This window comes from Bufo gargarizans, chromosome 2, assembly GCF_014858855.1.
Source record: "Bufo gargarizans isolate SCDJY-AF-19 chromosome 2, ASM1485885v1, whole genome shotgun sequence".
NCBI classification, from domain to species: Eukaryota; Metazoa; Chordata; class Amphibia; order Anura; family Bufonidae; genus Bufo; species Bufo gargarizans.
This window is the reverse complement of record NC_058081.1, coordinates 443,054,277-443,182,093: the sequence shown is the minus strand read 5'-3', so window position 1 is coordinate 443,182,093 and position 127,817 is coordinate 443,054,277. Positions and strand designations below refer to the sequence as shown.

Below are 127,817 nucleotides of genomic sequence, written 5' to 3'. Positions count from 1 at the left end.
CTAAGTGAGCACTTCCTGTCAGTCCGGCCGGGTACAGGAAACAAAAGCTCCTGTACCGCGGATCGAACAGAGCTCGGCCACGCTACACTAACAGCACACAGCAGGCGCAGGCAGGCTCAGCCACTCAGGCGGCGCAGAATGAGGGGCGCCGCCAGCCGCCCGAAGTTTTTTTTTTTTAAACCGCAACGTGCGCCCCCTGCTGAATACAGGGGAGGGGGAGATGGAGGGGGCGGGGGCCCGCCCGCCCCGTGGGAAAACATAAGTGCCGCCATATTACATTGCGGGCTGTCGGCCGCCCGGCGCCCCTGTTGCTATGGCGCCCTGTGCGGCCGCACAGCCCGCACACCCCAAAGGCCGGCCCTGCCTGCAGCTACGGCACCCGCTACACTCATGGAGGAGGCGCCATCTTTATATACCCGAATGCAGATTTTTTTTTTTTACATTAAATGATCGGGAAGAGGTTAAAGGCTAACTAACCTATTAAACTACTTTATATAAAAATATTCTAAATTCTCAGAAACAAATTTTTGTAATATACTTTATTTATCAATTTTACTGTTTCAATGAATAACTAGGCACCTGAAGTTCAGGCGTCTATAACCCTTTGGAATGCATACACACCACTGACATGTATGCGGTGTAGATTCAAAAATTCTGCTGGAATTGGGGCCTCCTGCATATCCTTACGCATCACTGCTCCAGTCTGTGCCTGCTCTACTCTCCTCAGCTAAATCCTAGCATAGCACATCCATACTTGCAGAATTTCCTGTACTGATGTGTTATACCAGGATTTAGCTGAGAGGAGTGTGTACAGGCAGGAGCAGTAATGTGTGCTGCTGTCTGTACAGAGTTTGCTGTGGCCCCTTTTCCAACAGTACTGTTGAATCCATACACGACATACATTTCAGCGGTGTATGAGTGTACGGATTCTAAATAGACACCTGAACTTCAAATTACTATTTTTGCAGTAAAATTGATGAATTAAGTATACAGAAAAAATTTGTTTCCTGTAATTTAGATTTTTTTTAAAATAAACTTGTCTAAAAGGTTAGTTAGAATTGAAGATGTTAACACCGCTGCAGGGTGCCAGGACCTCTGCTTGGCTCCCTGCCTTGTCACATGGTGCCTTCTCTATGATATAGTTGGAAATAATGTCCATATGCCACCTTCGTCATCCCTCAGGAGACTGGCAACGGGCTAATCCTCTCCTGAGAAGCACTGTCCAGTTGGCGGCATCGGATTCTCGGCAGGTAAGTATGCTTTACAAGGGGTGCGTGGACATATTTTTAAACAGGGGGCACATTGTGGGTGCCATATTAAATCAGGGGACACAGTAAGGAGACCATATTAAATTAGAAACACATTTCTGCTTCTCCCTAAAGCTGTGTAGAGGCAGCAATGATGATAACAGCAGTTCCAGAGTTTCTCTCTAAAAACTTTACAATTTTCCTAAATTGACTACAGATGCGTAAGTCTCTCAAAAATTTGATAGGTGCCAGAGGCTACAATCCATCTGCATGCAGCAAAGTTATCCAAAGTTATCTTCACCATCTCTGCACATGTACTCAGCAGGTCCTACACTTTCTGTGGGTATCTTTCCTGCTACTAATCATAGAAGAATGGAGAACTTTTGGAGCAGGTCTCACACTGCACAGGTAGGAGAGGGCTCCTGGGTGCTCTGGCCAGACTCACTGGATCATGCAATCCGGACTACACTAGCATCTCCCTCAGACTGGGCTTTGCAGAAAATAGATTGAGTGTTACTTGGGAAGATTGCAAAAAGGATTTAGAGAGAGACTCAGGAAGGACTACTTACCATCATTACATTCAAACTTTGGGAGAGACTTCTTGTGTCTTATAACTGCACCTATGGCTTGCATCCGTACTACAACCTCCATCATCTACTCAGTAAAAAGAGACTTTCTCTTGTTATTGGCCTGGTCTTTGGCCAGGTCTATGACTCCACCAGTCATCCGCCGGTCTCCATTACCTGCCCTACTGCCTTTTACCCATCTACCTAACATCAAGGGCACCCCAGCCACCACCAGGCTGAAGGACCCAAAAGTCCAGGGTGTGCCCCAAGAGAAGAAAGGGTGTGTACTCCCAACACTGCACATGTGGCCCAAACAGAGAGGGATTAGCCACCGTGCATGTGCACTTGGCAGCTGCAGGCATCTGTGTTGGTCCCATGTTCATATGTGCCCACATTGCTAACAGCGGAAAAAAACACTGACACAAGTCCTGAACTTGGATCTTTGTGTCTACAGTATGAAAGGGACATGGACATATGAATTTGCCCAACTAGGGTAACTACAAATCTTCGTAATCCCCGAATTACTTTGATGACTGATTAAAATTTTAAAATGAAATTCAGTGTTTAAAAACAACATTTCATGGTTGAATTTAAATTAAACATTATTTCATACTACAAAGCGACCAGACCCCACTGATCTATCTCATGGATAGCGGATACATTTAATGGTTGTAATACCTTTTTAAATGTATTTTTTTAAACCTCACCTGAAATTCTCCTTTAAATGTTCGTTGTATTTTTTGTAACACACATATTAGATAATATATTAGTATTGGACCTAGTTTTTGGGGTAATCTGTGCCCGAAAAAGTTGCAAAAGGTGACGTGCTAAAATGTGCAACTTTTTTTTGCTATTTTCCAAATTTGAAAAATGATGACAAAACCGCGCATGGTCTCCAGGGGGATATCGTTTTAAATAAATGTTCTTTAGCCATAACTGCTGTAATTTAAAGGGAATCTGTCAGGGACCTCTGTATTAAACTGTTTTCCTAGACACATAGCTATGGTTCACCTGTTGATCTGAGGCTCCGTTCTCGAGTTATGATACTTTTTCTCAATATGCAAATTAGGCCTTTGATGCAATTAAGGCGTCACCATTGCTTTTGTTGCACCCAAGCAATAGCAAAGGAGAGGTGATGTGTCCTCTATAATACCGTAGTTTTGCAATAAGTAACTTTTTATGGTTGTATTTCTACCTCTCCTCATTACCATGTGCTTTGGGATCATGTTGACAGGATATCCTGTCAAATGATAATGAGGGTTTTCCTGCACATTTGATTGTGATGAGGAAAGACTGGAACAAAATTATGAGATTTACAATAACAATGATCTGCACAAGCTCCTTCAGCTTCAAAAACATCATGAATATTTTATTTATTATGAACATTAGAAAAAAGTCCTAAATTTTTATGGACTAATAATATAGAGATGTAAAAATGTAATATCTAAGTAACAATTAACCATGGGCCCCATAATAATACTTGTAATGCGGCCCCATACAACTGCAACCACTTTCAGGACATGCAAAGCCTCTGAGTACAGGCTGAAACTGCTGTAACACTGCCATGCCCCATTGACTATAATGGGATGCAGCGGGGATCCGGCCTGTTTCCGGCATTAGTGCCGAGATTCAGGTGGAAAAATACTGTTGAAAGCTGAATTTTATGGTCTGCCGAATCCCAGCACTAATGCAGAAGCAGGCCGGATCCCCGCTCTGTCACATTATAGTCAATGGCAGGTGCGTTGCTAGGTCAAAACATTTGGGGCCTGGGCCCCTGATGTTTTATCCCAGGCCCCGAATGTACTGCCTGCCTGTTAGATATAACTGTATTGGCGTCCTCAGGACGGCAATACAATTGAATCTAATGCACTGCAAGAGCTGAAGGACCTGTGATGACATTATAGATCATGTGATCAGTTCTAAATGTAGTAGCTGAAAAGGACCTGGAATGATGTCACCATCATGTGACCAGTGCAGGAGAGGACGGCTCAGCAGTGAAGAGGAGTCTTGGAAAGAGGCTGAAGTCATGTCTGCTACATGAGGAGAGGTAAGTAAAGATTACTCAGTGTAAGAGGCAGAGCAATGTTGGAAGTTGTAGTTATTCAACTGGTACTGTATGTTAGGGCTGAAGGGAGGGAAGTTATTTACATGGGACTGTGAGGTGGAGTGATGTTAATTACATGTGACTGAAATTTGGAAGTGGCTGGGGTAGAGTGATGTTATTTACATGGGACTGTATGTTGAAGGCAGCTGTGGGAGGGATTGATATTATTTACATGGGATTGAATGTTAAGGGGTAATGTTATTTACATGGGACTGCATGTTGGAGTTGGCTGGAGAGGGGGTGATTTTTTTACATGGGACTGTATGTTGAAGGTGTCTGGGGAGGGAGTGATGTTATTTATATGAGATTGAATATTGAGGAGGTGATGTTATTTACATGGGACTGTATGTTGAAGGTTGCTGGGGAGGGGGTGATGTTATTTACATGGGATTGAATGTTGGAGGTGGCTGGAGAGAGGGTGATTTTATTTACATGGGACTGTATGTTGAAGGCGGCTAGGGAGTGGGTAATGTTACTTACATGGGACTGTATATTGGAAGAGGCAGGAGAGATGGTGTGATGGTATTTACATGGGACTATATGGCGGAGGTGCTGAGGAATTATCATTTCTGAGGACACTAAACGGAGGAATATAACTACAGGGGGCAATGCAGGCGGCATTATAAATACTTGGAGAGCTTCAGGGCGAGCATTATCACAGTAGGGGGCAGTATAAATACTGGGGGCACTGTGGGGGCATTTTAAATCCAAGGGACATTAGACGTTCTTATTACTACTGGGGGCTCTATAGGAGGGACTTATAGATCTGCCTTATTTCTACTAAGAGCACTATGGAGGGCCTTATTACTACTGAAAGTCTGTAGAGAGTTTTACCACTGGGGGAATAATAGGGGGCCTTATTTCTACTGGGGGCTCTGCGTGGGCATTATTAATACTAGAAGGCTCTTCTACTAATGGAGGCACTCTTGTGGAGCATTATCACTGTTGGGTCCAGTAGGGGGCAGTATTACTAATGAGAGCATTCTAGAAGGGAATTACTATTGGTGAGACTATGAGGAGTACTGTTACTATGGGGGCACTCATTTTTCTTCAGGATAGTATTTGGGGGTACAGAAAAGTAAGGAAGATAAGTTGTCTGTGAGTCACACTCTGCAGAGATGAGTCGGCTGAGAGAAGTGTCCAGACCGAATGGAGAAGATGATGACAGAGAAGATCTACATGAGAGGAGACGTCACCTGGGAAGCCCTGGATGTGAGAGGTATGTGCTGCTGTATAGCAAGTACAGCAAAATCTCATCAGTGCTAGTGTTTGCAGGGGGTGGATGCGGTTGTTTATCTTAGAGAATTGAGTCATATGCATTGGTGCTTGGGCCCCGGATCTTTTGAGACCCTAGCAACGGCCCTGGTCAATGGGCTCCAACAGGGAAAGGCACTATCTGGCTATGCTGGATGCAATGAACTCCGGCAGACTTTTCCTCTACAGGAACAGCCTGCCGAAACTGTTTGCCGCTAGTGTGAGAATAGCCTTAGACTGTGCAGAGACAAACCTCCAACTGGTAACACCCTGTTGGGCCTTTAATGCAGACTGCTGGCAATTCATTTATCAACTTCTGGAAGGAATAAAAGAGGAATTGCACAAGACAGAGTCATAAAAACAGAAGATCTAGAATTATTATTGCACTGGGAATGCAATTAGTTACTATAACAGACATGCCAGGATTAATTATTATAGACATTTATGACATATTGATTGGATTTAAATGAGGAGGAAAAATAGCTCATGAGTAAGGATCGTACTTTGGTATCCGAAATGATAATAATGTTTAAACAGTTATTATCATGTCTGAGATGGCAGGTAACAGACGCAGAGGGGAGGGAAGAGGAGTATCCTTCCACTAGGGAGAGGGAGGAGTGGTGACCCCTAGCTCACCTGGCACTGGCTGCCCTGACGTCCCTAGATGGGCTGCTAACCCTTACGCCAATCACGTGCCTCATCCCTGGCTTACCCTGAAATAATCCCTAGGTAGTGAATTGGGTGGTAGGAGCACTAGTCCTCACCACTGAGACCTAGGGTAACAACAGGGAAAGGACAAACAACACAAACACGATCAACAATCCCCCGAAGGGAGACAACAACAACAGGAGACAACAACAGGAGTGAACCGGAGATCCAATAGCTCCAGTTCCAACAGCAACTCTAACTCCACCAGAGGTCAGAATAGAAGATCTGGAAAGATGGTCTATATCTGGCAACAAGGGAAGCAGAAAGGGAAAATATATAGTAGCTAGAAGTGGCTGACAGAACAGCTGAAAGGAAAAGCTACAGATTCCTAAATGGGACAAAAAGGATTGTAAACCTAAGCAGGAAAATCCAGACCGGAATCCATTCTCACCATTAAGTCATGGAGCGATCCCTTGAGAAACTGAGCGTGTAGCCACCCGCTGCCACCTTCTGACCCCAGGCACAACAGAGTCAGCAAAAGGATCTGTATGTTCTCCCCGTGTTTGTGTGGGTTTCCTCCGGGTACTCCGGTTTCCTCCCACATTTCAAAGACATACTGATAGGGAACTTAGATTGTGATTTCCATTGGGGACATCGTGATGCTAATGTCTGTAAAGCACTGCGGAATATAGTACCGCTATATAAGTGAGTATAATAAATAAATAAAATAGTACAGTCGTGGCCAAAAGTTTTGAGAATTATATAAATATTTGAAATTGGAAAAGTTGTTGCTTAAGTTTTTATAATAGCAATTTGCATATACTCCAGAATGTTATGAAGAGTGATCAGATGAATTGCATAGTCCTTCTTTGCCATGAAAATTAACTTAATGCCAAAAAAATACTTCCCACTGCATTTCATTGCTGTCATTAAAGGACCTGCTGAGATCATTTCAGTAATCGTCTTGTTAACTCAGGTGAGAATGTTGACGAGCACAAGGCTGGAGATCATTATGTCAGGCTGATTTGGTTAAAATGGCAGACTTGACCTGTTAAAAGGAGGGTGATGCTTGAAATCATTGTTCTTCTACTATTAACCATGGTGACCTGCAAAGAAACGTGTGCAGCCATGATTGAGTTGCATATAAATGGCTTCACAGGCAAGGATATTGTGGCTACTAAGATTGCACCTCAATCAACAATTTATAGGATCATCAAGAACTTCAAGGAAAGAGGTTCAATTCTTGTTAAGAAGGCTTCAGGGTGTCCAAGAAAGTCCAGCAAGCGCCAGGATAGTCTCCTAAAAAGGATTCAGCTGCGGGATCGGAGTGCCACCAGTGCAGAGCTTGCTCAGGAATGGCAGCAGGCAGGTGTGAGTGCATCTGCACGCACAGTAAGGCGAAGACTTTTGGAAGATGGCCTGGTGTCAAGAAGGGCAGCAAAGAAGCCACTTCTCTCCAAAAAAAACATCTTCTGCAGAAAATATGGTGAATGGACTGCTGAGGACTGGGGCAAAGTCATATTCTCCGATGAAGCCTCTTTCCGATTGTTTGGGGCATCAGGAAAAAGGCTTGTCCGGAGAAGAAAAGGTGAGCGCTACCATCAGTCCTGTGTCATGCCAACAGTAAAGCATCCTTAGACCATTTATGTGTGGGGTTGCTTCTCATCCAAGGGAGTGGGCTCGCTCACAATTTTGTCCAAAAACACAGCCATGAATAAAGAATGGTACCAAAACACCCTCCAACAGCAACTTCTTCCAACAACAGTTTGGTGAAGAACAATGCATTTTCCAGCACAATGGAGCACCATGCCATAAGGCAAAAGTGATAACCAAGTGGCTCGGAGACCAAAATGTTGACATTTTAGGTCCATGGCCTGGAAACTCCCCAGATCTGAATCCCATTGAGAACTTGTGGTCAATCCTCAAGAGGCGGGTGGACAAACAAAAACCCACTAATTCTGACAAACTCCAAGAAGTGATTATGAAAGAATGGGTTGCTATCAGACAGGAATTGGCCCAAAAGTTGATTGAGAGCATGCCAAGTCGAATTGCAGAGGTCCTAAAAAAGAAGGGCCAACACTGCAAATACTGACTCTTTGCATAAATGTCATGTAATTGTCGCTAAAAGCCTTTGAAACGTATGAAGTGTGTGTAATTATATTTCACTACATCACAGAAACAACTGAAACAAAGATATAAAAGCAGTTTAGCAGCAAACTTTGTGAAAACTAATATTTGTGTCATTCTCAAAACTTTTGGCCACAACTGTATATATAAGTCTAATTTAGACTCTATTTTTAACTGTTTCTGTGGGGATTCTAACTCACAACCATCTACATTAAAGGCAAGAACCTTAACCACTGGGCTATAGAGCATAAAGTCATTGCTGAAAAATCTCATAGAATTTTCTTTTGTATTGATATGCAAATACAGCAGAAGTATCATTTTACATATATTTTTTAGTAATTCTATAAAAAATGTATGGCACAAAATAAATATGTACTTACTAAAAAAAAATATATAAAATTATACCTCTGATGTATATGAATGCATAATTCAGGGGAAACTTCTACTCAGGTTTTTAGACATAATATATTTGCAATATTTTATTATGGAGCTCTATAGCTCAGTGGTTAAGGTTCTTACCTTTAATGTAGAAGGTTGTGAGTTTGAATCCCCACAGAAACATTTTAAAATATAGAGGCTAAATAAAATAAAAAAAATGTAATTCTCTTTATTTTATCCATCAATAAAAATATAAGAAGAAACCAAGATAACAACAAAAAAAAAAATTGTTCTTCTAACATAATTAAACTGCCTAGTTATCATCAGTAAATGCATATTCCCTTGCCCTGCCTTCCCGCCCACCCCATTAGTCTCTTTATCTCAGGAGCTGTCTCTATAAAAATAAGGCAATACCGGAAGAGTCTTCAGGGGACCCCATCCCCACCCTCTGGTCACTAAGAAACAAATTAAAGTGAAATCCAGTTAACCCAGACCTCAAGATATCGTGTTAGTTAATGATTTTCCATAGATTTGACCTTTTCATAAATTTTTTATATTTTTCATTAAGCCCCATTTTCTAGAGATAATGACTCTAGCAATCATTAATCCCTTCAACCATATAGTTATAATCTGCTTGCTAAGTTTATCAAGAGGGGGAAGACCCAGAATTGCGAATTCGATTCTGAATGCTAAGTAGCGATAGACTTAACAATAGGGCAACTCCATATTACATGCAGAAAACCAGCTTGTTCATGTTGACATTTTAAACACTTATAGCCTTTGTAAATAGGGTCTTTGTAAATCCTGGAGAGCAAAGGGGGCGAATAATATAGTCTATGAACGATATTAAATTGTATTAACCTGTGGTTACCGGAAACTGAGGCCCTTTTTATGTTCTTATGAATTACATCCCATTTAATTGCCTGACTATTCCCTAACTCCGAAAACCACCGATGCTCACTCCTAAATCTAGTAACCTTACTTTAACCTTTCCTTATTCTCTTATATATATGTGTAATAGTGGGCCGAATTTCCCGGCACTTAATACAGAAGTCCACCAAATCGTGGTCCTCAATCGAAAAAAAAATCTTTATTCTTAGTGAGAGCAAACGCGTGCTGTATTTGTGCATATCTAAATTTTAATAGTATATCTACCTCCAAATTTAAATCAGTACATAATTTCTAAATTGATTTTATTGAGAAAAAAAATGGAGCAAAACGTAAAATATGATCAAATAACATTTGTATTAACCCACACCAACCTTTTTAACTTATGTAAACAGTATGTTTTGATGGGAAAGGTGGCAACTCTAGCAGCACCCCCGCTCAGGACATCTATAGGCCTGCTCACTGCAGCAAGCTAAGCCTCATCAGGACTCTCTTCATAAAATTTTTCATTGCAATATTCTGACCCCCATTACTTTTTTTAAAGTTATGTCTACGGAGATGTGTGGGGGCTCATTTTTGTGAGGGACGATCTGACAATTTTTAACAGTACCATTAACAGTACCATTTTGGGATGTGTATGACTTGATCACTTTTTATTCAATTTTCTTGGGAGATAAAGTGATGAAAAAAAATCTGCCTTTTTTTATTTTTCACCATATGGGCAAACTTTTTAAAATATTTAAATAGTATGGGCATTTTCGCATGTGGTGATGCTCATACTGCTATATTTTTGTTTCTTTTTCTTTTGGGGAATGAGGTGATTTTAATTTTTACGTTTCTTTAATATTTTCAAAACTTCTTTTTTTTTTTTTTTTACTTTTTGTTAAGTCCCCCAAGTGGACACAACTTACAATCATCAGATGTAAATTGCTCCATTATTCTGTATAGAAATCACAGTATCACAGTTCAGTGCTGCCATCTAGTGGCCTGATCTGGGATATACTAACAATGGGCCTGGAAGCCTAGTACAGGCTGCGGCTTATTTGTAGAACATGGTGCTTTCCCCAATCTTTGCTGGGGGAAAGAGCGCCTGAAGAGGAATCCAGTTTTAACACTCTTATGCCGTTAGTGAGGGGAACTCATTGCTGTGAGGGGAGGGGACATGTGGCGTATTCTGGGGCCATGAGGGTGAAGAACTGTGTGAGGAACTTTATGGGGTGTAAATCTGTGAGGGAGAAACGGAATTGACAGAATATAACTGTGTTGTTAGTACGTTATTACAAGATTTGGGGCCCCACTTTTGATTTTGCCCAGGGTCACATTTTGTCTAAAACCGGCCCTGGAAGCAGGGCTGAGGTAACGAGGCATAAACTAGGACAGGGAGACCAGAGGCAGGCTGAAAGTCTGTCTCTGCATCATACAGAGTGTTGAATGCTGAAAAACAATTCTTTTTAGTGGAGACTTTACATACAGTTTTCCCCAGTGCTGCAAGACCAAAGTGCTATCCACTGAATCCCTGTATGTTACTGCCTGTACTATAATATGCAATAATGTAGACCCTATAATATAAGTGCAGCAAGGATTATGATCAGATTTATATAGTCAGCAATAAAGCAGCCAGAGACAACATATCCCTGCTGTTACCTTAGCGGTGACATTTCCTTCCTCTTTATCCTAGTATGCAGGAAGGTCTACTCTGCATTTCCCTTAGATATTCAAAGAATGTGAATTGAATAATGGGTGTATAGCTTAATTTGTAAATGATAAAAACATAAGTGAGCTCTGCTTTAGACACAAAGGAGGAAATCTCCTGGCTCAAGACATTTCCTTTTTCTTAGTTAAGCTGCTAGTTCATAATTAATTTGATAGCATGAATACCAAGATCAGCTTTGGAACATAAAAACAGCCATACAGTGTATAGGGCGTAACTACCATAGCGGCAGACCATGCGACTGCTATGGGTCCCAGGGCAAGAGGCAGCCCAGTCTTAGTTGGGATTATCTCCTCTTCTACTGGAGGTGAAAACTTGGTCAGGACTCTACCCTCTAGTCTAAAGAAACAACTTTTAGCAAATGAGGCAGTGGAAAATGGCCCAAGGGTCATTGGAAGAGGTTTAGGCAGAAACCCTTCTGTCCTGTGTGGGGGGCCTGGTATGATCCTTGCTATGGGGCCCTTACTTCTCTATGTATGCCACTGCCATACACATTAGTCTAAAGTTGATAGAAACAGATTATTTAAACAAAAATGAAACAAATGATCATTTTAGCTGACAGATGACAGACCATTATTATTTAAGAGGTTCCCTGTGTTTAAAATTTGTCTGATAGTCAGACTCAAGATCCTTTGTTCAAAGAAAGTTTGTTAGTGAACGAAAGATCTTCCTTTGAAAGAAGGCTCCTAGAAAGATCTTTTGCCCAGTGCCCGGTTTCATTGAACATGTATGACTAGTTTGAATAGCTGTAACGTCCAACATGGACTAAAATGTCCATTCCATGTCTGGAAAATGACTGTTTACCAGATGATTGTTCAACCATCAACCAACTTCTCTCTAATGTGTTTGGCCACCTTAATTGTTATGTCGGTTTTATAAGTGCTAAAGAGTCTCTCCATTCTTCAGCATTTTACTGAGTGTTGAAGTCACTTGTGTGTAACAAGTCAGATAGGCATGGTGATGGGCAGTGACAGGGCACATGTCAGGGGCTGGTGTAGTGACAAGAGTCAGGCTTGACTCTATGTTACACAAAGGGGACGTTCACACTGCGGCTTTGTAGAATTTTGGCACGGACGAACAGAGGAGGGACCCGACCTTTCTCTGTGCAGCCGTGGCTTTAGGCCGCCACTCTGTGATCCTCCCACTGACTTCCATTGGGATGTATGAAAGGCAGAGAGAGGATGTGGCTGTCAGTGAAATTTTAGCAAGGCTTTATGCACCAATATTCCTCTTAGAAAGCTGCCTTGTGAACATCCCCAAAAGTGTCTTCAGCCCTCAGTAAAAAGACTGAAGACAGACTCTCCTTAGCAAAGCACTAAGAAGACTCTTTGCACCCTGTTCTCTAGAACAAAGAAACATCTTTCCCTAATGAAGTATATAAAATAAAATGTTTAGCACCCCTGCCCCTATAGCATATTAAAAATAAACTGGAACAACAATTAAAATTGAATAAGAGGCTCCTGATGCCAGATCTGTATCGGGTCCCTCCCAGGATCCATTAATAAAGACATACCTCCCAATTTTTGAAAAGATTAAGGAGGGACAACATCAGTAGCATAGGGCACTGCTTAAATTTTTTTTACTCTAAGCCATGCCTGTACCCCCATCAATGCCCAATCCTGCCCTCACATAGTATGATGCCGCCAAGTGCTAACATTCAGTATGAGTCCCTATTTAAGTGCCCCCACATAGTATGAGGCTCCTGTAAGTGTCCCCAACAGTTTAAGACCCACATAAGTGCCCCCACTTAGCATACCTCCTAACTGTCCCAGATCCTGCTGGACAGTCCCAGATTTCAGCGGCCATCCGTCTGCTCTCTGCTCCATCATTCCTCCCCCTGTCTGCACTCCACACTGCAGGTCTGGGCAGGGGGTGGGGCGGGCCAGGAACTCTGTGTATTATCCTGCTGCTGGCGAAAGAGGTGAATATGGGGAGTTTATATTTTATTTTTTGGGGGGCCGGCCAGGAACTCTGTGTATTATCCTGCTGCTGGGGAATGAGGTGAGTATGGGGAGTTTATATTTTTATTTTCTTATGCCTGTGAAGGGGGCACAGCTGGGCATATTACATTACTGTGAGGGGGCACAGCTGGGCATATTACTGTGAGGGGGCACAGCTGGGCATATTACTGTGAGGGGGCACAGCTGGGCATGTTACTGTTAGGGGGCACAGCTGGGCATATTACATTACTGTGAGGGGGCACAGCTGGGCATATTACTGTGAGGGGGCACAGCTGGGCATGTTACTGTTAGGGGGCACAGCTTGGCATATTACTGTGAGGGGGCACATCTGGGCATATTACTGTGAGGGGGCACATCTGGGCATATTACTGTGAGGGGGCACAATCCTAGGCATATTACATTACTGTGAGGGGGCACAGCTGTGCATTTTACTGTGAGGGGGCACAGCTTGCATATTACTGTGAGGGGGCACAGCTGGGCATATTACTGTGAGGGGGCACAGCTGGGCATGTTACTGTTAGGGGGCACAGCTGGGCATGTTACATTACTGTGAGGGGGCACAGCTGGGCATATTACTGTGAGGGGGCACAGCTGGGCATATTACTGTGAGGGGGCACGTTACTGTTAGGGGGCACAGCTTGCATATTACTGTGAGGGGGCACATCTGGGCATATTACTGTGAGGGGGCACAATCCTAGGCATATTACATTACTGTGAGGGGGCACAGCTGTGCATATTACTGTGAGGGGGCACATCTGGGCATATTACTGTGAGGGGGCACAATCCTAGGCATATTACATTACTGTGAGGGGCCACAGCTGGGCATATTACTGTGAGGGGCACAGTTGGGCATATTACCGTGAGGGGGCACAGCTGGGCATATTACTATGAGGGAGCACAGCTAAGCATAGTACTTTACTGTGAGGGGGCACAGCTGGACATAATACTTTACTGTGAGGGGGCACAGCTGGGCATATTAATGTGAGGGGTCACAGCTGGGCATATTACTGTGAGGGAGCACAGAACTGGTGATATTACTGTGAGGGGGAACAGCTCAGCATATTACTATGAAGGGGCACAGCTGAGCATATTACTGTCAGGGGGCACAGCTGAGCATACTACTGTGAGGGTGCACAGAACTGGGCATGTTACTGTGAGGGTGCACAGCTGGGCATGTTACTGTGAGGGCACACAGCTGGGCATGTTACTGTGAGGGCGCACAGCTGGGCATGTTACTGTGAGGGCGCACAGCTGGGCATGTTACTGTGAGGGGGCACATTACTAGTATTACTGTGAGGGGGCACAGCTGGGCATATTACTGTGAGGGGGGACATTACTTTTTTTTTTTTTTCCCAAAAAATTTATTGGGAAAATTTCAAAGCATTGACAGCAAATTTTTTTACAACCCCTCAATTCTTAGTGACCCAACCAAGTGTAGATAAATATAAATATAGTCAGTTCATCTTTTGGTTGCATTTAGAAAAAACCCTCCCCTCCCTCCCCCCTAATCTGTGGTGCGTCAAAGTAGGACCCCCATAAACAACCCAACATAACCTCAGTTAGTCAATCTTCCAGCCACCCCATATCCTATTCCACTGGTCCTCAACTTCCCTCCATTTATATATAATTTTCTCGTAGTTTTTTACCTTATCGGTTAAATTTATCCATATATTTATATCTGGAGTGGATCGGGCAAACCAGGTCCGACTGATCAGAACTCTAGCCAACATCAATATTCTGCTCAGAAAGATCTTTTGATACTTGTGATTTTTTAATTTGGAAAAGTCGTTAAGCACGAATACATGTGGTTCAAAAGGAATTCGAATTTTTAGTTTATGGATAATACAATTATTAATGCTATTCCAGTATTTTACAAGTTCTGGACAAGTCCAAATCATGTGGAGGAAGTCTGCTCCTACAATATCACATTTGGGGCAGTTGGACGTGGCTCTCAACCCGCATTTATTCATCCATAGGGGGGTAATGTATAGTCTATGGGAAATGTAAAATTGTATTAGGACATGGTTAAAGTTCTGGGATACTGAAGTCAGATTCCCAAAAATATTCTCCCACCCTTCTACTCGCAAATGCGGGCAGTCCGCTTCCCATGCTTTTTGTCCTGGTGATTGTGTATCGCTAAACCGTGCCTTAATTAATAACTTATATATATTGGAAATCTTAGTTCTAAGAGGTGTACCCCCTACCCAATCATTCAGAAAAGATAAATTATCTATATCCAGCAGACGTTTATCGTCCAAACTGGATAGTACAGATCGCAATTGAAAATACCTAAACCATGAGAGATTTCTTATATTATGTGTCATTTCTGTAAAAGATTTAATTTCTCTATCTTTAACTACCTGTGAAATATATAATATTTTATTCTTCTGCCAAAATGTGTCAGCTGCAATATCATCTAACCTTTGTAAATAGAAATTATGCCAAAGAGGCGTAAATGTGAGTGAACCCCTAACCTTCAACCATGTCCTAGTTGTACCCCACACTTTCAGAAGTAAATTTATAGTCTCTTTATAGCCTTGCTCGTAGCTCTTCAAAAGCCCGGATTCCAACAAGGTAAAAATATTGTTATGAGCGTGGCTAGTTACCAACTTCCCCAGCAGTGCACTGTCCTCTGATTCATAGCACCTCAATAGCTGGGCTGCAATAAAGTACCCTTTAAAGTAGGGGAGATTTAAACCCCCCCACTCCACTGATTTATACAAATATTCCAGCTTAATTCGCACTCGCTTTCTTCCCCATATTAAATCATTAATTATTCTTTCTATGAGTTTAAAATGTTTGTCTTGTATCCAAATAGGTGTATTCCTGAGCACGTAAAGAAATTGTGGTAATATCACCATTTTAACTAGTGAAACTCGATCAGCTCTGGATAGGGGAAGTTTCAGCCAGATTCCTATTTTAGCTCTGATCTTTACCATTATGGGGATCAGATTGAGTTGTACAAAATTTTCAACCCGAGGCGATATAGTCAAACCCAAGTATTGAATAGTATCAACGATATCCAACTGTGTAGCAGGAACCTCCTTTTGTGGCAGGGGATCTATTGGGAGCAGACCAGTTTTTGCCCAGTTTATTCGGAGACCAGATGCCTCACCAAATGCGTTAACCATTTGAATAATCCTAGGAAGAATGGTTTCCGTATGGTCTATAAAAAACAGGACATCATCTGCATATAATGAGATGCGGTCCTGTATTCCTAGGGTACCAAATCCTTTAATCTGGTCATCCTGCCTGATGGCCAACGCAGGAGGCTCGATATAAATATCGAATAACAGGGGAGATAGTGGGCAACCCTGTCGGGTGCCTCTGTTTAAATCAATACTACTACTCAGAATTCCATTGAGACTCAGTTTTGCCCTTGGGGATCTATACAGCAACCTAAGAATACGTATACATTTTTCCCCAAAGCCCATCTTAGCAAGAACCTTCCAGAGGAAGCGCCACTCCACCCTGTCAAAGGCCTTAGAGGGGGGGGGGACATTACTAATGATATTACTGTGAGGGGGCACAGCTGTGCATATTATTGTGAGGGGGCACAGCTGGAAATACTACTGTGAGGGGGCACGTATCTGGGCATAACTACTGTGAGGGGCACATATCTGGGCACAACTACTGTGAAGAAGGCACAAATGCTGGCATAACTACTGTGTGGTGGCATAAAGGGAGAATAATTACTATGTGGGGGCATTTAGGGGACTGGGTGGGATTAGGTGTTGCCATGGTATAGTTGAGACTGATCAGGCTTACTGTGAATGACAATACACTGCAGTACACAACAAAAAAAATCTAACCTCTTCATATATCCGCACATATAATTGCTTAATAAATAAAAAACAATAAATGAGTTTGGTATCACCGTGTCTGTAATGACCTTATCTATAAAAGGATCACTTATTTTTCCCGCACGGTGAAAGCTACAAAAAAATAAAAAAAAATATAAAAAAAAAATATGATGGAATTTAAATTTTGCCCACCGCACTTGCCACAAAATAGTAAAAAAAAGTGATCAAAAGAGTCATATACACACCAAAATAGTACCAATCAAACCTTCATCTTATTCTGCAAAAAATTAGCTGCATCCTAAGACAATCTCCCAAAAAATAAAAAAGATATGGCTTTCAGAATATGGAGACACTAAAACTTGATTTTTATTTTCCAAAAATGCTCTTATTGTGTAAAACCAAATTATATTTAAAAATGTGAAGTAATAGACTCTATGAAAATGTTGCGGTGACTTACACATGCGTGCGCATATGCACGTATGTGTATACAGGTGAATTTACACGTGCGTGCGCATATGCACGTATTATACAAGTGAATTACTTGAATACACATCAATATAATTGATAGCATGAATGTGATATACGTAGCTATATATTTAATCTAATTTTATAATATATATATAAGCGATTTACCTGCACCATTGATTTGAGAAGACAAATGTACGTCATTTCCGATCTAGAACTAATTAATTTAACCGACACCTGATCAAGGTATTTAAAAGCCAGTCATTCCCATGGGCAGTTCAGCCACTGATGAAGGAGTCGTTGTTAACTCCGAAACATGTTTGGTAACTTCCCCATGGAATAAAGCACTACACCGGAGGACTTTAAAGCGCTAAAGAAGAAAAGGATCGCTGATTTCTTAACTTGAAAAAAGTCAAGGCAAGCCGTATATCTGTCTGTCTGGAGAGTCGGCCTCGTGGCAAAGTCCACCTTCGTGAAGCATTTACAGCTAGAAGCTATACAGCACCGACTGATCTCCAAGTACAGCACGGCTATAAGAATAACATCAAGGATCCCAAAACCGCATCACTCTTACTTCGCTGCAATTTGTACAAGTAAGCATCTACCACACGTGGGACGCCACCTGTGATTGACTAAAGCCGACAATACTACGCCACGATTGTGAGTATAACTGTTCCGGCTCTTTTTTGTACTCTTGAACAGCAAGAGTGTATCGAAGTATAACAACTACTGAGTCGCTACAGCTGCAGTGACCATTGAAAAAGCCCTCAAACAAAAGGACTCTAGAAACAGGTATAGCCCCAATTTCACCTTTGGGGCATTGATTAAGTGACAAGTATCCATCTGGAAGGACATTATTTTTACCATACAACCATCCAATAATTATTTTTATTTATTTATTGGATTTGAATGTATTCAATGGTATTTTAGGTAATGAATGTCTTTTAGTAAACATATGTATTTTATTTTAACATTTTAGGAGAGTTACATTTTATATTTTATGTAAGTCTACTTAGCAGTGTATGTCACTAATAAAACATTTATATAATTATCTGTGTGGTACCGAGTACTGGTGTGCCCTACCATTCTTTGTTCTAATTTTATTACTATTTTTGAGGATTGGGTGAATCCTTATTTGGTAGGTGCACCCATCTCCATTCTTGAACTTGCAGGTGAGCCCTCTCTAACTACTTGTATACTGACTATTGACTATCACCCATTGAGAGTGAGCTCCCTGCAGTTCATAGAATGGATATTTGGAGCCACATGGAGAACAAACGCTTAAAAGTGGAAGCTTTTATGTTTGAAAAAGATGATGATGGACAGATAGGTATATCTAATGAGAAATCGACAGCAGAGATATTTAGGGAATTAGAAACTTTATTACAAAAGCAGCTACGACAAAGATGGGAAATTAGAGCCCTCAGACAATATATTGTACAAGGAATAATACCAAATGGACTGTTGTTATCCAAAACTCCAGCACACGATCTGTATAGTACAGATTTTGAAAAAGAATGGGACGATTTCCTATATACACAATCCATTGTATTAATGGAAATGGTTATAAAGAGGAGATCCCAAATATTGGAGCAACTAACAGCCCAGATTGAAGAACTAAAAATAATTATGACAAATCTACCAAAAAATGATGAATATAAATTATGGCAGGAAAGAATTTGCAAAAATATAGATAAAATTGAGTACGATATAATTTCTAAGAAAAGTAAAAAAATTTGGAATGCCAAAAATGCAAAAAAAGAGCTTAAAAAACAGATACAAAAAAAGACTGTTAGTCAATCTACTAAACCAGCTGTAGAAAGAGATCCAATCTACAATTTAGATCAAGGAGAGTTTAACATACCTACCTCCAATAGATATGAAGTATTTACTGAAAACCATTTTTTAGATCAGACTCCGCCACATCACAAAGTAAGATCACGACAACAGACACCAAGACGATCATCACCACACTCACATTTGACACCAATAGAATCCCCAACACATCGGTACAATTTGAGGCACAGGAATATGAACCCGGAGCGTCAATATTACAAACCTTATCAACAACACAAATCCCGACCACCAGTACGACACGAAGAACACCAGAATATCCAAAGACAAAAACACAACCCACAACGTCACGAAAAAAGCCACTACGTAGAGGATGTAGAAAGAAGAAACTACAATCGTCGATACAATTAGATGATGCAAATTCCATCGTTAATTTAAGTACGACTCCCCTCACTCCTTCACAAATAAAATTATTAAATAAAGGATTGAAATTTGCACCATCTAATCAATTAAACAAGTTTGATACAATGATTGGTATAGAAAAATACATTAGAAAATTATGTTTAAAGAAATATTTCATCAAAAACCCTATATTAAATGGAGATATCCCAAGAGATGGACGAAAATATGTACATACAGACGTGAAAAATAAGTCGGTCAAATATCCACGCCAAGAAATCAGTGAAGAGATGACTGCCTTTAGACAAGCTGTAGAATTTGATATTAGAAAAATAAAAATAAATAAAAGTAGAGATAATAATCTATCAAAAGTAGAAATACAGGCTATTAAACAATTACAAAAGGATCAACAAATAATTATACGCCCAGCAGATAAAGGGGGAGCAATAGTGGTATGGGATAAAGATAACTATAATAAGGAATGTATAAGACAGCTGTCCGATATAATTACGTATAAACGGTTACGCACTGACCCTACTATAGAATACTATAAACAACTAGTAACATTATGTGAACAAGGTCAAAAATCGGGCATCTTATCCCAACAGGAATTCCATTATATTACTAATAGCCAATGCAGATTGCCAGTTTTCTATTGCATCCCCAAACTGCATAAGGACCCTATAAATCCTCCTGGACGCCCAATAATTTCGGGTATAGGTTCGTTGACAGCAAATCTGTCTCATTATATAGACAGATTATTACAACCAGCAGTCAAAACAATTAAATCATATATAAAAGATACCACTTCAATAATTGATATAATTGAGAAGATGGAATATAGCTCTGGATGGATTATAGGAACATTGGATGTACAGTCCCTGTACACGGTTATAAACCATAAACAAGGAATAAAAGCTATGGGACAGCAATTACAACAAAATACCCAGATACCTATAGAACAGATTGAATACCTGCAAATAGTTACCCAGTATATTTTAGACCACAATTACTTTTGGTTTGATTCTGATATATACTTGCAGGTGTGTGGTACTGCAATGGGCACCAGGTTTGCCCCCAGCTACGCCAATCTATTTATGGCGAACTGGGAACAAGAAGTCATCGACCCTAAGCTGGGGACAGACCTGGTGCTCTGGAAGAGGTATATTGATGACGTCCTCTTTATATGGAAAAGGGATCAGGAATCATTGGACAAATTTTTAGAAGATATAAATAAAAATAATTACAACTTACGGTTTGCAGGAAAAACCAGCCAAGAAATGGTAGAATTTCTAGACCTAGAAATTAAAATAGAGGAGTCCAAATTAATTTGCAATACATTTCGAAAACCAACAGCAAAAAATGGATATATCCTGTATAATAGCTGCCATTTGCCACAATGGCTTTTAAATGTACCTATAGGACAATTTAGAAGAATTAGACGAAATTGCTCAAAATTGGAAACTTTTGAAAAAGAGGCTGGTGACATGAAAAAACAGTTTCTAGAGAAACAATACCCCACAGAAATTTTGGAAACAGCATTGAACAAGGTTAGACAATTAGATCGAAAATCCTTCTTTAATACAAAAACAAAAGAAAAGAATGATGAAAACATAAGAATAATTGTCCCGTTCAATACCCAACATAAAAAAGTGAAATATATACTTAACAAACATTGGCATTTTTTAAATAAGGACAAAATAATAGGCCAATTAATTCCAGAATTCCCACAAGTCATTTTCACCAAAGCGCCCAATTTAGCACTTATGGTAGCACCAACTATCCCAAAAATTAGTAAAAATAAGACTGATTCATCCATACAGAAATGGACCAATACTGCAGGCTTTTTCCGATGTGGAAAATGTAAGGGATGTAAAAATACTACGTTCCCCAAAAAAACATTGGTAGTGAAATCAACAACAAATAACCATCAACACACCATTAAAGATTTCCTTTCATGCAATACCAATAGTGTCATCTATGTCATACAATGTCCCTGTAAGAGACAATATGTGGGAAGGACAAAGAGGCAATTAAAAGTCCGCATAGCGGAACATATTTCCAACATAAAGAAGGGGTACGTAAAACACACATTGTCAAACCATTTTAAACTTGTGCATAATCAGGATCCCAGGGGTCTTGTTTTCTCGGCTCTGGAGAAAATAGAAACAGATTGGAGGGGTGGGGATCATATTAAGAAAATGTCAAGGATTGAATCAAGATTCATCTTTGACTTGAATACCCTATTACCAGCAGGATTAAATGCTGAAATTGAAATATATGGATTTCTGTAGCCGTCCCTTTTTTTGGGGGGGGAGTTCTTGACCAGGGAGAGACCCGTAAGTATTCAGATCCTCCGGGTCTTCCCCTGGTGACGAACTCCCCCTCTAGTATTATCTACAAACATTGAAATATATTATCATCTACAAACATTGAAATTTATAAAGTTCCCCTGCTTGCAAATATGGAATAGAATTAACGGGAATTACCTATCTGTTCCATCTAATTTTAGTGATAGCTGCTGATAATATATGCATTTTATATATTTTATATATACATATTTTTATAATTTTATATAAATTTTTTTATATTCTAATACAACTTGTTATATATTCATATATCTTTATGTATTGCTTGAATTCATTTTGTATGTTGACTTTGCATTTGAGCACCAAATGTAATTATCGATGTGGGACTGAGGTGGACACAATGTCAAAGGAAACATAAAAACGCACTGAAACCGCAACACATATAAAATTGTTCCACTTAATAGCATAAATATTATATATATTTTCACATTGTCTATTTATTCACTTACTACATTACCTCTTTTGGTGGAAAAGATGGTGTAAAATACCGTCTATGTGAAGTAATAGACTCTATGAAAATGTTGCGGTGACTTACACATGCGTGCGCATATGCACGTATGTGTATACAGGTGAATTTACACGTGCGTGCGCATATGCACGTATTATACAAGTGAATTACTTGAATACACATCAATATAATTGATAGCATGAATGTGATATACGTAGCTATATATTTAATCTAATTTTATAATATATATATAAGCGATTTACCTGCACCATTGATTTGAGAAGACAAATGTACGTCATTTCCGATCTAGAACTAATTAATTTAACCGACACCTGATCAAGGTATTTAAAAGCCAGTCATTCCCATGGGCAGTTCAGCCACTGATGAAGGAGTCGTTGTTAACTCCGAAACATGTTTGGTAACTTCCCCATGGAATAAAGCACTACACCGGAGGACTTTAAAGCGCTAAAGAAGAAAAGGATCGCTGATTTCTTAACTTGAAAAAAGTCAAGGCAAGCCGTATATCTGTCTGTCTGGAGAGTCGGCCTCGTGGCAAAGTCCACCTTCGTGAAGCATTTACAGCTAGAAGCTATACAGCACCGACTGATCTCCAAGTACAGCACGGCTATAAGAATAACATCAAGGATCCCAAAACCGCATCACTCTTACTTCGCTGCAATTTGTACAAGTAAGCATCTACCACACGTGGGACGCCACCTGTGATTGACTAAAGCCGACAATACTACGCCACGATTGTGAGTATAACTGTTCCGGCTCTTTTTTGTACTCTTGAACAGCAAGAGTGTATCGAAGTATAACAACTACTGAGTCGCTACAGCTGCAGTGACCATTGAAAAAGCCCTCAAACAAAAGGACTCTAGAAACAGGTATAGCCCCAATTTCACCTTTGGGGCATTGATTAAGTGACAAGTATCCATCTGGAAGGACATTATTTTTACCATACAACCATCCAATAATTATTTTTATTTATTTATTGGATTTGAATGTATTCAATGGTATTTTAGGTAATGAATGTCTTTTAGTAAACATATGTATTTTATTTTAACATTTTAGGAGAGTTACATTTTATATTTTATGTAAGTCTACTTAGCAGTGTATGTCACTAATAAAACATTTATATAATTATCTGTGTGGTACCGAGTACTGGTGTGCCCTACCATTCTTTGTTCTATATTTAAAAATAAAACTGACATATTAGTTATCCCTGCGTCTGTAACAACCTGCTGTATAAAAATATCACATGAGATAATCTGGTGAATGGCGTGAAAAAAAATGAAGTAAGAACCGTGCCAAAAAGCCATTTTTAACACCTTACAACACAAATAGTGTAATACCAAGTGATCAAAAAGTCATATATGCCCTAAAATGGTACCAATCAAATGGTCATCTCATCCTGAAAAATACATTTTTTGGTTACCTTGCCTCATAAAAAGAGTTATATATATATATATACATATATCAATGGCAGCACATCAGGCCAAATATAAATATGGAGGTGCAGGCCAATGGATCCGGCAACAAATCCAGGACAATATAAGAATTAAAAAAATTGCAGCACTCTCACAAAAAAATTTGTTAAAAGAAAAACACTTTATTCACCCCTGTGGTCGCAATAGGAATGAGCGAACTTGTGTTTTAAGTTTTGCATACAAGGTTCAGGTTCGGGTTATGTAAGAATTCCGTTATGGATTCTGCTACCACGGACCATAACTAATGGTCAATTCACACGTCCGCATGAATGGTTTCACATCCGTTCCGCAATTTTGCGGAAGGGGTGCGGACTCATTCATTTTCAATGGTGCCGCATCCGCATTTCTGTTCCGCTGCCCCACCCAAAAAATAGAGCATGTCCTATTCTTGTCCACTGCCACGGACAAGAATAGGCATTTCTATTATAGTGCCGGCCATGTGCGGTCCACAAAATGCGCGTGGCCGGTGTCCTTGTTTTGCGGAAACCCAATTTGCGGACCGCGAAACAGTTGCGGACGTGTGAATGGACCCTTCTGGTCCATGGTAGTGGAATCCATAAAGGAATTCTTAGATAACCTGTACCTTCGACGCCGAACTTGAAACACAAGTTCACTCAACACTAGTCGCAACGTTTTAGCTCATAGGTTGAAAAGAGATCGCTAACTGTGAGGACTGCACACAATACTGTATTCAGAAGAGAATGCATGTAGTGAGAGCTGTCAGTAATGAGATCTATATAATTTTATCAGCAGAAATATCGATTGTGTCCACAAATAATGGACTTTCTACAGAATGGAAAGTGAGAAATAGATCTGCTGATTACAAGGTGTAGCATACTGTAAGACTCACCATGTTGTGGATTGGAATGAAATCTTACTACTAAGTCACTTGGTAGTTCCAGCAGCCTATATGTAAGTGGCTGCTAGCAGTTCTATGTGGCAGGATGTGGGGGCGGGGCAGCAGAGCTTGTGCAGGTGCATGTGAAATCCACATAAACGCCCACAGAGCCTCACTGTCACGGCTGAGGATGGGGGAAACCCTCAGCCGTGCGATGCCCAAATGATGCTAGGCTGCTAGGCCAGGAGAACAGGATTAGGGAGCAGGTCACCTCCTACAGCATCCCTAACCTGATCCTAACTCCTACCTGCATGGGCCGACCTTGATGGTAGGAGGACCCATGCTCAGGAACCTCGGAGCCCTGACTTACCCTATGCAAATCCCTGAGCTAGGAGCTGAGTAGACACCCTGTTCCTCCTGGATACAGACGGACTGGGGTCTCAATGGCCAAGCTGCTGGGAAACTAACATGAACCGCCTATGGATATGGCAGGAGGCTGAAGAGAACTTCCACACCTACCTGCCACAGACACACAGACTGGATCCCGTGCAATACAGCAAGTGTCCACACCCAAACACCAGTGGACACAGCACACACAAACACACAGGAACCCAGATCCATAGGTGCAAAACATAACAGGGAAAACATCAAGTGGACATAACATAAACTAGAGAATCACAGATTGTTTATGACCACAGGGGTGGCTCTCACTGGCAGGTAGAATGGACAGGAGGCTGCTCCAGCAAAGCATGACTGAAGCAACCTCCTGAGCCATGCCAAACACCAAGGCTATATAGGCCTAAGTGGCCACACCCACAAAGACACACCCAGTGTCTCACACAACACAGAAAGGGAGTTAACCCTTCCACTACCAGGGAAGGGATAGCAGCACCTTAAAGGGGAATACAAACAAATAAACCCAGTGCACACCAGACAAGGGAAGTGCACACCAAACACACAAGTTGCCAAGTGCAACCGCACGCACAACACAGCAAGCAGCCACGACTCGGCTCAGGCTGCAAGGCTGCCACATAAAAACCGTTGCCAGCGGCAACCACAGGTGAGGCGAATACCACAGCCCTCACCTGTGATTGACAACCAAACGAAACCGCTGACAACCGCATGCGGTTCAGGAGTCACGGTTATGGCCATGGCCGTGACACTCCCACCCCTCAAAACCCCCCCACGAAAAAAAAAAAGGAAACTGGTGAGAGACTAACACAAGGGGATAGGAGAAGAGAACGTCCACTCTCAGGACATGGTTCCCAGGAAGTCGCTGGCAGCTGCATCCTCTCCCAGCACTCACTCAGCCAGTCCAGCGAGGCCTGCAGCCCGACACAGCGACACGGGAATGGAACCACTGAGAGTGGACGAGGGGACTCTCCACTCACGTCCCCACTCCAGTCGCTGCCAGCAGACACTCCTAACCAGCACGCAGCCGGACCACTTACGGAGTGCTGCCAGCAAACAACCAGAGATGGGAACATGGAGAGGGACGAGGGATCACCAACACGCACATGGAAGGTAAGGTGGCGGGGAATAATCCACCAACCGTGCCGTTAACGGTGATCCCCCCGGGACGTTCTCCCTCCAGAAAACGCGCATGCAGGCCACAAGGGGATGGCACTGCATGCTACACCCTCTTCCGAAGGTGTGCACCCCACACTAAAAAACACCACGGTGAGGGGATAAAAATAAGGGGACGCCAAAACGGACAACTGTGAAGTGATGGCGGGGAAACGCCACTCACCACGCCGCCAGCGGCGAAGCCCCCACAACGCTCTCCCTCCGGAGAACGCACATGTACCCCTTCAGCAGATGGCGGTACATGCTTCACCCTCTTTCGAGGGAAGCCACGTGAGAAGCTACTGTGGTCATACTGTCACGGCTGAGGATAGGGGAAACCCTCAGCCGTGCGATGCCCAAATGATGCTAGGCCAGGAGAACAGGATTAGGGAGCAGGTCACCTCCTACAGCGTCCCTAACCTGACCCTAACTCCTACCTGCATGGGCCGACCTTGATGGTAGGAGGACCCATGCTCAGGAACCTCGGAGCCCTGACTTACCCTCCGCAGATCCCTGAGCTAGGAGCTGAGTAGACACCCTGTTCCTCCTGGATACGGACGGACAGGGGTCTCAATGGCCAAGCTGCTGGGAAACTAACATGAACCGCCTATGGATATGGCAGGAGGCTGAAGAGAACTTCCACACCTACCTGCCACAGACACACAGACTGGATCCCGTGCAATACAGCAAGTGTCCACACCCAAACACCAGTGGACACAGCACACACACAAACACACAGGAACCCAGATCCATAGGTGCAAAACATAACAGGGAAAACATCAAGTGGGCATAACATAAACTAGAGAATCACAGATTGTTTATGACCACAGGGGTGGCTCTCACTGGCAGATAGAATGCACAGGAGGCTGCTCCAGCAAAGCATGACTGAAGCAACCTCCTGAGCCATGCCAAACACCAAGGCTATATAGGCTAAGTGCCCACACCTACAAAGACACACCCAGTGTCTCACACAACACAGAAAGGGAGTTAACCCTTCCACTACCAGGGAAGGGATAGCAGCACCTTAAAGGGGAATACAAACAAATAAACCCCGTTCACACCAGACAAGGGAAGTGCACACCAAACACACAAGTTGCCAAGTGCAACCGCACGCACAACACAGCAAGCAGCTACGACTCGGCTCAGGCTGCAAGGCTGCCACATAAAAACCGTTGCCAGCGGCAACCACAGGTGAGACGAATACCACAGCCCTCACCTGTGATTGACCACCAAACGAAACCGCTGACAACCGCATGCGGTTCAGGAGTCACGGTCATGGCCATGGCCGTGACACTCACAGGAGATGACAGCAGTGAGCAAAACTCATAGAAGAGCATTTCTGAGAGTGAAGCAAAGCTGATACCAGTAAACAAACAAGTGCACTTTTAGGTACCATTCGCACGTCCGCAATTCACGATATGCAGCCCGGATCGGGTCCGCATTTCCGTTCACGAAAAAAAATAGAACATGTCCTATTCTTGTCCGCAATTGCGAACAAAAATAGGCATATTCTATGAGTGCCGGCAATGCGGTCCAGAATATGCGGAATGCACATTGCCGGTGTCCGTGTTTTGCGGATACGCAAAACACACTACGGACGTGTGAATGGAGCCTTATTATGTGCTGCATTACAGTAAGATATGGGTTTATTGATTTTTAGCGCACAAAGGTGTCCATAGTCTTTAAGTTTTCCACTGTGAATTCTTATGCTGGTCTGATATGAAGAAACAGCTCATAGTGTCTGTTGGGTGGGGGCACACAGTTCAATTTTCTGTAATAAAAAGGAGGCTCTCATCTTGTCAATGTCAAGCACTTCTGGGAATCAAACAGATTTTATACACCAGGGCTGGCCAACCTGCGGCTCTCCAACTGTTGTAAAACTACAATTCCCACCATGCCATGCTGTAGACTGATTCCTGTAGGCTGTCTGAGTATGCTAAGTTGTAGTTTTGCAACAGCTGGAGAGCCGCAGGTTGGCCAGCCCTGTTATACACAGTTCACATTATCCTATTTTCAACTCCGTTTTAAAAACATTGCACAGCTAGCTTTAATTTGCCCTTCAATCATTCCTGATCAAGTCCTAATTGTTATATCATTTTTTATCTTTTAGCGTGAAGATTGAAAACTTTCACAACCATCTCACATTGTCTTCCTCAAAGAACACTGCAATCCTTGTGTCTTCAGACCACCATGTTGCATAATGTAGTCCTATTGGGTGCAGTCACCTTACTTGGTGTTTTAGAACAAGGTATAATACGGATATTTTGTATTCAGTCTTTTTCCTTGTTTGTTTTACCAAAGTTATCTTATAGTTATCACACATATCATAGATATTTTATGCTATCAGTTTACTCTTTGCTTTTCTCTGCAGCTGTTTCAGCCTTCATGAAATGTTTATTTCTGTGGTAGTGGAAAATCCCCTTTCCTGCTCCCCCTGATTAAATAATCCAGTAGTTAACATTAATATCAGAACTACAGCTAATTTGGCTTGTCCAAACCAAAACTAATTTGTACCTGATTATCTCAGCATACAGGCCATGAAAAAAATTGTTTTACTGATGATCATAGTTAAATCTAACATTTCCGGAGGAAACATTTGAATTTCTAATTGTTTCAGAATCCACATTAAGAACTTTCCCACAAAGTTTACTTGGTTTCCCTCCAGGCCTGTGAAATGTTTGTGCAGCGTGATGGAACTACATCCTGGACTTCTGGTCTCCTTCTTTGCCTACAGGATAAGCATGCTCCCTGAACTGTTCTTTTTACTTTCCCTATGCCCTGTTAGTCAGTGTAAGCTCCTTACCATTGTTACACACTTTGTGCAGAGAGACTTGTGCAGTCCACACTGTACAACACTGGTCACAAGTACTGGGAACTGTAGTTCTGTGCTGAAGTTACTAAAAAGGAAAGCCTTGGAGGAACTGAATCTAGATATCTTCTATTACAGAACCTCAGACAGAGATGCCATGCCTTGGAATATGGTACAATACACAGTATTATACAGTGGTGCTTGAAAGTTTGTAAACTCTTCAGAATATTCTCTATTTCTGCATTAATTTGACCTAAAACTATACCACAGTTTTATACAAGTCTTAAAAGTAGATAACGATAACCAAATTAAGCAAATGAGTCAAAATATTAGACCTGGTCATTTATTTATTAACAAAAATGATCCAGTACCACTTCTGTGAGTAGCAAAAGTATGTGAACCTATGTTTCCAGGATCTGCAGTATCTACCTTGTGGAACAATAACTGCAACTAAATATTTATGGTAATTGCTAACTAGTCCTACACATTGGCTTGATATTTGTAGTCCATTCCTACAAACAAAACATTTTGGCTGTTCTAACTTTATTCTTTAACCATTCTTTAGTAGAACAATTTGTGTGCTTAGGGTCATTGTCTTGTGACATTCAGCCCATAGATGGATGTACTGATGTTTTTCTTTAGCATTTGCTGGTATATTTCAAAATTCATTGTTCCATCAATGCTGGCAAGCCACCCTGGCCCAGATGCATTAAAACAGGCCCAAACTGTGATACCACCACCACCGTCTTTTACAGTTAGGATTAGGTTTTATACTGGATTGCAGTGTTTTATTTCTCCAAACATAACTCCTCATTTAAACCAAAAAGTTCTATTTAGATCTCATACATCCACAAACATTGTTCCAATAGCTTTCTGGCTTGTCCAGGTTATCTTTAGCAAACCATACACAGGCAGCAATGTTCTTTTTGGAGAACGGCTTTCTCCTTGCAATCCTGCCATGCACACCATTGTTGTTCAGTGTCCCCCTGTCATATAAACATTAGCTAATGTCAGAAAGGTCTTTCTTTGTGTAGAGGTTACCTTGGGTTCCTTTGTAGGTAGCAGTACCGCAACCATCTACTAAGGTGCAGAGACAGACTAACACCAAGAAACAAAACAACACAAAGGGATAGTCATACAAAAATAGGTCAGAACCAGGTGGACAATGCAGTACAAAAATAATATAATGTGACACTGCCACTGAGGAAGGGGAGTTACCCCGAAACGCGTATGGCGGAAGTGTTCTAGCAAGCATCTATACCATCCGGATACTTATGCTGTACGATATGCCAACGATACAGCTCTCTTCTACTAAATTCAGATGTCTGAGAAGGTTTTAGCCTTCTAATTTACAACTGGAACGCATCGTGGAACGCACAAGTTCCCTATTGGAGCACAATGTGGAACGCACAGCTGATCATCTCACTTCCTATACACGTCGGTCACGTGGTCATTACCCGGTCACGTGAGATGCTACTGGGATGCTGCATTATGACCGCGAGACCACATGGGACGCCGTGGAAGGTCCTGGCGGCAGAGCAACAAGCAGAACAGACGCCAACTAGCCGGGTGGTATCGTACAAACTATCCATTATTGCTATATTATATACCTATTCAATATGGAGTGTATCACCTGAAGATTTGACATTGACATTGCTGTAAGTGATACCAACAGAACTTTACCTTACAGGGCCACCTGACAGTGTACCCTGCTTCCTACTAGTTATTGGAACAGTTATTTACAGATATTTATTTTTATATGTACTGTATTTCATGGTGTTAATTTAACCAGCTTAGCTCCCCTAGCTTAAACCCCCTTAATGACCAGACCACTTTTTACAATTCTGCACTACACTACTTTCACGGTTTATTGCTCGGTCATACAACTTACCACCCAAATGAATTTTACCTGCTTTTCTTCTCACTAATAGAGATTTCGATTGGTGGTATTTCATTGCTGCTGACATTTTAACTTTTTTTGATATTAATCAAAATTGACCGAAATTATTGCAAAAAAACAACATTTTTCACTTTCTGTTGTAAAATTTTTCAATTAAAACTACATTTCTATATACATTTTTCTCTAAATGTATTGTTCTACATGTCTTTGATAAAAAAATGCAATAAGTTTATATTTATTGGTTTGGGTAAAAGTTATAGCGTTTACAAACTATGGTGCAAAAATGTGAATTTACGCACTTTGACTTTCTGAGCACCTGTCATGTTTCCTGAGGTTCTACAATGCCCAGCCAGTAGAAACACCCCACAAATGACCCCAATCCGGAAAGTAGACACCCTAAGGTATTCGCTGATGGGCATAGTTAGTTCATGGAAGTTTTTATTATTTGTCACAAGTTTTTTTTTTTTGTTTTTTTTCTTACAAAGTCTCATATTCCACTAACTTGTGACACAAAAATGTTTTTACATGATCTCACCATACCCCTCACGGAATACCTTGGGGTGTCTTCTTTCCAAAATGGGGTCACTTGTGGAGTATTTATACTGCCCTGGCATTTTAGGGGACATAAAGCGTGAGAAGTAGTTTGGAATCCAAATGCGTAAAAAATGCCATGTGAAATCCTAAAGGTGCTCTTTAGAATTTGGGTCCCTTTGCGTATCTAGGCTGCAAAAAAGTGTCACACATGTGGTATCGCCGTACTCAGAATAAGTAGAGCAATGTGTTTTGGGGTGTATTTTTACATATACCCATGTTGGGTGAGATGAATATCTCTGTAAAAGACAACTTTTCCAGTTTTTTTATACAAAGTTGTCATTTACAGAGATATTTCTCTCACACTTCCCGTTTTTTTATACAAAGTTGTCATTTACAGAGATATTTCTCTCACACAGTATGGGTTAATAATACTTCACTGACATCATATAGCATTCATTCTACTGATATTTTAACTATAAACTACGTATATCTGTTATTTTTGTCCAGAATACTCATATAGTTGGGTGCCCCTCCTTTTATTTTTTGAAGTTTGTGACATTACTCCGGATGGACCCTCAACATGGGGAGCAGACATTGAAATTTGAGGTGAAACTTTCTTATTAAACGAGGATCATGAACATCCTTAGCCGGCACCCATGTTCTCTCCACAGCACCATATCCCTGCCAATGAATTAGGTACTGCAGAGAGCCCTGAATTCTCAGAGAGTCAAGAATTTTCTCCACCTTATACTCAACCTTGCCTAGAATTACCACTGGATCAGGAGGTTTAGGTGGAGGAATCACAGGAGGAATGTACTTGTAATTATGTATGAAAAAGGTCATGCATCTTGAACGAGGATTTAAATTGAAGGTGAAAAGATACCTGGTTTATAACAGACGTGATTTTATATGGTCTAGTAAACTTAGGAGCAAGTTTACCAGACACAAATTTTTTGTAGAAAGCCAGACGAATTCTCCCAAGAACGTACCCAAAGAATGCTTTTGTTTTTTATTAGCGTGGTTAAATTGGATGCTTTAAGCTTTTTCCAGGCTCTTGCGAGCCTGGGCCCAAACTCTGCACAGATCATTCACGATAGGATCCAATGCAGGATTCACAGAATTTGACCTAGAGACTGAAGAACAGCATGGATTAAAACAATAAATTCAATAAAAAGGTGAAATGCCACTAGAGGAGCAGACTTCAATTGGTCTTTATCAAAAATATTGAGCCCTTCTGTCACAAAGGTTTAATTGTTTTTCTAGCTGTGTGCATCCTACTTTAATTTTCACTTTGTGCAGGTCATCTAATAATCCTTATCTCTAAATTACTAAGAGGTCTTAAACACTAATTTAAGCCACATTCCTATCAGTAAGATAAGGATTGAGTTTTGATGAGTGTTTCTAAGGTCAGAGGGGAGAGATAAGGAGCCCATCAGTTCCCTTTCTGATGGAGCATAGAGAAAATTCAGATTCTGCTTGTAGAGCATCTCAGCTCTGTACAGAAAAAAAGGACTCCATATTTTTTATAGACCAACTAAAAAAAAGATTTGTAGCTCATAATCAGTACAATGCACTAATTTAAAAAAATGCCTCCGAAGGTATACATAGCCTTTAGTAGCAAATTCTGCTAGGGATAAAAAAAGCTAATACACTTGTTTTGACAGTCAGAAACAAAGCATCTAAAAAAAACTGTCCCAAAACCTGGTTGACCCTTTCAGTTTGTCCATTTGTCTCAGGAAGGAACGCAGATGAGAAGGAGAGTTCGACCCCTAAACTGTCCCCAGAATCTCAAGACAAACTGGACACCTTTATCTGAGACAATGGATTAGAGGATCTTATGTAATCTAAGAATATTGTTGGCAAACAAAGTAGCCAGTTCTTTGTAGTCAGGAAGTTTCTTCAATGGAATCAGATGACACATCTTATAGAACCTATAATAACCACCCAGACAACCATCTTTCCCCAGGAGTGTTGAAGGTCTGTAATGAAATCCATTGAGATGTGGACCAAAGGTCTCTGTGGAATGGGCAACAGGCAAAGCAAACCCATAGGACATCTCCTGTGTACCTTGGCCCTAACACATATCACATGCTGAGACAAAGGCAACAACATCTTGTGACCAAGTAGGCCACCAATAGGCTCTCGAGACCACATGACCTGCCAGTAAAGAGCAATGAGATTCCTCCAAAACCTTAAGGTGAAGATTTGGAGGAACAAACAGTTTACCAGAGGGAAGGTTACTAGGAGCCAAATTCTGACAACATTGTACTTCAGTGGCAAGATCAAGAATAAAAGCAGCAGTGACAACACCAGGGGAAAGAATATTGCCAGGTTCATTATTGATAGAATCACAAGTACCAAAACTACGTAATAAGGCGTCTGCCTTCACATTATCGGACCCAGGATGAAAAGTAACAATAAAGTTAAATCAGGTAAAGAACAATGCCCATCGTGCTTGCCTAGGATTCAACTGTTTAGCAGTATCCAGATAAATCGGGTTCTTGTGAACCATAAGTACATTAATTTGGTGCTGAACCCCTTCTAAAAAAGTGGTGCCGCTCCTCAAAGGCCCATTTGACAGACAACAGTTCTCGATTGCCAGTATCATAATTCCTCTTGGCGGAGGAAAGCACAACACCCATTCCTACCTCAGAGCCTACACCTCATAAATGATTGGTTTGGTAATATCCGGGTGAATGAGTATAGGTGCATGAATTAAGCACCATTATGTGTATCAAAGCCGGACAGAGCCTCAGGAAACCAATGGAGAAGATCCGCCCCTTTCCTGGTTAACCCAGTCAAATGTTTGGCAATAACTGAACTTTTTTTATGAATTTTCTATTATAATTTGCAAAGCTGAGGAATTGTTGAAGGGCGTTGAGAGAGATAGGTCTGGCCCAAACAACTATGGCTGTCACCGGGATCCCTACAAAAATTGTGGGGTGACAGGATATAAGCAAGGAAGGAGACTTACAGCAAATTCACATTTACTTAATTTCGCAAACAATTTATGGTCTCTAAATTTTTGAAGGACTTTACTCACATGTGTAAACGAAATATTGTCAAGGAACTCTCTAAATATAATTAAGATTTCTGAACACAGCTGGGGCGTTACACAGCCCAAAGGTCATCACAAGGTATTCAAAATGCCTTTTGGGGGTATTGAACGCTACTTTCCATTCATCCCCCTCCGATATTCTGATCAAATTGTAGGCTGCTCTAAGATCAATTTTTGTGAACCACTGAGCCCCAACAATTTGAATGAATAGATCAGGAATGAGAGGAAGAGGGTACTTGTTCTGGACCATGATTTTAGTAAGTTCCTTGTAATCAAAGGGAAGTTTCATACCAGGGACTAGTTCAATGGTGCAATCATAATCCCAATTAGAGGGAAAAACTTCAGAAGCCTCTTTGGAGAACACATCCTGATAGTCCTTGATGAACTCAGGTACTGCTCCCTCCTCTAGTTCCAGACCAGAGAGCTGGACAGATAAACAATGATTCAAGCACTGAGGGCCCCAATTAGTTAACTCCCCAGAACTCCAGTGGAAGACTGGACTATGTGCTTTCAACCAGGGAATTCCCAAAATGACATCAGTAGACAAGTTGTTCCTGAACTATAATAGACATCTTTCAGAATGAATAGACCCTTCATAACCAAATCAATGGTTTTATACTCAATATACCCACCGGCTAATGGAGTAGTATCCACCTCAGACACTGGAATTGGTTCCGGTAGTCTACCTACCACGAGACCCAAAGCAGACAGAAAACTAAAATTAGCAAAACTTACTGCACCCCCTGAATCAACAAAAGCAAAACCAGAAAATAACCTTCCCAGTGAAGAAAAATTAATAGGCAAAAGAACTCTAGCAGATTTTTCAGGAAATACCTTTGTGTCTGAATGACCTCCTCGATCATTACTCAGATGTTGAAGTTTTCCGCCTTCAGTGTAGATAGACAGGATCGCAGTTGATAAGCAGGGCTGCTGCAGTAGAAGCACAGACTATTCTTCTGGCAATGTTCCTTCCGCTGCTGAGAGTACACAATACCCACTTGCATGGGCTCCGTGGACTATAGTCACGATTTGGACACTGAGGTTTGAAGGACCGAGTAAAGAGAAGAAGGATGGACAAGGACTGATCTTTCCCGATTACGTGACCTAAGACATCTGTTGGGTCGAATAGCTAGAGACATAGCCTTGTCTAGCGAACCTGGGGTGGGATGACTAAGGGTCCATTCACACATCCGTATGTGTTTTGCGGATCCACAAAACATGGACACAGGCAATGTGCGTTCCGCATTTTGAGGACCGCGCATCGCCTGCACTATAATAGAATATGCCTAATCTTGTCCGCAATTGCGGACAAGAGTAGGACATGTTCTATTTTTTTCGGGAACGGAATTGCAGACCCAGAAGTGCGGGTCCGCATTTCCGGATCCGGGCTGCACATCGTGCGGCCCCATAGAAATGAATGGGTCCGCAATTCTGTTCTGCAAAATGCGGAACAGTATTGCGGACGTGTGAATGGACCCTAACTAGAAGGTCTTTCAGAGTATCAGAAAGGCCTTGTCTAAACTGTGATCTAAGACCTGGGTCATTCCAGCCAGAGGCAGTACACCACTTATGGAATTCAGAGCAGTAATCTTCCACAGGTCATCTGCCCTGACTTATAGAAAGAGGTTGGCTTCTGCTGCCCTGTCTGGCTTATCATACAGGAGACTCAGAGTGGAAAAGAAACGGTCAACAGAAAATAATTCAGGAGAGTTGGACGATAACAAATATGCCCAGGGACATACTGATGCCCATCCTCTGAGCTTTCATACCCTAGTAAGAGTGTGACCTAAGGCAAACAAAAAGTTTAGAGCTCTCATTGAAGGTTACAAAATTTTTACAGTCACCAGAGGTGTGGTCAGGGAACTTAACCTTAGGTTCTACAGGTGATGGAGCTGTAACAACAGGGGACTGGTCTGGTGGGACTCTTGCTAATGGACCCTCTCTGCTAGATCCTGAACCAGTTGGCAATACCCTCCATCTGATTGGTCAATGTTGCCATGGTGTCCATAACTGAGTGTAACAGTGGTTGCTGTACCCCGCTGTTCCCCCGCCTATCGTCGCGGTCCCAGGCGCCGCACTCAGTGGTGACCTGTGGCCGGTGCTTCCCATTTCACTGCTGCGGTCCTGGGCTCTGTCTCTGTTATTGCTTCTGAAGATTCCGCTCCACAGGTTCCACTCAGCCCTGGACATGGCTTGAGTTCGACTGGTTTCATGTTACACTGCTCTAAGGGCAGAGCGCATCACTCCCTGACCAACCCTGGCTCTGATACCCTGTATAACGTTTGTGCATCCTAAATATCTGTGACATTCAGTGTAATTTTTTCGCCGCTGGAAACAGCAACATTACCTGCGCTACATCTCCTGTATAATGTTTGCGCATCCTAAATATCTGACATTTAGTGTAATTTATTTGTGCATACATTTACAAAACCTGCGCCTCTGTGCATGTGACATACTTGCAAGCATATATACCATTTAATATGCTCAAGGCGAGGAGTAAGGGACGGGGAAGTGGCCGTGCTGCTGATGGTGCACGCAGAGGAGGTGGCCCTGGACACAGTGAAACTGTGCCTGCTGCCAGAGCACAAGAAACACACTCATCCACGATACCTAGCTTCATGTCCCAGTTTGCAGGACGGCGCAGGACACCACTCTCGAAGTCACACTAGTGCAACCGGGTGGTCGGTTGGATTGCAGCAGATAATGCTTCCAGTCAGTTAAGCACCACCCTGTCTTCCACAAAGTCCAGTCTCAGTAGCCAAGAGTCTGGTCAACAAAATCCTCACCCTGATCCTCCTTCCTCCCACTATGGTGAGTCTTGGCAAACAAGTGATCCCACACTCAGATCTTCTGAGGAGCTCTTTTCATTGCCATTCCTTGATTTGGGCCTTTCGCCTTGAAGAGGGACATGAGGAGATCTTGTGCACTGATTCCCAAACTCTTGAGCATCCACAGTCAAAAGAAGATGACGGTGGGGAACGGCAATTAGTGTTTCACAAGGTGGATGATGATGATGGGACACAGTTGCCAAAGAGTCAACGGCAATTAGTGTCTCAAGAGGTTGATGATGAGGATGAGACACAGTTGTCAATAAGTGAGTTTTTTTTAGGTCAACAAGTCAGGAGGATGACCAGAGTGAGGAAGTGGAAGAGGAGGTGGTGGACGATGAAATCACTGACCCAACCTGGGAAGGTGGCAAGCCGAGCGAAGACAGCAGTACAGAGGGGGAGGGATCCGCAGCACTGCAACAGGCTGAAAGAGGCAGTGGGGTGGCAAGCAGTACAGAGGGGGAGGGATCCGCAGCACTGCAACAGGCTGAAAGAGGCAGTGGGGTGGCAAAAGGGAGAAGGCAGGCCACACCAAACAGGCCCGCAACTGTTCCCAGAGCACCCCCTTGCGGCAATCTTTCTTTGCCAAGGGGTAGGTGTTCAGCGGTCTAGCGCTTTTTTTAGGAAAGTGCGGACGATAAAAGAATTATCATTTGCAACCTGTGCCGTACCAAAAAGAGCAGGGGTGTGAACAATACCAAGTTCACCACCACCAGCATAATCCGCCACATGGCATCAAAGCACCCTAATAGGTGGGCCGAACACCTGGGTCCACAATCAGTGTCTGCTGGTCACACCACTGCATCCTCTTCCCCTGTGTTACGTGCTGGCCAATCCCCTGTCCAAGACGCAGGCCAACATACCTCCCGCCCTGCACCTGGACCTTCGCAAGCACCATCAGATAGCACATCCACTTCTGTGTCCCAGCGCAGCGTACAGAGGTCCATACCCCAGGCCTTCCAAATTGTTGGCCCTGGAAATGTTGCCATATAGGCTTGTGGACACTGAGGCTGTCCCTTGTTACTCAGTCCCCAGCCGCCACTATTTTTCCCGGTGTGCCGTCCCCGCCTTCCACCAGCATGTGTCCCGTAACATCACCCGTGCCTTGACCAACGCAGTTATTGGGAAGGTCCACTTAACTACTGACACATGGACAAGTGCTTTTGGCCAGCGACGCTACATTTCACTGACGGCACACTGGGTGAACGTTGTGGAGGATTTTCTTAGGTGACAAACAGCACACTGCCGCAGAGCTGTGGCAGGGTATAAGGGACCAGACTAAGTTGAGGCTCTCGCCACTCAACCTACAACCAGGCGTAGTTGTGTCTGATAATGGCTGTAACTTGGTGGCGGCTTTGGAGCTCGGCAAGCTCACACACATACCATGCCTAGCCCATGTGTTCAACTTCAGTGGTTTCTCAAAACCTACCCCAATTTACCTGAGCTACTGGTGAAGGTGCGCTGCGTGTGTGCCCATTTCCGAAAGTCGTCTACAGCTGCCGCTGGCCTGGCAATGCTGCAGCAGCACTTGCAATTGCCAGCTCACCGACTGTTGTGCGAAATGAGCACGCGCTGGAGCTCCACAGTCCACATGTTGGCCAGGCTTTGTGAGCAGCAGAGGACAGTCGTGGAATACCAGCTGCAACATGGTCGTTGCCTTTCCATTCAGCTTCCGCTCTTCACAAGCGATGAGTGGGCATGGATGTCTGACCTCTGTGAGGTTTTACTCAACTTTGAGGAATCAACACAGATGGAGAGCGGCGATGCCGCTATTATCAGTGTAACCATCCCACTTCTGTGTCTGCTGAAAGGCTTGCTGCTCACAATGAAAGCGGACACTTTGCATGTGGACAATGTGGAAATGGGGGAAGAAAGTACATAGGGTGATAGCCAGACCGCACTCAGTTGTTCTTCTCAACGCAAATTGGATGATGATGAGGAGGAGGAGGAGCAGGAGACGGTTGCCTCCTCTACAGAGGGTAGTACCCATAGCAGGTTTATTCCATCTGTTCAGTGGGGAGGGGCTGAAGAGGAGGGAGAGAATGAGGAGATTGAGAGTCATCCTCCTGATGAGGACTAGTGATAAGCTGCAGGGGTCATATTCGAATTTGCGATATTTCGCTAATATTTTGAAGAATATTCGTTCTATTGTACGATTTTTTACTCTAAAAAGGTAATGATCGCGTAATATGCGAATTTTCGTAACGTGAGCAAAAACATGATTCCTCCCTGCTTCTTGCTTGTGGGCCAATGAGTCATAGCACTATATCGAATATATTTGTTTTTTCATATATTCGGAATATTCTAAAATATTATAAACTATTAGACAAAGATGATTATAGCACTATATTAGCTAAATTGCTCTATATTCGTTTTTTTTTTTGTCACCTTTACTGTGACACTGACTAACTCACTGTCAGTGTTTCTCGATGCTCATTCAGGCTGCCTGTGTAGTCCTGAAGCAGCACACTGCGGCAGCCATCGTCTTCTTCTTGCTCCGGCTCCGCAGTGTCTTTCCTAGCCAGAAGGTGGGTTAAGCTTCCTACTGCCGTGCGCGCCCTGGTGCTCCTTATGTTAATACCACTTCTCACTCTGCGGCACTGTGCAGTGCACAGCAGAACAAAACTCATTCAGTTCACAGATTTTTTGCGTAAGCGGCAAGCTTCCCCCTGCAGTCTGGCGCCCAGGGCAACGGCCCCCCTGGCCCACCCCACGCTACGCCACTGAACCAGACACCCTTCCCTCTTCAGAGTAGGGGGTGCCTGGTTTAATGCTCGGGTTCTCCCATTGACTTCCATTGTGCTCGGTAGAGCACCCGAGCATCCCAAAGTGTTCTACTCAAGCACCCGAGCACTTTGGTGCTCGATCAACACTATTATCTACTTTTAGGACTTGTGTGAAAATGTGATGTCGTTTTAGGTCAGTTTATGTAGAAATATAGAAAATTGTGAAGGATTCACAAACTTTCAACTATCACTTTTACTATCACTGTATCACCATTGCTGTAGTTTATTGTCTGCAGCCGGTCACCATTAGTGCCACTGGGCAGGGAAAAACTTTGAAATTGACTGCTGTGCTGTGGCCCCTTCATTCTCAGATGAGAAAACCTCTTTTTTTACAATATTCTCTATGCAGTTGCCAACATATGTGAGTCCTGATATATATGACATAACGTGAGTATTTTGAGTAATCTACTATATAATGTTCATGCTGACCAGATTGTATTTCATTTTATACCGGGAGTTTTCCTGGTTAGTATTGAATATTGTTTGATCAATAGTGATACTTTTGAGTTATTCTATAAGCACATTATTAAAATTGCACAATTGTTCTTTATTTTTTTATTTTTTTTTGTAGCATATTTTTCCTTGCAGGTGATTGCAGCCCGGAGGAAGTACAGCATCTCCCCTCCTTGTACGTCAGGCCCCCCAGAATTTGAAAGAGTTTTTCGGGCCCAGTAAGTAGCTGTTTTCTGCAAAAAATGCTAAGAAATTGCTAAATCACACTTACCTGTACAAGCCTTGTACTTCACTCACTTCTACCAGTCCTGTGCCAATCAAGTGTAAAGGCAAAGGTCCACCTTCACAAGCAATAGAAATGGGTTGCCTATTTTAAGTAACTATCTGTGTGCTGTGTCTTTTATTGCACCTCATCATTACTCAAGTGCAGGGGGCTGAACTGTAAGACCAAACACAGCTTATGGACAAATATGGCACAGTTTCTGCAAAAATCAATCTTCACACTCTCTTTCATTAAAAATCTCATTATGGGGAACATTTATTAAGTCTGGCATTTTACATGCAGGTCTTAATCTTTCTGTTGCTTGTATCAGAGGTGTCACTTATTTTAATATTTTTACCGCATATGTGTAGGACTGTACACCAGAGCTGAAAGTGAGCTGGTGTAGAATTCAGGCATAATCTACTCCCCTCTCCAGCCACCTTTTTTTTAAAGTTGCAAATGGAGTGGAACATCCCCAAAAAGTAGCAACATTTTATGCAAGCAGGGTATGCATACAGGGGATTATAAATGTTCCCCTATGTGTTCAAAGCTCTTTTGGAGATCTGTGTCTCCATGGTAACAGACTACAAACAAATCCAAATTTGTAATAAGTAGGGGATAGATAAAAAATTATTATTATATAATGTTTGCCTCTGGTCTGTTACCAGCAAGCAGAGAGCTTAAAATAGTGAGCAATTGAAACACAGTACAGCATGCACTTTATTAGAGTATTTTCCGTTAATCTTACTGATTGTGAATTCCTCTTTGCAGGGTTAACTGCACAGAATATTTCCCAATGTTCCTTGCGGTGCTCTGGCTGTCTGGGATCTTCTTCCATCAAGGTAAGATCAGAAATACCAAGCCATCTAAAAATATGTGTACTGTAGTTAAAAATACTCACTGATAGAACTGACCCTCCAGTTTCTTTAAATAGTTCCCTGCTGCTGAGCACCAGATCCTATCATGTCTGATACTTCTGGCATTTGAAATGGGAGGGGGAAATTAGTCTCTGTTATTTAGGCCTCATGCACATGACAGTATTTTGCGTTCAGTATTCTGGCCGTTTTAGTAGTTCAGTATGCGGAACATATACTGAACCATTCATTTCAATGGTTCAGCAAAAAATACTAAGTGTCTCAGTATGCATTCCGTTTCAGTATTTCAGTATTTCCGTGCCGTGAAAAGATAGAACATGTCCTATTCTTGTCCGCAAATCACGGTGCTTGGCTCCATTCAAGTCAATGGGTCCGCAAAAAAAACGGAACCCATACGGAAATGCATCCGTATGTCTTCCGTATCCGTTCCGTTTTTGCTGAACCATCTATTGAAAATGTTATGCCCAGCCCAATTTTTACTATGTAATTACTGTATACTGTATATGGCATACGGAAAAACGGAACGGAAAAACGGAAAGGAAACGGAAACACAACGGAAACAAAAAACGGAACAACGGATCCGTAAAAAACAGACCGAAAAACACTGAAAAAGCAATACTGTCGTGTGCATGAGGCCTTAGTGTTGCAGTTTAAATTTTTCTTTTTTTTGTACTCATTTTCAAGAAATATACTTTGCAACATTTTCCTTTTTTATAAAAATAAATTGATGAATTAATAGAAATAATCAATTAATAATCTTATCCTAGTCCTTTCACACTCTTGCCTCCTGATAGACTCAGGGCTCTTGCATATGGCTATTGATACTCTGTAAAGCCTGTAATATTGCACCTATTTACATACAAAGGCATACCTAGGTTTTCTCCTTCAGATGTGGTTGATATCGGAGTATGTTCTCCTATACATTAGGGGAAAATAGCTACAAAGATAGGGAAGGGTTGAATATAGTTTTTTTTGTCCCTTTTCCTGATGATGTTCTTATGTAAATTAAAATAAACGCAGTGGATAAATTCTAGTTTGTTGTTTTTTGTGGGTCACTGGTTGTCATAGGGTTAATGATTAGTAGTGACCTAGAGACTTATCAACTATGTTAATTAAAATATCCCGGAATCTGTAAGAAATTGTGAAACTGGTCCTAGCGTGTAGCCACATTGCCACCTAGTGGCAGAATTTGTTACCTGCATTATGTATTATACAACTAATGTATCATGTATTCTTTTTATAATTTTTTCAATTTTAATGCATATAATACATTTTAATCCACACAACATGGATGTGCCCAGTCCACCAGTGCCCAATCCTCTCTTCATTCTTCTCAGTCTTCTGTATGTTATTCCTATATTCACACAACTGTTTCTTATGTGCTCACCTGGATTCATACAGAAAGGGAAGGCACACTGTAGTACACAGTGTAGATATTGCACTTGTACCTTGGGAGCTAGCAATATACAATATATGGACATTCATTCCTGCTGTATTTTTTGCGGGTTGGTAGCTTCTGCAATTAGTTTATTTGTAGGAAATGAGATTTTAAAAAGTCTGATTCACACACAATATGATTCTTGTTCACAATCAGATCAAAAACTGCACAGTGTTTAAGGCATGTGTGATATTTTTCCCAAACTGCACCATGCTGGATCACTTACAGAAATCTATTACATTACAGGCTGTGGACACCTTTGGTGGCATATATTTATTGAAGTTGCGTTTTTTTATATCTCAAAATAATATTGGCATTAGGGTTTTATAAAAAAAATTTGCACTGTTTAGCTTCTGCAGCTTCTGTGTTTCACAGTATCTAACAAGCTGCAGAATGCTGTTTCCAGTGATCCATCTGACATCGTACTGGCTGACATCGTAATGTCCAGCCTCTCTTGTGAACGTTCTTCTAAGCTTATTTATGCCAAGATCATAGTTCAGCTATGTTTTGTAGAAGCTGCAGAAAACAAGCAAGGCACAATTATTAAAAAAAGATCTATTACACAAATTAACTTTCAAAATGCACACATTTCAGTAAAAAAAAATGCCTCCAAAGGTGTGCATCGGCTTTCAAAATTGGCCTCCTGTGACTGTATCTTTTACATTTTTGTATATTTCACAGATAGCATCTAGAGTTGTCAGGATACCAGAATTTTTATTTGATTTCGCTACTGAGAAAAGAAGAAAAGTACTGCGAGCAACATGGGGTGAGGAGGCACTTGATGCGGTCACTTACTAATAATTTGAGGCACATGGAAGTCTAAATTGATAAAACCATGTACCTCACATTAATAGTAACCCCATCAAGCACTGCCTCCTTACACATAATGGACAATATGGGCTTAAAGGGGTTGTCTCATCATGGACAATGGGGGCATATCACTAGGATATGGGTCCCACCGCTGGGACCCGCACGTATATCGAGAACGGAGCCCCACAAGTGAAGGACAGCGCACGGCACACACGCAGCCACCCTCCATTCATTTTCTATAGGGTCGGCAAAAATAGCTGGCTCGGCTATTTCCGTCGGCTCCAAATGGATGGGTACGCTCCCATTCACTTCTATGGGGAGCTGGCTTGGTGGTGGCCAGACTGGAGTCCTCCAGCCACCACCTTGCGGGGCTCCATTCTCGATATAGCTGCGGGTCCCAGCGGTGGAACCCGCACCTTAAGACAATGGGAGAATATCCTAGCCATATGCCCCCATTGTCTATGATGAGATAACCCCTTTAATACGTGAGGCACATGATGGAGTTACTCACTATTAGGCCTCTTTCACATGTGTTTTCTGTCCGAATGTTATATGTGTAGTGAACGTACAACATCCAGACTGAATCCTGATCCTTTTTACGCATCATCTTTGTGTTCAGGAAAAAGTGCAGCATGTTCTATATTGTGTAGTTTTCATATTAACCCCTTCCTGACATCCATCGTACAGGTCTTTAAAGATGGTGTCCGCTCCAGAGTGGTGCAAGCGCCGTAACTATTAGGTGCCTGCTGTTTCATACAGAAGACACCCAGGGTTAATGTCTGTGATGGGCAGTAATGCAGATTGTGGACATTCAACCCCTCAGATGCCATGGTCAAATGTGACCACAGCATCTGAAAGGCAAAAAAACCAGAAGCCCACGCTTCTCAGGCAGGAATGCCTCCCTCTGGCTGAGATTGGGGAAGGCGTTCTATTGCTGTGATAAGCCAGAGCCTGTACTACTACTGTACTACTATGATAATTCAGGCCTGCAGATAGCAGCACTGAATTCTAATTTACTGATCTTTGTATAGTATAATGGATGAAATTCCCTTATTTTATACTTATTGCAATCTAATGATTGCATCTTGGGCACCACTTGCCGGTCTCAAAAAAAGGTAAAATACATTTAAAAAAAAAAAAAAAAAAAAACATTGAAATGACCAAATCCCAAAATCATAGGCATTGCCATGTGCAAACATGCCCACATTATTAAAATATTAAAAAAATTATCCCATAATTACACAGCTCCGTAGATGTAACTATAGAAAAGTTATGAAGGTCATAATATGGGGATAAAATGAAAAAAAAAAATGTAATTTTTTTTTTCATTATTAAAACATAATATAATCAATATAAACGTGGTATCATTGCAATTGTTCTGAACCAGAGAATGAAGGGAACTGGTCAGTTTTTACTGCATAGCGAACAACATAAAAACAAAACCTACAAAACTGTGGCGGAAATGCATTTTTTTCCAATTACACCACGTTTGGAATTTTTTTTCAACTTCATCGAATGCAATATAAAATAGTTCCATTAGAAAGTGTAACTTGTTCCATAAAGAACAAGTCCTCATACATTTGCGTGAACAGAAAAATATAAAAGTTATGGCTCTGGAAAGGCATGGAGCAAAAAACATGTAAAAATGGAAAATCACCATGTCAGGAAGGGATTAAGGGCGCCTCTTTCACACGGGGCGAGTTTTCCGCACGGGTGCAATGCGTGAGGTGAACGCATTGCACCCACACTGAATCCGGACCCATTCATTTCTATAGGGCTGTGCACATGAGTGGTGATTTTCACACATCACTTGTGCGTTGTGTGAAAATCACAGCTTGCTGTATATTGTCTATTTTTCATGCAACACAGGCCCCATAGAAGTGAATGGGGCTGCATGAAAATCTCAAGCATCCGCAAGCAAGTGTGGATGCGGTGCGATTTTCCCGAATGGTTGCTAGGAGATGATCGGGATGGGGACCCGATCTTTATTTTCCCTTATAACATGGTTATAAGGGAAAATAATAGCATTCTTAATACAGAATGCATAGTACAATAGGGCTGTGAGGGGAGGGGTTAAAAAAATAAATAAATAATAATTTAACTCACCTCATTCACTTGTTCACGCAGACTAGGGAGGGTTAGGCTGTGCAGAGTCATCTGGGCTCCCACAGGCTCTGCTGGTTTCCTTTGTGGTTCTGACTCCCTGCCCATTAGCACTTTCTTTGGTGGCAATGGCTGGCCATATCACAGTGGGAAGGGAGGGACGCCCTCCTTCCTTCTCCACTGTGCAATAGCACAGTTTAGTATCGAAGAATGGGTAATCCTAGTAATGAATTGAACCAACCTTCTATAAATAATTTTTGCGCATCTGCCTTCTCTAACCCCCAAGGGTCAACAGGTATTGCCAGGGGATGCAGACCTATGGCTATACATTTCCACTGCAGTTGCCGTATTCATGATGAACAGCCTTGTAGAGTGGCTGTCAGTTCTGGTGTATATATAGTTGCTTATTAAGCAGCCTGTAGGTTTTCATATGACATACTGGAACATATCAACAGGGGTCAAAAACACCTTATGAGCCAGGAAATTCATTAGCTCCATGGGTGGACTGACCATAGATCCTACAGGGAAATTTCCCTCAGGGCCGATGCTGCAGTCTGGGTACATAATGATCTGATGCTCTCAGCTGATTTAATGTTTGGAACATTAGGTTCTTATGCACCTGGCCAATGGGCTCCGGGGCCCTCCTGAACTCAACTGTATCATGGTCCTTAGGATGGTGATACAGTTGAATACTGTGACGAGGGCAGCTGATTTTGGTGCTCTCCGGTCTTCTGTTAGTTTGGACCTGTCTACAACTTGGGGCCACTTTAAGTTCCCAGTCTGTCCCTGATTAGCTCAGTTACCTACTGGGTATGTGGTATGCCTGAAAAATGATCGGGCTCTAGTTTATAGGATCACCACAGTGTTTTACCAGTGCATGCCAAGGGATATTACTACATACACTAATTAACCCCTTAGTGACCACAGTATAAATACCCCACAAGTGACCCCACTTTGGAAAGAAGACACCCCAAGGTATTCCGTGAGGTGCATGGTGAGTTCCTAGCATATATTTCTTTTGGCACAAGTTAGCGGAAAATGATGATTTTATTATTACATGAACTCGCCATGCCCCTCACAGAATACCTTGGGGTGTCTTCTTTCCAAAATGGGGTTACATGTGGGGTATTTATACTGCCCTGGCATTTTAGGGGCCCTAAAGCGTGAGAAGAAGTCTGGAATCCAAATGTCTAAAAATGCCCTCCTAAAAGGTATAATAGGAATTAGGGCCCCTTTGCGCACCTAGGCTGCAAAAAAGTGTCACACATGTGGTATCGCCGTACTCAGGAGAAGTAGGGCAATGTGTTTTGGGGTGTATTTTTACATATACCCATACTGTGTGTGAGAAATATCTCTGTAAATTGACAACTTTGTATAAAAAAATGTAAAAAGTTGTCATTTACAGAGATATTTCTGACACACAGTATGGGTATATGTAAAAATACACCCCAAAACACATTGCCCTACTTCTCCTGAGTACGGCGATACCAGATGTGTGACACTTTTTTGCAGTCAAGATGCGCAAAGGGGCCCAAATTCCAATGAGTACCTTTAGGATTTCACAGGGCATTTTTACTCATTTTGATTCCATGAGGGGTATGGTGAGTTCATGTAAGATTTTATTTTTTGTCACAAGTTAGTGGAATATGAGACTTTGTAACAAAAAAAAAAAAAATATTTCCGCAAACTTATGGCAATCTTCTATGAACTCGCCATTCCCCTCAAAAGTGATCTTTATAGCGCCGCAGCGATTTTACGGTGTTTTTGCAGTGATCAGAAAAAAAATATTTCTGTCACTGCGGTGGGGCGGACTGAATGCAAGTGTGCGCACAAGATCAGGCCTGATCGGGCGAACACTGCGTTTTTTGTACAGCCTATAGAACATGTCCTATCAGAAAAGGCATTTTCTATATGGTTCTGGCAATGTGCGGATCCGCAAAATACGGAAAGCACATTACCGGTGCCCGTGTTTTGCGGATCCGCAAAACACATATGGACGTCTGAATGGAGCCTTACAGGGGGATGATCAATGACAGGGGGGTGATCAGGGAGTCTATATGGGGTGATCAGGGGTTAATAAGTAGTGTGGTGCTTGGTGCTACTTATTACAGAGCTGCCTGTGTCCTCTGGTTGTCGATCCAAGCAAAAGGGACCACCAGAGGACTAGGTAGCAGGTATATTAGACGCTGTTAACAAAACAGCATCTAATATACCTTTTTGGGGTTAAAAAAATTGCATCTACTGCCTGCCAGCGAATGATCGCTGCTGGCAGGCTGTAGATCAACTTCTCAGCTGCCCGTCGCATGCACGCGCGTTCACGCAAAATCTCGGCTCTCGCGAGATGACGCATCGATGTGTCAAGGAGGAATAACCCGGCCGCCCACAGGACGAATCCCTGCGTTAGGCGGTCGGGAGGAGGTTAAAAAACTACAACTTTTCCTGCAAGAAACAAGCACTCATGCAGTTATATAGATGGAAAAATAAGAAAGTTATAGTTCTTGGAAGGCGACGATGAAAAAAGGAAGAAAAACTAGTGGTCAGTAAGGTCCTTTTTAAGGTTCAAGTAGCCTACGGCTAATAGATTCTCGTTTAAGGTCTAATTTAAAACATAACATTTACTTCATACTTTAAAATATACGGGAAGACAAAAAAGAGAAAAGAATTGTCTTAAAAATAAAGTGCGTTTGTGCTCAGCAGAAAGGGAGTATACTATTGCTGGTGAATATTACTGCTTATATTTGCAGTCACTTTTTCTTTATTTTTCTATTATCCTATCCTCAGGGATCAGATACTTCTCTATTTTCATGCTCTGGTTTTTATATTGCTATGACGAGATCTCTGCTCTCTATCGACCATACACCAGAGTCTGAGAGTGTATTTCTCTGATACCTATTAATCTATCCCTTCATTTCTACTAATGGATTAGGATAAGCTTTCCCTTGCCGTTTGTGTCAGCGTGCTTAGTGCCTGCAGCGCACCAAGACACGGACACTGAGTTGAAACTGCACTTGCTTAAAACCTAAGTTGTAGCCCCCCCCCCCCCCCCCCCGACATGTTTCACCACTGCTGTGGCGTCTTCAGGGGCAATGGAGCTACTATCAACCAGATCGCCATGTGAATTGATGTTTAAATATCCTATGGGCGGATCTTTTCCTTCCTATTCACCAATAGGTATCCGGCGATCGTGTGATAGCGATACAATCAGGCCAATGAGTTCCGCTCTCAGTGCTTGGTCAATCGTAAGCATCACCAATACTTTCAGAGGGTGCGCGCCTGCGTAAAAACATAAACCTTTGTCCCGATATCTTTTGGGGCAACCGCGCATGTCCTGCCAGTCTGGACTCTCCGTTCCTGCTTTCCACCTCTTCTACATATTCTAAGTCGGGGTGCATGCGTCCGAACTTTATGTCAGTAAGGTCCAAAACAGCCTGGTCACGAAGGGGTTAAAAGACAGAATGAAAATTGTGTGCAGTGCTGGTTTTCCTCCACTGGTTAAGACGTTGATGAATCCTGACAATCTTTCATAATAATAATGTCATTTTTGGTGTTTTAGGCACAGCCGCCGCCTGTGGAATTTTATATCTATTTGCTCGCTATCGTTACTTTAATGGTTACAGCATTTCATCACAGGGCAGGTAAGAGTCATTCAGTGTAATATAATAGAGTGAAAGCAATGATGGAAGGTTATACAGTGACCAGCACATAGAATTCCAACCACAACCTGTATTACACCCGCTTTCTCAATAATCACAAGGCCTCCTTCTGTTCTTCTTAGTTCTCACAACATGCTGACATGCAGTGTTGTATATTTGCTATTAATATGCACAATTAGGCTGAGTTCACACGGGCGAGATTTCCGCGCGGGTGCAATGCAGTAGGTGAACGCATTGCACCTGCACTGAATCCTGACCCATTCATTTCAATGGGGCTGTGCACATGAGCATTTTTTTTCATGCATCACTTCTGCAATGCTTTAAAATCGCAGCATGTTCTATATTCTGCGTTTTTCACGCAGCCCTGGCCCCATAGAAGTGAATGGGGCTGCGTTAATAACGCATTGCATCTGCAAGCAAGTGCGGATGCAATGCGTTTTTCACTGATGGTTGCTAGGAGATGTTGTTTGTAAACCTTCAGTTTTTTATCACGCGCGTGAAAAAAGCATCAAAACGCATTGCATCCGCGCGGATAAAACTGAACAACTAAACGCAATTGCAGCCAAAACTGACTGAACTTGCTTGCAAAATGGTGCGAGTTTAACTGAACGCACCCTGAACGCATCCGGACCAAATCTGTCACGCTCGTGTGAACTCAGCCTTAGGCCTCTTTCACACGACAGTATGTCCATTTCAGTGTTTTGCGGTCCGTTTTTCACGGATCCGTTGTTCCGTTTTTTGCTTCCGTTGTGGTTCCGTTTCCGTTCCGTTGTTCCGTTCCGTTTTTCCGTATGGCAAATACAGTATACAGTAATTTCATATAAAAAATTGGGCTGGGCATAACATTTTCAATAGATGGTTCCGCAAAAAACGGAACGGATACGGAAGACATACGGATGCATTTCCGTATGCATTCCGTTTTTTGCGGACCCATAGACTTTAATGGAGCCACGGAACGTGATTTGCGGCCAAATATAGGACATGTTCTATCTTTAAACGGAACGGAAAAACGGAAATACGGAAACGGAATGCACACGGAGTACATTCCGTTTTTTTTGCGGAACCATTGAAATGAATGGTTCCGTATACGGACCGTATACGGACCGCAAAAAACGGCCCGCAAAACGGAAAAAAAAAACGGTCGTGTGAAAGAGGCCTTAAGAAAAGATGATCCAGCATTAGAAAATCCTGAAGATTACAAGAACTTAGTAAAGCCTCATTCACACGTCCGTGCTCAAATCCGTGAGCAGGTGGTCAGTGATGCATCCGTGAAGCTGTCCGTGAAGGATCCATGTTGGGTCCGTGTGTCCATTTTTTGCTGTCCGTGTTTCATCCGTGTTTCACTGACACTAAACAGTTGAAAAATTATTTTCAAAGCATCTCTTCTTTATGATCCGTGAAACACGGATGCAACACGGATGGCATCTGTGGTTTTCACGGACCCATAGACTATAATGGGCGTGATGGATCCGTGAACACGGACAAAATAGAGCAAGCATCCGTGCAAAAAAATAATAATTTGACCCACGGACCGTGCTAAAACACTGATGTCTGAATATACACATTAAAATCAGTGGGGACATGTGCGGTCCGTGGAGAACACATACAGCACACGTCCGTGAATCACTGACGTGTGAATGAGGCTTAAAAGAGACATGTCAGGAGTGGGGGACAGGTGCTCTTTAAAGGAAATGTGTCACCAATTTTTTTTTCTGCCAGTTAAAACCAGATAGTAGCACATATCCTTGTTATCTAATCTAATTTTATTCTGATCACAGATTTAATTATTCTATTTCCTGTACATTATGGGGGCGGCCATCTTGCCTGAGCTGTTCTTAACAGCATTTAGAAAGCATTAAGAAAATTGCTTTATGGAAGCCACATGGTCCATAGACACAATGCTCAGGAGAGGACCTCACTGATTTATATGGGAGAGTCTTCTAGGCATGCTCTGTGACCTGTGCAGAGGTCATTGTACAAGGAAAGGATAGATAAGATGTGACAATCAGCTATTGTGAATGTTGGATCCTATTATTAGACTATTAGATTATCTGGAACGACTGTTTGTTCCCAATAATCTGGCCATCTGCGCTGCCGATCTCCTGATGAATGAAGGAAACGCTTGTTTATCAGGTGATCCTGTCGTTTCGTGCAGGCACCACCAATCATCGTTTCTGGGCATCAGATCGTACTGCTATCCAGAAACAATGATTCTGTATGGGAATGAAGGATCACAATAGCCATCCCTCATCCTCATACAGTGGAGGGGATCGCTGCGTGGTCTTCTTCACTGAGTGAGCAGCCGACTGTTGGGAAGAAACGCTTCCTTCCCAACAATTAGCCCCTCCATCGGGCCGTCTAAACCCTCCTTTTGTGCCCAGTGCAAAAACTGCTAAATTTTATGTATAGATATTGACATGAAAAATCTAATATAAAATCATCAAATTCTTTAAAAATATTTTAAAAATAAAAGCCTGATTTAAACAATAGGTTGTTTTATGGTGACACATTCCTTTTAAGAACAATCTATCTCTAGTTTTTATTTTTGCATTATGGGAAGCATGCATGAAAGCCCTATCAGCATTGCTGAATAGTCAGGAAGTCTTAGGATGGGGAGCTGGCACACCTGGCATCTGATTCACTTGGCACCATTGACAACATGAGTGCATTAGAAGTGGGGACATTATTCAGAGTTCACAGCCAATGAGGAAAAACATCCCATCAGTCCGTCCCGATTAGTATGCTCTCCAGCGGCACCAGCTGAGGCTTATTTTTCTTGCTGTTTCCTGCTGCTTGTTTGTCACCCCAGGACTGAGATGTGAATCAGCAAGCTGCTTCCTTGACACGTACTACAGAGAAGTGACACTGCACGCGTCTCTGTATACTTACCTGCTATGAGATTCCACAGCTGCTCATGAAGGAGATCTTTGTCATGATAGCTCTACGAGTTCAGATAACTCACTAGGTTTCTTTCCTGTATAAAAGTTTGTGATCCCACTTGATAGTCGCATATGCTTTTATGTGTAGGTACTAGTGTTGATCGCGAATATCGGCACTTCGAGAATTCGCAAATATTTAGAATATACAGTAGCTCTATATATTCATAATGACGAATATTAGTTTGTTTGTTTTTTAACAGTGCATTTCAGGTAATCCTCCCTCCCTTCTTCTAGCTTGTGGGCCAATAAGAAGGCTTTGTCACAACTTAGAAACATCCCTAGCAACCAATAGAAAAGTTGCCTACCCCACGCCAATATTTCATGCGCATTACGTGAATAATACATTGCCGATTTTTGCAATTAAGAATATAATCTTGAATGTGGGATTTCCCGAATATATGCTGACTATTCTACAAAATATTCGCGAAATATCGCAAATTGGAATATTGCCCCTCCTGCTCATCACTAGTAGGTACAGCATGCTAGATCATCACTGTTTTTTTAAGGGGCACAATAGACTTGATGGTTACAGTCACTTTAAGTGGTACAAAATACCTGATGGTTACAGCTACTTTAAGTGGTACAAAATACTTACCGTAATGGTTACAGTCACTGTAAGGCCTTTTTCACACAGGCATCGCGTGTGAGGGCCGGACAAGATGCGGGTGCGTTGCGGGAAAATGCACAAATTTTCCACTTGAGTGCAAAGTGTTTTAATGCAATTTGCACATGTGTGAAAAAAATCTGCATGTTTGTTACCCAGACCCGAACCCGGACTTCATTACAGAAGTTCGGGTTTGGGTTAGGTGTTCTGTAGATTTTATTATTTCCCTTATAACATGGTTATAAGGGAAAATAATAGCATTCTTAATACAGAATGCTTAGTAAAATGTCCATTGAGGGGTTAAAAATAATAAACTAATTTAACTCACGCCATCCACTTGGTCGCGTAGCAGATCTCCTCATCTTTCTGCTTTCTTCAGGACCTGGCTAAAGGACCTTTGATGACGTCACTGCGCTCATCACATGGTCCGTCACCATGGTGATGGACCATGTGATGGACTATGTGATGAGTGCAGTGACGTCATCAAAGGTCCTTTAGCCAGGTCCTGAAGAAAGTAGAAAGAAAAAGAGATCAGCTACGCGATCAAGTGGATGGGGTGAGTTAAATTTGTTTATTATTTTTAACCCCTCAATGGACATTTTACTAAGCATTCTGTATTAAGAATGCTATTATTTTCCCTTAGAACCCTGTTATAAGGGAATATAATAAAGATCGGCTCCCCATACCGATCGTCTCCTAGCAACCATGGGTGAAAATCGACCCGCATCCGCACTTGCTTGTGGATACTTGCGATTTTCATGCAGCCCTATTCACTTGCGTTGTGTGAAAAATGCACAATATAGAGCTTGCTGCAACTTTCACGCAACGCACAAGTGATACGTGAAAATCACCGCTCATGTGCACAGCTCTATTGAAGTGAATGGGTCCGGATTCAGTGCGGGTGCAATGCGTTCACGTCACGCATTGCACCCGTGCGGAATTCTCGCGTGTGCTTGATGGTTACAGTTACTTTAAGTGGTACAAAATACTCGATGGTTGCAGTCACTGTAAGTGGTACAAAATACTTGATGGTTAGGCCTCTTTCACACGAGCGTTTCCAGATAAGGTCTAGATGCGCTGCGGCAAACCCGTGCGAGTAGGTACCCAATTACAGTCAGTTTTGACTGCAATTGCGTTCCGTTGTTCAGTTTTTATCACGCGGGTGCAATGTGTTTTGCACGCGCGTGATAAAAAACTGACTGTGGTACCCAGACCCGAACTTCTTCACAGAAGTTCAGGTTGGGTTCAAGGTTGTGTAGATTGTATTATTTTCCCTTATAACATGGTTATAAGGGAAAATAATAGCATTCTGAATACAGAATGCTAAGTAAAATAGGGCTGGAGGGGTTAAAAAAATAAATAATTACCTCACCTTAATCTACTTGTTCGCGCAGCCGGCATCTCTTCTGTCTTCTTTGAGGAATGATCCATCAGATGATCCATATTGCGGGCCGCAATAAACGGCCACAGTTCCTTGTGCTTTCCGCATCACGGATGCGGACCCATTCACTTTAATGGGTCCGCAAAACCGGAATTGCGGAACGGCTGCACGGAACGGGACCCCTTGGAAGCACTACGGAGTGCTTCCGTGGGGTTGCGTCCCGTACTTCCGTTCCGCAAAAAGATAGAACAGGTCTTATCTTTTTGCGGAACGTGCAGATTGGGTCCGCGATCCGATGTGGCTGACCCACGGCCGGCGATTGTGCATTGCGGGCTGCAATTTGCGGGCCGCAGCATGGGCACGGGTCACACATGTTCGTGTGAACTCGGCCTAAGAATCTCTGTGAATTAGCAATGGACAAATGCAGTGACAATTCCTCAATACATAGCTAGGCAGAATTGCCTGTCAGAGTCCTGGGAAAGCTGGGTAACATGGCATGTAGAGATGTAATAGAGACTGCCAAATACTAAATCTACCTAAATAAACCCCCATTCTCCCTGCAGAATAGTATGGTATAATTTCCCTTATTTTCCTTTCAAGATCCCAGGACACAATATTTGTGATGTATTTGCAACTCTTTTGCTGCCCTTGCCAAGTCTAAGACTGTTGGCACCATAGGGAATGGGAAGGGGAACTCCAAGCCTTCCTCTAGCCCCGCATACCAACCCCAACTAACCCCTGCAATAACGACACTGACACCGTTCAACTTTTAACCTTTTATTTTGTTGGGTGGTAATCGGCCACAGCTTTATTCAAACAGCAAAACCATAACCTTGAACCGTGCTCTCCGCCAGCCGCTGGTATCCCAGCGGGCGGATCCGCCCATTTTTCCTCCAGCACCTTTACGATGCAATAACTAGCCGCCAAGAAGGAGCACCGCCCTCAAACGGGGCTCCGACCACCACCCAACAAAAACATGGCCTGCTCCACCCCATCCTGAATACCTGAAAGGAAAATGTCCAAACCTATATCATTCAGGTGTACCCCATCGGGCCTCATCAACGAACGGTTATCGCCCTCAAGCTGCTGGTGTCTGACAACCACACCACCCCGGGACCTCACAAAACGGGAAATACGGGCATTAATCGTTCTCCTACACCTCTCGACCGCCACCCCCCCCTGCCATACCACACGAGGGATAACCTCAGACCACACCAGGACCACCTCACGAAAAAAGGAAGGGAAACGCTCCAAATCAGACCTGATGAGGGTCAACAATTCCACCAGGGGCACAGAACCTACATCGTTCCCCCCTGCATGTAAAACCAAAATAACCGGGCCACTGGCCTGCGAACCGATTTCGACCACTTGAGACAGGAGCTGAGCCCATCGCAAACCCCGGATTCCTCTCCAGGCAACGTCCACCTCACGGAAGCCGAGGGACCTCCCACCAGGCCGGCAATCAGCTCTCTGAGCTGCCCAGAAAACATACGAATGGCCGATAATCCACACGGCCGGACGCCCAGGACCTGCAAGAAAAAAGAGTTAACACCAAGCAAACGCCATACAAACCAAGAAACCTGCCAATAAAACAATCACATTGACCAGCACATACAAGTACCATGTACATAAATAAATCATAACAACACTCCTCCCCTACCACTCTGTTTCTTATTTATTTTTTATATTGTCTTTATATTTCTATTTTTAGTTATTTATTTATTTATTTTTGACCTACAACAGAAGGTCCGGTCTAATATACCTAGCAAAGCAGGCCGACTTCCACCTGCCAATCCTCATAACCTCAGATTCGGGTAAACCTGCCCTGGCCGCTTCCGTAGCCGCCCCAATACGGAATTAATGAGTACCGAACTCCCTGGGATTCACCCCAACTAACTCCAAACAAGACCTCAAAACCCGGGTGAACTGGAATTTGGTCAAGGGAGTACCGTCCGCATGCGCAAAGAAATTACACCCCCCCGGGCGAACTGAACTATATCCACCCACTAACCTGACTGGGCAAGAAATACCAGCCACCGGATGCAGAGGAATCCAGGCACCCCTTCCAAACTGGTCCGTCTTAGACCGTCGGACCCGAATCCTCAAAGAATCAGTACCTAACACCACGTCCTGACAAGAAAGACCCCCTGACTTGCTACGGGAGGGGGCAACCAACTCCCCCAACCTCAGGGCCGCAAAGAAGGCTACGCTAAAACTACACGAAAACAACGCCACCTCGAAAGGCGATGCGCAAACTTCAGGAAGCCTGGAAAGAAGCCTACCTAGCAAGTTAAACGAGATCGGTCTCCAGCTCTCCCGAGAGACGAACTCCCTCCTCCAACCCTTCATGGCCTGACGAATAATAAACTGCTTGGTGACATCTACCCAGCCGCGCAATTTGAAATGAAAGGCAACACCAGCCAGGCTTCGCTGCGCAACCGCTGCAGAAACTCGCGAGGCCCGCAAGCGCAACAACCAATCAGTAGTGACCTCCAATCGTAGGTCATCCCGGGAAACCACGTCTCTGTCATTCACCATTTCCAACCACTCAGCCAACGCCTTACCATGCGCCTGCCAAGTTGCCGGGGAAACAGAAGATCGAACCAGCGCCATCAATTCCGGTCCACCAGGTCCCACAGGTACGACGGGCATTCCCTGCCCTCCAAATCCGCTCCCGGAAGAAAGGACCTGAAACACCTGGAACATGACGAGCCCTAAAATAGATATTACATTCGAGGCACCGGAGTACAAGATGCCGGAGCAAAGCCAGAACCGGGAGAGAAGAGGAAGACAAGGTATTGACAGCATAAACCACACTCAAATTGTCCGTCCAAAAGGAAACATGCTTATTGGCTAGCCGGTCCCTCCACAATTCCACCGACACCACAATCGGGAACAACTCCAATAACGTGAGGTTCTTGCACAAGCCAGCAGATCGCCAGGCGTCAGGCCATTCACCGGCACACCATTCCACCCCCAGAATTGTGCCAAAACCACACGACCCGGAAGCATCTGAAAACAGAGACAGCTCAGAGTTAGGGGTAACCACAGACATGTAACAAGTATGACCATTGAAAGATTGCAGAAAAGCCCTCCAGACCCGCAAGTCCTCCTTCAGCGACGCAGTGAGCCGGATGCGATGGCAGGGGGACTGAACACCCCTGGTGGCTAAAGATAAACGGCGGGCAAAAACACGGCCCATGGGCATCACCCTACAAGCAAAGCACAAAAGGCCCAAAAGAGACTGCATCTGTAGTAGGGTAACCTTCTTAACTGCTAAAAACCCATCAATCAAATCCACAAGCTTCTGAAGCTTATCACACGGCAACCTAAAAACCATATCGACCGTGTCTATCTCAATACCCAGAAATGACAGACACGTGACAGGGCCTTTTGTTTTTTCCATGGAAATCGGAACCCCAAACTGAGCCATCCTCTCCAAAAACAGATCCAGCAACAACAAGCAACCATCCCCAGAACCTAGAGAAACAAAAAGAAAGTCATCCAAATAATGCAAAACTGACGTAGAGCCCGACTCATAACGGATGACCCATTCCAAAAAGGTACCAAACAACTCAAAATAATGACATGAAATGGAACAACCCATAGGGAGACAGGTGTCATAGTAAAACTTACCATCTACACAGCAACCTAGTAAATGAAAACAATCAGGGTGAACAGGAAGCAGACGGAAAGCGGATTCAATATCCGACTTGGCCAGGAGGGCCCCCTTGCCCGCCTCCCTGACCAATGCGACCGCACGGTCAAAGGAGACATAAGACACAGAGGCATCCTCCGGACCAATGGCATCATTAACTGACGAACCCTTCGGGTGGGATAAATGATGAATCAACCTGAACTTACCCGGTTCTTTCTTAGGGACCACACCAAGCGGGGAAACTCGCAAATTCGGGAATGGCAACACGTCAAATGGACCCCTAAACCTACCCAATGAAACCTCCTTAAAGACCTTATCCCTCAGAACCTCTGGTAGCTCCCGAGCCGACCTCAAGTTATCCGAAAAAACCGGAGAACGGTTAAGAACAAAAGGGATAAAAAACCCAAAGGAAAAACCAAAACGGAGTTGAGCCGCAGCCTGTTTATTGGGGTACCTGTCTAACCAGGGGCCCATCTCTGACACGCTCACCGGGGTCCTTGAATCCCCCTTGCTCAAACTGTTTGGCTGGCCTAACAGCGGGGCGGGTGCACTTACTAGCGGGGTGAGGGCCTCCGCAGGCGGAGCACTCATGCTTGAATCTACACAACCCGGCAAACCTGCAGCTCCCCTCATTAAACAACCAGCAGGACCCGGGGCGACGGACGGCCACCGGTCCATGGGAAGGTGATCCCCCTGAACCAGCGGCCGCCGCTGGAAAGGGAGGGGGCCTCTGCGCAACCATTAACCTCAACCAAACCCCCACCCCATCTCCGGGTGTAACGCCTAACCGACGACGAAACTCCTCATCATACCGCCACCAGGCGCTGCCCCCGTGCGATTTGTAGGCACTATATATTATATCCTGATAAACGAACAGCTCGGAACACCGCTCAGGATGACGCTGTCCCATAACACAACCCAAAACGGAAAAGGCCTGCAACCAATTGTTCATGGTCTTGGCCACACGGGGTCTACGCTCAGAAGGCCTATCCGAAAAACGCCGTTCCTTATCCACCGTGTGTTGGTCAACCGATATGAGGGACCAAACGTCCACATACTGGTTAGCCCACACCTTCTCCCTAACCGCTTCCTCCAGGTGGGAACCAAGGAGGCTAACCCCGCAATAGCATGAATCCTTGTGAACCCCCGCCAGAACGGGAGCCTGTCTAACACTAGGAAGAGGGGACCCCGTAACCTGGGCAGACTGTTGCAACCGATCCAACAACATCTTCAATAACTCGGCCGTGTCCGTCTCCCCCGACCCCGCCACACCCACAGAATGGTACTCACCGGAAGAAGAGACAGGAATCACCGGAGGAGCAGGCATCGGAACCTCAGGCTGCACCGACGCCGTAGGAGCCAGGCAACGGACCCTGGATGACTGATGACGCAACCGCCCAGTGCCTCCTTCAGAGGAGGACGGCGAGCGCCATCTGGAGGATCTGGAGCGCCCGCTCCGCACCGAGCCATCAGACCTGCGGCGGGAGTGACGCCTGCGGGAACCTCGCCGAACGCGCCTTCTGCTCTCCGGAGAGGAGGACGACGAGCTGGACCGAACCCTGCGCTGGCGTGACCCCTGGGAAAGGGAAAGGGGGGGCGGCAGAGGGTAAGCATTAACTGCAGGGGCAGAAAGGGGCTCCACCTGCACCCCATCGCCAGCATGAGACAGAGGAGCGGTCACTTCTACAACCGCAGCTGGTGGCAGAGCCCCATCTAAGGGCTGCTGTCCCTGGGGAGCATGAGGGGGCAATGACTGGGAAGCCGGAGGGGTGAGGGGGAGACTCTGGGATGAGGAGCTGCTGGCCTGTGCACCCATTACTACCCCACCGCTCCAAGCCGCAGTCACACGAGCGGCAGCAGGACGAGACATGTGAGGAGAGGGAACCGGAAGGGGCGGAGCCACCACTGCCTCGGCAGCACGGAGAACCTGCCGGCCAGCATGAGCAGCCCCATCGCCAGCAGGAGCGCTCAGGGTAAGCGGAAAAGGAGGGGGGGGACTGTAACCGAACCTAGCGGGGGGGCGGATGTGCCGAGCAGACCGCCGGCCCCCCACCGCAGCATCGGGATCGACGGGCATTACCTCAGGGGCGCACGCCAAGCCAGGGGAGGAGGAAGCATGAGGGGGACCGAGGCTGCTCAAAAATGAGCGCAGCCATCCCTCACCCCCCTCCGCCATTCTCGCCCTCAAAGCCTCCAGCAGAGGGGCATCTGAGGCGGCCATCTCCATGCGGACAGAGCGCTGCAACCACACCACAAAGCGCTTCCGCTCAAAGAGGAAGAGGAAAGGCGGGACAGCGGCATATATGCCCTCCTGGCTGACCGCCCACTCTCCCCACCGGATCCCCTGAATGCCGAGGAACGGGCATTAGAGGAGATATAACTAAAGGGAGGGAGGAAAACAGGGGGGGGGGGGGCCACCAGTCCCTGTCCACCCTCCCTAAGCCGTCGGGTGGCCACCAGAAAAGGGGGGGTGACAAGGGCAGAGCGAGGGTGGGGTCATCAACAATAATGACTGAAATCTATGACAGCTTGGAGCTGCCATAGATTTCATTCTAGTGCATGGAAAGCCGGAGGAGGTATGTAATTTATGACGAGGCCTGCACCATCAAGCAGGGCCTAAATGTTTCTGAATAAATCCCCCCTTTGGAAAAAATATTCCAGCTCCCCACTACATCATATGCAATATTAAAGGGGTTCTGCAGTTTGTTTAAACTGATGATCTATCCTCTGGATAGATCATCAGCATCTGACCAGCGGAGGGCCGACACCCGGGACCCCCGCCGATCAGCTGTTTGAGAAGGCAGGCACTCCAGCAGCGCAGCAGCCTTCTCACTGTTTTTCGCTGGCCCAGTGACGTCACGACTAGTATCAACTGGCCTGAGCCCGGCTAAGCTCTGTTCACTTATATGGAGCTTAGCCCCGCCCAGACCAGTGATACTAGTCGTGATGTCTGTGATAAACAGTGAGAAGGCCGCGGCGCTGCTGGAGCACCGCTGCCTTCTCAAACAGCTGATCGGCGGGGGTCCTCTGGATAGATCATCAGTTTAAACAAACTACAGAACCCCTTTAAATGGTGGAATTCGAAAGTGAAACTTGTCCTGCAAAAAAAAAGCCCTCAAACTGCTATGTGAACATAAAACTAAAAAAAATAATGGCCCTGGAAATGCAGGGAGTGAAATAAAACAAAAACAAAAACATCCTCTGGGGCTCAAAGGGTTACATTTAATACATGTATCCACATTGATGGACCCAGTGCATTCCTTGCTGTCATCTGCAACTTGGCAAGATGATGAACAACAACCAAGGATGTAAGAAGTAACCATGGGGCCCCTTAGCAAAACTTGGAGCAGGGACCCACTGAATCAGATGATGAAAGGGTTATAGATCCCTCCTAGAAGTGCTTACAATATACAGATTTAGGCCAGGTCCTTCTGCGGTATCACATTAACATACATGTGAATAATATTTACACTATTTTCTCCCAAAAGGCTCCAAATCAGTGAAGTGGATGCTGATGTTCATAAAGCATTCATAAGGAGGGAATCATATGGCTATTTAAGCTAGAAAATATCCACATTTATACACTTACTGATTTCACTTACTGTCGTTTGACTGATTGTATATTGGTATTATATGACCAATTGGACTCAGAGAGATGTCTGCAATAGACCTTATTGATGGCGTGAACATGCAACCCTGATTGAGTGAATGCGCTTTCTGATTTCTCTATGACTATAGTGGTTTCTATTTATTTTTTTAACTCCTTGTTGACCGCCCATTGACTTTATACTTCCGGGCGACTGGCCCATATCATGCAGCTGCGAGAGCGGGGAGCCCAATGTCAGTGACAGCAGGGCTCCCCATAGAGAAGGCAGGGATGGTTTTTAAAATATGTAAAAAATATAAACAGTAGACGGCTCATCTGATTGAAAATGGGAAAAAAAGAAAGGAAAAAAAGGAAGGGCAAAAAAAAGGGGGAAAAAGGATATGGGATGTTTTTTTTCATTGCCCATGGCTTCCCCATTGCTCTATACACAGCGTTCAATGACAGCTGTGTATACAAATCAGCAAAGCTCTAGTCCTAGTGATTGCCAAAGGCCAGAAGTTTGCATGCACTGCTGGGTCTTAGCAGACCCAGATCAGCTCTGCAGCGAGGTTGTATAGCCTCAGCTACTATGTCTGCCCCAGTTACAGGAAAAATCTATAAAAAAAAATGTAATGTTATAATGCCCCACAAAGGTCTTGTATAACCATGTGGGGGGCACAAAGTGCAAAACTAAAATAAATAAAGCCAAAATAAAAAATGATTAAAAAAATGCCACCAGATGCCGCAATGCAACTTCTAGCCCTGCCCTCAGCCAACATAACTTGTAGAACATATTGCCAGTCCAGGCCTAGATCCATAGAATAGATCAGCCATATCTGAGGAGTAGGGGCCTACACCCCCTCTGATCAGCTGTTCCTAGCCTCCAGAACTTAAACCAGCACTTTGAACAGAGCCAGAAGTATAGCTCCGTTCAAAGTGTAGTGGCCATGTCAAGTTACTGCATCTCAGCTCTCAATGATATGTACAGGTGAAACTCCCCAAAAAATTATATCGTGCAAAAAATTGTGACTTTGGGGTTTCATAAGCTGTGAGCCATAATCATCCAAATTATAACATTTAAAGGCTCGGAATACCTTGCTTTGCATGTAATGAGTCTCATATGTTACAGTAGTTTCACCTTTTATGTTGCATTACTGAAATAAATGAACTTTGCACAATATTCTACTTTTTCGAGTTTCTGGTACAAAACACTTCGATTTGGAATCCTTGGGTTATAAAAATGCTCTAAGATTTAAAGGACCTGTTGGTGTTCAAGCTAGTCAAGCTATGGTTGGCTTTCTTTCTCTTTCTCCAATACATAGATGCATATTTATTTGTTTTGCCATTCACTGTGGATTTTTGCTTTATTACTAATTTTCTTTTATTTGTGTTTTATCCTGTTTAGGTTGGCTCCCATGTATCTTAATGCCGGAGTTCTCTGGTTTATGATGGCTCTTTCTGCATTAGGCATTCTTGATGTTCTTGCCTCCCATTACATCGGAGTGGACATTCTGTGATACTGGGCAGGGCGGTAGAGGCAAATGGGAATGATTAATGAACAACCTAAAATTACATATTATAACAACCATCACTGGAGGCTTTACATGAATGAGACGAGAAGTGTGAAGAAAGGGTAGATGACTGCTGTGGACTGTGGTGTCCAACCTGTGGTGTTTCGTACTTGGGCTGTCAGGGAATGCTGGTAGTTGTAGTTCTGCACAAGCTGGCATGCTGCAGGTTGGATACCACTGCTGTAGGAATTCACTGTAATATTATAGTGTCATAATCTGACTTCTACATCATCATAACAGGACTATGTGACCACAAACCATGCAAAAAACAGATCATAGACAAAGGTGGATGCCTTATGAACCACTATTGTTCAAACTCTCATCCTCATCCCAGACTACATAGGTATCTTAAGTGCATCAAAATTAGTCCCCACATATCAGCCTGTTCTTTTCAGTTTTTAGCAGATACCTGTTGGATAATAGACTTTTCAACACACTTACTGCACCTATAAAGTTCTGTATTTGCAGCTACCTCTTCTGCAGGAAGGCTATTCCATGCATCCACTACTCTCTCAGTAAAGTAATACTTCCTGATATTACTTTTAAACCTTTGCCCCTCTAATTTAAAACTATGTCCTCTTGTAGCAGTTTTTCTTCTTTTAAATATTCTTTCCTCTTTTACCTCGATGATTCCCTTTATGTATTTAAATGTTTCTATCATATCCCCTCTGTCTCGTCTTTCTTCCAAGCTTTACATGTTAAAGGGAACCTGTCACCAGTTTTATGGTGTCCTAACTAAGGGCAACATAAATAAGTGACTTATTATTTTAGCAAAATGCTGGGTCACTTTCTTTAATTGACCCAGTCAATCTGCCAACATCTTGTATCGAAAAGCTCCAGCTGATAATGATGAGTCCTGAATATTCATGAGCTCCTGACTCTCCCCGATACCTGCTGCTGAATGACAGTTTGTTTCCATAGGAATCAGCAGCAGGTAGGCAGGGGAGCGGCTATAGCTCTGAATTAAATATACGCTGGACTCAATGACATCACCCCGGACTCCAATCAGCTCATTAGCATGCAGCATCTTTGTATGTATATTATGAGGTAACCATCTGTCACACCAATAAGTGAATACATCTAAGGTACTTTTTAGTAGTTAATGATTGTATATAATTAGTTAGATTATAATCAAATATCCACATGACAGGTTCCCTTTAAGGTCCTTTAATCTTTCCTGGTAAGTTTTATCCTGCAATCCATGTACTAGTTTAGTAGCTCTTCTCTGAACTCTCTCCAAAGTATCAATATCCTTCTGGAGATATGGTCTCCAGTACTGAGCACAATACTCCAAATGAGGTCTCACTAGTGCTCTGTAGAGCGGCATGAGCACCTCCCTCTTTCTACTGGTAATTCCTCTTGCTATACACCCAAGCATTCTGCTAGCATTTCCTGCTGCTCTGTGACATTGTCTGCCTACCTTTAAGTCTTCTGAAATAATGACCCCTAAATCCCTTTCCTCAGATACTGAGGTTAGGACTGTATCACTGATTTTATATTCTGCTCTTGGGTTTTTACGCCCCAGTTGCATTATCTTGCACTTATCAACATTAAATCTTAGTTGCCAGATTTTTGACCATTCCTCTAGTTTTCCTAAGTCCTTTTCCATTTGGTGTATCCCTCCAGGAACATCAACCCTGTTACAAATCTTTGTGTCATCAGCAAAAAGACACACCTTACCATCGAGGCCTTCTGCAATTTCGCTGATAAAGATATTAAACAATATGGGTCCCAGAACAGATCCCTGAGGTACCCCACTGGTAACAACCATGCCAATATTAATTTAGCACTTTTTCATAGCAAGTCTGGATCATTTCTTATTAAACCTGAGTGAAATATACTTCCAGATGCTCGACACTGCGTGTGAGGTTCTATCACAGATCAGTGCAGTTTTCATTGTGATTGTTAGGGCTCGTTCACACGAACGTACGTTCCGTATATGGACCGTTTTCAGCGTTCTGCATACAGTCCGTATACGAAACTCTGTGTGCTGTCCGCATCCGTTGCTCTGTTCCATGGCCCCGCAAAAATTATGAGTCCTGTCCTATTCTTGTCCATTTTGCGGACAAGAATAGGCATTTCTATAATGGGCCTCCTGTTCCGTTCCGCAAATTGCGGTAATGGCCGAAATGGTCACCAACAACATGTGTTCAGTATTAGGGCTCGTTCACACGACCTTTGGTGTCCCATGCCCGTGCTGTGAACCGCAAATTGTGGTCCGCAATGCACGGGCACCTTCCATGGGGCAGGCACATGGGGATCGCAGACCCATTCATTTTAATGGGTCCGCAATCCCTCTGATCCGCAAAAAGATAGAGCATGTTCTATCTTTTTGCGGTGTGGAGGCACGGAACCCCACCCGTAGTGCTTCTATAGTGTTCCGTTCCGTGCTTCTGTTCTGCATCTCCGGATTTGCGGACCCATTGAAATGAATGGGTCCGCATCCGTGATGCGGAATGACAACGGAACGGAGCCCGTGTATTAAGGATCCGCAAATGCAGTGCACAATACGGGAACGGGACACCAACGTTCGTGTGAACGAGCCCTTAAAGAGAAACTGTGGCCTGCCCCTATCTTGCTGCTTTGCCACTGGTAGGGAGTGGAGCTTAGGTACAACAAAAGCAATGGTGATGCCCTCATTGCACCAATGGGCTAATTTGCATATTAAGTAAAGTATCATAACTCAGGAACAGAGCCTCGTATAAACAAAACAGTGAATTAATCAGTTGAACCACAGCAAACAGTTGGATAGGGAGGTCGCTGGTGACAGACAGGATCATTCCTGATCCTGAAAACTGAATGTTAATACATACATTTCTTACTATTTGTACATTTTACTGCTGTTTGAAGGATGAACATGTTTAATGTGGTAATAAGGATAGTCCAATAAAAAACAAACATCAAACCAAGTTTAAAAAAAATATGATAATGATAAAAATATGATTACGAGAATGTATTCATTTATTATAATGCATTCCCTTTAAGACACTTGTACATTCTACACGGTGTATTATTATATGAAGGAAAGGCTACTAAGGCAATTCTCTAATATGTTATTTAATTTTAAAACATTAACTTAAAACTGCAGGTCTCTTAAAATATGCTACACTCAGCTGAGAAAAATGAAATACTGAATCTCTTATACCGAACCATGTAAATGGGAAAAGGGGACTTCAGCAGAACCACAAGGGGGGAGATTTATCAATCTGGTGTAAAGTAGAACTGGCTTAGTTGCCTATAGCAACCAATCAGATATCACCTTTCATTTTCTAAAGGAGCTGTGAAAAATGAAAGGTGGAATCTGATTGGTTGCTATGGGCAACTAAGCCAGTTCTACTTTACACCAGTTTGATAAATGACCCCAAGGTTTCTACTCTCAAGTGTAATTTTACAGCACATAGCATGTGTTTGCTATGTATATAATGTGTATTGCTTTCATATTGTTTGGCAGTGAGATATTTGGCATCCAGTCATGGCGGCTATCGGCACTAGTGGAAGGAAAGAAAAGCAAAAGAAGCAATTTCAGCAATCTGTTTTTGGCACTGCCTGTTGGAAATGGGAAGTGCTGGTCGTTTAGGATTTCCAGTCTCTCCATTCATAACCGGACACGTGACTGTAAACAGATGCAATCACTTAAAATCACCAACAATGTAAGGACAAGGAAAGTAAAAAATAAAATAAAATCGATTTATAGTTCTTAATATTTAAAAATCCAAATTAATTTAAAGCTCCACTGTCATGAGAACCATAAAAGGGTTAAAAAGTAGGTGAGTTTGTAACACCCTAAAGCCTCACATTATAATGATTTAGGCTCTGCTCACATCCGTATGTTAGAGGCACCTTTGGCCGTTTTGATGGAAAGAATAATTACAGAAAACTATGACAGAACCTGACAGATCTCATTGCCAAGTTAAAGAGGTTCCTCCGGATAAGCCATCAGTATCAGACTGATGGGGACCTGACAGCCGGAACCCCCAATGAACAGCTGTTTCGGGCTGCCATGGTGCTGGAGACTATACAGTGCATGGAGCTGGGGTACTGCAGCTTAGCTCCCATTCAAGTAAATGTAGTGAATGCTGGGCCAGAAGCTACACATTGTATGGAGCCTTCTGCTTCCATCCATACACTTTTTCCAACATCGCAGCTGCCCGAAGGTCATCAATATCTTTAGCCGGAGAATCTATTTAATGGGGTCTGTCAGGCACCAGTATGATCTGACACAGTGTTGTGGCTTCTGTTATAAACGGGAGGTACAGTGATATAGTGAACATGACCTTGTGTATACAGTAAATATGTAGTCCATGACATGTAAACTGGCATTTTGTGAAATAAAAATGACATTTTGTAACACTAAACCATAGTTGGTATGCTTTAGACATGTAAATAAAAAAAGCTGTTCATTATGTGATACACCATTTACTCCAGTACTGTCTGTGGTTTTATAGCGCCACCTTGTGGCATGTAAAGTGTCTGGGATTGTTATTGATTTGCGTATGGCTTACATATGTTATGATTACTAGTGTTGATCGAGCACCAAAGTGCTCAGGTGCTCTGGCCGAACACATCAGGATGCTCGGGTGCTCTACTGAGCACCCAAGTATAATGGAACTCAATGGGAGTACCCGAGCATTAAACCAGGCACCCCCTGCTCTGAAGAGGGGAGGGTGTCTGGTTCATAGGAAAAGGTCAGAAAATTATGGAAACACCACCTAAATAGTTCGGGAACAGCATGGGGAGGATGTCTGGATGCATCGTGGACTCCCATGTCGCTGCTGGGGACGATGTTGTCCAAGTAGTACGCCACTTTTACAGACTGCCAATAATACGCACCAAACCGAAGATAAAATCGATTTTAGAGGAAAAATTGTTAGGAAACATTATTTCCTGTATAATAACTTGTATATAAAGTGCAAGTGCTGCCAAAAATTACAAGGATGAGGCACTCCGATACAACCTGTATATCACATAAAGGAGGGCCTCATTCACATTGTGGTACAATTGTTCAGGTAGTGGGACTCCTACACTCATAAAGTCTGTGCACTAAGTGAAAGAGATGCCAAAAATTACAAGGAACTGGCACTCCAATACACTCTTTGTTACACATAAAGGAGGGCTTCATACACAGCCTTGAAAAATTATGATTAATGGCCTGCTGGTGACCCTCAAAAACATTTGGAGCAAGGGCCTGCTGATCTGACCATCTGAAACATTATGGGCGAGGGCCTGCTGCCGATTTGGTGACTCTAGATAACCTGGGGCCGATCGCATGTCCCCGTGATGGTGACGATCCATTCGGATGTCTGCCCTATCAACTTTCAATGTTATTTTCAGCGCAAACCATGGTGACCACGGGTAACGGGGGAATCATGGTTTGATTCCAGAGAGGGAGCCTTAGAAACAGCTACGGCTACCACATGCGCGCAAATTACCTATTAGGTATAATTAGGTGAGGGCGTGCAGGTGAGCTGACCCTCTAAAACATTATATGCAAGGGCCTTCAGGTGAGCTGACCCTGTAAAAGATTTGATGTGCGGGCCTGCTGGTGAGCTGACCTTGTAAAAGATTTTAGGTGCAGGCCTACTGGTGAGCTGACCCTCTAAAAGGTTGTAGGTGAGGGCCTGCAGGTGAGCTGACCCTCTAAAACATTATATGCGAGGGCCTTCAGGTGAGCTGACCCTGTAAAAGATTGTAGGTGAAGGTCTGCTGGTGAGCTGACCCAGTAAAAACATTATATGCGAGGGCCTGCTGGTGAGATGACTCTAAAAAATTATATGTGAGGGCCTGCTGCTGAGCTGACCCTGTAAAACATTATATGCGAGGGCCTGCTGGTGATCTGACCCTCTAAAAAATTATATGCGAGGGCCTGCTGTTGAGCTGACCCTTTAAATACAATAGATAGTTTCCAGTCCGTTAATAATGATGATTGGTCGCTACATGTCTCAAGTGTGTTGTGGGTTCAATTCACACAAAGTAAATGTAGACAGATTAATTGAGGCCGCGCGTCTTTTTCCTTCCACACAATTTATCCCAGGGATTTAATCTCTCACTTCCCACAGTGGAGTCGGGTCCCACAGACGTCCTCTACCTTAGAACATCCTGTAAAAAGGTGCAGCGATAGTGAAGCACCATTTACACATACACCACAAAGTTTTTGCCAAAATACTCACAAACACAAGCAGGTTAGAAGCACATCAGGTGAATGAAAGTCTGTAGTCCTTTCTCTTTTTTGTATCCTCGCTGCGATGGTAATCCTACAACTAGCAGAAATTCCTCGCCATAGTGAAGTACTGTAAGTCACAGGTAAATATAAATGGATTTATTATACTCACAAAATTCCTTATAATATCCCATAAAACATAAATAGATAAAACTCCTGTGTCCTCTTACAGCCCGACCCGGGTTTCGCTCCTTTGGCTTCATCAGGGGCGTACATCAAAAACCTTCCCACAAGTCCTTTTATCCTCAGCAGCACCCTCCCCCCTACTTCACCTGTGGATAATTTAGGCAAAAACCAGTCACATAGTTCGCAGATATCCAAGTCTCTTATCCAACATTCTTATTTACAACAGACAATCAAGAATTTATCTTTTTACCACTGCACCACCATAAAGATCTATCTCTTACCACCACACCATCACACTTTATATATCCTTTATTCCTTCCATTCATAATGCACCATATGATTTCTCCTCACTTTTCTTATCTTGCTCTTTTCTTATCCTTCCTAGTATGTATTACCCACTTTTAAGATATGCTTTTAAATCAAACTCCACATTAAGTCCCCCTGGTTGTAGGGTATTCATTTCATACATCCACCTCGCTTCACACTTGTCAATTTTTTCTGAAAAAATCTCCTCCCCTCCAGTTCCCCTTCACTAGTTCAATGCCGGCAAATATTAATCCTTTCGGGTTTTTATGGTGGATGTTCTTAAAATGCAAAGAGACCCCATGTGTCTCCAACCCTTTTTGATATTTCTAATATGCTCCTGCATATGAATTTTTATGTTTCTTGTGGTACGCCCATTATACTGGAGGCCACACGAACACTCCAGCTTATATACCACACCGGTATTCTCACAAGTGATTTCCCCCTTGACTTTCAGATCTTTATTTCTATTATTGGAATAGATTTCTGTGATTTTTTGTTTTCTATCTTTCCTCTCCCTATTCTTACAAGCCGCACAGAAACCGCACCATGTGAATTGATCTTTTTTTCTTTTTCTTTCCTTCCTTTTCTTCTGAGATCACACAAGCTAAATGGTTACCGATATTTGGAGCCTTCTTAAATATAATCTTTGGACAATCTGGGATCTCTTTGCCTATCACTGGGTCATTTTTTAGTGTGGCCCAGTTCTTTTTAATTGCTCTTTTCATTAACCCTGAATGCACTGTATACTGAGTCATGAAGGCAAATCTAAAATCCATACTTTCTTTTTTTTTCTCTCTTTCTCCTTTAGCTGCTTCTTACACTTCTTTACTGCACCTAATTAATTGTTCTTCAGAATACCCCTTCTCCACAAACCTCTTCTCAATTGTCTTGCTATGATCCCTAAAAACCGCGGTGTCTGAACAGTTGCGGTGGATTCTCCCGATCTGTCCTTTGGGGAGGTTGGTTAACCAAAGAGTATGGTGATAACTGTTAATGGCAATGTACCTATTAACATCTGTGGGTTTAAAAAAGATTTTATGATAGAATCTGCCATTCTCAATATAGATGGTAAGATCGAGAAAATCCACCGCAACCTGACTGACACTGCTAGTAAATCTCGGGTTCCAGTTGTTACAATTTAACTCCTCTATAAATTTGAGTCCTTCTCTCTCCCCTTCCCAGATGAGGAGGCAATCATTGATATACCTCTTCCAGGTTATTAATTTACCCTGTTCTGACATTTTTCCTATCTTTGGGGTGATGGTCCTGGATAGTTGTTCCCAGGAGGACATGAAAATATTGGCCAATATAGACTTTCATACACCTGACGTGCTTCTAACCCACTTGTGTTTGTGAGTATTTTGGCAAAAACTTAGGCTACTTTCACACTAGCGTTCGGGTGTCCGCTTGTGAGCTCCGTTTGAAGGGGCTCACAAGCGGCCCCGAACGCATCCGTCCAGCACTAATGCATTCTGAGTGGATGCGGATCCGCTCAGACTGCATCAGTCTGGCAGTGTTCAGCCTCCACTCCGCTCAGCAGGCGGACACCTGAACGCTGCTTGCAGCGTCCGGGTGTCCGCCTGGCCGTGCGGATCCGTCCAGACTTACAATGTAAGTCAATGGGGACGGATCCGTTTGAAGATGACACACTATGGCTCAATCTTCAAACGGATCTGTCCCCCAATGACTTTCAATGTAAAAGTCTGGACGGATCCGTTCAGGCTACTTTCACACTTAGAAATTGTTTTACAATATAATGCAGACGGATTCGTTCTGAACGGAGCCACCGTCTGCATTATATGAGCGGATCCGTTCAGAACGGATCCGCTCTGAATGCTAGTGTGAAAGTAGCCTTAGCGGTATATGTGTAAATGGTGCTTTACTATCACTGCACCTTTCTGATATTTCACAGGATGTTCTAAGGTAGAGGACTTCTGTGAGACCCGACTCCACTGTGGGAAGTGAGAGATTTATTCCTTGAGATAAGCTGACCCTGTAAAACATTATATGCGAGGGCCTGCTGGTGAGCTGACCCTGTAAAACATTGTAGGTGATGGCCTGCTGGTGAGCTGACCCTGTAAAACATATGCAAAGGGAATATATGCGAGGGCATTATATGCGACGAATAAACATGGTGGTTGATATGATGGAAGAGGAGAAGGAGGATGAGAAAAGGAAGATTCAACCATATACCCTTGTTTGTGGTGGAAGGGGTGCATGGGAATACAGTGTATTCGGTACATTATAAACAACACATTTAAAGTGCCTTTATGTTTATCAGCTTTCCTCTGATGGAGTCGAGAAGTCATGGTCAATCCAGGCCTTGTTAATATTTATAAGAGTCAACTTGTCAGCATTTTTAGCAGCACTAAATACCTGCTCAGACAAACCCTGGCGGCAGGGCAGGCTAGCACCTCCAAGGCGTAGAGCGCCAGTTCATGCCACGTGTCCAGCTTGGACACCCAGTATCTGTAAGGCACTGAGGGATCACTGAGGACACTGCCACGTTCTGACACATACTCCATCATCTTCCAAAACGTTTCCCTCCTTGTGACACTAGGCCGCGCATCAGGGTGAGGGTGCTGGCGGGGTGTCATGAAACTGTCCCAGGCCTTGGAGAGTGTTGACCTGCCTCTGTTGGAACTGCTGTGTGTTCCCCTTGTCTCCCCTCCTCGGTTGCCCAAGGAAATACGGACTCTGCCACCAGCGTTGTCAGATGGAAATTTTTGGAGCAATTTTTCAACAAGGACCTTCTGGTATTGCACTGTTTTGCTCGTCCTCTCCACCAGAGGAATGAGATGAGAAGTTCTCTTTGAAGCAGGGGTTGAGAAGGATGAACAACCAGTAATCCGTGTTGTCTAAAATGCGCATAACGCGTGGATCACGGGAAAGGCAGCCTAACATGAAGTCAGCCATGTGTGCCACAGTACCAACAGGCAAGACTTTGCTGTCGTCTTCTAGAGGATCACTCTCAATCTCCTCTTCCTCTTGTTCTGCCCACCTATGCTGGACAGATGGAATTAAAATTCCATGGGTGCTACTCTCTGTAGCGGAGGCAACCGTCTCCTGCTCCTCCTCCTCTTCATCGTCCAATTCGCACTGAGAAGACAAACTGAGGGTGGTCTGGCTATCACCGTGAGTAAAGTCTTCCCCCATTTCCACCTCTTTCACATGCAAAGCATTGTCCTTAATTATCAGCAGCGAGCGTTTGAGTAGACACAGAAGTTGGATGGTTACGCAGATAATAGCATTATCGCCGCTCACTATCTGTGTTGATTCCTCAAAGTCTCTTAAAACCTCAGAAGTCAGACATCTATGCCCAATCCTCGCTTGTGAATAGCAGAAGCTGACTGGAAAGGCAACAACCATGTTGCAGCTGGTATTCCATTACTGCCCTTCTGCTGCTCACAAAGCCTGGCCAACATGTGGAATGTGGAGTTCCAGCGGGTGCTCATGTCGCACAACAGCCGGTGAGCTGGCAATTTAAAGCGCTGCTGCAGCGTTGACAGTCCAGCTGAAACTGTTGATGACTTGCAGAAATGTGCACATATGCGGTGCACCTTCACCAGTAGCTCAGGAAAATTGGGGTAGGTTTTAATAAACCACTGAACCGCAAGGTTGAACACGTGAGCTAGGAATGGGATGTGTCTCAGCTTGCCAAGCTCCCAAGCCACTACAAAGTTACAGTCATTATCAGACACAACCATGCCTGGTTGTAGATTGAGTGGCAAGAGCCACAGCTCAGTCTAGTCTCCTATCCCCTGCCACAGCTCTGCGGCGGTGTGCTGTTTGTCCCCTAAGCATATCAGCTTCAGCACTGCCTGTTGCTGCTTCCCCACTACAGTGCTACACTGCTTCCTGCTACCGACTGATGACTGACTGGTGCTGCACAAGGATAATTCGGAGATGGAAGTGGAGGAGGAGGCGAAGGAGGAGAAGTGGGGTTTGGAGCCACTAACGTAGGTGCTGACAGAAACCCTGATCGACATAGGGCCCGCAATCCTTGGTGTCAGTTGCACCTGTGCCATCCCAGGGTATGACTCGCTCCCTGCCTCCACAACATTCACCCAGTGTGCGGTCCAGGTGCAGGGCGGGAGGCAGGGGATTGGCCAGCACGTGACATAGGGGAAGAGGAGGCAGGGTGTGACCCTCAGACACAGATTGTTGACCCAGGCATTCGTCCCACTTATTACGCTCATTTTCCGGGAGATTTCCGCAAGGGGGTGCTCCGGGGAACAGCTGTGGGCCTGTTTGGTGTTGCCCGCCTTCTCCCTTTTGGCACCCCACTGCCTCTTCCAGCCTGTTGCAGTGCTGAAGATCCCTTTGTACTGCTGTCCTCACTCGGCTTTCCACCTTCCCAGGTTAGGTCAGTGACCTCATCGTCCACCACATCCTCTTCCACTTCCTCACTCTGATAATCCTCCTGATTTGTTGATCTACTACAACCTCAGCGATTGACAAATGTGTCTCATCCTCTTCATCAACCTCTTGAGATAGTAATTGCGGTTGACTCATTGGAAACTGTGTCTCATCATCATTCACCTCATTAAACACTAATTGCCATTCCCCACCATCATGTTCTTGTGACTGTGGATGCTCAAGAGGTTGGGAATCAGGGCATAAGATCTCATGTCCCTCTTCAAGCATGCTTGGTAAGAGGGTCAAATCAAGTAATGGCGATGAAAAGAGGTACTCGGAATATCAGGATCACTTGTTTGGCCTGACTGAATATGGTGGGAGAAAGGAGGATCAGGGTGAGGATTGTGTTGACCAGACTCCTGGCTACTGAACTTGGGGCTTAACCGACTGGAAGCATTATCTCCTGCAATCCAACCAACCACCTGCTTGCACTGGGCTGACTTTGCAAGCGTTGTCCTGCTCCGCCCTGCAAACTGGGACATGAAGCTAGGTATCGTGGATGATTGTTTTTCTTGTGCTCTGGCAGCAGGCACAGTTTCTCCACGCCCAGGGATTTGGAAGTGTATGCGCAAAAAAATCTACAAAGGTATTTGTGATGAGGAAACGTTATACAGGACAGGTACCACAGGTAATGTAACTGTTCGCAGTGTCTATGGAAAAAGTACACTGGATGTCACTGATATTTTAGGGATGTGCACACTTTAAAACGGAGATGTGGCGCTGATAATTTAACTGTCCACAACAGAAACCGCCTACGGAAAAAGTACACTGGATGTCAGTAATATTTTAAGGATGCGTACACTTTACACAGGAGATGTGGCGCAAATAATTTAACTGTCCACAGCGGCCTATTAAACAGTATTTAGCGCAGGATGCGCACACACGCTGTCACACACAGCGTGTCTCTGAAAAGCGTGGGTCTCTGAAAAGTTTTTTGTATATAAATCTTTCTATTAGACTCCTTACACTGTCTGCCCCTTCCTATGCACAGCTCTCCCTAACACTAAGCCAAAGATGCATCATCGGGTGCTATATACTGTAGCACCCGATGACGCGTTCCGGCCAGCCAATCACTGTAATGCCAGTAGCCAACATGACTACTGACATTAGAGTGAGGGCAGTACTTACCTGCATGTTTATTGGCTGCACAGCAGCCAAGAAACGTGCAGGGAGGAGACTCGAGTATGGCGCTCGAGCACATGTGGTACTTGGCCGAGTACCGCAATGTGCCGAACATCGAGATGCTCGAGCCGAACAGGTGTTCGGCCGAGCATGCTCCATCAACACTAATGATTACGTATTGATTGATCTGCAAATTCACCCATATGATTGTTCATATACACTTATTTTGTGTAACACATGTCTTTTCAGCTTGATAAAGGGCAATAAACACAGACCCGAAATGTTGCAGCAATACTTATGTAACTAATGAAGACTGGTTGAAGATGAAAATTAAAGGGAATCTATCAGCTTCAAAACACCCCCCCCCCCCCAAACTAGGTGTATAGTGTAAGTGATGCCAGTAATGTAATTTTCCATCTTCACACTTGCTTGTATTCAGGGGCGTAACTAGAAAGTACTGGGTCCCACAGCAAGTTTTTGAATGGGGCTGCCACCCCAGCAACTTCTTTGTTCCTCTTTACTAACGTACAGCCCCCACACCTGTGACTAGTCAAGATCGTTGTCTCAGACCAGGCTGGCAGCCTCTCCGTCTGTTTCCTAAATATATATATTGTATGTCTTTTCACTGTATACAGTATATTGTTACTGCATATACTGTTACTGTGCAATACTGTTGAGTGCGCCCTGACAATAAAATCTTTTAGTCCTCCTCCTTGGTGGGCCCCTTCTGAGGTCAGGCCCCAAAGCAGCCGCTGCCCCTGCTTGTATTCCAATTCTGTGCTCCCACAAACCAGTAGTAAATGCATTGAGAGGACTCCTGAGCTCACGCACATAATAGATAGGACTCAAAGGGAAGTCTTCTCAGCCAATTTTACTGCAATTTTTTTGTATCACAGTGCCGCATTGCAAGAGAGCATGAAGATAACATTTACATAACTGGACCTTTTAGGCCTAGATCACACGTCAGTGTTTTGGTCAGTGATTTCCATAAGTGATTGTGAGCCAAAACCAGGACTGGAGCCTCTACAGACATAAGGTATAAGGCCTCATGCACATGACCGTTGTGTGCATCCGTGGCCGTTGTGCCGTTTTCCGTTTTTATTCGCGGACCCATTGACTTTCAATGGGTCCGTTGAAAAATCGGAAAAATGCACCGTTTTGCAGCCAAGACCGTGATCCGTGTTTCCTGTCCGTCAAAAAAATATGACCTGTCCTATTTTTTTGATGGACAACGGTTCACGGACCCATTCAAGTCAATGGGTCTGTGAAAGAACACGGATGCACACAAGATTGGCATCCGTGTCCGTGATCCGTGGCCGTGGGTTACTTTCATACAGACTGATCCGAAGATCCGTCTGCATAAAAGCTTTTTCAGAGGTGAGTTTTCACTTTGTGAAAACTCAGATCCGACAGTATATTCTAACACAGAGGCGTTCCCATGGTGATGGGGACGCTTCAGGTTAGAATATACTGAAAAACTGTGTACATGACTGCCCCCTGCTGCCTGGCAGCCTGGCCCCCTCCCTCCCCTGTAGTTAACTCATTGGTGTCCAGTGGGCCCCCCCTCCCTCCGCTGTAGATAACTCATTGTCGGCCAGTGGGCCCTCTCCCCTCCCTCCCCTCCTAATTAAAATCGCCCCCCCTATCATTGGTGGCAGTGGAGAGTACCGATCGGAGTCCCAGTGTAATCGCTGGGGCTCCGATCGGTAACCATGGCAACCGGGACTGCAGTAGCGTCCCGGTTGCCATGGTACCGATCGGAGCCCCAGCGATTACACTGGGACTCCGATCGGTACTCTCCACTGCCACCAATGATAGGGGGGGCGATTTTAATTAGGAGGGGGAGGGAGGGGAGAGGGCCCACTGGCCACCAACGAGTTATCTACAGCGGAGGGAGGAGGGGCCCACTGGACACCAATGAGTTAACTACAGGGGAGGGAGGGGGGGCGGCCGCACTGGCCACCAATGAGTTAACTACAGGGGAGGGAGGGGGTCTGCCAGGCAGCAGGGGGCAGTCATGTACACAGTTTTTCAGTATATTCTAACCTGAAGCGTCCCCATCACCATGGGAACGCCTCTGTGTTAGAATATACTGTTGGATCTGAGTTTCACGATCTAGCTCATATCCGACAGTATATTCTAACATAGAGGTGTTCCCACGGTGATGGGGACGCTTCAAGTTAAAATGTTCGGGTGTCCACTTGTGAGCTCCGTTTGAAGGGTCTCACAAGTGGACCCGAACGCTTCCGTCCAGCCCTAATGCATTCTGAGTGGACGCGGATCCGCTCAGAATGCATCAGTCTGGCAGCGTTCAGCCTCCGCTCAGCAGGCGGACACCTGAACGCTGCTTGCAGCGTTCGGGTGTCCGCCTGTCCGTGCGGAGGCGTGCGGAGGCGTGCGGATCCGTCCAAACTTACAATGTAAGTCAATGGGGACGGATCAGTTTGAAGATGACACACTATGGCTCAATCTTCAAACGGATCCGTCCCCCATTGACTTTACATTGAAAGTCTGGACGGATCTGTCTGAGGCTATTTTCACAAATATTTTAACAATATAATGCAGACGGATCCGTACTGAACGGAGCCACCGTCTGCATTATATGAGCGGATCCGTCTGAGACTCCTGACTTTACATTGAAAGTCAATGGGGACGGATCCGTTTGCAATTGCACCATATTGTGTCAACGTCAAACGGATCCGTCCCCATTGACTTGCATTGTAATTCAGGATGGATCCGTTTGGCTCTGCACGGCCAGGCGGACACCAAAACGACTTTTTTTTCATGTCCGTGGATCCTCCAAAAATCAAGGAAGACCCACAGACGAAAAAACGGTCACGGATCACGGACCTACGGACCCCGTTTTTGCGGACCGTGAAAAAATACTGTCGTGTGCATGAGGCCTAAGGGAAAGATCTGCTCCTGTTCTGTGTTTTTGACTTGCACCTGGTTTTGGCTCACAATCACTGATGGAAATCACTGACCAGATAATTGAAGTGTGAACTAGGTCTTACTCTAGTTTGGGGAATGTTTTTGAACTGAGATTCCCTTTAAGAAGAAAATAACATAGTGGCATCTTCAGCGAGTGCTGTTTTTTTACTGTAGGAAGTTAATGAAGCCCCCAAATATGTTAATAAAACTTGATCAATAAGTTATACATCCCTCAAATTGGTGCTATTGAAAATTTCAACTGAGGAAAGCACAGGCCCTCATTCAGCTACATTATCAGAAAAATGAAAACATAAGAGGACTCCCCTGCATAACGGAAATGGGACGGATCCGTTTTGCAGCCCATAGACTTCTATTATGACTGAATGAATAACGGAATGCCTCTAAATGCTGGAACTCTGCTTGAAACAGACGACATCCCTGCCCCATTGGTCAACTGCGCTGTGGCAGCATCCTGGTGGTTACCATGGCATCCAGCTTGCCACGGTATATCTAAGCCTGATCAGGCTCCTGCTAATGGCAAGAGCCTGATCAGGCTTAGGGTCCATTCACACGTCCTGTTTTTTTTCATCCTGAAAAACGGTCCGTTTTTTGCGGATCCGTTGTTCCTGAAAATGTTTCCGTATGTCATCCGTTTTTGCGGATCCGCAAAAAACGGAAACATGTATACATTTCAATAATCAAATAAAGTTGTTTGGATTTCTTTGAAAAAAAAAAAAATTTGCTATGTGTTTCCAGGAACGGATTCCGCAAAAAACGGAAGACATACGGAATGACATCCGAATGTCTTTCGTTTTTTGCGGAACCATTGACTTTGCATTGTACCAGGATCCGATTTTTCAGGAACATAATAGGACATGTTTTATATTTAAACGGACATGCGGAACGGAACAACGGAAACGGACAGCACACATTGTGCTGTCCGATTTTTTCCAGGACCCATTGAAAATGAATGGGTCCTGATCTGGTCCTGATCTGTTCCGCAAAAAACGGAACAGATCAGGAAAGAAAAAACGGACGTGTGAATGGACCCTAAGGGTAAATGCACACTATCAGGTTTGCGTGAGGATTTTCTGTGTGAGTTCAATACACTGCAGTACACTATATAGTGTACTGCAGTGTATTGTAGGCCATCAGACCAACTGGATCTTCAAAAACCAAGTGGGTCTGGGTCCAAAACATGTTTAAAAAAAATGAAAAAAGTAAAAAAAAAAAAAAAACACACACACACACACATATATATATATATATATATATATATATATATATATATATATTATTTAAAAAAAAGGCAGTACTCCAAGAATAAAATGAAAAAACAATCACCTTTTATTCACCCATGTGGGCAGCGCAACGGTTCGGCTCAGCACTAGAGCCTTTCTCAAGCTGCCCACATGGGTGAATAAAAGGTGATTGTTTTTTCATTTTATTCTTGGAGTGCTGCCCTTTTTTTTTTATATTTTGTATACAAGGACTGCTTATCCTTTGGGTCGTGCACCCTTCTACTGATTGAACCCTCTGTGCTGCCTCATTTTTTATATCTATATATATATATATATATATATATATCTACACATAATTGGTTAAAAATATAAAAAATAAAAAAACACTAAACATGTTTGGTATCGCTGCGTCCATAAGGACCTGATCTATAAAAGGATCATGTTACTTTTACCGCAACATAAAAAAGAAAAGAAAAACTATGATGGAATTGCCATTTTGCCCATCGCACTTCCCAAAAAATGGTATAAAAAGTGATCAAAACAGTCATATGTATCCAAAATTAGCACCAATCAAACTGTGACCTCATCCCACAAAAAATAAGCCAATCGTTAAAAAAAAAAAAAAAGCTTTCAGAAAATGGGACACAAAAATATGATTATTTTTTTCAAACATGCTTTTATTGAATAAAATAACGTAAAAAAAATACACATCTTAGGTATTTTCATGTCCGTAACGACCTGCTCTATAAAATAGCATGTGATTCAACCCCTCTGGTGAGCACCATATAAAAAAAAAATGAAAAATGCTCCAAAAACATCACAAAAAGTGTAATACCAAGCAATCAAAAAATCATATGTGCCCCATAATGGTTCCAATCATACCGTCATCTCATCCCGCAAAAATGAGACCCTACCTAAGACAATCTCCCAAAAAATTAAAAAAATATGGCTTTCAGAATATGGAAACACAAAAACATGATTTATTTTCAAAAATGCTTTTATTGTGTAAAATAAAATTAATGCACATATTAGGCATTGCTGTGTCCGTAACAACCTGCGCTATAAAAATAGTATGCGATCCAACCCGTCTGGTGAACGCCGTAAAAAAATTAAATCAAAAATGTGTAATATCAAGGGATCAAAAATTCATATGTGCCCCAAAATGGTACCAATCGAACCATCATCTCTTCCAGGAAAATTGAGACCCTACCTAAGACAATCACCCAAAAAATAAATGTGTAAATCCAAAATAAAATTAAAAAAATAGACTTATTAGGTATCACCGCATCGTTACGACCTGCTCTATAAAATATCACATTATCTACTCTGTCAGGTGAACATTGTAAAAAAAACTAATAATAAAAACTGTGCCAGAACAGCCATCTTTTGGTTACCTTGCCTCATAAAAAGAATAATATACTGTATATCTACACACACACACACACACAATGCACAACTATCTCTAGCAAAAGATTTCTATACTGCAGGAATAATCCTAATAATAACACGCCCCCCCGCACCGCTCACACCAGCGCGCCTACTAATCAGGACACGGCACTCCACATGCCACTTGCACCGCCCACACCTGCGCACCAGCAAGCAGGTCGGAGCGCTACCATTTCTGTTCGTCAGTCCCAGCCGCCATTTCTATTCGTCAGTCACAGCACTATCAGCCATATAGAGAGGAGCCCCTGTTAGCAGTCTGACCTACCAGCTGCCATTTCTGTTCGTCAGTCCCAGTAGCCATTTCTGTTTGTCAGTCATGGCACTACCAGCCATATAGAGAGGAGCCCCTATCAGCAGTCTGACCTACCAGTCGCTACCAGCAGTCTCAGCACCAGCAGGCAGTGCCAGTCGTACAGCCACCAGTCACAGTGCAAGCAGTGATAGCCACCAGTTAGTGCCAGCCATCTCAACCATCAATCAGTGCCACCAGCCACAGTCACCAGTCTCAGCCACCAGTCAGTGCCAGCAGTCTCAGCCACAGCCAGCACTCAGTGCCAGCAGTCTTAGCCACAGCCACCAGTCAAGTCAATGCCAGCAGTCTCAGCCGCAGCCAGCAATCTCAGCCACAGCCACCAGTCAGTGCCAGCAGTCTCAGCCACCAGCCACAGTCAGCAGTCTCAGTCAGAGCCAGCACTCAGTGCCAGCAATCTCAGCCACAAGCCTCAGCCAGCAATCTCAGCCACAGCCACCAGTCTTGGCCACCAGTCTCAGCCACAGCCACCAGTCTTGGCCACCATCCACATCCACCAGTCTCAGCCACTAGTCAGTGCCAGCAGTCTCAGCCATAGCCACTAGTCAGTGCCAGCAGTCTCATCCACAGCCACTAGTCAGTGCCAGCATTCTCAGCCATCAGCCAAATCCACCAGTCAGTGTGGTAATATAGACTGTTCCTACTAATGTTTATGCACTACTGTTCTAGCGCCCGTCTAATGTCTAGTCTCTAATAATAGTCTTCAGAAAGTATGAAAATAAATGAATAAAATCACTGTGTTCTTAGATGGAATCTGTCACTAGTTTTATGCTGACAGCTCCAGTACATGCCAGTGAGTCCCCATATTCATGAGCTCACGGCTCTCCCCGCCACTTGCCTCTGATCGACAGTTTTTTCCATATGAATAGGCAGCAGGTGGGCGGAGAAAGCTGTGAGCTCATGAATATGGGGACTTATCGGCATGTGCTGGAGATGTTTGATACAAGATTTTAGCTCAATAAGTTGAAGAAAATCACCCAGCATTTTGCTAATTAGTTAAAGGATGGCCAACCTGCGGCTCTCCAGGTGTCGTAAGACTACAATTCCCACCATGCCCTGCTGTAGGCTGATAGCTGTAGGCAGTCTGGGCATGTTGGGAGTTGTAGTTTTCTAACAACTTTAGCGCCACAGGTTGGCCATAACTGCGTTAGTTAATGTTTCCCTCAGTTAGGACACCATAAAACTGGTGACAGGGCCCTTTTAAAGCTCTACAGCACTGTGTACTTTAAGGGGTTAAAATAACAGGTAAACAGGCTCCAAAGATGAATTCTATATGAATTAAAATCTAGATAAAGATGTTTCCATGACAACAGAACATTCTTCAACTGGAGAATCAACAGATTGCAGAACGGTACTGTCTGTCTTTTATTTTAAAAAAAACATCACTACGGACAGCAGATTTCATCATTTCCATCCAATTTATAGCTAAGTGTCACATGATTTGCAAAAGGTAAAGATTGAGTGATACTTTGCTGGAACTAATTATATATTACTAACATATAGAGACAATAAAGAGGAACTGCTCATGAAACAAGAGTCTGCCAAAACACCAACTAAACTGGAACTGCCATCAAAGTCTACATCTTTACATGTCAACATGGCTAAAAACTGGTTCTTTGCTCCAATTTTAAGCTATTTATCATCTTACAAATTTAGACCTAAGAAGAGCCCCCGAAGAAAATCTGCCTTAGTAACTTCCTCCTACCTTCTTAACAGTTTTTCCAGGACCAATGAACTTTGTCCACCAAGAGTAAAGCTAGATAATCAAACACATGTGTTTCTCAATGGTCAATGGGTCAGCGGAGTAACTTCTTCTGATATACCCAAAACCCAAGTCTCCTTGACATTTCTAGAAGAGAAGAATAAGAGTTTGGAAGAGGAAAACAACTACTTAAAAATACAGATAGAGATTCTCAAGGATATGCTGCTAGAAGCTGTTGCCAAAGTAGATGTTAGTGGGTTGAACATGAGCCTTCCAGAGAAGACCTCATAAGAAAACATATCTTTCTAGCTGATTAGCAATTTTACAGCATGTTTGGCTCACACAAGTTGCCGTTGCAATGTCTTAAAAAATAAAACTAGTCTGATCAGCATGTGGCCAAATTGATACCTTGAAAACAGCAAATAGTTAGTCTTATGGTAACACACTGCGGTTTAATATATATATATATATTTTTTTACAGACAATAGGTTCGCAAGGAGGGTATGTACTGGAGTAATACATTACTGCAGGACATTATGCGCACTCTGACTCTATACTGTGGTACACAGAATGGTTATGCGGAGAGCCGGGGAGAGGGAATCATAGTATGGGAGTGGTAGTTGTGGCCAAGAGGGTGGTTGTTGTGCTCACAGATAACAGTGGCAATCTCCCCTCTGGCTCTGCCTGGGGCCTTGCAGTGACTAGAGGGTACACCCTGATGTTGGGGCTCCTGCCTGGTGGTAGTTGGCGTGCCCTTGGTGTTAAGTGTTGTTCTGGGTGCAAGGTAGAAGGGCAGGTGCATTGGCCAGTGAATAGTGGAGTCCGTAACCAAGCCAGTTGGGTACTAATAAATAAGTACATCCGATGATGACAAGGCACAGTTCCAAGGTAGATCACAGTGCATATCGTTTCCCAGTAGGCACATATAGACAGCAGCAATGATGGAGGTTGTAGTACTCTTTCTCTCTGTCTTTCTCATTGCAGAACCTCAGGCTGGAAATGAGGCTCTTTGTAAACTTTTCAGCAAATTTCCTGACTAAGGGGTACAGATTTAATATACGGTTCTCCGGAGTGTGGAAGGGTGCATTTGTTAGCAATGTTCCCTCTCATAGCAGCAAAATCTCTGTGCCATAAGCAGGCACAATACCTTGCTGACTGAGTCCAATGCACATCCTTGTAGATTCTGGACCTTCTGATTTCTCTTCCTCTGAAGCATTTTTGTAGCAGATGCATCCTTTATGGTAAATCGCCTCAGAGACAAAGGTTCTCTGAGCTCAGGCCTAGTTCTGAAGGTTTGTTCCTCAGCTAAGCACAGACTGTATACTCCAAAAACTAAGCAGCGGGCAGTCCCAGCCCCTGGCATCCTACAGTGCTGTCCATACAGCATTATGTATACAAATACAGCAAATAAGAACATTTTTGCAGTAAGCCTGTTCTGGAGCGCTGCAGTTACAGGAACTTTGTGTGAGGTGGTTCCTCAGAGTGACACCATAGAAACAATGTCTTCTGTCACCGGGATTTTGTGTATAGAGCTGAGGACATGGGTTGCTAGATGGCCGCTAGCACATCCGCAATACTCAGTCCCCATAGCTCTGTGTGCTTTTATTGTGTAAAAAAAAAAGATTTGATACATATGCAAACTAACCTGAGATGAGTCCTGTATGTGAGATGAGTCAGGGACAGGACTCATCTCAGGTTAATTTGCATATGTATAAAATCGTTCTTTTTACACAATAAAAGCACATAGAGCTATGGGCACTGGGTATTGCAGATGTGATAGCGGCCATCTAGAAACCCATGTCCTCAGCTCTATACACAAAATCCCGGTGACAGGTTCCCTGAGACTCTTAATTGAAACTAAAGCTCCACTTCAAAGGAAGGTTTATAATATGATTTTATTAAATATAATTAGTAGTATATACATAAAGCGATATAATGTCCTTCTTTTGCACTTATCTATATACAAAGGATAATACACAATTATATCAACACTTCAACTGGAGTCCTGACAACATCCAGAATGAAGGTTCTTACATCTGTAACATCCCAGAGTTATGTTACTACACTCTTTTACCCCGCTACAACATGTTAAGTGTATTTATCTTGTCATCTTGTATAATCTAACATCACATCCTCAATAATGTGCATATGCTAAGCCTGTTATAGATATATTTGCTGTAATTTCCATGTACACCAGCAGGTGGCAGCAATGTTAGCAGGTCTTTAGTGTCAGTTTAGTGTTTCTAAACTGGAATAGTTCTAGGGATCCCAACCCAGGATCGTGCCTCGGCTGAGGCCAAAGATCTCCATTCCCAGTCGGAGCCCTTCACACTGGTTGACAAGCAAGCAGCCACCTCCAGTGCTCCAGGAAGAGCCATTCCCTGTGAGCATAACTGTGAGTACCATCCAGAGACCAGGAGAAGCCGAATTCCTCCTCAGCTAGTCAGTCCCCAACACAGCAGAAGATAGACAGAGCAGAAGACAGATTCCTGCCATATTCTCCAGGCACATGATAGGAGCAGAAGAGATATTGATCCCTGTCATACATAGCCAATACCTGCTGGGACCCAAGACTATTGCTTTGACTCATATGGATTAATGCTGCCTCCAGTAAAGACAAGTTGAATTATATTTCAAGTCTGGATCTCATTCATTACTACCAAGTACCTCAATTACTCCTACTAGCAACACACTCATTTATTGCAAGTGAGCCAGGATCCAGGAGTCCAGCCGTACCCAGGTAGGAGACACCGTTGACACTATACCTACTACCACACAGAGACATTACACCACTCTGGCATTCCTCACCTGGTACGTGAGTTGCAACACCGTAAAGGGCGCTGAGACTGTACCCTGCGCATGCTGCAATTGGCGTCACAAACAAAAAACATAGACTATTATACCCATATCCTGATCCATTGCATATTTTGGCGTCCGTGTAACTGTACTACGGTCCTGCTCATTGCACATCACCAATGGAGTTATCATCTGACAGTGACATCAGCTGGGAAGTCCTTTCAGCAAAAGCAGTCAGAGTCTCGATTGGCAAGACACTAATTAGGTCCCTACACGAGGCGTTCCCCCCATAGGATGAGCTTCTGACTTTTTTCCTGCAGGGTTATAGCTTTATAACGATTAAACAAAATGCTCCATTCACTAGTGGAATGTAGCCAGCACATGCGCTCCCTAATTGTCACTGTGTACATGTTGCTCTCACCCCAGACCTTGGAGCAGCCAGTTCCCAGGTCCGCAGTCAGAATCTCAAAACAACCTTAAGAAAATATGTAGACAAAGCCTTACTCCCTTGCACCTGCATTAACAGGTCTTCAAATAAAATTTTTATGAACATATACAAAATAGAAATCAAATCATCAGAAACTACATCTTCACACTTTAGTAGCACGTCTTCCTCCATGAAAAGGCCCAGTTGCCAGTAGGTTGACCATTTCTTGGGACACTCATCTCAAACCTGTGCTTTTTGGCTGTGGTGAAACTACAATTCCCTGCATGTTCTGACACAAGTTAGTAGAACACAGTGTTAACCAGTGACACAGTGGTTAAATGAAACCTGGTATTTTAAGAAAAAAGAGTAATTTTGTTTAGTGATTATGATCCTGTTCTTTTGATCCAAACCTTTTCTCTCAATGTTTAGGCTGGGACTTTACGGAATCTTTGTGACTGAAGATTGCACTTTCACAATTCTACATCACAGCAAAATGGCAGAGAACGGAGTTGAGTTGTGACTTGCAGGTTGCCATGACCACGACAGTCACAAGAAATCCAACCCTGTTGCATCTCCTATGGAGTCGCTGTTAAGCCAAGCCACAAGTTACGACATAACTGCATTTACTTTCAAATGCTGCATGAAGCATATAGAAAGTGCTATGTTTAGTCATGTGACAGATGTTGCAGCCACGATTGCCATGTAGCCTCAGCTTAAAAGGATTGTCTAGCCTTTTGAACTTTTCAACTGCCGTCTGCAGCGTGTTGCACCTATTGAAAAAATCATACTCACTTGCTCCTCACCACTCCATCCCAGCCTTTAGGCTCCATTCAATGATCTTCCAGTCCTTCGCCTGTAAACTTCTTGATGGGTTCATGTGTGCCACTGTGGCTAATGACTGGCCTCAGCGATGATGTTGCTTCAAGCAGCATGTAACTGTTGGGTCACATTTTGCTTGGGTCATGTCAAGGCCAGTCACTTTGTGGTACAGTGAAGAGCCATATGCTCCCTGCCTTATCATGGGCTGACTTGTAGGCTCCAAACCTGTTTTAGGCCTACAGTATGCTGGGAGCAAGTTGTCCTTGGGGTTTTAGTGTAGATTGGGGAAAGCTATAGGTGAAGCTAGAAAAGGGAGGAGCCAAAATGTCTCTTGCAAACTCTGCAGACACAAGCTGTGACTTAAAGAGGTTGTCCAAGTTAAATAAAAACTTGGGCAGCCGATGTACATGTGCTAAAATAACAAAAAAAGTTATACCACTTTACCCCCCTGCCACTTCCAGCAGTGTAGTCTGGTCCTCCCAGCTGATTTTGTTTGTTTTTCTGAATGTTTCTCTCACAGGTCACTACCGTAGCCAATTCCTGGGCTTAGCAGTGAGGTCCCACATCCTGCTTCGGCCAATGATTGCCTGCATGGCGATCTGGGTGCACAGAACATCACCTCTGCAGCCAGGAAGATGACATCAATGATGGAGAAATGAAGAATGGGAGAAAAGGAGTAAATATCACTTGTTATTTTAGCACATGTACAGGGCCTAATGTAACTCGGACAACCCCTTTAAATAAGTCATCTAGGTGGTCTGGGACAGAAGAAAAATATGGAAAAAGTCAGCAACTACAATCAGAGAACAGATGAGATTTTACTGTAGTGCATTCACTTATATGGTCTAGAGAACTGCTGTTTAAACGTAATACCTACCACTATATAGTCACTATGTGAAAGTAATATTGGTCTTTGCGTAGTGTGTTTTGTTCAGTATAAGTATGATAATATTATTCAGTCACTATATAGTAACATTGGTAGTGGTCATAGAGTTGTATTACCTAGGTTGGGGACCCATTCAGACCCCCCCCCCCCCCCTTTCCCCCCAATGCTGGACTTACTACACTACACATTTGCTGCTAATCCCTTTTTACATTGACTGGAACAATGACAGCAGTCATGTACCAAACTTATCGAGAACACTAATGTAGGCAATTCCCTCCTCTATATTGTCCTCACATAAAGTAGTAAACACTTTCTGGTTTCTGTTCATCAGTGTGTTTGTAAGATAATTACCACATTTTCACCCTATAAGACGCACTGGCCCATAAGACACACCTAGGTTTTAAAGGGGGAAAATAAGAAAAAAAATATGTTTCATTAGACCTCAGGTCAGACCAACAATCAGACTTCCAATGTTAATCAGACCTCAGCTCACAGTCCCAATCAGACCACCAATGTTAATAAGACCCCAATAAGACCTCAGATCAGACCCCAATGTGAATGACCCCTAATCAGATCTCAGATAAGAGCCCCATGCCTCTCATATCAGTACCCACTGCCTCTCATACCAGCCCCCATTACCTCATATCAGCCCCTATGCCTCTAATATCAGCCCCCGTGCCTCTTATTACTGCCCCTATGCCTCTTATTACTGCCCCTATGCCTCTTATGTCTGTCCCTATGCCTGTTTTGTCTACCCCATGCCTCTTATTACTGCCCCCATACCTGTTAGGTCTGCCCCATGACTCTTATTACTGCCCCCATGCCTGGTATGTCTGCCTCATGCTCTTATTACTGCCCCCATGCCTTTCAGTTCAGACCCCAGCAGCCTCAGAACATATAAAATAAAGAAACCATCTACCCTTCCTTCTCCTGGACACTGCTGCTCCTCACCACGCGCGCTTTTCATCCTCCTGCTGTCGGCTGTGCTCTCACAGAGCGCCCTCACGCTGTGCACAGCAGACAGCCGAGCAGGGGAACAGGCAGCGGTGAGCCTTCACCGCTTCCCTGTCCTCCGGTGCTAATGAGCGCTTCCATAATGGAAGCGCTGATTAGCATTCGCCTCATAAGACGCAGGGACATTTTCCCCCCACTTTGGGGGAAAAAAACAGATACTTATAGGGCAAAAAATACGGTATATAACACTTACTAATATAGCCTTTGTAAATATTGTGTACTATTTTCTATAGTTCATAAGGTATGCCCCCTTGTTGGCCAAGTCTTTTGTGTTTCCCTGTCCATAAAATGGCCACTGATGGAGGGATATGTGACCAGACACATGACTCTCCCTCCTCCATTCAAAAACACTGCACTTGCCATCTACACTTACACTGTTGTTAGTTTAGTGTAGGTGCAGGGCAGGGGCGTACATACAGGGGTCGCAGGGGTCGCAGTTGCGACCGGGCCCGGCACTCCAGGGGGCCCGGCCGCCTGTGGGCCCCTGGCCCCGCCCTGCAGTAGTGCTGTGCCTGCCTGTTTAACCCAGGCAGCCGACCCGGGCCCGCCGCCCAGTGTTGCGTTTCTGCGCTGCATAGTCAGTGCCAGGCCAGCCCTCCCCTCCCCTCCTTGAGTCTCCACCCCCTGATTCTCCTCCCCGTGCGGCCGCATCAGACATGACGCAGGGAGAAGGCGCTTTCTGGAGAGCGCGAAGAAGCCGATGCCGATCCGGAGGTTAAGATAAGATAAGATCGGAAAAAAGTCTTCCTAATTGCTCACCATTGCTCTGCTGGGGGCTGGCTTTATAACTAACTCTCCTACATTTCTGTAGCCTGCAACCTCTGACTGCCCAGTTGGGCTGAAACTACTACACCCAACATCTTTTGGCAGTAATAGTAAATGGATATTGGTGCAATTCTGGGCTACTGTAGCCTACATATGTATTATATAGACTAATAGCTCAGAATTGCACCAATATCCATTTACTATTACTGCCAAAACATGTTGGGTGTAGTAGTTTTAGCCCAACTGGGCAGTCAGAGGTTGCAGGCTACAGAAATATAGCAGAGTTAGGCTACTTTCACACCTGCGTTAGGTGCGGATCTGTCTGGTATCTGCACAGACGGATCCGCACCTATAATGCAAAAGCTTGTATCTTTTCAGAACGGATCCGTTTGTGAGAGCCCTGAAACAGATCTCACAAGCGGAGAAACTGGCGTTTCTGGGTCCGCTTGTGAGATCTGTTTCAGGGCTCTCACAAACAGTGCAAAACGGATCAGTTCAGCCCCAATGCATTCTGAATGGATAAGGATCCGTTCAGAATGCATCAGTTTGCCTCCGTTCAGCCTCCATTCCGCTCTGGAGGCGGACACCAAAACGCTGCCTGCAGCCAAACGGATCCGTCCTGAACAGATACAAGCATTTGCATTATAGGTGCGGATCCGTCTGTGCAGATTCATTTTGGTGTCCGCCTGGCGATGCAGAGCCAAACGGATCCGTCCTGACTTACAATGTAAGGCTACTTTCACACTAGCGTCCGTCGGTCCGCTCGTGAGCTCCGTTTGAAGGGGCTCACGAGCGGACCCGAACGCAGCCGTCCAGCCCTGATGCAGTCTGAATGGAGCGGATCCGCTCAGACTGCATCAGTCTGGCGGCGTTCAGCCTCCGCTCCGCTCGCCTCCGCACGGACAGGCGGACAGCTGAACGCTGCTTGCAGCGTTCGGGTGTCCGCCTGGCCGTGCGGAGGCGTGCGGATCCGTCCAGACTTACAATGTAAGTCAATGGGGACGGATCCGTTTGAAGATGCCACAATATGGCTCAATCTTCAGGCGGATCCGTCCCCCATTGACTTTACATTGAAAGTCTGGACGGATCCGTACGAGGCTATTTTCACACTTAGCTGTTATATGCTAAAATAATGCAGACGGATCCGATCGAACGCTAGTGTGAAAGTAGCCTAAGTCAATGGGGACGGATCCGTTTTCACTGACACAATATGGTGCAATTGAAAACGGATCTGCCTCCCATTGACTTTTAGTGTAAGTCAAAACGGATCCGTTTGCATTATCTTTTTTTTTTTGTTCATGGTAATGCAAACGGATCCGTTCAGAACGGATACAAGCGTTTGTATTATAGGTGCGGATCCGTCTGTGCAGATGCCAGATGGATCCGCACCTAACGCAGGTGTGAAAGTAGCCTAACTCTGCTGCTGGTGGAGGGAGGTTGGGGGGGGCGGCGACGGGGAGGGGGGCCCCATGATTCAGTTTTGCACCGGGGCCCCATGGATTGTGTGTACGCCACTGGTGCAGGGTGTTAGAATGGAGGAGGCTGAGTGATATGTCTGGTCACATGGCCCTCCATCAGTGGTCATTTTATGGACAGGACCTATATAAAGACAGCACAGAAGGTTTCACCAACAAAGGGACATGGCTTATGAAATATAGCAAACAGCACAGAATATCAGCAAAGGCTACATTAGTAAGTGCCATATAATCTTCTTACATACACACTAGTCAACAGTAGCCAGAAAGTGGTCAACCTCTTTAAGATTTTACAGTAAGGGCAAATATTCTAAGATGTATGTATTGTGACAAAACCTGTCCTAAGGAGCTACATCCCTGTCTTACACCTACCGTACATGGCCTTATGCTATACGGGATCTGCAGGGCATACAATACGTGGAGTAATAATTGTGATGTTGATGTTATAATGTTGCTTTCATGTATCCATACTATACATATTTATTCAAAGTGTGAAATAAAATTCTGAGGGATTTCCTGATATTCAGTTCTCACACAAATATTGAGCAAAAATATTTTCAGAGAATTGCAGGACAAAACTACATATAAAAGCAGGAAGACAAGGAGAAGTAAACAATGACAGCCATTGTTTAGTAGAAACTTAGAAGACACAGCTGGCACCTAATGGGTTATTAGCATATTAAAGATGTTGAAACAGTAGCTGATAGAAAAACTCTAGTCTGGGTGTGAAAGGATAGAATTACTGACCCAGTTCCCTCCCTGCCCCTGGTCTTCAGCCTTTGAGTTCATGGAAGGCAAGCAGGACCCAGGTGAAGAGGAAGCCCAGACAACCAGGGGTTAAGAAGCAGCTTCCTGTCATTGTGTGCCATGAGTTGGAAATGAGTCCCCAAGCAGTTAAGGGGAACTGATGGAAAGGAGGGCCTGGCTAAGGACTTGCTTCCTAATAGGAAACTGCTGGGATGTCTGACTTCTATTGTTTTCAGAACATGTATATATATATGGTGCGGCTGATATTTAGAGCGTAGTTAAGATACATTTTAAGCATTACATGGTGGGTGTCAATAAATAAATAAAAAAAATCTATATTATAAAAGAGATATGCCCTGTACATTCATTACAAATATTGCCAGGGGCATATCTAGAAGCAAGGCCGCAATGCAAAATGTGCTAGGACTCCCATCTACCATGTGCAGTTTTATAATACTGGTGTCTTCTTATGTGGCAGAGGGGCCTTTAGACTTTCATTTGCACTAGGGCCTGGATACACTGAGACCTCTGTACCCCCTAAAGCTGCACCCATAGGTACTAATGAGAATCTGTCACCTCCAAAATTGGCTTCAACGTAAACATAGCATCATGTAGGGTAGGTGCCCTGAAACAAAAACATACCTTTCTTGTGAAAATCCAGTCCTTTAGTCCTGAGAAATTATTCTATTTGTTTTTATGTAAATAAAGTTTTTAGGTGCACCGTGGCTGCTCTACTTGTTGCACCATTGCTCTGCCAGTATTGCCACCCTTCCTTCTGTTTCATTTATGGTCCCTGAGATTTCAGAACTGGTAGAAATGGTGCAGAGAATGCCAGGTGCACCAAACAGAGCAGCCCTGCCTAGGGTGCACTCATAGCCTTATTTGCATGAAATAAAAAGAAGCATTTCTCAGGATTGGAGAAGTGTATGGTTATGTTTTGGGAGAACCTACCCTACATAACGGTGTGCTTACTTTGAAACTGAGAGCTATATATAAAGTTATCTATAGTAAAGTACTAGGGACAGCCTCTTTCACTGATTAATAGAGACTGAAGTCTCCACAGATTGTAATGAAGAGGCAGCCCACGTTCTGCTTATGTTTATGGTGGCAGTGTGGGTTGCTGTTATTTGGGCTTATGTTGGAACAATGTGACTATAAAGCCCATAGGGTGCCATTGCTGAAACTATTAGGGGACAAAGAAATATGGGTACATTAAATATTTTTCTCATATCGACGTGTCCACATATGTCTCATGCAGTCAAAAAGTGGCGTGGGGTTATGTCAATTTTTTATTGTATAGTATTAGAGGTTATGTAAAAAGCAGCAAAATGTGGTTAAGATCATGGCAAGTGCTCTGCATACAAATGTGGATAGGGAAATGAATTAAAATAACATAAAATACGTAAAAATATTTTTATAATCTTGATCTAGGAGGAGGAGGTCCATATGGAGTAGGAGGTTGAGGGGGAGATGCATGTGGCGGTGTAAGTGGATGTGGCGGTGTAGATGAAAGCGGCAGTGGAGGAGGAGGCAGCCAACACTGGTTTTTAGTTTTGTTTTTTATTTTATTTTTTTGGTTTAAATTTTGGGTAGACCCTAAAACATTGGGAAATATAAAAAATAAAACAAAGAGAAAGTGCGCTGGAGTACAAAAATGGCTGGGTGAGGCCGGTATACATGTCTATTGTGCACAAGGTACGGACAAGTCCTGTGGGATCCCTGCCTGGTTCATTTTAATGAACGTGAGCTTGTCCACATTGGCTGTGGACAGGCGACTGCGCTTGTCTGTGATAACCCCCTCCGTGCTAAACAAATGTTCAGACAATACACTGACTGCAGGGCAGGCCAGCACATCCAAGGCGTAAAGGGCAAGCTCAGGCCATGTGCCTAATTTGAAGACCCAGAAATTGAAGGGGGCAGACCCATCAGTCAGTACGTGTAGGTGTGTGAACACATACTGCTCTACTATGTCATGCCGCACGTCCCAGTGACGTCCATAATCCAATTGGATATTTTCCCTATCAACTTTCGATGTTCTTTCATGCGCCTACCATGGTGATCATGGGTAACGGGGAATCAGGGTTCAAATGCCGGAGAGGGAGCCTGAGAAAGGGATACCACATCCAAGGAAGGTCAATGGCTGAAATCTGATTGGGTGGACGATAAATAACAATACAGGACTCCTAAGATGCCCTGTTATTGAAATGAGTAATAAAAAATTACAGGGAATGTCACTGCAGTATTTTGGATTAGGAAACGTTATACAGGAGAGGCTCTGCTGCCACTTTGTTGACTCTATGAGGTCCATGGCTGAAATCTGATTGGGTGGAGAGGGTGGGTCAAGTTATTAAATTAAATTCAGCACATGCGCCAGGCAAGGGATGTGCGTCAAACCAGCTATGCCCAGAGCTGCTACGAGATTTCGCCCATTATCGCACACCACCAGGCCGGGCTTCAGGCTCATTGGCACCAACCACACCATCGGTCTGTTGTTCCATGCCCGTCCACAGCTCCTGCGCAGTGCAGGGTTTGACCGCCAAACAGATAAGTTTTAAAACTGCCTGCTGTCGTTTTCCCCTGTCCTGAAGTTGGTGGTGAAGGTGTTACGCTGACCAGATGAGGAGGCGGTAGAGGAGGAGGAAGCGGAGTAGGAGGAGGAAGCAACAGGAGGCAAAGAGAAATGCCCTGCAATCTACCTCAGGCCCAGCCGCCACTGCATTTACCCAGTGTGCTGTTAGGGAGATATAACGTCCCTGACCGTGCTTAATGGTCCAAGTATCCGTAGTTATGTGAACCTTGCCACAGATGGCATTGCACAGTGCACACCTGATTTTGTCCCCCACTTGGTTGTGCAGGGAAGGGATGGCTCGCCTGGAAAAGTTGTGGCGGGTGGGCACAACGTACTGTGGGACAGCCACCGCCATCAGATTCTTAAAACTGTCTGGAATTACAACATTTCAAAGGCCAGGAATTTGGAAATGCTGGCATTCAGGGCCAGGGATCGCGGGTGGGTAGGGGGGTACTTCCTCTTTCGCTCCAGTGTTTGGGAGATAGACAGCTGAACGCTTCCATAGGACATTGTGGAGATGCTTGGTGGCCGAGGTGGTGGCGTTGAACATCCTCTGTTTGCGGGGTGGCAGGTGCCACTGTCACTCCAGAAGGGGATGAAGAGGCCGAGACTGCAGCAGAAGAGGAAGCAGGAGGAGCCAAAGACCTTTCTTGGTTTTTGAGGTGTCTACTCCACTGCAGCTTGTGCTTTGCACTTAGAAGCCTGGTCATGCAGGTTGTGCTCAGGTTTAGAACGTTTATGCCTTGCTTCAGGCTCTGATTGCACAGCTTGCAAACCACTCGTGTCTTGTCGTCAGCACATTATCTGAAGAACTGCCACGCCATGGAACTCCTTGGAGCTGGCTTTGGTGTGTTCGGTCACTTGCTGCGGGGGAAAGTAGCAGGTGTACTGTCTAGGGGACGGCCGCTCCGCTTTTGCACCCTGCTCCCTCTTCTGCTGTGCTGGTGGCTCTGTGCGACCACCGCCTCTTCCTCCGTACTACACAGGTCACTCGCATGACCTTGATTCCATGTGGGGTCGAGGACCTCATCATCCTCCACATCATCTTCCACCCATTCTTCACCTCTGCCCTCCTTGTCTGTCTGCACACTGCAAAAAGCCGCAGCAGTTGGCACCTGTGTTTCATCATCATCCGAGACGTGCTGCGGTGGTCCTCCCATGTACTCATACTGAAACATCACATAATCTCTTCCACTTCTGGGGCAGGGCTATGTGGATGGCCCTGGAAACCCTGCCAGCAGAGTCATCAAAAAGCAGAAGAGACTGCTGCATGACTTGGGGCTCAGACTGCTTGGCTGATTTGCAAGGGGGCGAGGTGAAAGAGTGATGGCCATAGGCTGCAGGTGCCAACTCTGATCTTTCAGCAGGGGACTGGGTGGATGACAATGTGAAGGAACTGGAGGGACTGTCAGCCACCCAATCTACTATTGCCTGTACTTGTTCTAGCCTAACCATCCGTAGAGCCGCATTCGGCCCTACCAAAAAACGCTGAAGGTTCTGTCGCCTACTCGCACCTGAGGAAGGTGTTTCACTTGGGCGTGTAGCTGGCACAGATCGGCCTTGTCCTCTCCCTGCAACAGGAGCTCCACCAACACCAGCAGCACCACAACCAGGGCCATGTCCCTTGTTTGATGCTGTCCTCTTTTCTTGCAGTCACCCACCGAAGTAAGAGACGTTTTTACTAAATTAAGTTCCTTGTGAACAATGCAGAGCAGGGTTTTTTTGACGGCCAAAATGAGTTAGTGGGTTAGTACAATGGAACAGACGAATTTTTTGAAATTTAGGTCCCTGTCACTTAGGCAGAGCAGGAGTTTTTGGACGGAAAAAATGGGTTAATGTCACCCAACAATGGAACAGATGAGTTTTTTAACCTTATTGCCCAGTTTTTTTTAACCCTAAATGAAACAGATGGTGATTATATTTCACTCTCACAAATGAAGCACAGGGGGTTTTTAACATAAAAATTGTGGATATGTCACCCCTACAATGGAACAGATGGATTTGCTGAATTTATGTGCCTGCCTGTCACATGTGCAGGCCTCAGAGGTACTTTATACCCCAAAATGTGAATTTGCAGCCTAAAAATGTAACAGCGGTATTTAATGGTTTTATTTGACTGACAGGAACGCAGCGTAGGCAGCAAATGTACTTTATAGCAACAAAAATTTTAATTAAATGCAGCACAGGGCAAAAAGGTACTTTATTGCCCCCCCAAAAATTTTTGAACCCTAAAGGAAACAGATGGATTTAACTGTGATTATATGTCACTCTCACAAATGAAGCACAGAGATTTTTAACATAAAAAAATGGTGGATATGTCACCCCTACAATGGAACAGATGGATTTGCTGAATTTATGTGCCTGCCTGTCACATATGGAGTGCAAGCCTCAGAGGTACTTTACAACAAAAAATGTAAATATGTCACCCCACAATGGAACAGATGGATTTAACTGATTATATTTCACTCTCTAAAATGCAGCACAGGGTTACTTTACAGAAGAAAATGGGGATATGTCACCCCCTGGGTCCCTGAACTCACAGGCAGTATTATTTTCCCTTCCCCTGCCACATATACAGTGTAGATGCACTTTAAAAATGGGTATATGTCGGCCACTGAGCTACAAGAACAGGATTAAATGATTGTCCCTGGCACATATGCAGTGCTGGTGCACTGCTGTTGCACAAAATGTCAGCCGACACCCACCTAACTAGCAGATGGATTAAAACTTTTTTTATCGGGCTCAGGGCAGGGTACAAAAATGTTGCATTGCCCCCCCAAAACAAAAAATGTTGTAGATTGCTGACTTCACACCAAGTGCAGATATCAGAGTCTTTCCTAATCTATCCCTCACAGCAGCAGCATCCTATCCCTACAACTAGTAAGAGCAGAGTGACGTGCGGCGCTATGTGACTCCAGCTTATATAGAGGCTGGGTCACATGCTACACTGGCCAATCACAGCCATGCCATTAGTAGGCATGGCTGTAATGGCTTCTAAGGGCACACTAGTTAAACGCTTGTTGATTGGCTTTCAAAAAGCGCCATTAAATCCCCGAACACCGAACTCGAACCCGAACTTTTACGAAAATGGGTCCAGGTACAAAAATCCCTAACGTTTGGTACGAACCCGAACTTTACAGTTCGGGTTCGCTCAACCCTAGTCATCACTGCATACTAAAATAGTTAAACTGGCCATCAATTAATATAATGTTCATTGCATATTTAGTCTGTAATTGTAGGATAAGCCATGGGCACATATAATTAGATTTTCTGCTGAATTCCTCTGATTTCTGCCTGACAAGAAATACATTATTTAAATAGCTCACAGAAAAAGTGGAATATTTTAACTGAAAAGTCTTCAAACAAGTTCTGACCCTTCCTATGACCTGTAGCAGAGAGATAACTGTGCTTGAGTATGTTCTGCATTCCTTGTTAGCTGACTGAGCAGCACATTCTCCTCCTCCTGACAATTCCTGTCTAGTTTTTTAAAATCAGGAACCAAATGTTACATTGGTATCAAAACCAACAGATAGTTTGTAGCTTGGCGTAGAGATCAATGTGAAATGAACTACTAGAGCATATACATATGAGAACTTAGAGGGATTCCTAGGGGCATGGAATCCCGTCCATTGCCTCGTAGGAAAGGACCATGTAGTAATGAAGTACCGAGAGGTACAGGATTTACTGTTCTTTTTTTAATTCACTTCAAAGTCCAACATAGCTTCTTCTATTGGGACTTGCCATCTGACAACTAAATGTCATACCAGTTTGTCAGGACTCGAACTAGACTAGTTCAAGTGGCCATGTTCACTGTTTTTCTAGCTGGCACAATGCTATGAGGGAACTTGTGCCTGGCACACTGTTAATGGCATTTTGCCACCCTGTGACTGAAAGTGAATGGGACTCTGTACTGCTGCTCCTTAGCTTTCTGGATTAGTGATGCCCCCGCAGAATAGCATAACGTGGTGAAATGCATTCCCTTTCTGTTATGAGAAGACCCCTTCAAGAGACATCAGGACATGGTGTTATATGGGCACTAGAGGATGGCAGATGTTGTGGTGAGGAGCATATGTTGCTGTCACATTGTTCTGCTGGAATCAGTAAAGGGGATTCCTTGCAAAATACTTTAATATCTAGCAAAAAAACATAAAATAAAAAATATATTTACCAATACAGATGGGGCAGAAATGTTCACCTTTAACGTGACCAGAGTGCAGGGACCTTTAAAAGAACTGATGAAATATTTTTTATTAAAGTCATATTAACCTGCAAGGGGGTACAAACTGGAATATGTCTGTTTTTTTTATTTCCCAAAAACAGTCCCAGTCTTGTCCACTACGTTTAGTCTTCCAGCTCAACTCCATTTGCCTACATATAGCTGAACTGTAATACCAGACACAGACCATGGAGGAGAATGGCATTGTTTCTAGGAGCCTATATCCTGGACAATGTACTGTATATTTGTTTGTTTGAGATAGGTAATTCAGATTGTTAACCCCATTGGAGACAGATACTGATGTCCATGGTGACAACCTCTGTACAGTGCTGCAGAATATGTTGGCACTAAAAGGAATTGATCACCCTCTAAATTGGTTTCAAAGTAAACATACTGTCATATAGGGTAGGTGCTCTTAAATTTAAACATGACAGTGCTTCCCTCCTTTGTTTGATTGACAGTCACTGAGGTTGCAGAGCCAGTAGTGAAGAGGCGGTGTCACCACCAGACATCTGAGAAGCTCTGACAGACGTCCTTCAGAACCTCCTCCTTGAGGTTCCTTTTGTTTTGCTTTCATTTTCTCATCTCGTTAGCCTCTCTCAGCTGTCATATAGTTGCACTGATTGCATCCCTTTAAATCCCTTCCCATACTGCATCACTTTGCGGTTTATATTACTTCCTGGAGTGTGTGCATGCTGATGCTACTACTGAGTCTTCTACAGATAAGTTTTGTTCATTCATTTGTGTTTTCCTATTTGCTGGATCCCAGGTGACCCTGACTCCCTCCGTATCAAGTGTAGGGACCCGGCGGTCGTGTCCCCTCACTATTATAGGGTGTTCAGGTGTTATACAGTCGAGGTATGAGGATATGCGATCATCTACCATTGAGATTTTTGCATAGGCTGAGCAGTTAGGGAGAGAGCCAGGTCTGTTGCAGGGCTCTCCCTTTTGTTCCTTAGTTTTGGATCCAGTCAGTCGGATCTTCATTTTGTGTCTTCTAGTTTTCTGTACACCTTCCGTGACATTATAAACTGCCAAAACCGTCTCAAGCATGGATCCGGTTTCACTTTTGACTGAACACATGCAGGGTCTTTCATTGGAGGTAGCAGATCTCCGTAAGACTCTTTCTCAGTTTCAGGTTACCGGTTCAGCTTGCGTTCATGGAGTTTGTTCTGAGCCTAAGATCTCGCTCCCGGATACGTTCTCCGGGGGTAGTGAGAATTTTGTTTGTTTTAGAGAGGCTTGCAAACTCCATTTTCGCCTACTTCCCCATTCCTCTGGTGATGAGGAGCGGAGGGTGGGGATTATCATCTCGCTGCTCAGGGATAACGCTCAGTCCTGGTCCGTTTCGCTGCCGGTGGGGGCACGGCCCCTCCGTTCAGTGGATGAATTTTTTTTAGCCCTGGGTCAGATATATGTTGATCCGGATTGTATTGCTCTGGCTGAGTCTAGACTACGTCTTTTATGCCAGGGTAAACAGTCCGCAGAGATATACTGTTCAGAATTTCGGAGATGGGCAGCTGATACTGGTTGGAATGATGCTGCACTCCAAACGCAATTTTGCCATGGTCTTTCAGAGGGATATAAAGATGCATTTGCCTTTCATGAGAGACATACCTCCTTGGACTCTGCCATGTCTCGGGCCGTTCGTATTGACAGGCATCTTAGAGAGAGAGGAGAGATCACTCCTTCCTGTCATACTCAGTACAAGGACAGTGCAGCGGTCTCATTCAGTGCACAGGGGTCTCAGTCGCTCTCAATACCTTCTGGGCAGGAGCCCATGCAGCTGGGTTTGATTGCCTCTGACAATAGAAGATTCAGCCCTCATAGGAAGGTTTGTTTCTGTTGTGGGGGTATAAATCATTTGGCAAATGTTTGTCCCTCTAGGAGATTCAGGCAGTTTTTTGAGAGTAATAAAGTAACAAAAAGAAAAAAATCCTCTAAAAACGTTCCATCTGTTACTATTGGCAAGGTTGATGCGGAAATTGAAGGTTTTCCGTTTGCTTGTAGTTCCCATTTTGTCCTACCTGCCAGGGTGGCGCTAGAAAGCAAGAACATTTTTTGTGAGATTTTTGTAGATAGTGGAGCAGCTGTCAATCTCATTGATAATCAATTTGCTATAACTCATGGTTTCCAGGTATGCACTTTGGGAAAGGATATACCTGTTTTTGCTATTGATTCCGTTCTACTTTCTCAGAAATCGTTAAAGGGCATAGTTCACAATATCCGTTTGATTGTGAGTGATACTCATGTTGAGGATGTGTCATGTTTCGTCCTAAGCGGGTTGCCTACTCCTCTAGTGTTGGGGCTACCCTGGCTCACTAAACATAACCCCACCATTGATTGGCAAGCGAGGCAAATAAATGATTGGAGTGACTTTTGCAGAGAGAATTGCCTCACGACATCTGTTTCGGAGGTTTCTACTAAGACTGTACCATCTTTTCTCTCTGAATTTTCAGATGTGTTCTCTGAGAGTGGTGTTCAGGACTTGCCCCCTCACAGGGAGTACGATTGCACTATTAATCTCACCCCAGGCGCCAAGCTGCCTAAATCTCGTTTATACAATCTCTCCCAACCTGAAAGGGTCGCTATGCGCGCTTATATCTCTGAGAGTCTGAGAAAGGGACACATACGACCTTCAAAGTCACCTGTTGCCGCTGTTTTTTTCTTTGTTAAGAAAAAAGATGGTTCTTTAAGACCATGTCTGGATTTCAGGGAGCTGAACAGTATCACAATTCGTGACCCTTATCCGCTTCCTCTGATCCCGGACCTGTTTAACCAGATTGTTGGGGCTAAAGTTTTTTCCAAGTTGGATCTAAGAGGGGCATACAACCTGGTCAGGGTCAGAGAAGGAGACGAATGGAAGATGGCCTTCAATACCCCTGAGGGCCATTTTGAGAATTCGGTTATGCCTTTTGGTTTGATGACTGCTCCAGCCATCTTTCAGCATTTTGTGAACAGCATTTTTTATCATTTAATGGGGAAATTTGTATTAGTGTATCTAGATGACATTTTGATTTTTTCTCCTGATTTCAAAACTCATAAGGAACACTTACGTCAGGTCTTGCTCATCCTGTGGGAGAATAAATTGTACGCTAAACTGGAAAAATGTGTGTTTGCGGTTCCAGAAATTCAATTTCTGGGGTTTCTTCTCTCCGCTTCTGGTTTTCGCATGGACCCCGAGAAGGTCCGCTCTGTGCTTGAGTGGGAGCTTCCTGAGAACCAGAAGGCGCTGATGCGTTTTTTGGGCTTTGCCAATTATTACAGGAAGTTTATTTTTAATTATTCCTCTGTTGTTAAACCACTCACTGATATGACTAGAAAGGGGGTAGATTTTTCCTCCTGGTCAGTAGAGGCGCGTAAGGCCTTTTCTAATATCAAGGAGAGTTTTGCTTCCGCTCCCATCTTGGTACAACCTGATATTTCTCTACCCTTCATAGTTGAGGTTGATGCTTCTGAGGTGGGTGTGGGTGCGGTCTTGTCTCAGGGTCCCTCTCCTGCCAAATGGCGACCGTGTGCCTTTTTCTCGAAGAAACTCTACTCTGCAGAGAGAAATTACGATGTGGGAGATAGGGAGTTGTTGGCCATCAAGTTGGCTTTTGAGGAATGGCGCCATTGGCTAGAGGGAGCCAGACACCCTATTACTGTGTTTACTGACCATAAGAATCTGGCCTACTTGGAGTCAGCCAAGCGTCTGAACCCGAGACAGGCCAGATGATCTTTGTTCTTTTCAAGGTTTAATTTTGTTGTCACGTTCCGCCCTGGGGTTAAGAATGTGAAGGCGGATGCCCTGTCACGTTGTTTTCCAGGAGGTGGGAATTTTGAAGACCCGGGTCCCATTTTGGCTGAAGGTGTGGTGGTCTCTGCTCTTTATCCTGAATTGGAGGCAGAGGTTCAGGTAGCCCAGTCAGAGGCTCCTGATCTTTGTCCTCCTGGGAGGTTGTTTGTGCCTCTCGCTTTAAGACACAAGATTTTTAAGGAACACCACGATACTGTCCTTGCTGGGCACCCGGGGGCAAGAGCCACAGTGGATCTCATCGCTTGGAGATTCTGGTGGCCGGCGCTTCGTAAGTCGGTTGAGGGTTTTGTGGCAGCCTGCGAGACCTGCGCTTGTGCCAAAGTCCCTCATTCACGACCATCAGGTCCTCTCCTTTCGTTACCCATTCCTTCCCGTCCTTGGACACATCTGTCCATGGACTTCATTACGGACCTGCCTCGTTCCTCGGGGAAGACTGTGATTCTGGTGGTGGTGGACCGTTTTAGCAAAATGGTGCATTTCATTCCTTTTCCTGGCTTGCCCAATGCTAAGACGCTGGCGCAGGAATTTATTGATCACATTGTCAAATTGCATGGTATTCCTTCGGACATAGTCTCTGATAGGGGCACACAGTTTGTTTCCAGATTCTGGAAGGCTTTCTGTTCTCGCTTGGGGGTTCGGTTGTCATTCTCTTCTGCTTTCCACCCGCAGTAGAATGGTCAGACAGAGCGCGTCAATCAGAATCTGGAGACATATCTGCGCTGTTTTGTGGCGTAGAATCAGGAGGATTGTTTTTTTTGTCCCTTGCTGAGTTTGCTTTAAATAACCGTCGTCAGGAGTCCTCTGATAAGTCACCATTTTTTGGTGCATATGGGTTTCATCCGCAGTTTGGGACATTCTCTGGAGAGGGGTCTTCTAGTTTACCTGATGAGGACAGATTCTCCTCGTCTTTGTCATCTATTTGGCTAAATATTCAGGATAATCTAAAGAGCATGAGTGAGAGATATAAGCGTGTGGCGGATAAGAGACGTGTGCCTTGTCCGGACCTGAATGTTGGTGATCTGGTGTGGTTGTCTACTAAGAATATCAAATTGAAGGTTCCCTCCTGGAAGTTGGGTCCTAAGTTTATTGGGCCTTACAAAATCTTGTCCGTCATCAATCCTGTTGCCTACCGTCTTGATCTTCCTCAGACTTGGAAGATCCATAATGTTTTTCATAAGTCCTTATTAAAACCTTATGTCCAACCCATTGTACCCTCGTCTTTGCCTCCTCCTCTGATTGTGGTTGATGGTAATCTTGAATTTCAAGTCTCTAGGATTGTGGATTCTCGTATTGTCCGCGGTTCTCTCCAGTACCTCGTTCATTGGGAGGGTTATGGTCCTGAGGAGAGGATGTGGGTCCCAGTGACGGACATTAAGGCCACTCGTCTCATCAGGGCTTTCCATAGGTCCCATCCTGAGAAGGTGGGCTCTGAGTGTCCGGAGTCCACTTGTAGAAGGAGGGGTACTATCACCACCAGACATCTGAGAAGCTCTGACAGACGTCCTTCAGAACCTCCTCCTTGAGGTTCCTTTTGTTTTGCTTTCATTTTCTCATCTCGTTAACCTCTCTCAGCTGTCATGTAGTTGCACTGATTGCATCCCTTTAAATCCCTTCCTACACTGCATCACTTTGCGGTTTATATTACTTCCTGGAGTGTGTGCATGCTGATGCTACTACTGAGTCTTCTACAGATAAGTTTTGTTCATTCATTTGTGTTTTCCTATTTGCTGGATCCCAGGTGACCCTGACTCCCTCCGTATCAAGTGTAGGGAGCCGGTGGTCGTGTCCCCTCACTATTATAGGGTGTTCAGGTGTTATACAGTCGAGGTACGAGGATATGCGATCATCTACCATTGAGATTTTCGCATAGGCTGAGCAGTTAGGGAGAGAGCCAGGTCTGTTGCAGGGCTCTCCCTTTTGTTCCTTAGTTTTGGATCCAGTCAGTCGGATCTTCATTTTGTGTCTTCTAGTTTTCTGTACACCTTCCGTGACAGGCGGGGAAGCCAAGTGTGCTGAATGTAGTGGCCCTGCCCACTGTGCACCAAAAAACTTATTTACATAAAAATCGAATTTCTCAGGATTAGAGGACTGGATTGTCACAAGAAAGCTATAGTTATGCCTCAGGGAACCTACCCTACATGGTGGTATGCAATTATTTATAAACAACACCAAAAATTTGCTCTCTCTCTCTCTATATATATATATTATATATATATATATATATATATAGATAGAGAGAGAGAGAGAGAGAGAGAGGTAATTTTTTGTATATATGTATATATATATATATATATATATATATACAATTGAGTCACATGTACAAAGAATGCCTGTATAAGGTTAAATTCACACTATAGTAATACTAGGCTCTATTCACATCACATCAGAGCCTTTTGTGGAGGTATGCTACAAGAAGTATTACCCAATATTCAACTGAGACAAAAAAAACTCTGATGTATGGTTCAGTATAGGCCAATAGTGGCATACCATACCCATAGGATCCTATGGCAAAATACACATAGGGGAAGGGTTGGATTGTCCATAGACCTTACAGGGAAATTTCCCAGTGGGCCGATGCCCAGGGGGCCACTGAAGCCCTCCTCTTTGCAGCTGGCCAGATACATAATGAGCTCTCAGCGTAATTAAAGCTTTGAGAATCAGGTACTCATGCACCCAGCCAGCGTCCACATATGCCCTCCTGAATTCAACAGAAAATGGCATTTATTGATGGCCACCACAGTGGGACAACTTTTGTGGCAGTTTATTGTGCTTCCGTGTGGTATATGGTTCTGAAGGAACCGTATTTTGCACTATGGTATTGTTGACCCTGCCTACTTGTGTTACCTCGTCTTCTGTCAATTTGGACCCACCTACGACATGAGGTCACTTAAATTTATTTTTACCAGGGCCACTTTAAGTTCCCAGTCTTCTGCTGCATAGGGGAAGATTTAAGAAAAACTGTCTGTTACCCATAGCAATCAATCACATTTCGTATTGAAAATGAAAGCTCCTCTCTTTCAATATGAAAGCTCTTGATAAATGAAAGCTGTGCTGTGATTGGTTGCTGCACGTACTGCACAGTATATATTTTATACTCAGTGCCACTGAATGGAATAGCCTGGTATACTATGTTACAAAAATATATATAAACCTATGCATATTGGCTCAGGTAACTTTTTGGCATGTGTTGAGTCAGGGCATTCATTGTATACATGGGGAGATTTCCTGTTGCATACCCGGAATGTAGTGTGAGAATATGATGTGAACACAGCCTTACACATTTTGATGTCAGAAAGAACCTAGTCTGACTCGCTAACTTGGCAATAGACACTTCTTTAGAGACTCTTGTAAGAACATTGACCAACATAAATTATTCAGTCAAAAGAAGTTGTAAAGAAACAATACTTTTTAATGGGAAAATCCATGTATTGTCTTAAAGCCAAATCAGAAGATGGGTCGGCCAGCACTAGCTAGATGCACGCAGCGCGGGATAGGACCGGTTCTACGTACAGTTGAATGAAAGATCCCAGCAGACGTGACTTGAATGCTCATAGGAATTTTATTATCATATAACAATATGTCCCATATTTTAGGACGCGTTTCGGCTAGACAGCCTTTTTCAACCAGTCGAAGCCTTGTTTTAAAAAGGCTGTCTAGCCGAAACGCGTCCTAAAATATGGGACATATTGTTATATGACAATAAAATTCCTATGAGCATTCAAGTCACGTCTGCTGGGATCTTCCATACAACTTAAAGCCAAATCAGACAGGAACTTTAAAGGTTATAGATAAATCGTTAAGAGAGAAAATGGGTGCCGCTTGAAGATGAACTTAAATTTGTTGGCCTTAATTTAACTCTAATGGGCTTACTTCCTTTACTTTATTAATGTCTTCCAAGCTTAAGAAGTAAAAGAAAAGTATGGATTCCTTTTAATTTTTTTCCACTGGTTTCTAAGAGAAAGGAAATCATTTTACAGTCTAGTCCTTTTCAGATTAGTTAGGTGCCAAATCCTATGACAGACGGAAGCTGGACGCCTACTCTATTTCATTGTTAGCTCCCTGACCTAAGATGACCAGCCAAAAAAACATAAAAAAATAAACTAGACATCAGGAGTAATTAACTTGAAAGGGGGACCATGTAATATATGGTCTGGCTAGGTCTGCCAGAGAGGAACTTGTTCTTTATTAGTGGCTAACTGCTCTGGCTAACATAAGGCTGTCACAAGCAAGGAACCACCTTCCACAATGTCTCTGTTTCCTTATAGGACATACTGTATATGAACAGGGTTCATGATTATATTGACTTTCAAAATCCCAGGGTCCACTGGGACAGACTCATTAGCTTCCTGCTCCATCATTTACTCTCATAGGCCACTCTCATACTTATCACAGAACTAACCTTTACCATGCAGTTTGGTTCTCTGCTGTAGACAATGTGCAGATGGCTGGGAAACTATCTTAAGAGTTTATAGGTGTAATGTATAATTTTTACACTGTGCTATGAAAACCATGTGGAAACTATTTTCAGGCTGTCATGGACTGGCTTGTGTTTTAAAGTGCCTTTTTGGCGTTCTTGTGTTAATAGCCTGAGCTGCAGAGCTTCAAGGTGTATTACTATAGATATGGAATAATTAGAGTACATAATAATAGCATAGTTATATATGTTGGTGTCAAGTAGCCTGCTTTCAAATGGTTTTAGAATGGTTTGTAGACAAATTATTGGCATAAAATACTAGTTGGGCATAGGTAGAAAACTGAGCATAAAAGGGGTAATCTTACTGTGTGTGGCATTGGGAGACTACTTAGTCCTCTTGTGTGAATAGTTGATTTTTTTTTATTCTTTAATGTCTAATTTTATCTGTTGTATCCATTGATTTGGAAAGTACTGTGGAATATGTTGGTGCTATATAAAGATTATTACCATGAGGGGTACTATTACCTTATGGCGTAGTCTGGATAGGGGGTTTATCTAGATATGTGTGTGTGTGTGTGTGTGTGTGTGTGTGTATGTGTGTAGGTGTTAGTTGGGGGATGGAAGATGCAAGAAAATAGTGCAGCCAAATATGACTGGGTAGCAAATTCTGCCGAAACCCTTTCACCCAATGACCACTTCACTTTAAATATTACTTCTAGTTCTAGTGGTAAAGATCCAGGAGCTGGTTTGAATACTGTAGAATAATATTCATGGGACAACCCCTTTAACCACACCATGTCAAAGCTAGTGTGTATACAAGACACGTCTCTGTCCTATAGAAAGGTGCCTTATTGTGGGACACAGCTGTGTCTGGTATTGTCACGGCAGACAAGATACAAGATACACAGGATATAACAAACAAATGTCTAGGCAAGAAGCTGGGGAAAGGGGTCACCTCCTGACAAATCCCTACCAGCTCTCCCTAGACTTCTATGCCCACATTCAGACCCTGAAGGTGGGACTGAATGTGTCCTTATGCCTGGGCTAAAGATTCCCTAGAATCCCTAAGATGGTGAAAGGGGTAAAGAGGCAGCCTGCTCCCTCAGGACCTGGAGGGAGCAGGCGTCTCTCTAACAGCCTACACAGACAACCACAATAAAACAAAACCACTTATCTTTTGCTGAGCAGGAACAGCCAATCCTTCCTTCTTTCCTCTGAGCCAGACAGAAGCTATAACCCGCACAGGACACTGGGAGTGGGCGTAATTTAAACTCTTACCAATGACCCCACCCAGTGCACCTTAAGGGAGGCGGATATAATAACAAAAGGCTACACATGTGCTGCTAACCTAGCAGACCTCCGCATATGACCTGAGCAGGGCATGACAGTACCCCTCCCTTCTACGGGTGACCTCCGGACACCCCAGCCCAACTTTATCCGGGTGGGATCTGTGAAAAGCCCTCACCAGTCGGCTGGCATTAACATCCACAGCCGGAACCCACATCCTCTCCTCAGGGCCGTATCCCCTCCAGTGTACCAGATACTGAAGGGAACCCCGAAGAACTCTTGAGTCGAGAACCCTGGAGATCTCGAACTCTAAATTTCCATCAACCAGAACAGGGGGAGGAGGCAATGGCGATGGGTCCACCGGTTTCACATATTTCTTTTGTAAAGACCTGTGGAACACATCATGGATCCTCCAAGTCTGTGGAAGATCCAGACGAAACGCTACTGGATTGACCACAGCATATATTTTGTAAGGTCCAATAAATCTTGTTTAATATTTTTAGTAGATAACCACACTAGATCACCCACACACAGGTCCGGACCAGTCATACGTCTCTTGTCAGCCATTCACTTATACCTCTCACCCATCTTTCCCATCCAAATTCACCTGGATCCTCCGCCAGATAGAAGACAAGGCAGAAGAAAATCTCTCCTCCTCTGGCATCCCAGAGGAACTAGTCCCAGAAAAGGTACCAAACTGAGGATGAAAACCGTATGCGCCAAAAAATGGTGACTTACCCGTGGACTCCTGCCTACGGTTATTCAAAGCAAACTCTGCTAGGGACAAGAATGAGGACCAGTCCTCCTGATTCTCAGCCACAAAGCACCTCAAGTAGGTCTCCAGGTTTTGATTAGTACGCTCTGTCTGCCCATTCGACTGCGGATGAAAAGCCGAAGAGAACGAAAGTTGAATGCCAAGCCGAGAGCAGAACGCCCTCCAAAACCTGGAGACAAACTGCGTGCCCCTATCAGAAACCACATCCAAGGGAATGCCATGCAGTTTCCCGATATTATCAACAAAAATCCGAGCAAGAGTCTTGGCATTGGGCAGACTGGCTAACGATACAAAGTGAGCCATTTTACTAAAATGGTCAACAACCACCAAAATTACTGTTTTCCCGGAGGAACTCGGCAGATCCGTAATAAAGTCCATAGACAAGTGTGTCCAAGGACGAGACGGAATAGACAAAGGAAGAGATGAACCAGCAGGTCAAGTATGAGCAACCTTTGACCGTGCACAGGTTTCACAAGCTGCTACGTAATCCTCAACACTCTTACGTAACCCGGGCCACCAGAACCTCCGGGACACAAGATCAAAGGTGGACTTACCACCAGGATGTCCAGCAAGGACAGTATCGTGATGTTCCTTGAATACCTTGTATCGCAGTCCATCAGGAACAAACAACCTCAAGAACCAAGAGCCCCCTCCTGGGCTCCCATCACCTCCATCTCCAATACAGGATACAGAGCGGAAACCACCACCCCATCAGCCAAAATCGGAGCAGGATCCTCTGATTCACATCCCCCAGGAAAACTGCGAGACAACGCATCAGCCTTGACGTTTTTAACCCCTGGATGAAAAGTAACCACAAAATTGAACCTGGTAAAGAACAGTGACCATCTGGCCTGTCTAGGATTCAGACACTTGGCAGATTGTAGGTAAGCCAAATTCTTATGATCCGTATATACAGTAACGGGATGAGACGCCCCCTCCAACCAGTGTAGCCATTCCTCAAAGGCCAATTTGATGGCCAGCAATTCCCTATCTCCTACACATCATAATTCCTCTCGGCGACTCAGAGCTTCTTGGAAAAAAAAAGCACACGGAACCCATTTGCCAGGGGATGAACCCTGCGACAGCACTCCTCCAATCCCCACCTCTGATGCATCAACCTCCAGCACAAAAATGTCTGAGACACATCGGGCTGCACCAGAATGGGAGCAGACGCAAAACTGTTCCTTAATAGCCGAAAAGGCCTGCAATGCCTCATCCGACCAGACAGAGACATTGGCCCCCTTCTTAGTCATATCGGTCAGAGGTTTCACAATGGTAGAATAGTTCAAGATAAATTTTCTATAATAATTAGTAAACCCCAAAAACCACATCAAAGCTTTCTGATTCTCCGGTCGGTCCCATTCCAGAACCGCCCGGACCTTTTCGGGATCCATACGAAAACCAGAGTCAGAAAGCAGATATCCCAGAAACGGAAGCTCCTGCACAGCAAACACACATTTCACCAATTTGGCATATAATTTATTCTCCCGAAGGATCGTCAAAATCTGTCTCACGTGATCCTGATGGGTCTTCAGATCAGGAGAGTAAATTAGAATGTCATCCAAGTAAACTACCACGAACCTCCCCACAAAATGATGGAAAATGTCATTGCCGAATCGCTGAAATACCGCTGGCGCGTTAGTTAACCCAAAAGGCATAACCAGATTCTCAAAATGACCCTCGTGGGTGTTGAAGGCCGTTTTCCACTCATCCCCTTCCTTGATTCTGATCAGATTGTAGGCCCCTCTTAAATCCAACTTGGAGAACACCTTGGCTCCAACAATCTGATCAAAAAGATCGGAGATCAAAGGAAGGGGATACGGATCACAGACCGTAATACGGTTCTATTCCCAGAAATCCAAACAAGGTCTCAGTGATCCATCCTTTTTCTTTACAAAGAATAAACCCACTGCCACCGGAGACTTAGATGGCCTAATATGACCTTTTGCCAAACTCTCAGCAATATACTTCCGCATGACCTCTCTTTTAGGTTGAGAAAGATTGTAAAGCCGAGACTTTGGCAACTTAGCCCGTGGGATTAGATTAACTGGACAATCATAGTCACGATGAGGGGGCAGTTCCTGAGCCCCACCCTCCGAAAAGACATCCACAAAATCTGAGAGATACTGAGGTAAAGCCGTAGTAGACACACCAGAGATAGATGTGCCAAGACAATTGTCCAAACAAAATTCACTCCAACCAATGATCTGTCTTGCTTGCCAATCTATAATTGGGTTATGTTTTGTCAACCACGGTTACCCTAAGACTATAGGAGCGGGCAAGTCCTTCATGACAAAACAAGACATGATCTCAACATGTGAATCACCCACCCTTAACAGAATACCATGAGCAATATGAGTGAGACTCCTTTTAGAAAGAGGGGAAGAATCAATTGCGAAAACCGGAATCTCTCTTTCTAAAGTGCAAGTACTTAGACCCAGATTTTGAAGAAAAAGAAAATCAATAAGGTTTACCCCAGCACCACAGTCAATGAATACTTCAACAACAAAAAATTATTGAGTCTAGCGCCACCATAGCTGGAAGGAGAAAACGAGTATTACAGGGAGCTTGCATACCTGCTTGCTCTACCACTCCATTCACACTACCAAGAGTCAGGAATGTTTATTTTTTTTCTTTAAGTAAACCTCTTTGTGATTCTTTCTCATCAACATGCGATTTAAGAAAAGGACAAGCAAAAATAAAATGACCACTTTTTCCACAGTAGTAACATAGTTTATGCAACCTCCTAAAGTTCCTACTACCAGAACGGATAGATACCTGACCCAACTGCATGGGTTCCTCCCCTACCCCAGAGTTACATGTCATATCACCCTGGGGAGCAGGTGAGACGAAACCACTCACAGAAGGGATGCGCGGAGGGAACCTTACACCTCTTTCTAATACGTCTATGTAACCGTACTGCCAAAGACATAGCATTCTCCAATGTATCCAGGTACTCATGAAAAGCTAGGGCATCTTTCAATCTCTCTGATAACCCCTGACAAAACTGACTACGTAACGCGGGGTCATTCCACTCTGACTCATTAGCCCATCTCCTAAACTCAACGCAGTAAGTCTCTGCAGTATGTTCACCTTGTAATAAATTACACTATTTAGATTCCGCCATCGAGACCAGATCTGGATCATCATAAATGAATCCCAAGGCTTTAAAAAATTCTTCCACCACTGGAGGGCAAGAGAACAAGACGGCAGAGAAAAGGCCCAGGATTGCGCGTCCCCTTTAAGCAGGGAAATGATTATCCCTACCCTCTGACTCTCATCACCAGACGAAGATGGACGCAGCTGAAAATACAACTTGCATGACTCTTTAGAGCGGATAAAGTCATCCACACCCCCTGCAAATCTATCAGGGAGAGCGACTTTAGGCTCCCCATAAATTTGACTCCCTCGTATTGCACCTTATGCCAGAGCATTCTGACACCGTGTGACCAAATTACGCGGATCCGCAACCTCTAGGGATAATCCCTGCATGCAATCAACTAGCGCATCAATTGACTCCATCTCAAAACAGCTGAGAAATGGCAAAGTATTGGCGGGTTATAATGTCACGGCAGACAGGATACAAGATACACAGGATATAACAAACAAGTGTCTAGGCAAGAAGCTGGGGAAATGGGTCACCTACCAAGGTGTTCACCTACCAGCTCTCCCTAGACTTCTATGCCCACATTCAGACCCTGAAGGTGGGAATGAATGTGTCCTCGTGCCTGGGCGGAAGATTCCCTAGAATCCCTAAGATGGCGAAAGGGGGAAAGAGGCAGCCTGCTCCCTCAGGACCTGGAGGGGGCAGGCGTCTCTCTAACAGCCTAGACAGACAACCACAATAAAACAAAACTGACTTATTTTTTGCTGAGCAGGAACAGCCAATCCTTCCTTCTATCCTCTGAGCCAGACAGAAGCTATAACCCGCACAGGCACTGGGAGTGGGCGTAATTTAAACTCTTACCAATGACCCCACCCTGTGCACCTGAAGGGAGGTGGATACAGCTCCACTCCAAAACAATAACAAAAGGCTACACATGTGCTGCTAACCCAGCAGACCTCCGCACATGACCTGAGCAGGGTGTGACAGGTATATCATCTAGTGTGGATAAAGGACAGTGCGATGGTCTGTTGAAGATCATTATGCTAAAAACATTCACCTTTGTAGTAAACGTGAATAAATAAAACTAATTTTAACTGATTGAAGAGTACAGAGTGACTTCTACTACATTTGGATCTGGATTGGGAGTCTACTGTAGCACTAAATATTTGGCAGTGTGCTGTGTTTCTCTGTTCACCAGTGCATAAGGCACATTTCAATAGGGTGTATCTTACATCCTGACTAATTCATCATCAATAATTACCTAATATAATGTAAATTTCACATATTTACCGTTCAGTAGTTATAAAAGTAGTTTTCTTCCTCTGCTACCCACTGTGTTTCCTCATAAATTACCATGGCATCGACCTGTAGTTCTGAGCCTTTGTTAGGTCGAGCATGCTCAGTTTGTTACTATCAATTCTCTAGCTAAATGTCTTGTGAAACAAAGGGAGTGTTAGTGTGCCACTGATTACTGAGTAGAGGGGGCCTGACTGGACTGTATATCAGGCAGCCATTCAATAAACATCAACACTCACAGCAGGAAAGCTAGGCTTTGTTGGTAAGGTAGTCTTTGAAGTTTTGTGAGGAAAGATCAGGCGCCATGATACGCTCAGTGTGTTGCAGGCTCACACAGGAGCTAGACAAATGGATTGTAAAGTAAATTTAAACTCTAGTTATATGTATATAGGTATGGGTTCTGGTTGGGTCACAGCTTGCAGCATTAATGCAGTTTTTAAAAAATTCAGTTACTTAACTGGAATACTCCTTTAAGTAATGGTGATGTACAACTGAGTTAGCAAATTTCATAATAATCACATTGCTGGCATTTTCTTAGTAAACAGTCACCTAACAGCTCAAAGATTTGATGTGGGTTGTATTGCCACCATAAGAGGGTACAAAAATAACCTATTGCAACAGAGCATAGTGTTATGGTAGTGGGTGTGGTTGGCTGTTGAACCAAAGTGGTCAGAGGAACAGGTGCAAAACACCAAATGATCAGGCAATACTCATATTCAGGAAACAGAGGTCAGGGTAGGTAGCAAAAGGTTTATACGGTAAACAGGCAATGGTCAAGCAGTGGAGCGCCAGAATCTTTATAGGGTTTCTACCACCAGAAATACTGTTATGCAGCTGACTGACATTAGCGATGCGCTAATGTCAGCACTACATAACAGTATGTTTTTTTACATTTCTCCCTGCAGGCGTTCTGATAAAATAAGCACTTTTATAATATGCTAATGAGCCTCTAGGTGCTATGTGGGCGTCATTAGCACGTAGAGGGCTCCTTCCACTAACCATTTCAGCCGCCCATCGAGTCCCTCCAGCCCGCCTCGCTCCTGTTGATTGACGTGAAACTTCTCAGTATCGAGTACCAATTCCCGCGCCTGCGCCGTGCGCTTCTGTATTCGGCGCAGGCGCAGTGAGTGAATGCCGTGCTCCTGGTGCCGGCTTCCTCATTGTAACGTAGTTGGCGCAGGCGCAGTGAGGAAGCCGGCGCCGGGAGAATACAGTAGCGCACGGCGCAGGCGTGGGAATTGGTACTCAATACTGAGTAGTTTCACGTCAATCAACAGAAGCGGGGCGGGCTGGAGGGACGCGATGGGCGGCTGAAATGGTTAGTGGACGGAGCCCTCTAGGTGCTAATTACGCCCACATAGCACCTATAGGCTCATTAGCATATCTATAAAAGTAAATTTTTAACAAAAACGGCTGCAGGAACTACTGTTAGAAACATACTGCGAATCGCTAATGTCAGTCAGCTACATAACAGTATTTCTGGTGGTAAAAACCCTTTAAGGCTACTTTCACACTAGCGTTTGGGTGTCCGCTTGTGAGCTCCGTTTGAAGGGGCTCACAAGCGGCCACGAACGCATCCGTCCAGCATTAATCATTCTGAGTGGACGCGGATCCGCTCAGAATGCATCAGTCTGGCAGCGTTCAGCCTCCGCTCCGCTCAGCAGGCAGACACCTGAACGCTGCTTGCAGCGTTCGGATGTCCGCCTGGCCGTGCAGGAGGCGTGCGGATCCGTCCAGACTTACAATGTAAGTCAATAGGGACGGATCCGTTTGAAGATGACACACTATGGCTCAATCTTCAAACGGATCCGTCCCCCATTGACTTTCCATGTAAAAGTCTGGACGGATCCGTTCAGGCTACTTTCACACTTAGAAATTTTTTAACAATATAATGCAGACGGATCCGTTCTGAACGCAAGTGTGAAAGTAGCCTAAGGCCTCGTTCACACTTCAGTGTTTGGTCAGTGATTTCCATCAGTGATTTGTGAGCCAAAACCAGAAGAGAAGCCTCAACAGACATAACGTATAAGGGAAAGATCTGCTCCTGTTCTGTGTTTAGAGCCGGACCTGGTTTTGGGTCACGAATCACTGATGGAAATCACTGACCGAACACTGACGTGTGAATGAGGCATAAAGAGGCAGAGGTCGGTAAATGGGCAGACAAACATATAAGTAAACTTTCACAGGGAAGTAGCAAGCTAGACAACCTAAAGCTCAGGCACCCTCCCCTAGGGGAAGATGCCTTAAATACCCTAAGGTGACCAGCTATTGCCCAGCGAAGACTAGGGTGCACATGTACTGGCCCTTTAGGAATTAGTGTGTGTGTGCCATAGAAACAGAACAGGGAGACCTGACAGAAGAGCGCAGGCTGCAGCCTGTAACAAGAAGAACACTGTGGGATGCTGGCGATTGGACCTGCTGCTGGTGGGCAGAGGAGGGCAAGCAGGTCTGGACCCCTGGCACAGTATGAGAAGAGGCTGGGCAAGTGATGCAGCCCCTGTGCCTGCTCAGAGGAGTAGGACAGCTATAGCTTCTAGTTGTGCTGTAGTAATATAAAACTCTTCTGGGAAATGATCTTCAATATCACATATGCAGTCATCAGAGACTGCATTCCTAAAGTACTGAAAATTGCTCTATCAACCTGGATCCATAGCTCATCAAAAAGGAATTAGTTCTGACATTTCTTAATTGCTTAAGGCTTAAGCAGTCATACCAACTACTGGTGTGCCGTGGAGACACCTTCAATAGAAGAGTTTCTCAAGGAATTGGGGCCCCTCATGAGAATGGAGAAACTCTTCAAATGATCTGAGGATCTATCCAAGTTTGATTCCACATGGGTCAGCTAAAGCAGTGTTTTTTCCCAACCAGTGTGCCTCCAGCTGTTGCAAAACTACAACTCCCAGCATGCCCGCACAGCTTTGGCCGTTCGGGCATGCTGGGAGTTGTAGTTTTGCATGCTGGGAGTTGTAGTTCTGGAGGGCTTTGCCACCCCCTCTCCAGCAACACTGAGCTAGAGGACATTTCAGGCTTTACCCAATTTTCTTTTACTTTTCTCCTTGGGAAGGGGAAACCCTTTTTTCATATGTAGGTTACTGGCGGCAGTGATAGTTTCTTCCTTTTTGCCCACGTTTCATTATGTACTATTTTGTTATGTTGCAGCCTTGTGCTAAAATAATAAAAAAAACTATCCCATCATTCTGCACTCAATACCCCATAATGACAAAGTGAAAACAGAATCTTTAAATCTTTGCTAATTTATTGATGCTCAAATTAATTTGCTAACATTTATAACAACTGTTTTTAATAAGACCTTATTATATCATTAGACTGTCCTTTTAATAATTAACATTCTTTGGGGTTTTTTGAGAGTAATTAGCAGTCCAGTCTGAAACCCATACTTTTCAGTCCACATATTCTATTAAAGAGGAGAATGGTGAATGTAACTACTTCTGGTTAAAATTATATTATTATTGGAGGCTTATCTGGATTTTTGCTGATCATTGAGATTCCCTGCGATAGGATTCAGCCCAACAGGAAGCTTAATGCAGCTGTCTGCAGTTTATGGTTTTGGCAAGAATATTTACTCCAGGGCAGCAGATCTCAGCCTCAGGTGTTTTCCTGTATGACACTCCTCATGGCCTGAGATTGTAGCCCCACCAAAATGGGATGGGTTCATTTCCTTTGAGATCATTAAGACTGTTTATTTCTTTATTTATTTAGTGATTGGAAACTAAGTTTATTCCTTTCTGGGGGGTGAAACATTTGCATAGTATTTCAAGCACTTGCTCTGTATGCACCAGTTTAGTAAGTTAGTCATATATCAATACAAGCTCCCTTCATGCACAGTTACATGCAAAGTATAAGGATGTGACAAGGGCTGGTACAAATAACATGTGTAAGAAGGTACAAGAAATCATCGTGGATGATAGGTACGTGTCACCGAGGTTCCTGGCCTCGGTGAAGTAAAAGCCGTTTTTTTATGTGTCAGCAGCAGTTGTTGTTTGACACCTTGGTACTTGGCTTGATTGTAATAGCTGTTCTGGGACAGCTCTAACTGGGAGTAGTCAAAGTGCTGGGTGGGTGATTACTCCCCACGTTTCAGACCGGGTTTCGCCAGGCATAAAACCAGCCAGCACCACTGATAGTGGAGCTCAGGAGGTCTGTGTGCTGGGATCTGAGCGCTGTGCTGGGCTGGAGAGCAAAGACCCGTGTGATAGGGGAACAGGATGTCTAAAGCCTGTATTTGAACTTTCTGAGGCAGAACTGCCACCAAGTTGACTTTTGTTATATTAACTTGCCATTGGGTGTAACACCAACACTACAAAAGTGACGTTTTGTTTTTTAAATCATGTGTGAATAAACACTGACGTTTGAAATATGAACTTGTATTTTGCCTCTGTACTGCGCCCACTGGCGATGTACGAGAAAGGGCCACAAGAGAGAAGCTGCCCAGAGGCTAGTGGGCTGAGGTTGTTGCTCCGTTCCTGGCATCCGATTCCCAGCGGGTGTATTTCAACTTGCCGGGCGATCAAGCGGCCGAATACCAAAAAGTGAAGGGTGAGATTTTGGCAATACTGGGAGTGAATGTGTTGGTCCAGGCCCAGCGGGTACATCAGTGGGGGTTTAAGCCGGCTGAGCCCACGAGACCCCAGTATTATGACTTACTCCACCTTTTGCAAAAGTGGCTGCAGCCTGAGGTGCTGAGTCCCATGGATGTGGGTGCTGGAGGTGCTGGATAGACTATTGGCTGATATGTTCTGGAGGGCTTTGCCACCCCCTCCCCAGCAATGGATCCGCCAGGTCTCTCGAGGTAATGCCCTTGAGAAGGTCGACCTGGTGGAACGCTGTGAGGTTACCCGAAATCTACAGGGGGGTTCTTTTGGGCGGGGGGCAGTCAAATCCCATAAATCTCCACCTCAGACCCGGTGACTTGTGTCAACCAAACCCGCCAGGGGTGTACCCCCTACGGACCCGGCTATGATAGTCTGCTGGCAGTGTCGGGAGCCTGATCATGTACGAGCTGACTGTCCACATCAGGTGGAACCCATGGATACAAACTATGGCTTCCGTCAGTCGTTATATGCCAGGAAGCTGTGTGCAGCAGGTACTCCAGAAACTCTAAATCACTTGTGCCAGGTGGAAGTGGGAGACACTCCAGCGGAGGCCCTGCTGGACTCAGGGAGTCTGGTATCCATAGTAAGGGCTCCCCTGGTACGGTCAGCTGAGTATACTGGCTGGAAAGTCGGGGTCATGTGCATTCATGGGGACTTAAAAGACTATCCCACTGCCCTGGTGTCTCTAACCATGGGGGCCGGCAGGTGGACTCACGAAGTGGCAGTTGCCACAAACTTACACTACTAACTTATAATAGGGAGAGACTTCCCTGAATTCCCGGCACTGTGGCCTGCTACAAAAGTGACTGATACCCATGAGACAGGGGTAACCCCAGCAGAGTGGCCTTGCTCTGGAGGGGAGGCCAGAACCCTGGGAACCCAAGGCCGAAGGGCCAGCGGTAGGGGTGACCGCCACTTTGGTGGAAGAGAGGGAGACAACCCAACTGAGTGTAATGGTGGGACTTGCCACCGGGGCCTGAGCTGTCAGACCTCAATGTCTCCAGGGATAATTTGGGTACTGCACAACACCAGGACCCCAGCCTATCCCGAGCCTGGTAAAATGTATTAATAGTAGATGGTGAACCACAATAAGCTGAGTCGGTGTTCCCTCGTTTTGTGGTTTAGCAGGATATGTTGTATCGAGTAAACCAGCTGTGGGGTGAACACATTGAACAGTTGGTGGTGCCCCAGGCTTATCGCAAACTCGTGTTAGAGTTTGCCCACCAACATGTTCTTGGGGGTCATCTGGGAATTCAGAAAACACAGGACTGGATACTACAGCGGTTTCACTGGCCCAGTTTGTTTACGGAGGTAGACGAATTCTGTAAGTCTTGCCCGACCTGCCAGGCAACTAGCACCCAGCACCTTTTCTGTAGTCCCTTGGTACCTCTCCCAATCATCGAGGTACCGTTTAAGCGTATCGCTATGGACCTCATAGGCCCAGTACTGAAGTCTGCTGGAGGACACCAACACATCTTGGTCGTCCTAGACTACGCCACTCGGTACCCGGAGGCAGTGCCACTGCGACATACATCGGCTAATGGAAATGTTCTCCCGAGTGGGGCTACCTAAAGAGTTTCTGACTGATCAGGGGATCCTTTTTATTTGATGAGGGAACTCTGTAAGTTGCTGCACATAAAACAGCCATGGACGTCCCTTTACCATCCGCAAACAGACGGTCAGGTAGAAAGGTCTAACCAAACATAAAAAAATATGTTAAAAATGGTGATGGCTAAATATGGGAAGGACTGGGACCTTCTTCTGCCCTATCTCATGTTCGCAGTGCGAGAATTACCCCATACCTCTTCTGGGTTCTCTCTTTTCGAACTGCTATATGACAGACACCCTCGCGGTCTCTTAGATGTAGCCAAAGAGGCATGGGAAAAACAGCCCAATCCGTATAAAAATGCTATTGAGTACATTACCCAGATGCAATAATGAATAGAGACAGTGTTGCCTGTTAGGGAGCATATGGAGGCAGCTCAGCGAGCCCAGATCAGGTCTATAATCGGCAGGCTCGGGTCCGGATCTTTAACCCGGATGATCGAGTTCTGCTTCTGGTACCGACCGTGAACAGGATGGCTAGGTGGCAGGGGCCCTACGAGGTACTCGAGAAAGTTGGAGATGTGAACTACAAGGTACACCAGCCAGGGTGGCGAAAGCCGGAACAGATCTACCATGTTAATTTACTTAAGCCGTGGAAGGATAGGGAGACCTCTATGGAAGCCAGCCCGCGTCCTGGTTTTCTACGGGAAGATGTTCTGGACCCTTTTTCTGATGCAAGGGAAGTGGTTGCCGCCATAAAAGTTGGTGACAGCCTCTCCTCTTAACAGGCTCAAGAGGCAAGAGAGTTTATTAGTCGGAACACGGATGTGTTCTCGGACCTCCCTGGACACACTTCCACAATCCAGCATAACACTGTCACAGAACCTCAGGCCAAAGTCCGTGGATGATAGATAAGTGTCACCAAGGTTCCTGGCCTCGGTGGAGTAAGAGACTTTTTTATGTGTCAACAGCAGTTGCTGTTTGACACCTTGGTACTTCGCATGGCTGTAATAGCTGATCCGGAACGGCTCTTACTGGGAGTAGTCAAAGTGCTGGGTGGGTGATTTACTCCCCATGTTCCAGGCCGGGTTTTGCCAGGCATAAAACCAGCCAGCACTTCCAGGTGGAGAGCATTACCTCTATCTGACAGTGGAGCTCAGGAGGTCTGTGTGCTGGGATCTGAGGCCTGTGCTGGGCTGGAGAGCAGAGACCTGTGTGTCAGGGGAACAGGCCGTCTAAAGCCTGTATTTGAACTTGAACTGCCACCAAGTTGACTTTTGTTATATTAACTTGCCATTGGGTGTAACACCAACACTGCAAAAGTGACGTTTTGTTTTTGGCATTATGTGTGAATAAACACTGAAGTTTGAATTACAAACTTGTATTTTGCCTCTGTACTGTGCCCGCTTTTTCTATCTACCAGAGAGAATCCTCACACATGACAGAATGCTTTCAGCAGGTAGTTGTAGTACCCCAGACCTGGGGATATTACAATTGTATATACAGTGGATATAAAAAGTCTACACACCCCTGTTAAAATCTCAGGTTTCTGTGATGTAAAAAAAATTAGAACTTTTACCACCTTTAATGTGACCTATAAACTGTACAGCTCAATTGAAAAACAAACTGAATCTTTTAGGTAGAGGGAAGAAAAAATATAAAAAATAATAATAATATGGTTCCATAATACTTTGTTAAAGAACCTTTTGATTTTATTACAGCAGTCAGTCTTTTTCGGTATGAGTCTATCATCATGGCACATTTTGACTTGGCAAGATTTGCCCACTCTTCTTTACAAAAACACTCCAAATCTGTCAGATTGCGAGGGCATCTCCTGTGCACAGCCCTTTTCAGATCACCCCACAGATTTTCAATCGGATTCAGGTCTGGGCTCTGGCTGGGCCATTCCAAAACTTTAATCTTCTTCTGGTGAAGCCATTCCTTTGTTGATTTGGATGTATGCTTTGGGTCGTTGTCATGCTGAAAGATGAAGTTTCTCTTCATGTTCAGCTTTCTAGCAGAAGCCTGATGGTTTTGTGCCAATATTGACTGGTATTTGGAACTGTTCATAATTCCCTCTAGCTTAACTAAGGCCCCAGTTCCAGCTGAAGAAAAACAGCCCCAAAGCATGATGCTGCCACCACCATGCTTCACTGTGGGTATGGTGTTCTTTTGGTGATGTGCAGTGTTGTTTTTGCGCCAAACATATCTTTTGGAATTAAGGCCAAAAAGTTCAACCTTGGTTTCATCAGACCTTAACACCTTTTCCCACATGCTTTTGGGAAATTTCAGATACATTTTTGCAAAATGTAGCCTGGTTTGGATGTTTTTCTTCGTAAGAAAAGCCTTTTGTCTTGCCACTCTACCCCATAGCCCAGACATATGAAGAATACGGGAGATTGTTGTCACATGTATCACACAGCCAGTACTCGCCAGATATTCCTGCAGCGCCTTTAATGTTGCTCTAGACCTCTTGGTAGCCTCCCAGACCAGTTTTCTTCTCGCCTTTTCATCAATTTTGGAGGGACATCCAGTTCTTGGTAATGTCACTGTTGTGCCATATTTTCTCCACTTGATGATGACTGTCTTCACTGTGTTCCATGGTATATCTAATGCATTGGAAATTCTTTTGTACCCTTCTCCTTAATGATACCTTTTAACAATGAGATCCCTCTGATTCTTTGGAAGCTCTCTGTGGACCATGGCTTTTGCTGTGGGATGCGACTAAGAAAAGTTCAGGAATGACCAACTAGAGCAGCTGAACTTTATTTGGGGTTAATCAGAGGCCCTTTAAATGATGGCAGGTGTATGCTGACTACTATTTAACATGATTTTGAATGTGATTGCTTAAATCTGAACACAGATATATACCCAGTTATAAGAGGGTGTGCATACTTATATACTTTCTTCCCTCCACCTAAAAGATTTCAGTTTGTTTTTCAATTGAGTGGTACAGTTTATAGGTCACATTAAAGGTGGAAAAAGTTCTGAAATGATTTATCTTTGTCTATTTTTTTTACATCACAGAAACCTGACATTTTAACATAATATCCACTGTAGTTATTGTATTATATTGTTATGCATTTTGAATGTTATGGCTGGTACTTCGAGTAAGAGATAGATGGCAATGGTTGGCAAGCAACAGGGCTAACTACCTTGTTCCTCTTTTCTTGGTAGGAGTGGGCTCATCGTACTTACTGCCAGGTGGGGGAGTTCCTGTGAAGACACAGAAATCACACTGCAGAGTTACTGCACCTAAAGATGATTTTACAGAGAGATCAAAGATATAAAACCCTCCAGTAAATCCTTGTGAAGACAGACAACAAAGGGACCAACTACCTTCAGCATTAAAAGACACTGCTGTTAAGTGAGGGACTACAGCTAAGACACCCATCACCCTAAATACTACTAGGTCAGTACAATACTAGTACTAAATTCAGTGGCATAACTAGAAATGATTGGGCCCCAAGCAACGTCTTCGCAATCCCCTCCTGCCGTTCAACCCCCACTCCTGTGGCTAGTCAAAACCTCTCTCTCAGACCAGGCCTGGCACCTGCTCCATCCGTTTCCTACAGTGTCTCTATATATATAACGTCATTGTATAATACTACTGAGGGGACCCTGACAATAAAATCTTTTAGTACTCCTCCAGGGTGGGTCCCTTCTGAGTGTGGGCCCTAAAGCAGCAGCTTCTCCTATAGCTACACCCTTGGCTACATTGTAGCCATCCAACCTGCCTCAGCAATCCTTACTGGTGCCAGAACATTGCATTTCAAATAAACTGTTATTGAATGCATTTAAAGTTCTACATTGCACTTAGTAAAATAGACTTTTATACATATAATTCTGTCCTCATTCCTCAGCACACTACATTTCACTATTTTCACTACATTTTCATTGCACCGATCCCCATTGGCCTGAGGGAGTACGTTGTGACACAACACTTCATCAGGGCCAGCACCACTCCTATTCCGTGTACCAGCTCCTCTGGCACTCGCAGCACAGCCTACTTGGGATTACTACTAGATATGCCTAAGACTACTTTCATACTAGGGTTTTTACTGGATCTGACAGGGTTCAGCAAAAACTCTTCCGTCACTGATAATACAACTGTCTGCATCCGTTATGAACGGATCCGGTTGTATTATCTTTAACATACCCAAGACGGATCTGTTATGGACTCCATTGAAAGTCATTGGGGGACTGATCCGTTTTCTATTGTGTCAGATTGTGTCAGAGAAAACTGATTAGTCCCCATTGACTTGCATTGTGGGTCATGACGGATCCGTCTTGTTCCGCATCCCAGGACGGAAAGCAAACAGCAGCATGCTGCGGTATGCTCTCCGTTATGAGAATGCAACAGAATGCATTTTGGAGCAATCCGTTCCCTTCAGTTCTGTTTTGTCCCAATTGACAATGAATAGTGACAAAACTGAAGTGTTTTATTACGGTATTGAGACCCTATGACGGATCTCAATAACGTAAAATATTAACACTAGTGTAAAAGTAGCCTTAAAGAGAATCTGTCACCGATCCTGACATGTCTGTTTTAGTAGCTACTTGCGTTCTCCATGCAATAACAGTTCTGGAGCTTTTTACTATCTGTGTTGTTCTTCTGCTATTCTTGCTAGAAGTTTATGGATAAATGTACAGAGGGGAGTTACCAGTTTGGGATGTGTCCTTGCACAGTCTTACAGTGGCAGCACTAATTGGATAGTGTCAGATTGTGCAGGGACACACCCCCAACTCCCATCTGTACCTTTATCCATAAACTTCTAGCAAGAATAGCTGAAGAATGGTACAACATAAAGTCATAAGAAAACATGCTCCAGAATTGTTATTACATGGAGAATGCAAGTAACTACTAAAATAGACATGTGGTTGTGTGCGATTCTAAAAAATGTAATTTCATTGTGTAAACCTCATCTTGTTTCCTACAGAACATGACAGTATACCTGCCAACTTTTCCTAAGTCTTCACTTCAATCTCCATGTGCCTGGTTCACTACATTGTTTCCAACTCGAACTTCCAGGTTGTGGGCGTAGATGAGTTGCAGCCACAACACTTCCCATAGTGCTGTGTGCTGAAAGGTCATTCAGAAATGTAAATGCCTCCTACACCCTTCCTGTGGCTGAAAACTCTGCCCACTACACCCTCCATCATCCACCTACTGCTTCCTCCTTTCCACACAGCTTCAATACTGTAGGACTCTACCTGCCTACCCTGCTTGTAGATTAAGAGCGTCGACCAGCCGATTTCAAGAGCACATGGGTCTGAAATCACAACCATTCAGGAGGGGATTCTGACAAAGGGCATTATGGGAGGCCTGGTCATGATGTCAGAGGAAATATAGTCTACATAGAGGGTGCAGTCACGTGACCTCTCTTCAGAAAGTAGTACAAGTACATTAGTAAGTTGCAGGGCCTGGCAGGGGAAGTGCAGGGAAAAATTATACCCGGATTGACCCCTTTAAGCCTTAGGCCCATTTCACACGGGCGAGATTTCTGCGCGGGTGCAATGCGTGAGGTGAACACATTGCACCCGCACTGAATCTGGACCCATTCATTTCTATGGGGCTGTGCAGATGAGCGTTGCGTGAAAATCGCAGCATGATCCTCTTTGTGTGTTTTCCATGCAACGCAGGCCCCATAGAAGTGAATGGGGCTGCGTGAAAATCAAAAGCATCCGCAAGCAAGTGCGGATGTGGTGCGATTTTCACGCACGGTTGCTAGGAGACGATCGGGATGGAGACCCGATCATTATTATTTTCCCTTATAACATAGTTATAAGGGAAAATAATAGCATTCTTAGCACAGAATGCATAGTACAATAGGGCTGGAGGGGTTAAAAATAAATAAAAAATAACTTACCTCACCTTAATCCACTTGTTCACGCAGCCCAGCTTCTCTTCTGTCTTCATCTTTGCTCATCACATGGTCACTGTGCTCATCACATGGTCCGTCACATGATCCATCACCATGGTAAAAGACCATGTGATGGACCATGTGATGAGCGCAGTGACGTCATCAAAGGTCCTATTCCTCAAAGAAGAAGACAGAAGAGAAGCCGACTGCGCGATTAAAGTGAATTCATCTATTATTATTATTATTATTATTTTTTAACCCCTCCAGCCCTATTGTACTATGCATTCTGTATTAAGAATGTTATTATTTTCCCTTATAACCATGTTATAAGGGAAAATAATACAATCTACACAACCCCGATCCCAAACCCGAAATTCTGTGACGAAGTTTGGGTTTGGGTACCAAACATGCCGCTTTTTCTTACGCGTGTGCAAAACGCATTACAATGTTTTGTACTCGAACGGAAAAATCGCGCATTTTCCTGCGGTGCACCTGCGTCTTAGCCGGACCAAAAACATGACGCACGTGTGAAAGAGGCCTTAGAGTTTTAGTTGGGCTTTTCTTCGCAATTCCGTTGGCTACTGATTACTGCCTCACCTCTCCCCTCTTCCCTTCTCTCACCTCTCCCCCCTGCCTTGTTAGCTTATTGCTCTTTCAATATTTTGTATTCTGGAGACCACATGCTACACTAATCAAGGCTTTTGTTCTCATGTTTATGGCATCGGAATAGATTTTTGGCACAGATACATTAGTAAATCTGGACATTCTGCAATAAATTGTAACATAGGGTGAATGGTAGAACATAACAGGGTAGGTTAACATCTGCAGTGCCATTTCCAGGTTTGTTGGAGTATCGGAACTTGCCATGATGAATGCTAATGGCGCACAACATAGCCCACTGACTTTTGGGTCCATTGGATTCCATTGTAGTTCTATTGATGCCTGTTACTTTGACAGGATGAATAGTGTTGTATAATTTTTATATCAGAGGGAAATTAAGATAACTAATCTGACTGTGACTAGTCATGTATTACACAGTAGCTCAATTTCTCTCTCTATTAGAAACACCTATCTAGAAGTGCATTAGACCTTCTTTGTGGCCCAAATGTCCATCCACAAGTATCATAATACTTAATGCAGTTAGTCATCGCAACCGACTTGAGTGGGAAAATGCTCACATTCGATGGTGTCTGGCATGTTTGAGAGGCGTTCTGTTCATGGATGAGTCCCTGTTTTTACTGTTCAGGGCAGAAGGCAGACAGCGTGTGTGGCGTTGTGTGGGTGAGCGGTGTGCTGACGTCAACGTTGTGGATCGAGTGGCCCATGGTGGTGGTGGGGTTATGGCAGGGCTCGACAAATCCCAGGCGCCAGGTCGCCATGGCAATCAGGAATTTTGTCCTGGCGTCTGGGTATTTAAATCGAGATGGACAGGGTGGTATTGGGGGAGCAAAGAAGGTAGGTAGGATGCAGTGGGTCCGCATCATGTGGGCGTTCCTTCTCCCTGGCTGTAGCACTGTCCAATCGCAGCGCAGGGAGAAGGAACGCCCAGGAGAGAAGCTGATTTCTCCTCCCCATTGCTCCAATGAGCATACGGAGCAGGAGACAGTAATGGGGGCACAGCAGGCGAACGGAGCGGCACCCAGGAATAATAGTAAGTGCAGGGACATCTCTGGGCGCTGTCTGCGATTCTGTACACTGCCGCTGTATATGTTGTTAATGCCCATGTTGTTTGGTTCTAGATTACTTTATATGTTAATTTAAGATGTGTTAATTTTGTCGCTGAAAAGAAGGCTTTATAAGGTAAAAAAAAAAACGACTCCTAACTTTTTTAGCTGGCTCCTAGATTCCAAGGAAATTTGTCAAGCCCTGGGTTATGGTATGAGCAGGCATATGTTATGGACAATGAACACACTTGCATTTTATTGTTGGCATTTTGAATACACAGAGATACCGTGACGAGATCCTGAGGCCCATTGTTGTGACATTCATCCACGACCATCACCTCATATTGCAGCATGATAATGCACGGCCCCATATTGCAAGGATCTGTACACAATTCCTGGAAGCTGAAAACATCCCAGTTCTTGCATGGCCAGCATACTCACCAGACATGCCACCCATTGAGCATATTTGGGATGCTCTGGATCGGTTTATACGACAGCGTGTTCCAGTTCCTGCCAATATTCTGCAACTTCGCACAGCTATTGAAAAAGAGTGGACCAACGTTCCACAGGCCACATACAACAACCTAATCAACTCTATGCTACGGAGATGTGGCAA

General features: G+C 44.0%; 1 protein-coding gene across 1 annotated transcript; it reads left to right on the top strand.

Annotated features, from left to right (window-relative positions):
- The first annotated feature begins 28,171 nt into the window (after positions 1–28,171).
- On the top strand, positions 28,172–63,557 carry LOC122928284 (leukotriene C4 synthase-like). Its single transcript, XM_044280959.1, has 5 exons — positions 28,172–28,304; positions 40,543–40,642; positions 41,458–41,528; positions 49,466–49,547; positions 63,139–63,557. Exons 1-5 carry the CDS (start codon positions 28,247–28,249, stop codon positions 63,248–63,250), a joined length of 423 nt encoding a protein of 140 aa, XP_044136894.1. The 5' UTR covers positions 28,172–28,246; the 3' UTR covers positions 63,251–63,557.
- Positions 63,558–127,817: the final 64,260 nt, after the last annotated feature.

Coding starts and splice junctions, on each gene's coding strand:
- LOC122928284 (XM_044280959.1), top strand. CDS start 28,247: ATGTTGCATAATGTAGTCCTATTGGGTGCAGTCACCTTACTTGGTGTT. Junction 40,643..41,457: donor GAAAGAGTTTTTCGGGCCCA/GTAAGTAGCTGT, acceptor TCCTCTTTGCAG/GGTTAACTGCACAGAATATT. Junction 49,548..63,138: donor AGCATTTCATCACAGGGCAG/GTAAGAGTCATT, acceptor TATCCTGTTTAG/GTTGGCTCCCATGTATCTTA.